This window comes from Carettochelys insculpta, chromosome 13 (assembly GCF_033958435.1).
Source record: "Carettochelys insculpta isolate YL-2023 chromosome 13, ASM3395843v1, whole genome shotgun sequence".
NCBI lineage: Eukaryota > Metazoa > Chordata > Testudines > Carettochelyidae > Carettochelys > Carettochelys insculpta.
This window is the reverse complement of record NC_134149.1, coordinates 5,658,054-5,802,232: the sequence shown is the minus strand read 5'-3', so window position 1 is coordinate 5,802,232 and position 144,179 is coordinate 5,658,054. Positions and strand designations below refer to the sequence as shown.

At 43.2% G+C, this 144,179-nt stretch overlaps 2 protein-coding genes and 1 non-coding gene across 6 annotated transcripts; 2 read left to right on the top strand and 1 right to left on the bottom strand.

Annotated features, from left to right (window-relative positions):
- Positions 1-58,214: 58,214 nt before the first annotated feature.
- Positions 58,215-112,800, bottom strand: LOC142020225 (transmembrane 9 superfamily member 2-like). The gene is made up of 17 exons (XM_075007904.1): positions 112,498-112,800; positions 108,938-109,005; positions 107,025-107,118; positions 105,809-105,936; positions 103,852-103,981; positions 96,871-96,998; positions 95,716-95,827; positions 92,970-93,046; positions 91,962-92,070; positions 88,471-88,603; positions 84,313-84,432; positions 84,066-84,123; positions 78,887-79,046; positions 78,045-78,196; positions 74,838-74,949; positions 71,555-71,726; positions 58,215-58,835 (listed from the first exon to the last, which is right to left on the bottom strand). Exons 1-17 carry the CDS (start codon positions 112,753-112,755, stop codon positions 58,768-58,770), a joined length of 2,079 nt encoding a protein of 692 aa, XP_074864005.1. The 5' UTR covers positions 112,756-112,800; the 3' UTR covers positions 58,215-58,767.
- Positions 112,801-124,914: 12,114 nt separating this feature from the next.
- Positions 124,915-142,429, top strand: RBMX (RNA binding motif protein X-linked). 4 transcript variants are annotated; one of them, XR_012647255.1, is made up of 10 exons: positions 124,915-124,970; positions 126,380-126,505; positions 126,694-126,800; positions 130,967-131,129; positions 132,647-132,766; positions 133,259-133,373; positions 135,476-135,601; positions 135,690-135,778; positions 138,516-138,605; positions 141,764-142,429. XR_012647255.1 is itself a non-coding variant. In XM_075007503.1 (9 exons), exons 2-9 carry the CDS (start codon positions 126,397-126,399, stop codon positions 136,649-136,651), a joined length of 1,137 nt encoding a protein of 378 aa, XP_074863604.1. In that variant the 5' UTR covers positions 124,915-124,970; positions 126,380-126,396; the 3' UTR covers positions 136,652-136,959. The 4 variants fall into 4 exon arrangements, 2 of the variants coding, with proteins under 2 accessions (XP_074863604.1, XP_074863603.1); XR_012647254.1 differs by having other exon boundaries at positions 135,675-135,778; XM_075007503.1 differs by lacking the exons at positions 138,516-138,605; positions 141,764-142,429 and adding an exon at positions 136,344-136,959.
- Positions 126,548-126,621, top strand: LOC142020435 (small nucleolar RNA SNORD61). The gene has a single exon (XR_012647402.1). It is a non-coding gene; the product is annotated as a small nucleolar RNA SNORD61 (small nucleolar RNA).
- Positions 142,430-144,179: the final 1,750 nt, after the last annotated feature.

The window sequence follows — 144,179 nt, the reverse complement described above, 5'->3', positions numbered from 1 at the left end:
TCGAGATAGGAGTTTGTTACCCTGAAGTTTAAGTTTGAGTTAGTTGTGTTCACACTGTGGTGTGGATTGAATGCAAGAATCAAACTTGTTTCTCTACTTCACCTCCCCTGCTAAGGTTCTATGCTGCCCAGCTGCAACAAGAGTGAAGGGAATTCATTAAAAATTATTATAGGTTCATCAAACTCATGAAGAATGATATAACTAGATGAAATTTCTCATCAGAATGTCTTCTGTTTGCCACAACATTTGTCAGAACAATAGCTTGACTTTTCCCCACCTGGCCTTTCAGTCTAAATTGACAGGACAAAGGCTGTGAGGGGAAAGAGGGGTACAAAGGGGATTAGTGACAGAACCAAAAATAGAACCCTGACATCATGAGTACCTGTCCACACTCTCTCCTTAGAACCTCACTGACTCAGTTTCTCTCTTTTCCCCACAACCCCATGGGACAGCGATGGGCCTTTAAGTGTACTCTAAGCTGCCCCTTTTCTGTCAGGGGGATGGGATACAATGTGGGTACATAGATCTTAATTCTTCACCTGAAGTCAATAAGCACATTTTATCCAAATAAAAAGTCTGTAGAAATTTCAGCATTTGGTTCATTACCATTTCGTACAGAATCTCTCTCTTGCAGCCATCTTTAAACAGTAAGAAACACCTCTTTTGTATTTTTCAAATCCATCCCAAAGCCAGGCTGACAAGCTCCATACAGGTTTTTATGGGGATTTTCAGAAACACTCAGCATTGACTTAACCCGGGTGACGATGGAAAAAGCACAAGAAGTCCTGAGTGGCACCATAAAGACTAACGCATTATTTGGGCATAGGCTTTTCTGAAGCCCAGTTCACAAGCTGCACCTGCAATTCAGGCTCTCTCTGGGCAAATCCTCCACCATCGCAGCCACATCAGAATATTTGGGAACTTGACACCTGTCCTGAGGCTTCTACCTACACACAAACCTTCTGCTTGGTCACTTCCCCCTACCCTATCACCAGCACAACATTGGTCCCACCTCCCTCCTGACCCTTGGAGACTTCTCTTCTCCCTACTTTCTGGGATCTGTGTTTTCTTCAGCCTTTTCATCAGCAAAGCTCCCATGGAATCTGAACTGTCTCTCCTCAAAACCCCAAAGCTTGGTCTGCCTCCATCCCTAGTGGCTAGCAGGGAGCGTATTAGGGTGGGACAGGTTTCCAGCAGTTGGAGGAAGATGAGGTGTCCACACCAGACAGCACGTAGTTGCAAAGGAGAGTGCCTGTATAACACAGTATGTGGGGTGGGAATCCCACACCAGCTATGGGCTAAACTGTAGGGCATATGCCTTTCCCTTTAACTTTCCAACTCTCCAAGCTTCACAGGGGCTGCTCCAGCCCACAAAAGGTTACACCCCAATAACTCTGGAAGTCTTTAAGTTGAGACAGGGACTCCTTGCTGTTTTGCTGAAACAGACTTACACAACTACCCAGCAATGCTAACGACCACCGCTGGCCTGGGGGCCAGGTGAGGAGGGGCATCTCTGTCCCCCGGAAGGAGCAGAGCCTTGGGCAGAAAGGGCGGGGCTGAGGGAAGTCCACCCTTAGCACCACCCCACATGCCACTGGGCCCTCCCCATGATATTTCAAAGGGGCCTGGGGCTTTGGCTGCTGACACTGCTACAGGAACAGTGGGGGCAGTCGGTAGCTCTGGACCCCTTCGAATCACTGGGCCCCTATGCAAATTGTCCCCCCACCACCTGGCATTGGCAGGCCAGCAGCCACCCCTCTAAAACTCATGAGCTAGTTCTCCAAAGCCTGCCCCATGAGTTCTCCCACCTGTAGCTCAGAAGTGGCTGGGAAAAACCAAGCCATAAGCTGCCTCTCGCTGCAGCCTCACCTGCTAAGCAGATAAGTCTCTGGGCCTGTGTGTGATGTGGACATCAAGCAGCCACATGCTTTGGTTTGCGTGCTTCAGCCCACTCACATCTCTGCTTCTGGGTTGAGTTATGAGGTCAGGCCTGGCTTGTGAAAGTGAGTCTAAAGTGACACCTCATCCGTGCCCCACCTTTCAATACACGTAACTTGCAGAGAACATGAAGATGAGCGCTGTTTGCTCTGGCTGATACTAAATGACAGAACAAGGCTACTGAATGACAGTTCTCTGTTGCTAGTATTTTGCTAATGTATCTGTACAAGAGGAAACTGCTTTTTCTGGGCCCTGTGCTCCTATACCCTAAGGAAAGCTTCAGGATCAGCTTTCGGTACTGCAGTTCTCTCCCTCATGCTAGCAGAGGGACTCTTTGAGGGTTCTATTTAAATCCAGTTTCTAACACAAAATTAATAGTTGCCAACTGACTGAGAAGCAGACATCAAAGTTTAGAATAATTAGACACTCTTACAGAGAGACTTTAAAACCCCAAAGGACCATCAGGGTCATGTAATCTGTCCTTCTGCACATCACAGGCCATAAAACCTCACCCACCCTCTCTGGTAATAGACCCCTCACCTCTGACTTAGTTACCGAAGTCCTCAAATCTTGATTAAAGACTTCAAGTTACAGAGATTTCACCATTTACTCCAATTCAACCAAGCAAGTAACTTAGTCCCCATGTTGCAGAAGAAAGTGAACTCCTTCGCTGGTGTCTCTCCTAGTCTGTTCTGATGGAAAATTCCTTCCCAATCCCAAATATGCTGACTGGGTGGACCCTGAGCACGTCAGCAAGACCCAGCAGCCAGACACTTGGGAAAGAATTCTCTGTAACAGCTCCCAGCCCCCTTTATCTAGTTTTGGATCTCCAACCAAGGGAGCTATTTTCTAGTCACCAATGTTCCATATGTCATTGTAGGCAACCTCATAATACCAACCCCTCCAAAATTTATCAGGCTCAGACCTCACGGATGCAAAGCCCACATGTCCCAAGGGCAGTCGCTTCAATGCGGCCTGCCAGAGGCTGCAGAAATCTGGAACTATGATTCTGAGAGATGTAGACTTCCCCAGCCACATTCATGTCATTGGGGTGTTAACCAAAAGATATAATGGCTGTTAGTGTGACTTCTTGTGTATTTCACTGCTTGTTTTAATGGTGGGATAGGGCTAGGACTGAGGAAAAAGAACTTCCTGCAGGAAAGGAAATGCAGAAAGAACAGAGCAGAGGGGACATGCAGACAGAGAAGAGAGACATGCAGAAAAGGATGTAAAGGCAGAGAAATAAAAGGGTAGGAACACAGCTGTGAGCTTATGCTTGAGTATATTTTCCCATGAAGTTACACTGGCTACAAAGATAATTCACTAAATAAATAATTACAATAATAATTTATGTTACAGTAGCCCAGAAAGAATAACAGCCAGATCTAGGCCTTCATAGTACTAGGTGCTGAGCAAACCTAAGAGTTCGATCCTGCATCCGCATAACAACAGTAGCTTTTCTATTGACTTTAACAAGTGCCAAATTAGACAATACAAGTTTGTTATGACATACAGGCCAGATAGAATCATAGAATCTTAGAACACTAGGACTGGAACAGACCTCGAGAGGCCATCGAGTCCAGCCCCCTGCCCCAATGGCAGGACCAAGTACTATCTAAACCATCCCTGATAGACATCTATCTAACCTGTTAAATATCTCCAGCGATGGAGATTCCACAACCTCCCTTGGCAATTTATTCCACTGTTTGACCACCCTGACAGTTAGGAACTTTTTCCTAATGTCCAACTTAAACCTCCCTTGCTGCAGTTTAAGCCCGTTGCCTCTTGTTCTATCCTCAGAGGCCAAGAAGAGACTGTTATACTGTATAAAGACCACAGGGGCAGCAAGGGGGCAGAGACAAGGACCAGGACAGCTATACTTCCATTCTTCCAGCAGAGGGCTGAGTTGGAGAAAGGGACAGCTATCTACTACATACTGTATTTCAGAGAGTTTGTCATTTGTGTGCATTTGTCTGTGCCCTAGTCATGGGACATGCACCCCTCCCGCAGTTGCGGCCACTGAAGCTGCACCAGCCATGAACAGGTGCTTCTCACCTGGCTCCAAGCTGCTGAGGTGAAAGTGAGCTGGATTGTCCTCTCTCCCTGGGGCAGCATGTTTACTGAACCCCTCCTCCTCAGCCCCATACCAGAGTAATGATTTAAATGAAGACAAACAAAAGACTTACTTGAGTTAAGGACCCAAGCAACGCCAAGTATATATTCTAGTTGTTTTATAACTGATGTTTATTTTAAAGTACTTCTTTTATTTACATTTTCACAGTCCTGGGAAAATGTGGTGTTATGGGATGATGGACAATTATTTCATAACCCCAGTCACTGAGATACTTGAAATTAAGCTTTATAACTGTTAGGACAAAAATTGTCAACATCAGATGTCAATATATATATTTACCATATAAATCAAACTCCAATACGTTTCTAATCAGTATGCTTCTTACTTTCCCTGTCTGTACATTTCTATCATTGACTAAACTATTTTCATCATTTTTTGTAAATGGTGAAATTGTCTTTTGCCAATAAAAATCTAATCCTTCCAAGCCTAGCTATGAACATTAAAGAGAGAGAGGACTCTGAATAGTTCCCTTACCCCATTAAACAGAATGATAGCATGGATTTTTAACTTGGAAAACAAGAAATCAATAATTCTTTGAAGGCTGTCGCTAGCTTTCTGTAGATGCTATGCCTTTAAGTGCTATGCCTTTAAGGTATTTTCAGACCATGACAGTTCATTCAGAGGATATTGGCCTGATTCACCAAAGCACTTAAGTCCAGTAGCTACTTAAGTTCATCCTTATTCACCAAAACACATAAATAATTTGGGATAAATGACCAAGTTTCCATTGATATTGGTGGCATTTAAGCCTGTAACAAAATTCATTGCTGAATCGTACCATAATCCTTATACATTGTTTTTCAATTTCACAGCTTTTCTGGGCAGACATCACTCTCCAAATTGCTTGTGAAGTCTCAGTTGAACTTCACTGAATCAGAACCAATAGTCTAGATACCACACAACATTTTTATTAACAGGGAACGCATTGAATGAATTAAAAACTGGCTAACTGATAGGTCTCAAATGTAATTATCAATGGGGAAGCGTCACTGATTTGGCATGTTTCCGGAGTAGTCCCACATGGATGGTTCCTGGTCCCCTGGTTACATAAGATTTTTATCAATGAGCTAGAAGAACATATGGAAGCATTGTTAGCAAAGTTAGCAGACAGCACAAAAATTGGGAAAATGGTAAATAATGAAGAAGAGAGGTCACTGATTCAGAGCAATCTGTATGGGTTGCTAAGCGAGATGCAAGCAAACTACCCTTGATTATGGCTAAATATAAATATATTCATCTAGGAAGAAAGAATGCAAGCCCTTCTTACAGGATAATAAATGGTCATGGGAAGCAGTGGTTGAAAGAGACTCAGTGAGGGTTGTGGTGGATAGTCCACAAGTGTGAATTCCCAATGTGATGCTATGGCCAAAAGAGTTCATTTGAATTCATAAACAGAGGAAACTCAAATAGGAGTAGAGAGGTTGTTTCACCTCTGTATTTGGCACTGGTGTTACCACTGTGAAATACTGGCTACGTCTACACGTGAAGCCTACATCAAAGTAGCCTATTTCGATGTGGCGACATCGAAATAGGCTATTTCGATGAATAACATCTACACGTCCTCCAGGGCTGGCAACGTCGATGTTGAACATCGACGTTGCGCAGCACCACATCGAAATAGGCACTGCGAGGGAACGTCTACATGCCAAAGTAGCACACATCGAAATAAGGGTGCCAGGCACAGCTGCAGACAGGGTCACAGGCCGGACTCAACAGCAAGCCTCTCCCTTAAAGGGCCCCTCCCAGACACAGTTGCACTAAACAACACAAGATCCACAGAGCCGACAACTGGTTGCAGACCCTGTGCATGCAGCATGGATCCCCAGCTGCAGCAGCAGCAGCCAGAAGCCCTGGGCTAAGGGCTGCTGCCCACGGTGACCATAGAGCCCCACAGGGGCTGGAGAGAGGGCGTCTCTCAACCCCTCAGCTGATGGCCGCCATGGCAGACCCCACTATTTCAAAGTTGTGGGACGCGCAACGACTACACAGTCCCTACTTCAACGTTGAACGTCGAAGTAGGGCGCTATTCCCATCCCCTCATGGGGTTAGCGGCTTCGACGTCTCGCCGCCTAACGTCGATGTTAACATCGAAATAGCGCCCAACACGTGTAGCCGTGACGGGCGCTATTTCGAAGTTAGTGCCGCTACTTCGAAGTAGCGTGCACATGTAGACACGGCTACTGTGTCCAGTTCTGGTGCCCACCATTAAAGAAGGATGTTGAGAAATTGGAGATGATTCAGTGAAGAAACACAAGAATGATCAGGGGATTTAAAAAAAACATACCCTGTGCCAACAGACTTGAGAAGCTTGATATATGTAGCTCAACAGTGTGAAGTTTAAAGGATGATATGAATTATCTGTAAGGAGGAAAATATTCAATAATGGACTCTTCAGTTTAGCAGAGAAAGGTGTAACACATGTCAACGCCTGGCACTGGAAGCTAGACAAATTCAGACTGGAAATACAGTGTAAATTTTTAACAGTGACGGTAATTAACCATTGGAACACCTTATGAAGGGTGGTGGTGAACTGGATGTTTTTCTAAAAGAGCTACTCTAGGAATTATTTTACTCAAGTTCTATGACCTGTATTACACAGTAAGTCAGACCAGATGGTCCCTTCTAGCCTACGAATTATAAAATCTTGTAAGTTTGTACCGAGGATATAGCCCACATAAAGACTTCACCATTTTGTCTGGATTCCTGGTTAAACTCATTATTTCAGTAACTCACCTTCAGGTTCTTTTAGTTCAGCATGGCAAATACACAAAAATACCCTGCATAAAAATCCAGAGTAATAACATAATTGGGTCTCATTTGCATAAAATATGGTCTCGTTTGTGTTCATATTCAGTTTTGACCAGAAATCCCCATGCTATTAAAATCACCCTCTCCTGACTAGTCCATGATATTTGTCTGCCATGGTTGGACAATTTCTGTGGAAATTATTGTATTTATAGAGATCCAAACAGCAGATTGCAAGTTGATTTATTTGCAAGATTTACAGATTTCACAAGCTATGTATTAATAAAAAATATTGGCATAGGTGCAAAATGGATCTGGTGTCATTAGGACCATTTTCCAGTGTGACTTTATATTGTACAACTCCTTAGCAAACGTTTATAGACTGATTCTATGCAACAGAATGTTTTCCTGACAGCAGAATAGCAACTCATTAGCTACTGCACACTTGTTTCTGCAACAGCAATGAGACTATTTATGCTGGATATGCTCCTAATAGGTGATCTGGGCTTTATTCCACATAGCTCTTTAGTTATGTAGGAAATGTAGGATCAAACATTAAATATCTTCATCTCATCTGAATTGGGCTTTCAAGTCCCTGACTTTAAAAAACAGAAGTTTATTTCAATTAGGTTAAAACTGGATAAACAGAGAGAGAAGACGACTGAGTTCAGCTACACTTTTGCACTGTCTTATAGGGCCCGATCCAAAGCCCACTGACATCAATAGAAATTCTTTCACTGACTGCCACAGGACTGGCTAAGGCCCTCAGAGATCTAAGGGGCCACATTGTGTTACACAGTGCATTTCTGAGTACTTAACTCATCAGCAAGTTATTACAATGATAAACAATTTTCAATAGTGCAAGTTATTTTCTCACGTATGAAAAAGAGAGAATGCCCTGACTGGTGGAAATTCAAGGAACCCCACAAAAACCACAGAAATGGGCTATATACCAGTCTGTAATAAGTATCTAAGTTATATTGTCCTTCCTCTACAGACCAGTTCTTATGCCCACATCTGCAGAGCTATTCAGTTACAATGCAGCAGCTTCTGCATCCGTCAGGAAACCTTCAGTAAGGCACAGAAGTTGTTCGGGGGTGGAAAAAGTACCCCAAATGTTACTTGAGTAAAAGGAAGCTGCTTTGGGAGGAATTTACTTAAGTACAAGTTCCAGTGTGCCTCTGCAAAACTACTTGAGTAAAAGTACACCATCAGCACAGAACATCTAGATTATACTCAAGTATCCAGCAGTGAAAGCAGCTTCACTTTTACTCAAGTAACTTTTTCAGTACTTTTTCCGCCTCTGGAAGTCTTAGGAGAAATAAGCTGCTTGCAAGTGAAGCTAATTTAAGAAGAACTCCACCAACTTTAAGAATCTTTTAAAATTCAATAAAGAGCACGTGCAAGTAGGTTGCAATGGGAGGTGTACAGGACAGGTATGGCACTTTGTGCACAGCTACACACACCTGAAAATGCATTGGGAATATTATTGGTACTATCATAGCACCTTGAAGTCACAGTCATGGACCAGCACCTCATTGTGCTGAGTGGAAAAAAGACTGGATGTCACTTGGCATCCTGGGCCAAATTCTCTGCTGGAGTAAAGAGGTGAAATGCCATGGACATCTGTGGAACTGCACCCATTAAATCAGAAGTGAATTTGGCCCCAGAGGCAGCACGGTGATGCAGAGGATTCAGTGGCTCTGAGCATGTCAGTGTTCTTTGCTGCACATGGTATAATGCTACTTCAGGCTGAACCAAATGCACCTAGGGTGCTGCCTCCTTGCTGGGGCTAGCTGGTATTTTAAAGCCAGATACAAAAATGAACAAAGCTTTTAAAAAAAGTAATAATGTGCTAAGGGCCACAAAAACGATTAGAGGGTTGGAATGGCTGCCACATGAAGAGAGATTAATAAGACTGGGACTTTTCATCTTAAAAAAGAGAAGACTAAAACTGAGGGGGAATATGATAGAGGTCTATTAAATCATGACTGGTGTGGAGAAAGTGAATAAGAAAAAGTTATTTACTTGTTCCCATAACACAAGAACTAGGGGTCACCAAATGAGATCAATAAGTTTCACAGTGTGGCCATTTTTATGTCCTGTGTGTTCTGAAAGTCAGCAAATCTGTAATTCCTTTCTGACTAACGTGGGTAGGAGGCATGTAACATGCTGAGAACTACCTGCCGCCAGCTCATTTCTCTCCTCCTGCCCTCCATTTAAACTAGGGAGCTATCAGTTTGTGCATCCCAGCAGGTCACAATTGTTAGGATATCACACGAGATGAGGGCTTTCTAAGAGAGCCGGGTCCCAAAGCTCAAAGGATTTTTATGTCACGATTGTCACCTTAAAATTTCTCCAGGAAATCACACAAGGGCTGGTGTAGGTCAGGGCACTGTTAAAATTTGGTTCAGTGTAACATGCTGTGCTGTTTTAAAGGAGGTAGTTGCCTTCCACTTGCAGTTTCTGAGGGGTCTTGAGAGACACACATCTCCTAGAGCTGGAAGGGACCTCAGGAGGTTATCTAGTCCAGTTCCTTGCCAGGACCAAGCACCATACCTTACATCTATTTGCCCTCACCCCTAAATAGCCACCTCAGGGATTGAGCTTGCAATGCGGGATTTAGCAAGCCAATGCTCAAACCACTGAACTATTAAGGCATAGCTTGCAACAAACAGCATTGCAACAATCCAGTACTGGGCTGAGAAAGGCATAGATAATAGCAGGTAATTGGAAAGCTACATTGGCAGATGTTGCTGCTGCCTTCATTTCTAACAGCAGCTGAATGTGGGGCGTCCTCTGCCTGTTCTGGCACTATTCCAAATTATGTGGTATCATGATGTGATGGGGAAAACCAGGCCTCAGTAGGCCCTGCTGAGACTTGTGGCCATGCCTCAACCTGAAAATCACAGAGGAGTCCTCCAAACCCTAGAGAAGACCTCCAAGGAGGCTGGAGAGACAGCCAGAAGAAGTGACCAATCAGGAGCCAGGAAAGCCTGTGAAAGAGCACTGCAGCACCAGAATTAGCTCAGTGGGGCTGGAGACTGTACAGTGAGAGGACCTACCTTGGAGAGCTCCATGTGGAGAGCTGGCTGGCATGACAGACTGGGATAGGTGTGGATGGACTGCAGGTAGAGCCCTGAGAAAGGGCAAGGACTCTACTGATAGCCATTGTAGAAAGGGCACCGAGATGGGCTCTGTTAACAGTTTACCCCAGGAGGGGTCTGTATCTGCAGAGAGGGGTTCAGCTGGAGGACTATGTGGGGATGCTGAGTAAGTAAAAGACTTGTTGCGATATGTAGAGAGTGACCTGCCAAAGGCAAAGTAACTGAGAAAACTTTACTGAACTCTGAGGGAAGTGCAGGTGCCCACACCCCACTGACAGGGGAGGGTGCCCAGGAGAAACAAGGCAAACCCTGTTACACTTGGCAAGGAAATTCAAGTGCAGGTGCATTAGACATTACAAACCCAGAGCCCGTAGTAGAGCGAGCAATTCCATTTGTCTCTGTGGATGTTGGACTAAGCTCCTTCCCACTGAAGTCAAAGGAATTTTTGCCATTGACTTCAGTAGTAGCAGGACTGGGCTGTACGGTGCTAATGTATAATAGCACTGCACATAGGACTCTGCTCTATAAACACACTAATATAGGCATTGTTCAAATACTCTTCTCCTGCAATTCAAATACATTACTGTGGTCAGTAAAACCTTGCAAGCAGTCTTGGGCCAGCAAACCAAACTGTACTGCATTTCTCAATTCGCTGCAAGGCTATCATGGCATCCTTCACCCCTGAAGGACAGTTTACTGCATGTTTAATGGCTGGTAACCTGACAGGATTTTTTTTACACGGTGTGAATCTGATGTGATTTGAAATTCACAAAACTGTTGATTACAAATCAGGGCCAGGGAAAGGTCAAGTAGAATCCCAGATGGCTCAGAACCTTCCTCTCTGCTCCAGTGCTTTGAAATAGGCATGAAGCAAAAGTCAATTGTCTATTTTTAATCAAATCCCACCTGAATTTGCGGTGTGCTATGCAGAGCTCCTGGAGATGATGGGAAAAGCCTCACAAAGGAAATGCTGCAGGGACTAACAGACCACTACATCAGGAAAACCCACTGATCCCAGCAATGGACTAAAACAACATGGTGATAGAGGAGGAATGGATGTTAGGCAAGGATGTGGACTCGGAAAGGCCCCCTTCAGGATCATGTGTGGTACTATGGACAGCCCTTGCCCCATGTCTGTAAGGTTTGACCCTGCTTCTTGGGGCAGAGCAGCCTGTGTGTTAGTCTCTAAACAGTCAAGTAACCAAACAGCACCTCGGGATTTGGCTGTCTCCTCTCCTAAACCAAGTGTGCAAAGTCAAGCACGTAAAACAGTGGTCCTTAAACCAATTAGCTGTGTGCCAAATGCTGCTAGGCCCACAGAGTTGGGGTGACCCACTGCCTGGCACATCAGAGTCCAGAGCCCTGGATGACCTGCCACACTGCCTGGCATGGCAGTCCCAGGTCCCAGCCCCCCTGCCTGGGGTCCTGGAAACCCTGACCCACATAGCAGAGTCCAAAATTGGGTCTGCCAAGCTGCCCTGTCCTATGTGCCAAGAGGAATCTGCCCCACAGCTCTGCATCTGGGATCCATTCTTGACCCTACTCTACTTAGGTGAGAAACATTGGCTTAAAGCAGAGCTTTCAGACTGTCCCAAGTCACTGCTCCTCACCCATCCCAATCTGACCTACTTCTGCCCTGGAACATCTAACAGGCCTTAACTGTACGGCTGGTCCTTGATTTCTCAGTATTTCCTCCTGGCCCTTCTTACCCTCCCCCTGTCCCTACACCCTTCCTGCCTCCCAGAAAACACCAATTCATTAATATCAAAAGTGTTTACAGAAAAGAGCCAGCATCAATAAATCCGATGACATAAAACATTTTGAAAAAGTCACGAAATTCTCAAAACAGCCAAGTTCAAAAGTTTTGATTTCAACTGATAATTTGTATTAAAAAGGAGATTTTGTAGGCTAAAATGAAAACTAAAATATTTTGATTGACCCAGTCTAAGAAAAATTACAGATTTTAAATTTGTGTCAACACTCAGGACAGAAAAAAAAAAAGCCTCAAACTATTGCAGAATGGGAAAATCATGTCCAAGATCTAACACTCCTACCCTAATCTTAATACCTAGAAACATTTTACGCCCCATGCAGTGAGACATTCCATTCTATTTCTTCTCTGACAAACACAATGTGCTGTTCCCCTCTATAGTCAGAAGGGGAACCCCTCTGCCTGTAGTTTGGAAATCTGTACTCTAGCACAGAACTTGCCAAACTCTCTCCCAGACAAGGGTCTGCTTTGTAGAATGCCCTGCAGTCCCCAGATTTAACCAAGGCACAGATGAACTGGAGGGAAAGAAAGACATTCCCTCAGTCAGATCAGTAAGTCCAGCTCCTTGAGGGCTGATACTTTCAACACACACATTGCACTAATTACATGCACGGCAACACACATTCCTCCCCTAAGTGTCTGTATTACTCACAAGTACATGAACTGCAGTTCACCTGTGCCTGAACTCACAGAATGAGAGAAGTGAATGAAATTTGCATTTATATAGCACTCTCCATCCACACAGCATCTCAATGGGTTTCATAAACACTGCAGGAATGAAATGCTGCTCCTCAAAATTACTGCCTTCCCACCAATTACACAGTACTTCCCTTCCCCACCACCACCACCGCTTTGGTGGAGCTTTTGCATTATGAAGCTGAAGAAAATACTTCTTTGTTTTCATCAAAACACACCCACATGGGCTTGTATCCAACCCAACAGAAAGCACTGCTCCTACTGAGAGAGACCCACAAGCCCCTTGCTGTAGTAATTACTGAATCCCTCACTCTAATTATCAAATCTTACAGGAGAACACAGACAAAAATGTTTCTCTAACAAAGGAAATATTACAAATTATTGTAATGGAGCTACAGCTAAGCTGAGGCTGGAGAGAAACACTGTGTCACTACCTGGAAGATAAAGAGACTGTTAACCTAGGTAATTAGCAGGTTACATGCAAATACAACAGTGCCGAAAAAGGGAGGAGGATGGAGAAGAGAGATATTTGTAACTGCTCGGAACTATTGAAAGCTGGATAAGGAAAGTAAGAGGCCCTGAAAAGCAAAGCAGTGGAGCCTGCAAGTAGAAACTCTGAAGAATTCTTGCAGAGGCGCTAGTGTCTCCAGAAAGCTCCAGCCCCTTCTGCTGTGGCACTTGTCTCTGCCTGTGGGGAGCAGAGAAAAATCCTCTAATTGCTTCAGCGGTTCCCATGCCCAAAAGTGTCAAGTCAGATGCTCATAAAACAAATTAAAGAAGGGTACACACCTTGTGCAGTAACTGATGTTCTTTTGAAATGTCCCTGTGGGTGCTCCACTCCAGGTGAATGTGAAGCTGTGTACACTCTGGTTGAGGGAGACTTAGGAGTTCTAGCTTTGCAGATAATAGACAGTACTGTGTGGCCTACTATGGTGTCTGCCATGGTGTCTTGTGTCATGGCATAGCGTTTGGCAAATGTGTCATCTGACACCCAGGTAGCCGCTTTGCATATGTCAATGGGTGTATTATGAAGGAATGCTATGGATGTTGACACAGCCTAAGTAGCATATGTTCTGATGCCCTGAGGGGTTCAATAGTCTGGATCCGGTAACATGACAATGTATTCAGGTAACCACTTGAAAAGCCACTGTTTGAAAATAACCGCACTCAAAGGCTCTTCAGCAGTGAACACAAATAGTCTAGATGACCAATGGAAGGCCTTTGTTCTGTCCAACTAGAAGGCAATTGCCCTTCTGACATAAAGCGTAGGCAGTGCTGCTTCTTGTGGGTACTTGTGAGGTTTGGGTTAGAATGTAGGTAGGTATATTGGTTGATTAATATGAAAGGTGTACTCTGATGGAGCTGAGCGATAGTCCCTCATTCTTTAGTCATAAAATGTAACCCAGGATATTGGGTGAGGTGTGATATGGGAGGCTTTTGTGCAAGCATGACATGGAAAACCATTTCCACTTTTGGAGGTAAGTCTTATTGGTGAAGTCTCATTTACTGTGTAAGAGGATGTTTGACTTGCTCCAAACAAGATAGCTCATTTGTTTGGAACCATGAAGGATCCATGCCTTCTGATGGAGTTTCTCCTCCAATTGTGAGGACAAGATGCAACCATTGCTCTGGGAGAGAAGACCTGGTTTTCTTGAGATAGTTCTTGGAGGATGGATCAACGTGCATAGCAGGTAAGAATAAGAGGTCTGACTGGGCTATGCTGGAACAATGCGTTTGACCCTAGCCTTGACATCTTTGCTCTTGTGAAGGACTCTGTATCTGTGGAATTGGTGGAAATGCATAGATGAGTGTCTTGTTCCATGGGATTAGGGACATGTCTCCTGGGGATGTGGTCCCAAGTCCCATTTTGCAGCAGATTAGATGGCATTTGCAGTTTTGTGCCATGCCTAATAGGTCCATGAATGGGCATGCAGCACCAAGGACTGGAGTAGATGCTGTTGGCTTGAATATTTTGCATTTTGTCCTGGTGGGCACCAGTGATCCCACCTTGGTGCCATCTGCCCATGCTGGTTAGTCCAGGGGCACTGTTGGTGTTCTCAGTACCAATGCACCTGTTGGCACCAAGGCGAGTTGTGTGGTAGGTGCCAGTGGCTTTGGTGCAGAGGCAGAGACCTGCTCGCTAGGAAGTCTCACCTCCCTGCTCTTCTGCCCTGTGCACACTACACCTGAGATCATGGGTGTTGAGCGCTGGAGCAGTCAGCACTTAGGGTAGCAACCTCACTCGAGACCTCTTCTTCTTACTCAGGTCCCTGTGTGCTAAGGTCAGGGCTGTCTTCCTCTTCACCTGGGACAGCAAAGCTGTGCCACCGAGCCTGACCTAGCAGGGGAGCACCTGGAAGAGATCCAGGAGCTGCACTTTTTAAAACCACAGGGTCCCAGAATCTTGAAAGTTTATCTGGACCAGGGTGGAGGTGGGGAGGAGGAAGGGAGGCATCCCAGAAGAAAACTTGTGATGGGTTTACTCCTGTGGGAGCAAGGGAATTATTTTTAACTAGCAAACAATAACTATTTCTAGAGGAAAGGAGAATACTGGAATTTTCTAACTATATTTTCTAACTATTTTCTAACTATATTTTCTAACTATATTTACCTACCTTTTCTGTCAACGGGGGAAGAGGTTCAGCATTAGTCCAAGTTCTGCCTTCAACAGAGGATGGTTGAGAAGGAACTGGGGGCGAGGGAGGAGTGAGAATGGACACTCACAAAAACTAGAAGTCCTGTGGAACCTTATAGACTATCAGGTTTATTGGAGCATAAGCTTTCGTGGGCAAAGACCCACTTCGTCCGATGCAAATCTGTTAGTCTATAAGATGCCACAGGACTTCTTGTTGTTGTGGATACATGCTAATATGGTACTCCTCTGATACTTGTCGAGCACAAAAAGACCCTAATAACGTTTCAAGACAGAAGCTGTACACATTCTTTGGAACCAGACACTGCTACTGAAGATCTATCAACACATGGAAGACGTATTTTCACCTGGTGGGTAGAAGTCACAGGGCTATTCTTGTGGCTCCAGGGGCCTCAGACACAGAGAGAAAGGTCAGGGAGGTGCTTAGATTCTGAAATTAGTCCTGCCTCAACCCCATCCATTTGTGCAGCATGGCCAAAATCCTGCCTAAGCAACCCCCTTGCAGTTCCAGAGAACAATTAAAGGCAAAGCAAGGTTCTCCATCTCTCACAGTAATCACCCTTTTTTTTCCTAACACCAGTGCAGCTCCTTTGCTATGGCACCACCTATGCACTGTTATTGAGTGTATGATACACACTGACATTGATGCTTTACGGACACAGAACTGTCACCAGCGCTTTCCTCATTCTGTTTCCCCTTCCCCATCAAGGTTCCAGCTCACAAGATGGACGGTTGTGGCATGCGGGCATTGCCCTGGATAGCATTGTGGCTGAAGCTTATGTTCGGAGCTAGTCTCATCACAGAATCACAGGGCTGGAAGGGACCTCAGGAGATCATCTAGCCCAGCCCCCTGCTTCAAGCAGGATCAACTCCCACTAAGTCATCCCAGCCAGGACCTTCTCCAGCCGGGACTTAAAAACCTCAAAGGATGTAGAATCCACCACCTCTCTAGGCAACGCATTCCAATGCTTCACCACCCTCCTGGTGAAGTAGTTTTTCCTAATATCTAACCTACACCTCTCCCTCTTCAATTTCAGACCATTACTCCTTGTTCTGCCATCTGACACCACTGAGAACAGTTTCTCACCCTCCTCTTTAGAGCTCCCCTTCAGGAAGTTGAAGGCTGCTATTAAATCACCTCTAAGTCTTCTCTTCTGTAAACTAAACAAGCCCAAATCCCTCAGCCTATCCTCATAGGTCTTGTGCTCCAGACCCTTAATAATTTTTGTTGCCCTTTGCTGAACCTGCTCCAGCAAATCCACATCCCTTTTATACTGGGGGGCCCAAAACTGGACATGATATTCCAGATGTGGCCTCACCAGTGCCAAATAAAGAGGAATAACTACTTCTCTAGGGCCGCATCTACACGTGCCGGCTACTTTGAAGTGGCAGCGCCAACTTCGAAATAGCGCCCGTCATGGCTACACGTGTTGGGCGCTATTTCGAAGTTAACATCGGCATAAGGTGGTGAGACGTCAAAGTCACTATCCCCATCAGGAGATGGGAATAGCGCCCTACTTCGACGTTCAACATCGAAGTAGGGAACGTGTAGTCATTGCACGTCCCGCAACATCGAAATAGCGGGGTCTGCCATGGCGGCCATCAGCTGAGGGGTTGAGAGACGCTCTGCCCAGCCCCTGAGCTCGATGGTCGCCGCATGCAGCGGCCTCTTAAAGCTTCCTGCCCCCTGCCTTCCTGTGCAGGAAGCTGAGAGAGCGTGCAGGCAGCAGCATTGCCACGCGGCTAGCCTGCACGCTCTTCTGCAGCCAGAAAAACTCCCCAGCGCTGCAATGGCCACCCCCCAGGCCCCTAAGCGCCCCCAGAGCACCCCCCCAAAGGGAGCCAGGGCTCACAGGCTGGCAGCCAGGCCGGGAAGTGGCAGCGGGGCCCCTCCTGGACGGAGGCCGAGCTTCGGGACCTGCTGGGGCTCTGGAGTGAGGAGGAGGTGCTCCAGGTAATGGGGAGCAAGAGGCGGAACGCGGATGCATTCGCTCGGCTGGCCGAAGGCCTGGCTGCCCGGGGTCACCCTGCCCGTACTCCTGATCATGTACGCAGTAAAGTGAAGGAGCTGCGGCAGGGTTACGCCCAGGCCCGAGATGCAGCCGGCTGATCTCGGGCCGCCCCCGGCACTTGCCCCTTTTACAGGGAGCTCAGGGACATCCTGGGCCCCCAGCACACCTCCTCCCCTCCGGCCACCCTCGACACCTCGGCCGACGAGCCCCAGCAGGCCCTGCAGACGGAGTCCGCCCCGGAGGCAAGCCCCGCACCCCGGGGGCCCCCCCCGGAGGCCACCCCCGGGACATCGCGGCAGGAGGAGGAGGGGGAGTCCTCCTCCAGCGACACCAGGCTCCGGATCGCCATCCCATCCCGGAGCTCCAGCAGGGCGTCCGTCCACCGGGTGTCCCCTGACCGTGGGAGTGGACCATCAGGTATGTACCCCCCCGGTGCACACCCCCAGGGTTGAGGGGCGGGGGTAATAGATATGAAGAGGGCCCTCCACATGCCCAGATGACCATGGCCCCAAGGACAGCAGTGGCATGTCCCTCAGAAGAGTGCATCAGCCCCTGCCCCCCAGCATGACAGTGCCATGCCCCATCCCCGGGGCTGGGGGGAGCGGAACCTCTAGGGTCCCCCGGGGGGAGGGGGTGGGACACCCATCAGCAGCAACAGCAGCATCTCCTGGGGACGGGGACGGGGAACCAGCAGCAGAGGGGTGGGGGGACAAGGGCCACGGCTCAGGGCCCACACTAACGGCTGTCTCCACTCTTCTTCCCCCCCGTGTTCCGCAGCTGCACCATCGGAAGGACCGGAGAGTGCCGGCGAGGTGTCAGTGGTCCCAGACAGCCCACCGGGGCCATCACTCCAGGCCAGCCCCTCAGCGGAGGACCAACCAGCCCCATGGCGGGGACGACGGCGGACCCAGCACCACTACCCGACGGCGACAGACCCCCAGCTGCTGGCCATCCATCATCGGCAGCTGGAGGTCGCCGAGCAGCGGCTGCGGGTGGAGGAGTGGCACCTCCAACTCCAGGAGTGGGCGCTGGCCTGGCGCCAGGAGGCATGGGGGGCCTTTATGTGGACATTCGACCATATCGCGGACTACCTGGCCCCCCATGCCGCGCCGGCCGCCGCTGTGCCCGCCCTGCCTGCTCCACCTGCTGCTCCACCCGCTGCGCCATCCGCCATCACACCGCCACCCGCCACCGAGGGCCCTTCCGCCGAGGGGGATCTGGGGCCAGCTGACACCCGCCAGCCATATCTACCGGTCCGCCCTGCCCCCAGCCAGCCCCGGCCAGGGCTGAGGCCGAGGTGTGGGTCATGGCCGCCCACCCCCAGCACTGGACATTAGGGGGTGTGGGGCCCAGGACGTGCCCCCCCCTCCCCCTTTGTATATATTCCCCTCAGTTTAAAGTTCTTTTGTAAATAGTTTCTATATTAGACCCCTGTTGTTATGCTGATCCCTGCCCCCCCATGTACATAGTTCTCCCCTTCCTCGTCTTTCCCTTTCATCTTATCTTATTTATAATACATATGTATAATTTTGATTTTGCCTGTAAATAGTTAGTCATGATAATAATAATAAGAGTTCAACAGATATTTGATTTGACGAACAAATGTCTGCTTTTATTTACAAGAAAAGTGGGGGGGGTGCTCTTGGGTGCTCTGTGGTGTGGGCGTAGGGGCAGGGAGTGTTGTGGAGGATGGGGGGTTGGTGCAGTGGGGGGTCTGCCAGCGTTCACCCCGTGGTCTCGTCGAACTGGGCCCACAGGGCCTCCCAGACCCGGGACCCTTCGGGGTCCACCTGGCAGCTGGGGGCAGCAGGTGGCAGCACATTGGCCCTGCCGGCCTCCACAGCCCAGCCCTGAAAGAAAGCCTCCCCCTTGCTCTCCACCAGGTTGTGGAGGGCACTGCACGCGCCCACAATCTGGGGGATGTTGGTGTGGCTCGCATCAAGGCGGGTGAGGAGACACCTCCAGCGCCCTTTGAGGCGGCCAAATGTGCACTCCACCATCTGGTGCGCATGGTTCAGGCGCATGTTGAAGCGCTCCTGGATGGCTGACAGGTGGCCTGTTTATGAGTGCATGAGCCAGGGCCAGAGGGGGTATGCTGCATCTGCGATGACGCAGAGGGGCATGATGGTGTCCCCCACAGGGATCTCCCGCTGGGGGGATGTAGGTCCCTGCCTCCAGCCAGCAGCACAGGCCCGAGTTCTGGAATACCCGGGCGTCGTGGGTGCTGTCAGGCCAGCCCACATAAATGTCCAAGAAACAGCCCCGGCTGTCCACCAAGGCCTGGAGGACCACAGAATGGTAGCCCTTCCTGTTTAAGTAGCGTCCTCCACTGTGCTCCGGGGCGTGGATGGGGATGTGGGTCCCATCCAGAGCCCCGAAGCAATTGGGGAAGCCCAGGGTGGCAAAGCCCGCGATGGCGGCATCCGGGTCCCCAAGCTTCATGAGCCTGTGGAGGAGCAGGGCGTTGATGGCGCGGATGACCTGCAGGGGAAGCACATGGGAGAGCACCAATGAGGGGTGTGCAGGGTGTGTGTGGCCCTCCCCTGCCAGGACCCCCCTCCCCTCCCCTCCCCTCCCCCCGTGGGTCCTCTTACCTCCATGAGGACAGCCCCGACGGTGGCCTTGCCAAAGCCAAACTGCTGGCCCACGGATCGGTAGCTGTCTGGAGTGGCCAGCTTCCAGACAGCGATGCCAACCCGTTTCTCCACAGTGAGGGCACGCCGCATGAAGGTGTCCTGGTGCCTCAGTGTGGGGGTGAGCCACTGGCATATCTCCAGAAATGTCTGCCGGCTCATGCGAAAGTTCTGGAGCCAGTGGTCGTAGTCCCACTCTCCAAGCACCAGTCACTCCCACCAGTCGGTGCTGGTGGGGTAGCTCCACAGCCGGTGGCGTATGAGGCGGGGGCGGGGGGCAGGGTGCTGCAGGGTTGGGGGTTGCGTCCTCCTCCCCTGCGGGCAGCTCCTCCTCTGTGGCAAGGATGTGTTCAGCTGCCTCCTGCATGGCATGGAGCAGGGCGAGCACTGCTCCTACAGGGGCGGCTGTGTGGACCTCTGGCTGCTGCTGCTGCTGCTGCTGCTGCTGCTGGGGGTCCATGACTGCGTCACTTGAGGTGTGCGTGCCTATGGCTCTGCAGACCGCATGCTGTGCAGGCTGCGTGTGTCTGGGAGGGGCCCTTTAAGGGAGCGGCTAGCTGTTACCCCGGAAGCGCTAGTCCGCCCTATGACCCTGTCTGCAGCTGTTCCTGGCACCCTTATTTTGATGTGTGCTACTTTGGCATGTAGACGTTCCCTCGCAGCACCTATTTCGATGTGGTGCTGCCCAACGTCGACGTTGAACGTCAACGGCACCAGCCCTGGAGGACGTGTAGATGTTATTCATCGAAATAAGCTATTTCAATGTAGCGTGCACGTGCAGACGTAGCCTAGATGTGCTTGAAATGCTCCTCCTAATGCACCCTAGTATGCCTAGTATGCCTTCTTGGCTACAAGGGCACACTGCCTCGTATGCCTAGTATGCCTTCTTGGCTACAAGGGCACACTGGTTACTCATATCCAGCCTTTCATCCATCGTAACCCTTAGGTCCCTTTCCATCGTGCTGCTGCTGAGCCAGTCGATCCCCAGCCTGTAACAATGCTTGGGATTATTCTGCCCCAGGTGCAGGACTCTACACTTCTCCTTATTGAACCACATCAGATTTCTTTTGGCTCAGTCCGCCGATTTATCCAGGTCCCTCTGGATTCTCTCTCTACCCTCCAAGGAATCTACCTCTCCCCCAAGTTTTGTGTCATCAGCAAACTCTCTGAGGGTGCAATCCAGTCCCTCATCCAGGTCATTAATAAAGATGTTGAATAACACCAACCCCAGAACCAAGCCTTGTGGCACTCCACTTGAAACAGACCACCATCCAGATATTGAGCCATTGACCACTACCCGTTGGGCCCAAACATCAAGACAGCTTTCTATCCATCTTATAGTCCAAGGATCCAATCCATATTTCCTTAACTTATGCACAAGAATATTGTGGGAGACCGTAACAAAAGCCTTGCTGAAGTCAAGGTATATCACATACACTGACTTCCCCATGTCCACAGATCTTGTTACCTTGTCGTAGAAGCTAATCAGATTGGTCAGGCAGGACTTGCCCCTGCTGAATCCATGTTGGCTACTTTTGATCACTTTCCCCTCTTCCAGGTGCTCCAAAATGGATTCCTTGAGGATTCTCTCCATTATTTTCCCAGGGATTGAGGTAAGGCTAATGGGTCTATAGTTCCCTGGATTGTCCTTCTTTCCTTATATCCCTGTTCTCGTTTTCCCAGCCTCAGCATGAGTGCTGTGTTATTTTAATAAGCATATGATATAGCAGAATTAGAACCTCTCTCATGCTTTTTTTCCTTCAGTTGTCTCCTTTCTGTAGGAACTGAATAGATGGTTTCTGCCATATCCATACCAAAAACACTCCCACAGGAACAGGTCCCATTAGGGGACATAGGTGAATTTACAGAATCTTAATTAGATTAGAATTAGGACACACAGCAGCCAAGATGGATCACAGAAGAGCTAAGATAGTCACTTGGAAAGTGGATACCTACCTATGGCTATGTCTACACTAGCCAAAAGCTTCAAAATAGCCATGTAAATGGCCATTTCGAAGTTTACTAATGAAGCGCTGAAATACATATTCAGTGCCTCATTAGCATGAGGTCGGCCGCGGCACTTCGAAATTGATGCGGCTCGCCGCCGCGCGGCTCATCCTGACGGAGCTCCTTTTCTAAAGGACCCTGCCTACTTCGAAGTCCCCTTATTCCCATCTGTTCATCATAGGGAACATTTACATGGCCATTTTGAAGTTTGGGGCTAGTGTAGACATAGCCATCAGCTTCAAAATAACACACCTGCTATTTCGAGGGCGGTGTTTTGTTCCCCATAGCCATCGTTGCATGAGGGTTACTGAGAAACTCCAAATAAGCACTGACTTCAAACCCCAGTGCAGTGTAGCCTGCCCCAGGTTCGATATAAGGGAGCTGGGAATAACTTACACAACTTACGCACCACGGCTGTGTCTACACGTGCCCCAAACTTCGAAATGGCCATGCAAATGGCCATTTCGAAGTTTACTAATGAAGCGCTGAAATGCATATTCAGCGCTTCATTAGCATGCGGGCGGCAGCGGCGCTTCGAAATTGACGAGCCTTGCAGCCGCGCGGCGCGTCCAGACGGGGCTCCTTTTCGAAAGGGCCCCGCCTACTTCGAAGTCCCCTTATTCCCATGAGCTCATGGGAATAAGGGGACTTCGAAGAAGGTGGCGTCCTTTCGAAAAGGAGCCCCGTCTGGACGCGCCGCGCGGCTGCAAGGCTCGTCAATTTCAAAGCGCCGCTGCCGCCCGCATGCTAATGAAGCGCTGAATATGCATTTCAGCGCTTCATTAGTAAACTTCGAAATGGCCATTTGCATGGCCATTTCGAAGTTTGGGGCACGTGTAGACACAGCCTATGTGTCTTTTCCAATTCCAATGGAGATTTAGCCTGCTAAAGTGACTTTTGGTTCTGACTCACAAATACACTGTCCAGGGGGTTACCTGCAGGATGTCAAAGCTAATAAATCAACCAGTTTTGTTGTGTGTGGTTTCTGGCTGTTACAGATGATCAGTCAGTTTACTAAGTACATGCATGAAATACCTAGTGACACGGAGGGCAGAATTTTGCCCTCAGTTATGCACCAGATCTAATGTTTTTGCAGAAGTAACAAAGGGCAGAATCTGAACTACAGTCAAGATGATAGATATAATGAGGGGAAAAATTAATATAATTAGCCCAAAAGTTAAAGGCGCCTGTTTAATTGTGTTTTGCCCTCATTTATCTCTCCGAACGATATTCCAAATTAAAACAAAAAGGCAGCTTCAACTTAGCCTTTCTTCCTGGCAGGTACACCTGAGTTTGTGTGTATTCATTAAAATCCTGTCCTAATTGCTCCCTCATTGGCTATGAAACTTAAGAAGCTTAACTGCTAACGGCTTAAATTGTGTGTACTGGCAGAAAGTAGAATATTCACTAATGACTAGATAGTGGAGATCCAGTGTTACTACCGGATATTTACACCTGGTCTTGCAGCCAGTTCTCCAAGAATGGACAGATAAGCAAGGCAGGTAAGGAGAAGGGCTTGGATTTAAATAATCACTGAATATCACTGTTTCCTGTGAGGTGCATTAGTATCTACAATTTTACAGTAACAGAGAAGTAGCTCTGTTAGTATGTACTCCAACAAAGCAAAGCAGTAGAAATGTCGTACTTTAAAGACTAACAAACTGATTTATTTGGTGATGAGCTTTCATGGGACAGACCCATTTCATCAGCTCATCACTGAATAAATCATTTTGTTAAAGTGCACATTTCTGCTGCTTCATTTTGTTATAATTGTACAAGTTCAGTTCATGTGCCCTCTGCACATTTCAGGAGGCCTACCTCCACTCCCTTGCAAGCCTTGGAGACACATTTAGTTGGGTGCTGAAGGAGTAGAATGAAGACAGAAAAGAAAGAAGTAGGTCTAGAATCCCTGATGCTCCCATAGGTGGCAGGAAGGCTATATGGATAGGTCTTTAAAAAAAAAAAAAGACCTACAAACAGGCTTCTACACAACCTGAGTTCCAGGCTTGTCCTCTGTTTACCCAGAGACTACCTGTTGTCAGGAATGCTATACAGCACACATAGACACCTAGTGACTGAATAATGCACTACAAGTAAACATGTTACATACATATTTACATGCCCCCCATCACTGTAATATCTCAGGGCTTGTCTACAGAGTTAAGTTAGCTCACAGTAAGCTAGAGTGTGAATTCAAGGCATGCTAGCTATTCCACGCTACCTTCCCATGTAGATAGTCTTACTGCACACTAAAAATGCAGAACACAAAGTCATTTTTAATGGGCAGACCCCCTTCTCTCCCCAGCCACGTTATGACTATTTATTTCAAAATGAAAAGCACGTACGCTAAGGAAATGTAAAGAAGTCCGACAGTAAATCTCAGTGACTGTGGGAAGAAAACCAACAATCCAAGGGATGTCAGAAACAAGACAAGCTCAGCTGCAGCAGCAGCGTGAAGCCAGTTGAAAGCAAGGCTCTGTAGTACATGCTTTATGCTCCACCTGCAAGCGGTTAGTGGGCAGTCAGTATTCAGTATTTAAGCCATAAAGTCTCCTGGACAGTGAAGGTCCTAGCAGTCTCCCCCAGCTCCACACCAGTTCCCCCATCTCCTCTTCCCATATCAGTTTTCCAAGTACACTACCCCTACCATACCCTGCCTCTCTGCCTCTCTCTCTCTCTCTCTCTCTCTCTCTCGGCTGCTGGTTTGCTAGTCAGGATTCACAGTGAACTGCTCCCCCAAGTGGGCCAGTCTGGGTCAGTCCCTCCCATTTACACTTTCCCTATGGGCAACACACTCCCTGTCACCGTGTTTTAAACACTGACCTAGCACAGGACTGTCCTTGAACTCTACCTGACAGCCACCAGCACCAAAAATCTGGCCTCATTCTTCCAAGGCCCTGCAGTTACTATCACACTCTGGTGAGGATATTTACCCTTACTTCACCAACATGTGTGCTTCATTTTAAGCTCAACTTATCTATGGACACCCAAACAAATACATGCGTTGACCAGCATTTTCCTCACCTGACGGTAATTCCACCCTCAGAGCTCTTCTCTAGCTGATAGCAAGGGTTCATGATAAATTGGTCTGACTTCCTAAGGAGAAGTGGCCACAGTTTTCGGGAGGCCTGAGAGTCTGACTGAGCCATGGGATTCACTTTCAAGTAGTTATTTTGCCCTTTTCTCTGAATTTTTTATTCTTGTGTTTGAAATTGCTTTTCTCCCCCACCTTCCCCCCATTGTCTAAAAGTTTTCTGAGGAATGCGATTTGCACGCCAGGCTGCCCCAGTTCATATCTGGACGCTGAACTAAACAGTCCTGCAGTGACCTGCAAAAAGACTCTGTGGAAGTGTGAAAGGGCCTGAGCTTACTGGCAACATCATCTAGTGGTTAGGCCACAGGGCCTCCATTTACGCTACAGTCTATCCCTGGAGCCTCTCATCTGACAACACTCCAAGGCTGTGACACCTCTGTTGTGAAACATGAGTGCTTTGCCAGCCTCTGCTGCCCTCCTTCTGTGCTTCCTGGTCCCCTCACCATGACCCACAAGAGGGAAATATGAGCCCTAAGACTGTGGTTCCTAAGGTGGTTTCAAAGCAGAGCCCCAGTGACTTTCAGGCTACTTCAGAGTATTGTACAGCTTACACCAGGATAGGACTACATCTTCCGCCCTACCAACACAACACATTTCAGACTGTGAAATATATGGGGACATATGAGAAGAAGGACTCCTGGATTCCTTTCCCATCTTTGCCTTTGATTTACCGAGTTCTCCTGGGCATAAACTCTTTACAACCAAAAACATTTACTTGGGGTAATAAATCAATCTGTGACTAGGCAGGAGCCAGTCACGCACATACCTGTGAATTCAAAGCTTGATGTGAGACCAGTGGTTGTGAGGCAGCACATAAGGGTTTGGTGTGTGTATCTAACATTTCCCTGGAAAGCTAGAGTCACTGTAGGCTGGAATTTCAGTCTGGGCCTAGCACTCTGTTTAAACACTTTGGCCATGTCTACACGTGCCCCAAACTTCGAAATGGCCATGCAAATGGCCATTTCGAAGTTTACTAATGAAGCGCTGAAATGTATATTCAGCACTTCATTAGCATGTGGGCTGCCGTGGTGCTTCGAAATTGACGCGCCTTGCCGCCGCACGGCGCATCCAGACGGGGCTCCTTTTTGAAAGGACGCCGCCTACTTCGAAGTCCCCTTATTCCCATGAGCTCATAGGACTTCAAAGTAGGCGGAGTCCTTTCGAAAAGAAGCCCCGTCTGGACGCGCCGCGTCCAGCCAGAGGTCCATTTGCATGGCCATTTCGAAGTTTGGGGCACGTGTAGACGTAGCCTTTGTGTCCTTCCACATTTTAAGAGGACACAACTGCCAAAGCACATGCCTGAGACTGCCAGGTGAGGACTAGCTTGTACCAGATTTTGTATTCCTTCTGGTTTATCATGCCGGCCGCTTCGGTAAGTAACTTTGGTATCACCATTACGTGCCTCACGCTTCTTACTGCTAACACCCTCTGCTGTTTCGGCACAAGGCAGTATCTGTGCCCAGAACAGAGGCGCCACACTTCTGGGATTGCTCAGCCCCCTGCTCTGCCCTAGATCCTCTACTCCTTCCCCTACTGCTCATCCCCACCCCTCCTCTTCCCACCTCAACTGTCTCCCTTTCTCCTCATTTAGCAGCACTCCTGTCCCCAGCTCCTTGGGCAGAGGGGCACCCCCACAGCATAGTGCCCCTCATGCGCCTGCTTTGGAGCACTTCAGCACTGCCCTCAGTTTCCCAGAATTCACCAGTATAGCTATGTAGCCATGTGCACCATGCTGCTTAAATTCATTAGGACACAGGGTGGTGTACTGGAAACAGCTGTGGCAGGGCCGCCACCCTACCCATCACATCCTAATATAGGGTGACTATATTCCCCTAGGCCAAATATGGGACACCCTGACGGGATTGTCTCCCCTGCTGCAGCTGCCAAGCAAGTGCAGCTCCCTTGCTGCCCCACACCTCTGGGCACTGGGAATGGGGCTGCCTCCCCACGGGAGACCTCCCTGGCTGCCCCACACCTCTGCGTGCTGGGAATGAGGCCACCGCCCTGCAGGAGAACTCCCCAGTTGCAGGGGCTCCCTAGCTGTAGATTCAGCTGCCCCACAGGGGTGGGGGTCCACAGCTAGGCCAAAGGCTGTCCTGCAGCGAAGATTGGGCTACCTCCCTGCAGTGATCTCCCCAGCTGCCTAGGCAGCTGCCCCATGGAGGAGCTGCCTAGCATTGCTGGGGTGCCAGGTCAAAACACACGACCGTATGCCTCAACATATCCTGCCTTAGCCCCATGGCAGGGCCCCTGGCTCCCTCTCCTGCTATTGCCTGTATTGGCTGGTTAGTACATGCTGCATGTGCTGTCTGGCCAGCTCCTGACTGATTTTACCTGCAGCTGTGCTGACTTGGGGGAAGGGCAGCTCAGCAGGCGAGTGAATATGCAGAAAAATTAGCTCTTTTGTTGAAAAAAAGGATGAAATGCCTGCCTAAAATACAGGTCTTTCCCAGTGAAAACTGGATGGATGGTCACCCTCTCATAATAAAACCTTTCACATCCACAGAAAGACAGGTCGGGTGAGAGGGTGGCAAACCAGCTATCGTAGGTTGTTCCCGAGCGGGGATGCAGCCCTGCACAATAAGGAAAATTATGTGCAGTGACATCACAGTGCTGGCAGAAAGGAAGGACAGGAGAAAGGACAGAATCGTGCAGCTGACATGAAAGTTATTGTATCTGTGGGTAGCAGTCAAATGTATTAAAAGTACCCTTCACGCTTCCCCGCCTCACAGGTCTTCAAGTGCTTTGCCCACATTAAAGATACACAGATGAAAGGTGAGTTAAATTCAGAATATTTTTCTGTATTTGACATGAGTATATCTCCACCCTGCACTGACTGTGAACCCTGTGCCTTCACCCCCTACACATACTGGTGACCAGTGTTGAAAACAGACCTCTCTCGGTAAGCCACAGTAGGATGGCTGAGCAACAGCCTTATGTTTTCCCATCAGCAGACTCCCCACCACCATCTCCCCTGGACTCCTGCATTTCTGAAAGCAGGCTCTTTATTTGCAAGTCATTTCTATGGGTCCTAAATTTTACATCATTCTCAAATTTCTGTGTGACACAATTACCAACGACTACACTGTTTTAAGATTCAAAATGATAGATTCTATTCCAAGAGCACAAATATAAGCATCACGTTTTAAAACTTGCATCCACTGGCTTTTTCTCACTGTCCATTTTGAGGTAACATTGCATAGAGGCCTTGACATATTTATGATGTCCCACCCTTTAAAATATTGCCAGAGGTAGGTCATAATTCTTTGACATGTGACCTATAGTTTTTAAACAGTGACCTGAACAGACTAGCTACTGAGAATGTGTGGGGTTTTTTTCCTTAGCAAGTTCTCCTCTGAGACTTATTTACTGAAATATTTTATTACCTCATCACTGAGCATAATTTAAACCTGCAGTTAAGCACTCAGCATTTAAGTGAAAACATGCATCATTTTGACAACATTTTGTTGAGAAATTATACAATTTTCACAAACTGTTAGCCCCCAAATTTCTTAGAGACTCAAGTGATTAGCTTTTCAAAAGGAAATAAAGTAACATAAATTAGACATATTCAGTGAAGAACATCACAAAGCTCCAACTTCTGCCTTCTGTGTTTTAAAGGCAACCACCCTGGATTAGCAAAATAAATTAATTTAATTAATGATACCTAAAGCAAAAGAACTGGTTTTTTTATCCCTATGAGCAACATGTTGACTTGTCAATGTGAATTTAATTAGTATTTTCAATTCTAACTCCAAAAAAAACTTAGTCTAATTATCACATTTATAAAAAAATGAAAAAACAAAAACATTATCACATATGCCTTTGTCTGAACTGTCTTGCCATACAATCCAGATTGTTTCTGGAGTAGGAAAGCGCTTCTGACAAAAATTCATAGGTTTGAAGAGCACAGCTTTAGGCTCAACAACATCTGATATGGTAAATTCAATCTCTTTTCTGAATGAGAGAAGGAGCTTTAGTGGTTATTGTGTCTTTTCATCATTTTTCCATGTGAAGGAAGGGAGTTGATTCTAGTTATGCCATTGATCAGGAAATGTACCAGTTTCACCTAATTCCAAACTTCTATAATGTCACAAATTGTGGTGAACGACAGCTGTTAGTTTCACAAGTCAGCAGAGTGGAGGACAGCTAGGCATTACAATTGACAATTTATCTAATAAATATCAGTTAGGATTTTTCCAGGTGTTTAAGAAGAAATAACCATTTCAAAGTATTTACTAACTCTATTCCTTTAGCAGCTGGAGACCCCCACCAAGAACAGGATTTCGTTGTGGTAAACGTCGATGTAGGCAGGGAGTGTAACAGACCAGGCCAAGTTAGGCCTCCCCTGGAGCAGTCCTGGCCACAGATGTGGGATTTGAACAAGGAAGTTTTTGCTTACTGTTATGCACCATGCAGGTTCCAGGGTGGCGGAATCAGCGGCATGTGCTACTCAGCATCCTGGGTTCATCAGTAATCTCTTTCAGGAGAGCAATCTCTGGCAACCATTGAAATTACTGAGGAATTCAGGAACCTGAGTAGCACATACCTCCTCCACAGCCGCCTCAAAACCCACCTGAGGCATGTAAAAAGCTCAGGTTCTTCAGGGAGACATACTTTTCTTGGGAAATGGCTTGGTGGTGTCAAGAGAGGAGGGTAGTTTAGCTGGAGGAGGGGCTCCAGGGAGCCTGGAGCCCCTCCAGCCATGGTGAGTTGGATGCAGGCTCAGAGCTCTGGCCAGCCTAGGGGCTCCCTGTCCACAGGATGCAGGGAGGGTCTCAGAGTTTCTTCAGTAAAGTGGGCTCAGGCACTCTGGCTGTGGAGGAGAGTTCAGGGGGGAAGGGGAGGGCAGAACCCCCAGCTTGCCCTCCTGGAGAAGCCTTCCTTTCTCCCGCCACTGTAAGGTCATTCACGACAAGGGGGAATCCCAAACTGTAAGAACTTGCAATCTAAATAAACAAGGAAAAAGAAGTATCTTCATCAGTCTTCAGATAGTGAGGCAAAAGCACAGGGAAATTAAGTGACTTGCTTTGGAAAATCATGGGAGACGGGAGAGATTTCAGAAGACTGGAAAAGGGCAAATATAGTACCCATTTATAAAAAGGGGAACAAGAATAACCCGGGAAACTACAGGCCAGTCAGCTTAACTTCTGTGCCAGGAAAGATAATGGAGCAGGTCATTAAAGAAATCATCTGCAAGCAATTGGAAGGTGGTAAGGTGATAGGGAACAGCCAGCATGGTTTTGTTAAAAACAGATCATGTCAAACCAGTCTAATAGCTTTCTTTGATAGAATAACACGCCTTGTAGATAAGGGAGAAGCGGTGGATGTGATATACCTAGACTTCAGTAAAGCATTTGACACGGTCTCACATAATATACTTATCAATAAACTACTCAAATACAACTTAGATGGGGCTACTATAAGGTGGATGAACAACTGGCTGGATAACCGTACCCAGAGAGTAGTTATTAATGGCTTTCAATCCTGCTGGAAAAGTATAACTAGTGGGGTTCCGCAGGGGTCTGTTTTAGGACTGGTTCTGTTCAATATCTTCATTAATGATTCAGATATTGACACAGAAAGAACACTTATTAAGTTTGCAGATGATACCAAGCTGGGAGGGGCTGCAACTTCTTTGGAGGATAGGGTCATAATTCAAAAGGATCTGGATAAACTGGAGAAATGGGCTGAGGTAAACAGGATGAAGTTTAATAAGGACAAATGCAAAGTGCTCCACTTAGGAAGGAACAATCAGTGTCACACATACAGAATGGGAAAGGACTGCCTAGGAATGAGTACAGCAGAAAGGGATCTAGGGGTTATAGTGGACCACAAGTTAAATATGAGTCAACAGTGTGATGCTGTTGCAAAAAAAGCAAACATGATTCTAGGATGCATAAACAGGTGTGTTGTGAACAAAACACGAGAAGTCATTCTCCCGCTCTTCTCTGTGCTGGTTAGGCCTCAGCTGGAGTATTGTGTCCAGTTCTGGGCACCGCACTTCAGGAAGGATGTGGAGAAATTGGAGAGGGTCCAGAGGAGAGCAACGAGAATGATCAAAGGTCTAGAGAACATGACCTATGAAGGAAGGCTGAGAGAACTGGGCTTGTTTAGTTTGGAAAAGAGAAGATTGAGGGGGGACATGATAGCAGTTTTCAGGTATCTAAAAGGGTGTCATAAGGCAGAGGGACGGAACTTGTTCTTCCTTGCCTCTGAGGATAGAACAAGAGGCAATGGACTTAAATTGCAGCAGGGGAGGTTCAGGTTGGACATCAGGAAAAAGTTCCTAACTGTCAGGGTGATCAAACACTGGAACGAATTGCCAAGGGAGGTGGTAGAATCTCCATCACTGGAGATATTTAAGAAGAGGTTAGATAGATGGCTTTCAGGGATGGTCTAGAAAGTGCTTGGTCCTGCCGTGGGGGCAGGGGGCTGGACTCGATGGCCTCTCGAGGTCCCTTCCAGTCCTACTATTCTATGATTCTATGAAACAAGGCTATGTTTACACAGACTGCAGTAGCACAGCTCCAGTGCTGCAGCAATGCCAGCACTACCCTGTGTCATAGGCGTAGCCCATAACAATGGAACGGGGGGGGGGTTCCACTCCCCTAGGCATTGTAGCTGGGCTGACCAAAGCATTCTACCTGCATAGACAGGGGAGTGTATTTTTACAACCCGAGAGTAACAGTTACATTAACGTACATTTTAAGCTGGAGCCTGGCAGAGAAGAAAATGGAATTTAGTCCTCCAGTTTGGTGCCTTATACCCACAAGCTTAGCCTCCCTCTCCAGCCAAGCCCATGGAAGCATATCCCCCACTAAGGGATTTTAAAAAAGAGTCATATTTTTTGGGAAACCCTCCTGCTGACCTGTTCTACATTTATACAGGTTAGCTGTTAATTAACTCTCACCACAGTTAAACTCCTGTGTCCAACATCTTCTCTCTCTCCCTCCATTGGCAAGCACCGACAACCCATTCTGTGAGGTGTGGCAAATACTGCCCCATTCTAGTGTCTAATACCATTTACAGAAATGCAGTAAACCCTCAATTTAACAGACCCCAACATAACGGACTTTGGAAATAAAGGACGCTGTCTGCCAGCCCCTCCCCCTGCCAAATAAATGCCGGAGACTCACGAGAGCTGTTGCCAGGGCTGGAGGAGCTGCTGGAGCTGAACGGGCCTCCACAGCAGCTGGGACCACGGGGGCCAGTGGAGCCGGGGGGGGCTGTGGCAGGGCGCAGGAGATCTTCTGCCTCAGCCCTTTGTATGTGGAGAATGTTGACGCCCGGTCACTGCTGCCTGCAATGGTGCTGACCAGCAGCCATGGTGTCAGAGGCTGCTGCCTGCTGGCAGGCCGAAGGTGACCACCCTCTACCTTCGCGCGAGTGGCTCAGAGCCAGGGGCTGGAGGATCCACAGTGCTGAGAGCTGCAGGAGGTAGAAGGAGCCAGGCTGGCATTCAGCTCCTCTCCTGGTAATTGGGAGAGGGAGAAGGAGGTGTGAGGGGAAGAATGGGGCAGGTGGGAATGAAGGGAAGAAGGGGGCAGAGGACAGGAGTGAGTAATGGGCTGGGAAGGTCAGTGCATCATCCTACTGTATAACCATTCAGATATAACGGACTTTCGGCATTAACGGACACCCCTTCCCCCCACTAGTCCATTAAATCGAGAGTTTACTGTGTAATGATTTGTCCAGCTCTGTCACTGACCTGCTGTGTGGCCTTGGGCTAGTCCCTTCTCATTTCTCAGCCTGTTTCCCAGCCCACTTCTTGAATAGTTACACTGTGAAATCTTTGGACCAGGGATTTCTCTCATTACAGAAAGTCCTCGGGTTATTTTTAACCCCTTCATAAAATTTGTCACCACAAAAAGCCTGAATTATCTATTAGCCACAAGATAAATCTGAATCTAAATATGAATGCTGTGTTTTAAAGGTCACATTTGAGAAACCAAACAACCCATATTTGCTAATGTGTCGATGTGCCATTTCCTGCCATTCATTTTTTTGTGGAATTCTGCTTTAAGATAGACAGAAAAAGGTGTCGCAACATTAACATGCTGCCGCTTTTCTTCAATGTGCCAGTTATCATATTTAACAGCAAACCATCCTTCCCTTTGCTAAAATTCAATGCTACTACTAAGCGGTATTGTATAGTAACCTAATATCAGGTAACTGCTTAAGAAATAAAACCCCGCACATGAAGACAAGCTCTGTTCATCCCCAAAACTTGCCACTTTCACCAACAGAGGGTGGTCCAATAAGAAGGTATTACCTCAAATACTTTGTCTCTCAAAGACAATAATTGCACATGTTTTGCAAAAATTCTTTGATCAGATTTCTATTCAGAAACAAAAGAGAGACCTCTACTGGGAAACAGAAAAAATAAAATACCCCTACTAAACCTGCTGTATTTAAACAATGCCTGGTTCATTATATATACACAATTCTGTAGAACTTGTTTAAACAAAGAAATCCACGTTTGCCTGGTATAACTATAGTATAATCCATCATCTGAGCAGAGACATAGAACGACACTGGGAAAATGTATATAGCTGAGGAGTTTGGAAATAAAGCATCTTGTAGGATAGTAAAATCGAGACTTCTCATTTAAAAAGAAAAACAATTAACCTAAAATAGGTAATGGAGAGTATTTCCTTCAATATTAAATAAAATCTTTAGCTCTCATGCAGTAAAGTGATGTAGGACCTAATACTGTAACTTTTACTCATGGAAGTAGCATCTGTGTTGGCTCTGAGGAAACTATGTGCATGGGAAAAACAGGCATCATTGGTTTATAGCGTATTGAGATATAGAACATGGGAACTTTGTTCTATTGATTGTACAAAAATCAAAAGAACCCCACCCTCTTTAGAGGCAGTGGCAATCACATTAAAATCTAGCAAATAGTAAGATACAAATTAGTCTTCAAATACTGAACTGCTAACCACTTCAAAAGGTTTCAAAAAATAAACCAAGTCTAGCCTTCCAGCACTGCATAGTGGGACCTTCTCTTGTTTTACAAATACTTCCATGCACTAACCACTTTGGTGAGTGTTTTTACTTTTTATATCTTCCAAAATTAAGAAAAAAACACTACCAGTTTTTTGTAATGCAAAAAAAAAAAAAAGAAAATGTTCATTAATTCCCAAAGCTGACAATTCACTCTTTTCAAGGGGAATTTGGCTGTTTTCCCAGTATGGTGCTCTATGGGTCAGCACCAGCCAGGTTCATTTTCACAAGATCAGTCTTCGAGTGTGCAATGCAGAAGATCATGGTCATCTAAATACTGTATGAGATTAAGGAAGGCTGCTTGATTAGGTGCCTACTTTAAGGGAGAATGCCTAGTAATACTGGTCTCCCTTTGAATGAGCTCATGAAGCCATACAGAAAGCACACTAAGGACTTGCCAGACACCCACCACATCTGCAAGAGATGCAGCAAGGACTGTCACTCTCGTGTGGGTCTTCATAGTCACAGTAGACCCTGTAAATGAAGTCCTCAACTGAAACTATAAAGGGCACGATCCATAGTCTATGCAGACTGAAGGATGCCTACTACTACTACTACTACTAAAGTACATGCTGGGCCTTGTTCATGTTAGGCAAAATGCAATTCATGTGACAGAAACAGGATGGAATTTCTTTAAAGGAGGCATAACTTGCCCACATCCATTTCTGCTGCATGTCCACTTTCTTCTTTCAAAAAGCAGAAAGGTCTCTGAAACAGATGCATGTAAATCAGAGTTTCCCTTAGGCTAATCCTGAGCCTGCTTCTTCTCCTCTCAGATCACTAAATACAGTCCAAACCAATACAGCCAAAGGTAGTTGTAACAGCACATCCAAGAGATGGAGGAAATCATCATTTAAAATCCCACATTTGCTTACACTTTAATGACTTGGCCACACAAAAAAATTTCATGTGTATTTATCTAGCTAGAGAGCACCTTCAGAATCATGGGAGGTCAATAGTGTCTAGCAACATTATCAACACTTCCACTGCTTACTGTGCTCTTGGAAGACATTTAGTGGTAAATTATAACTAAATAACAGCACAGAACAGTAAGAGCCAGGACTGGTGGCTGTAAACAAACTTTATGGGACCACAGGAAACTTGACCATACCCATGATAAGTGGTCCTCCAGGTGGCTAAAACCATGCTAGACTATGGATGTTGCTGGACCCATGAGTTCTGGACTAGTGAGGTTCAACCTTCACTTTACTTCACCACCTTCTGTCACCAATATCCTGGGCAAACACAGCTACAACAGCACATCAGATGGTGTGGTGGTTTGATGACAGAGACCATAATAAACCCATAAGACTTGTAGTCACAATGTGAAAGTCTAGTATACTAATCTACCCCTCCTCCATTTGGCTTGGATTGTTTATTTACAGAGGTCAGAATTGGTATGTTGCAATTGCTTGTTATCAGAGACACTTTATACAAAATCTCTAAATGTCATAGATAAAGTTGAGCATCTTGACTGGCCCCAGGCTTTATGAGAACACATTATTCTTGCAGTTTGTCAAAGTTCTCCACAGAAGGATGGGGCTATACCTAACCCCTCACATTATAATGCAGTGTAAACTGCCATGTACCCCCAGGAAGCCTAGTGTTTGTTTCAAGAATCAAGTTTTTGAAGACCAGTATCCTGAGAATTTGGACTCAGAAGAATCACTGTGATTGGATGTTGATTTTGATACACTCCTTAGACACAGCCCACAAGGCTTTTCTTGATTTATGTGCCAGCAATTTTAATAAAAGAACTTCTTCCAGAAAAGCTTCTTCTTGCCAAATGAGAGAGTACCGGATTTAATAAGATCAATCTGTAGTTTAAAGATGTTCTTATTTGAGTCACAGAAGCTTTTATTCACCCTGCTCCATTTCCTATACTACTCTCTGCCCCACATCTGCTTGCCAAGAAAACCCCATGCTAGCTCCTCTTTCAGTTTCAGCCCAGTGCACTGCAGCTGGTAGCCCACTCGTTACTGTGTGGGCAATTCAGCAAACTGCACTCTTCTGAGTCAGCACCGCACCAACCCCTGTGCTGACGGGTTTGCTGCAGGTGCAGGTTTTCTGATGAGAATGAGGCCTTAATCATTTTTTAGTCATTAAAGATCATTATTGCAAGAGCGAGGGTGGTAATCGTGGTTTCCTGGCAACATTCCAAGTTGGGTAATTACAAGGAGAATTTCAGTATGAAGAATATAATTTCAGCTGGTGAAAGTGCTTGCTCCCCTTGCACCATTATACTTGGTTGGACAGCAAAGATACTGAGAGATTTTCTTCTATAAACCTGCTGGTAGAGTGTAGAAAGAACTTTGGGACCATAGTAGATAAGAAGTATGATATAAATGTATCATGAGTTTAACATTACGTAGCTTTTAGACTGGAAAATAAATTTGCATCTGAATACATTCCAGTACGATCACAAATATATTTCAGTAACTTCAGAAGTGCAGCTTAGTCTTCCATTTCTATGTCTCAAAACTAAAACAAGGCACAAGCTTTCAGAATCAGATATTTGTCCAGAAAAAGGAAATTCATACTGGCAATAACTCCCCTTTAGTCACCATGCTGATTCATGCAGGCTGAACCAAAACCCTGCCAAGGCTCGGCATAAGTACCATCGGGATGCATTAAATTAAGAAAATAGGGTCAAAAACATAAGTTAAAAAGTTTTATTTCACTTTCAAAGAGGTCCTCAAATGGAACTAAAGCTTCATTTTAGCCATGTTACCTTTGGGCGTGTATTGTCCTAAGTGATTCAGCCCAGTAGTGTTGTTACCTATTGATTATCAGGATTTTTACTAGTTCAGGGACTTTCATTTCTCATTGCATAGATACAAATGAGAACATTAACTGATTTTTAAACGTTTCCATGAAGGGCCCAATCCAAAACCCACTGAATTGACTTCTGTGGATTTGGGTCAAGTCCTAATTAAGAAGGGCTATCAATAACAATAGTTGTATAATTCAAACCAAACTTACTGGTCACTTTGAACACCAAATCTTACTAACCAGAGTATTCTATTGACTGAGCTGAAGACACTGTCATGCAGAGCATGCAAACATGAACTGCAGTAAGGGATGGATAGCACCACTGCCTATGATATATTAGCCATTCGCTAATGGCCATTTTCACTAGACCGGTGGTTCCCAGCTTCTTCACTAGTGTGGACCCCCCCACCATCACCCTCAGAAATGTTCACTGACCCCCAAAGCCAATTCTAGCCACTGTGTACACTTCATCACATGAAAAAGGAAACCACAACAAAGATTTTCAGACAGCAATTAACAACATTATTGCAAGATATTTAAAAATAACAATTGAGTGTAACTTAGTGATTTATTTATAACTTATTTTCTATGATCATTTTTTATTTATCTTTTCTTTTTCATGGACCCCAGGCTGGAAACCACTGCGCTACATTATTAAATGTTTGGCTTACAGCAACTAACCCTAATATTTCCACAGTTAATCACTCTCCTCTGTCTCACTCCAAAACACTTGTTACTGCAGTAAAGAATTTTCTCCCAACATGCTGCTTTAGATTTTCATGGGTATTGTCCAACACTCAGAGGTTAGGTCATACCAGAACAGAAGACCTTGTTGGTACAATACATTCTATTTCAGTCCTTACCTTGGAAATAAATTTAAATATCATTTTTCCATCATCTCCAGCTCCCATCTGCAGAGCAGAGAGAGACACATGTAAATAAATTACCAGTGGGCCTGCTGGAAATGAACTGCTATTGGCCGACTGGCTGCTGGTTGGTTATGACATTGAAATGGGGGAAAGAAAAGAGCTCTCCCTGTAGATCACCTTCAGTGGAAGTTGTCCCATCCCAGCAATAAAATAAATGGCCACTAAAATATGATCCCTGCATCACACCCAGCAACACTGTAAGCCCTTTTCACAGTGGCTTTTGTGGATATAAAATGGCCAGTAGCAAACAAGGTGCCTCCTGGTTTCCCTCCACAATAGCCTAGTACAACTTGTGTATCCTATTCCATTTCCTCTTGTATGTTCTGATCAGTGCTCTACTACCTACAGAGATATTTTCTATTCCAAATTATGGGCTTCTGGTCTTCATAGGTTCTTATAGGCTTGATGCGACAATTCCTACCAGATGAATAAGACCATAACTTTCATGGAGCAGGTTCTTGTGTAAACACTGTATAGTTTTGAAATAGAATGGTTTATCGGTGGCAAGGTGTATAACTGGCTGTTTCAATATGATATGATATTGTGTCTCCTGCAATAAACATGAACCTTTCAGATTAATGGAAATGAAAGTAAATTTGGTTTTGAAAGATAGTGTCAAAGGAATTCCTTCTAGGTGGCATTGAAGAGCAATAGTTGGATGCTTTCTTAAATAATTATTTCACAGTATGAAAAATGTTTTTGTGTGTATAGTATACACAAAATAAGAGCCCTTTCCTTTGCAAACCCCCGATGAAGTGTGTGTCCAAATCAAATCTATCAAGCAAGGCTGTCTGGGGAAAGTCTTATGGCATTGGACACAAACTTCATAAAGTCCAAGAAAAGTAACCAGAAGGAATGGATGTAGGGTGACTTCTTCAGTTCATCTCTGCAAGCAAGCAACTGGCAGCTACTTGGCTGTTGGCCACTCAAATCCAAAAGACCATCTGCCAACTGGTTCACATTTATCCCTCCCAGGGCTAACAGATGTATGCTAGATGATATGTGAATGGTGTTTTACAGAAGCAATTAGCTTAATCTTGGGCTGAATCATTTAAGTTTCAGGCTATTTGGAATTTTAAAAAAAAAAGTTTGCTCCCTATTCCAGAGTGAATGGCTAACTAGACACCAATAAGCCCCTGGCGTGTTGAATAGTAACAGAGAGAAAGCCGTGCTAGTCTATACACAATCAAAACAAAAAAGCAATCCTTGTAGCATTTTAAAGACTAACAGAATAATTTATTAGGTGATGAGCTTTGGTGGGACGGACCCACTTCTTCAGATCATAGCCATGCCAGAACAGACTCAGTATTTAAGGCACAGAGAACCAAAAATAGTAATGAAGGTTGACAAATCAGAAAAACATTCTCAAGGTGAGCTGTCTTTTATATTCAAATTCAACACATTAACATGTGGTTTGAAGAGGGATGGGAATTTTTTAGGTCATTATAGGGGCTCTTTTGCATACTTGGCTTAACCTAATTCTTGACTCCCCCGCCCTGCCCTTCTGCCCCTCTACTCTCTTATTTGCTCACCTTGATAACGTTTTTCTGATTTGTCAACCTTCATTACTATTTTTGTTCTCTGTACCTTAAATATTGGGCCTGTTCTGGTATGGCTATGGTCTGAAGAAATGGGTCAGTCCCATGAAAGCTCATCACCTAATAAATTATTCTGTTAGTCATTAAAGTGCTACTGGACTGCTTTTTTGTTTTGATAATAAGCCCCTCGTATCAGAGGGGTAGCCATGTTAGTCTGTATCTGAAAAAACAACAAGAAGTCTCATGGCAGCTTGTAGACTAACAGATATTCTGGAGCATAAGCTTTCATGGACATGCACTGATGAAGCGGGTCTTGGCCCATGAAAGTTTATGCTCCAAGTTATCTGTTAGTCTATAAGATGCCACAGGACTTCTCATTGTAATAAGTCACTGGCCATTCACAATCGAAAGGCTGCCAGACAGCTGTACTAGCTTCATTCTTTCCTATTTTCATTGTTATTGAAGGACAATATAGGACTGACTGATTGATTGATTTCTAGATGGCAAATTACGACAGCTATCTGTGCTTGTTTTGACTAGGGTACTGGTGGCCAGATCCCTGGTGCCTGGGAAGCCTAGTGGCTAGATCACCACGTAAGCAGGCCAAAACAGGGGCGTGCTGGCCCCCTGTCCTCTGTGCTCCTGGCCTAGGAATCCTGAACTACTCCTTAGCTACTCCTTAAGTTTGGGGCCTGGCCGCAATAGTCTAGATTCCACTTTAGTTGAGGTCTCTCAGAGGGATAAGGTGGGGGCTTACGTACTCCTATGGCTGCTGAACAAGCAGATTGTGCTTCCTCTGCTGAACTTTCTCCACGTCAGGCCCAACTGGGCCAAGCTCCTTCCTTTTCTCCTCCCTCCAGGCCTGGCGTAGGTTGCAGGTAAAGGGGGGTGGAGCTAGCTGGGCCCAGAGGCTCTCTTCAACCCCTGGGATGCCAGGCCCTCCTGTGTCCATTCCCTCAGAGTGCTTTATTCAAATCACAAGCTAACAGCCAGTTTGACATCCGATTAGCCAAAACCCAACTGGTTAGTTGATGGGTCTTCTAAACCGAAAGCTAACCCTGCTTTTGACACTAATTCACTGCATGACCTTGAGTGAGTCTTTTAACCCCATGAGTTATTTCCACCCCTTCTCCTCTGCAAAATGAAGCTAATAATATGATTTACCTCAGAGGCTGTTGTATGGCTTAATTAAGATTTGTGATGTCCTTTAAGATGGCAGGAGCTACAGAGGTAAAGAGAATTGTTATTAATTATACTAGGCAATTAATTTATCATTATTATCAAACCATCCAATTTTATTCTCATGACACAAGAGACAGTTGTTTTGGTTTACTATAAAATCTCTTTTCAGCCATTTCTTTGCTTCTCCTCTTATAAAGAGTTACTTTCACACTGGAGAAAACTGAATGAGAAGCTTAATCGCAAATAAAATAAATTGCCAGTAATTTCTGGTATCCCCTCTGCTATTATGGAAAAATTTGCATTTGAATAGGGGCTTTTTTTCCATCACAATCCAGCTTCACCTTGATCCTGCACTATAATCATCATCCCGCATTTATGAAATCACAGCGTGTTGCCGTAGAAATTATGTCACAAATTCATCATTATGACTTCCCCTGCAGGAGCAATTGAAGCTGAAGATCGGCTCTGAGAGTTACCTTTTTACAAGCTCTGGTTTAAAGATATTTTAATATTTTTAAAAGGTATAGAATTGAGATTAACCACCACAGGGAATTATTCCTACATGTTATAAATATCAGAGGGATACAAGATTACCTCTATAAATTGCAGAAGACATAAAATATGATCAAGATACTTTATGGAAGGTGATTTCTGAAATCAACTCCTAATCTCTGAATGGTTTCCATAAAAACAGACCATTAGCTCAAAAAACAAAACAACAAAAAAACAAATAATTTGAAATCCCAAGCACAGAAGCAGTCTTGCAATGGGTGAAGTTACAGATAACATACTCCTGCTAGGAAGACTCATCTGCCATACAGCTGAAAGGGGTGGCTATGTTGTCCTGCCCCTTGCTGCGATAACCTGACAAACATTTCACTACTACGGCAAGAAAAGTCCGCAGGCTAAACTTTAAGGTAAATAAGCATGATATGCCAGGGTTTCCCTGTGAAGCTGAAGTTCTAGAAGCAGGGCCTCAATGAGGGATCCACAGCAAATTTTCCCAGCCCAGGAGTATGATAAACATCACCGCCTTGGGTGTGAGAGCGCCTTGCCAAGTCTGGGCTCTGTTGGTCCTTGCACCAGGCCCATGTTCCTGGAGTCACATGAAAATGTCAGAATCTTTGTTTTCATTGACAAAAGTCACTTTCTAGCTCCCATAAAGAAAAGATTAAAAATCTGACCTGAGCTTCACTGCCACAGTGACAATGACCTGGGTCTTCAGAGAGCCAGGCTGGTGGTACCAATAGCCATGATGGGCCCCTAGGCAAGATGGGAGAGGGGCATAGCTCCATGCCCCAGAAGGGGCATGGCTAAGGGACAGGGCCAAGTCCAGACAGCCCTTTGCACCCCTCGTATCACAGTGCTGCCGCCCTCCATTCTTGCAGAGCCACATGAAGTGGTGCAGCCTCACTGCCATGGCATTTCAAAGGGATCTGGAGCTCTGGGTCCCTTTGCAACGCCAGGCCCATGGTCAACTGCCCCCTTTGCCCCACTTCCCCCCTCCCTAACCTGGCACACTTGCAGCAAGAGGGATGAACAGCCCGATCTGGATGGGAGTCCCACCCACACCTCACCTCCCTTCTTGCCCAAACGGAGAGACCCCTGCTGCTGCTCCTGGGGAAGCATAAGCACCGTGCTCCTTCCTCCACCTCTCTGCGCAGGGAGAATGGTGTGGCGATGGCAGGGGCCTAAGAGGTGTGATCACAGGAGGAGGACTAAGCCACAGAGTGCCCCATACTGGGCTGTCCATATGGCCCCAGATTTCCTTGACAGATCCTGCCCCAACTCTTCCATCACAAAGCCCTTGGTAAGCATGAAGTTGAGTCGATATGGCACCTTATTTACCCCTTTCCAGCACCACCACCACTCCTGGCTTCCCAATAAGCTAAAAGGTGCCTGAATTCTTTAACAGTGCAGAACGCCTATGAACACATGACCACACTTGGGGCTCTTGGGGGGATTGTATTTAATAGGGCATCCTTTTGTTTCTGTGGGTGTCCAACAATTTACACAAAAAAACCTGGGCCTACCTTTCTGACCAGCACCTGTCCGGCACCAGGGTTCAGACTGGAGAACAAGGCCATAAATGTCAGCAAGCTCCTTACTATTTCTGTTAAAACTTTGGCTGCTGGAATGCCAAATGCTAGGAAAAAATGGGCTTGTAGTGGTGTGTGATAAAGGCCACAACACCACCTCACTACAGTCTAGGGGAGCTGCCCAGTTCAGGGAGGGGAGCAATCACTACAGGGCTCAGTCCCCCTTTAACTGGGCTGAGCAGGCAGGCAATAAGTAAGCCCCTTGCCCTGAGGAAGGGTGGGGCAGAAATCTATGGAGGGCCTCAACTCCTTTCCGGAGGGTTAAGCAAACTCACAGTTAATGACAGGACAGGACTCAGCACCTGCCAGCAGGGTTGACAAGATGACCAGTAAGCAGGCACCTCTCCTAACACTAATTAGTTGTAACACCAATTACAATGGCAGTAACAAACAGTAGGGATGAGTGGCACGCTTGCTAAGCAAAAGAGCCTCTGTCAACTACCATCACTGGTGCTAAGGAGGAACTGAAGAGGGTTAAGTTGTCAGGGTCATATGTAGCTGCCAGGGAAAACTTCTGAAAGTCATGCACACAGGACACCTGGGCTGCGTCTACACGTGCACGCTACTTCGAAGTAGCGGCAGTAACTTCGAAATAGCGCCCGTCACGTCTACACGTGTTGGGCGCTATTTCGATGTTAACATCGACGTTAGGCGGCGAGACGTCGAAGTCGCTATCCCCATGAGCGGATGGGAATAGCGCCCTACTTCGACGTTCAACATCGAAGTAGGGATGTGTAGACGATCCGCGTCCCGCAACATCGAAATAGCGGGGTCCTCCATGGCGGCCATCAGCTGGGGGGTTGAGAGATACTCTCTCTCCAGCCCTTGCGGGGCTCTGTGGTCACCGTGGGCAGCAGCCCTTAGCCCAGGGCTTCTGGCTGCTGCTGCTGCAGCTGGGGGTCCGTGCTGTATATACAGGGTCTGCAACTAGTTGTTGGCTCTGTGTATCTTGCACTGTTTAATGAAAGTGTGTCTGGGAGGGGCCCTTTAAGGGAGCGGCTTGCTGTTGAGTCCGCCCCGTGACCCTGTCTGCAGCTGTGCCTGGCTCCCTTATTTCGATGTGTGCTACTTTGACGTGTAGACGTTCCCTCGTTGTGCCTATTTCGATGTTGGGCTGAGCAACGTCGAAGTTGAACATCGACGTTGCCAGCCCTGGAGGACGTGTAGACGTTATTCATCGAAATAGCCTATTTCGATGTCGCAATATCGAAATAAGCTATTTCGAAGTTGGGTGCACGTGTAGACGTAGCCCTGCAGGCCTAGCTGGAACCGACATGAGCAAGCACTCAAAACAAAAAACAGCTCATTCTGCAGGACATCTCTAAAGCCTCATTTTTTTTCTCTTCTGTTTCTGACGACTGTGCGCATTCTGCTAGCCGGAAAACTAAGGCTTTGCCAAATGGTAATGTATGAAAGGGGAAATTATGTGTAAGGTTTCTAAGAAGGCAATCTGGCAAACAGGAACAATTTGATAACAATTAGGTCCAAGGAACTGTAGTTATTTAGTATTTGCAGGTCTATTATGTTACAGCTGTGTGAAGGGAGAGGACACAAGTAACAAACCATAAATAATGAATTAATTGAAAACATTGCAAAGGGGGTTTCCACTCTTACCTTAGCAATTAGACCTTTTCCGATGAGAAGTCTGCATTCTCATTTAGCCACTGCAGCACAACTCATTAAGGGAAAGAGCAGGGGGAAACTTCAGAGTCATTCAGAGCACAAAGGAGGGGAAAATAAAAAAGGCCAACTCTACAAGCCCCATGGCAAGATTCTGGACCAGGTTCTAATTAGATAACAGCCAGATTGCTATTTCTCCACGGCGTTAGCATTTCTGAAGCTGGGACAGTTCTAATCAGTGAGTAAAGAGAATTATGTACAATATGCTGAAATGATCGTTTAAAGGTCTTAATGATGTGGAGTGCTGGAAGTTATCCTGCCTGCTAATATGGTAATAATGATGCTATGCAATAAAGAACGGTTGTCTTATTTTCACTGCTAGTTGTGCAGCGCTCTGTGAAACTGTTGTGTTCGCTCCACCTTTTCAAAAGCCAGTTGATTGTAGGAGCTGGAATTAAACTATGTACTGAAACTCTGGTCAGATGCATTCAGATCTGTGCCTTCTTAAGCAAACCCAGGGCATCAGATATAAACTAATCCAATCAGACTCCCTGTAGCGGGCTACTCACATTGAGGCATCACTGCTATATATGGAGTTCTTCATGTTGCTAAATGTCTCTGGTGCCCTTGTTGAGAACATATCGACAGAGGAGACCACAGCATGGGCCACCATTGAAAAGATCCAATGTTCTTGTAGAAGACAAACCACTGTGTATGTGAAAGAGCAGAAGGAGACCACGGGAAACCAGCAGGTGCCAGGAGACTCTGTGGTAACAGTAACAGAGAGGGAGTCATGTTACTCTGTATTCTAACAAAACAAACAAGCAGTCCTGTAGGGCCTTAAAAATGAACCAAATAATTCTGTGGTAACAGTGACTGTGCTTAAGATAAAAAGCAAGCAGCCCTGTAGCATGTTAGGCTACGCCTACACAGCAGCGTTATTCCTGAATAAGCTACTCCGGAGGAGATAATCTAGAATAGTTTATTCTGAAATAGTGCAGCTACACACAAAGTGCATTTCAAAATAGTGCTCAGCTATTTTGAAATAGTGTGTCTACACACATAGAACCTATTTTGAAATAGAGCCATAGGATGTACTATGGCATCTCAATCTAATGTTTGCATTTCTTTTCTAGTAAATTCCTTTAAAAGTAATTTTTCTCTAATTCTTTCTCTACAGTTGTCATCAAAGCCAACCTGGTAACCTCCTGTAATCCTCTTGTAAGAGCATTTTTGTGAGCAAGTAACAAACATTTTTGACCAACTAAACCAGTAAACTACCAGGCTGGTTACATTACTGTAATTTTTGTACCATTTCCCTGTAGTTTTTCCCCTAGGAACAGTTACAATGAGAGTTTTGACTGTGTGTGTTTCCTTTCCATTACTGGAAGTTAAAGAGGGAGACAAAAAGTCCTTAGATGTAAAATTATAATCCCTGTACCATATAGTCCAAAGCATTTTTGCTGTAAAGTTTTTCAATATATTGCAATTCCTATCAACAAACAGCACAGGAGGGAAACTAAACCAAAGAAATATAGGAGACATATGTGCACATCTGATTAATCTGACTTTTTATGGTAAATAAAGCCAGTCAAAGGGCCTGTTCTCTTTGCTACTGTAATAAATCTCTGTGTTTATACTGTTCTATGATGTCAAACATCTAAGAGTCCTTCCTTCACTTGAAAACAGAATATAAATTATGTTGGGTAAACTTTGCAGATGCTAATGTTAGCTACAAACCCCTGGGGCTAATCACTTCATGGAAGGTCTTCTAAAGGCTTGCCACTTTGGTAAATAGTATCAGAAGAGTAGCCGTATTAGTTTGTATCTTTGCAAAACAAAGCAAGCAGTTCTGTAGCACGTTAAAGACTAGCAATTTTATTTATTAGGTCATGAGCTTTCATGGGTCTTTGCCATGAAAGACCATTACCTAATAAATAAAATTGTTAGTCTTTAAGGTGCTACAGGAATGCTTGCTTTAGCTTCCTGCTTTGTATGAGCAAAGTGCATAGATTGTAACTAACAAACATCTAGGTTAGAAAGATGAAATACCATTCGGTGAACTCTGTAACTGTATTACTCTTGGATAGTAAAATAGTGGGGCTCAGACATGAGTTTTCGGGTACTGGTTTGTATTGTCTCAACAAAACAAAGGCCTGATCTGAAGACCACTGAAGTCAAAGATACCCCGTATTGAATTGAGAGACATGTGAAGGACAATGCACCATGTCCCACCACCCACGTTCCAAAAACTGATTGGTTTCATTATTAAAAATGTGCATCTTATTCCTACCCTGAATTTGTCACCTAGCTTCAGCTTCCCAGCCCTGAAACTTATTGTGCCCTTTCCTGTTAGCTTATAGAATATCTGCTACAGGTTGAACCTCTCTAATCCAGAACTCTGTCTCATCTGGCAACATCTGTAATCCAGCATGATTTTAGTTAGCTGGATGACCATTTATGTGTGTGGCCAAGTTTCCCATGGTCCCATTAAGTTTGTTTCCAGCCATCAGTCCTGGCTCTTAGTGTTCTCTGCTCTAATTGTTTAGCTCTAATTTACCCTTAAATGTCTTCTAAAAGCCCACTAAGCAGTGTAGATGTTGGTAATGTGCTAGACAATGTTGACCTCCTGTGGTCCAGCAAATTCTCTCATCCAGCACCAGTCAGGTCCTGAGGGTGGCAGCTTAGAGAGGTTCAACCTGTGTGAGAAGTTTTATCTTTATTTATATACCGTTAGACCATGATTGAGTCACCTCGTAACCTTCCCTTGTATTAACTAAACAAGTTGAATTTCTGAAGTCTATTACAGCAAAGTAGGACTTTTGGACCTTGAATCATTCTTGTTGCCCTCTTCTGAACCTCTTCCCCATTTTGTAAGTGATAGATATAGCGCATTTGGTGCTTATATAGCAACACCTTGGTGCTTATGTTGCAGGTGGTCATTACATGTCTGAGCTGGATCTCCATAAGGACCAAACCAAGTTAATAGAAACAATATTATTATTAGATAGATGAAATGTTCTTATTGGGAAAAAAGTAACAGATAAAGAAGCAGATTCAAAGTTCACCTAAGTCAACAGGAGCCTCTTTTTTCATTTCAGGAGGTTTAGCATCAGAACCTAGAAGAGGGGTTGGCAATAGTTTATGATTGAGGGGGTCACTCCAAGATTTTGATGAGTGGTGGAGAGGAGAGGAGTGCAGAGGAGTTCTGGGGTCTGGGAGCTCAGGGTAAGGGCTGGGGGTACAGGATAGGGTGTGGGGTCTGAGAGGGAGTTTGGGTGAAGAAGAGGGTTTTGAGCTGGGGCAGAGGATTGGGGTATAAGTATGGGAGAGGATTCTGACGTGGAGGAGGGGTGTGGGATGGGGTGCAGAGTCTGGGAGGGAATTGTGACTGGGTGAGGGGGGAACAGAGGGTTTGGATGGTCACCAGAGGCAGGGAGTTATGGGGAGGAAGGAGCTGGGGTGCCAGAGACAGGCTCAAGATAGGAGGCACTTACCTAGGTGGCTCCCAGCCAGCAGAACCCTGAGGCAGGCTCCCTACCTGCTGAAGTCCCAGATAGCTCAACATTGCAGCCTGCTCCATGTGGATCTCTGCTCCAGCTGCCAGGAGGAGGGAGAGGCTAGGCACTGCCCCGCCACCCAACAAAATCTCTCGCTCCTATTGGCTACGTCTACACGTGAACGCTACATCGAAATAGGCTATTTCGATGAATAACGTCTACACGTCCTCCAGGGCTGGCAACGTCGATGTTCAACATCGATGTTGCGCAGCACCACATCGAAATAGGCGCTGCGAGGGAACGTCTACACACCACAGTAGCACACATCGAAATAAAGGTGCCAGGCACAGCTGCAGACAGGGTCACAGGCCGGACTCAACAGCAAGCCGCTCCCTTAAAGGGCCCCTCCCAGACACAGTTGCACTAAACAACACAAGATCCACAGAGCCGACAACTGGTTGCAGACCCTGTGCATGCAGCATCGATCCCCAGCTGCAGCAGCAGCAGCCAGAAGCCCTGGGCTAAGGGCTGCTGCACACGGTGACCATAGAGCCCCGCCAGGGCTGGAGAGAGAGCGTCTCTCAACCCCTCAGCTGATGGCCACCATGGAGGACCCCGCAATTTCGATGTTGCGGGACGTGCAACGACTACACGTTCCCTACTTCGACGTTGAACGTCGAAGTAGGGCGCTATTCCTATCCCCTCATGGGGTTAGCGGCTTCGACGTCTCGCCGCTTAATGTCGATGTTAACATCGAAATAGCACCCAACATGTGTAGCCGAGACAGGCGCTATTTCGAAGTTAGTGCCGCTACTTCGAAGTAGCGTGCACGTGTAGACACGGCTATTAACTGGAAACCTCAGCATGCAGAACAGAGATAGATTGAGCAGGACGCTGCTTAAAACAGCAAGGGGCTGCTCTGAGGCTGCTGGCTATTCAGAGTCTGAGTGTCCTTGTGGGGCATTCTCTGGGCCAACATGGTGGCTAGGAGGGTTGGATCCAGCTCTCAGGCCGTACGTTGCCCATCCCCGCACTAATAGGATGGGTTAAAGGAATAACACAGAGTTGAAGCCAAAATATTCCACAGAATCAGCAACATGTCCCTGCACTGACCCTCTCTCAAGAGGAGGCTGCACTGCCCTCGAACCCATGCAACCCCATTGCTAAGAACAGCCAAACCTCCCCGGTGCAGCTTGCTCCTGTTTAGTATCTTTCTCCTTGCTGCCGGACAAGGAATGAATTGATAATAGTTTTTAAAAATAATAACGTTTTTAAAAAACACACCCACCATCTGTTTTTGATAATATTGTGTGGCTTCTCTGCTGTGCTCTAAAGGGCTTAGGCGCCTCTGTGTCTCTGGTCTTCTAGTAGCACCATTGCCTCGGTGGAGCTGCATGGGTTTGGAGGGAGTGGGCAGGCCTAGGCTCTATATCGCAGTGGTTGAGGTTTACTCAGGCTCTTAAAGGAATTTCAAAGCAATTTTTTTCTCTTGTCCAACCTGGTGGCATTGAATACTCACGAGAACACCACCAAGCTGGAAAAACACTAGCAAATATCATAAGCTGGTCTGGCTTTACAGTTCAGGCTTTGGTCTTGGAGTCAGACAATCCAGATGCAATTTGCAGCTCTGCTGCCGCCTTCCTGTGTGACCCGGGCAAGGCATTTCCAGTACTCCGTGCCCCACCATTACAATTGTGAGAATACTTCCTTCCCTGGCATTTGGGGCATCAGAGTGGGCTGCGGAAGACCAGCATTCAATTCCCTGCTCTACCACAAGTTTCCTGTGTGATTTGGGCAAGTCCCTTAGCTTCTTGGTGCCTCAGTTTTCTGTCCGTACAATGGGGACAACAATGGGGGCCCACAGAGGAAATGGGCATTGCTGGGATAAATGCACTGCATGAACTGACACTGCTGCAAGCAGACTGGGCAGAGGCTGTGTGGAATGTTTTGTCTGCCTTATCCGCTTTGATTGTGATCTTTAGAACAGGAACTGTTTTCTTACTGTGTATATATATGGTGCATACCATCACTAGGCCCCAGTCTAGAGCCCTTTAAATATACTGTAAAAGCAAAACAATGATTATTAACAACGTGAGGCACAACTCTATACTCCTGCTTGGAATGAGCTACTTAGCATGGAAAAGGCCTGTTAATCTAGGTATACCCTTTATTGGCTACTAGCACATAAGAATGTCCACATTGTGTCACACAAATGGTCCACCTAGCCCAGTGTCCTGTCTTCTGACTGTGACCGCTGTCAGGCTTCAAAAAGACAGGACAGAGCAGGGCAATAATCAGCTGAAGCATCCCCTGTTGTCAAGTCCCAGCACCTTGTAGCCAGAGGCATCCTGGGGTTAAACCCCAACCATCTTGGCTAATAGCCAGTGATGTACATGTCCTCCTTGAACTCCTTTAATTCTTTTTGAACCCACTAATGCTTTTGGCCTTCACAATCAGCCCTGGTGATGGTGTCCACATGTTGTGTGAAGTGCTCCTTCTGGTTTATTCTGAACTTGCTGTCCAGCAACGCCAACAGCTGCTGCAGGCCCAGGAGCAAGAGAGCTGGCTCCTCACCTTTGGGAGGGGTGTGGCCCCCGGGTGGGAGGGGTGGGGCTTTGGGCAATGAGCCCTGCCGCTCTTTCCACCGTGTGTGGAGCAGCAGCCCAGCATTTGGTGGTGTTTCAAACAGGCCTGGAGTTCTAGCCGCTATTGCTGCCTGTTAATTTCCTAGGATAACCCTGCTTCATGTGTTACGTGAAGGAATAAAGAACCCTTCCTTGTTCACTTTCTCCACAACCCTAGTGATTTCATAAACCTCTATCCTCTCCCACTTAGTCATCTCTTTTCCAAGCTGAAAAGTTCCAGTCTTATTAATTTCTCCTTACATGGCATTTGTACCAGTCCCCTAATCATTTTTGTTGCCCTTCTCTGTACCTTTGCCATTTCTAAGGTACTTTTTTGGAGATGGGGTAACCTGTCCTGCACGCAGTATTCAAGGTGTGTGTGTATCATGGATTTATATACAATAAAAGCCTGGTTATCTGGCACTCGATAACTGGCACATGTGGTTAACTGGCATGCCTGGCTGCCACAGGGCCAGTGTCCTGGCTGGGGCTGGTTGCCACAGGGCTGGCTGCCGGCTGCCGGCTCTCCTGCCAAATGTAGAGGGGTGGGAAAGAGAGTGGAACCCATTGCTGGGCCCAACTTGAATAACAGACATATTTTATTATCAGGCCTCCCCAGTTCCCTGGGGATGCCAGATAATGAAGCTTATAATGTAGGGTCATTATGATATTTACTGTCTTAGTGTTTATCCCTTTCCTAATGGTTCCAAACATCACTAGCTTTACTGGCTGCTGGTAATACACTGAACAGATGTTCTCAGAGAACTATCCACAATTAGTCCAAGATCTTTCTCTTGAGTGATAAGTTGGGCCCTACCAAATTCGTGGTTCACTTTAGTCAGTTTCAGTTATAGGATTTTTTTAAATTGCAAATTTCTTAATTACAGCTATTTAAATCTGAAAGGTCATGACGTAATTCTAGGTGTCCCAATACCCCAGAAAGGAGCTGTCAGGGATTCACAAGGTTATTGTAGGTTGGGGGGGCGGGTTCAGTACTGCTACCTTTACTTCTGAGCTGCTGCTGGCAGCCCCACTGCTATTAGAGTGGTAGCTGCTGGCCAGAGCCAGCTCTGAAGGTAGAGTGGCCAGCAGTAGCAGCACAGAAAGAAGCCTGGCCTGATGTGGTATTGCCACCCTCATTTCTGTGCTGCTGTCCACAGAGCTGGGCCCTCAGTCAGCAGCTGCTATTCTCTGTCTGGCTGGCTCTGAAAGCAGCAGTACAGATATTAGGGCAACATGGGAATAAGGACAGGTTACTCACCTTTCAGTAACTGGAGTTCTTTGAGATAATTGTCTGTGTGGTGGCTCCACCTTAGGTGTGTCAGCTCCTCTGCACCCATGGGTCCAAGATTTTTGTGTAGCCGTGTCCCTGAACGGTTTGTCTGTGCTTGGAGAGCACAGGCACAAGATGCCTGTGACAGCTACTGTGCATGCAGGGGAACCCTGTCACCTCTGTTCTTCTCTGATCCAGACATCAAGGTAGGAATCTGAGGTTGAGGGGAGGAGGGTAGATGGTGTAGAACCCACAGGGATGACCATCTTGAAGAACTCCAGTTACTGCAAAGGTGAATAACCTCTCCTTCTTCTTCGAGGGCCTCCAGGGGTGCTCTACCTTAGGTGACTAAAGACCAGTGTTGTTGTTAGGAAGTGGGTCCTTTGGGTGACATGTATCAGCTGATGATAGCACCAATTGGCTGAATATAGTCTGACAGTCAAAGTATGTTTGTATGGTATAATGGTGTGTGAATGTGAATGGTGTGTGGAGGCTCATGTGGCTGCTCTGCACGTCCTCAGTGGATACACCTGGCAGATAGGCTGTAGACACAGTCATCACACGTGTGAAATGTGCCTGAATGCCTAGTGGGGGTTCCTTATGATTATTAAAATAGGCAAGTTTTATGCAGCTGGAAATCCATTTTGAGAATCAGAGAACACTAGAACTGGAAGAGACCTCAAGAGGTCGTCGAGTCCAGTCCTCTGCCCTCATGGTGGGACCAAGCACCATCTAGACCATCCCCAATAGATGTCTATCCAACCTGCTCTTAAATACCTCCAGTGATGGAGATTCTACAACCTCCCTAGGCAATTTATTCCAGTGTTTTACCATCCTGACAGTAAGGAAATTTTTCCTAATGTCTAATATAAACTTCCCTTGCAGCAGTTTAAGCCCATTGCTTCTTGTTCTATCTTCAGAGGCCAAGGAGAAGAGTTTTTCTTCCTCCTCCTTGTAAACCCTCTTGAGGTACTTGAAAATCGCTATCATGTCCACTCTAAGTCTTCTCCTTTCTAGACTATACAAGCCCAATTCTTTCAGTCTTCCCTTACAACTCATGTTCTCTAGACCTTTAATCATTCTTGTTGCTTTTCTCTGGACCTTCTCCAATTTCTCTACATCTTTCTTGAAATGTGCTGCCCAGAACTGGACACAATACTCCAATTGAGGCCTACTGAGAGCAGAGTAGAGCAGAATGACTTTCTGTGTCTTGCTCTCAACACTCCTGCTAATGCATCCCAGAATCATGTTTGCTTTCTTTTGCAACAGCATCACACTGTTGACTCATATTTAGCTTGTGGTCCACTATGACCCCTAAATCCCTTTCCGCAGTGCTCCTTCCTAGACAGTCGCTTACCATTTAAGGGGGCTGGCCAACTCTCGACCAAATCTTCAAAATGACTGGCGGGCCAGAGCCTGCTGTGTCATGGACTGGCTAGATGCCTTTCTCCTCCTAGGCTGTTTTTGACATCATCTATTGTCATGTTGTCTGTTGTTAAATGGTGGTTTATATTTGTAATTATATTGTTTGTTGTTGTTACGCTTTACAGTGGCTGTTTGACTGTCCAGTGTGCGCAAGGTGACCCTTGACTCTTTGAAGGAGTGCAACATATCATTGGTGCTTTCCAAGAAGACACAGGACACCCTGAAAGGAAGGTCTTCAACAGTGGCTTGAACCTCCTTGGGGAATCCAGAGAGTTGCAGCCAGGGCACCTGCCACATAACTATTGCTGATGCTAGAGACCTGGCTGTGGTGGCTGCTGCTTCTAGGGTGACCTGTGATGCCATTCTTGCAATTAAGGAGCCCTCATCTGTAAGGGCTTGGTATTGGTCTATTTTATTGGTTGGAATGGCCTCAATAAAAGTGTTAGGCTGGTCAAAAATGTGATGCATGTAATTTGCTAGTAATGCCATGTAGTTGGCAATGCAAAACTGGAGGCTGGCCAAGGAGTACAATTTCTTACCCATTGTATCCAGCCTTTTCCATTCTTTGTCACTGGGGTTGACTCTGATATTATACTGTCTGCTCCTCTGGTTCACAGTATCCACTGTTAAAGAATTCAAGGGTGGATGCAAGAAGAGAAACTCTGAGTCTTTGGAGGCTACATAATATTTGCGCCACAGTCTCTTTGACATTGGTGTGACAGACCCTGGGGTGTTTCAGAGGATTTCATCGGGATCCAACAGTGCTTCATTGATAGGTATTTCCAGTCTATTCTGTGTGGACTTATGTAGAATATTTGTTAGTTTGCATTTAGTATTCCTCGAAGTTGAGAGAGGAATCTCAGGTTTCTGTGAGACTCTTTTGAACAGATCCTGGAAGGATCTAGAGCTGTCAGTTGAGGTGGAAGGCTGAATTATTGAGGCTGTGGAGGATGACAAAGAGACATGTAATGGAGGAAGAGTGTTTGAATGATCTTCCTCTCTAAGCTGAGTGTCATAGTCCTCTGTGTCCAAGAAGTCTGACCTAATAGATCATTGCATACTGGGATGTTGGTTATGGCTAGGAACTGGGAGTGGCTGGTGTCTGAATGCCACCCACAGGTCCCAGTAGAGCCAAGCAGGTGGCAAAGGTGGAGCCCACTGTTGCTGCCACTGTTGTGTATGTAAAGTCTTAGAGTGCTTCTTTGATCTTTTCTGGCATGGTCTGTCATCCTCTGAATCTGAGGACCCCATCAGGTCTGTAGCAGGAGCGTGTGAGTAAGAGAGCCTGGGACTATGCAAAGAGCTCTTGCTCTGCAGGGGCATGCCCAGCACCAAACTGACAAATAAGTTCTCTGAGGCCAGGTATGGCACGAACGGCGGAAGGAGCATCAGTAGCAGGACCCCTTACACTGTGGGTACTGGGGAGGAGAGGAGTCGCTGCAGGCGTATGGTGTTTTTGATGCACTGACCCCATGCTGGTTTCTCAGCACCGCCACCTGCCTGTACCGAAGCAGTAAGCAAGGGAGCCCGCGTGTGCTTTTCAGTCACCGGCTTTTTCTGCACTGCCGTAAGGGTTGCCTCGTCAAAGAGCTTCACCGTTTTGTCAGAGGAGGGCCGGGCGCTCTCCTCCCGACGCCGTGCTGGCGAGGACACCCAGGCTGCCCCCTTAGCTGCGGGGAGGGCGGCAGTGCAGTGCTGGGGAGCGGTCTTGTGTGCCCTCGGAGACAGGCCCCCATGAGGCATAGGACCTTTCCCTGCCTCCAGGGGATTTCCCCCGCTGTGCGGGACTGGAGAGGGGGGAAATCCTTTCCGAACCGTCAGCCCCTCGCGGGCCCCATCCGGAGGGGGACGGGCCCTGAGTTTTAGAGCCTGCTGTGTTCACCAGACTAGGAGCTGCTGGGGGGCGGGGGGGAGAGCGCCCTTGACCACGAAGGCAGCTCCCAGACGTATGGTGCTGCCCCCGGACACTGTCTACGCAATGAAAGGCCCTCAGAGATAGGGCTTGAGAGGCCACGAATAAAGCCGACAGGCCGGCACGCATGAGCGAGTGAGGCGGCACCACGGCGCAGCTGGAAGCCACGTGAGGAAAAACTTTCCCCCATATTGTTTTTTTCTTTTTCCTTCTGCTTCCTTTGGTTCTACATGATCTTCCGACGTGTGTTTGAAGGGTTATTTCGCTGTTGTTTTTTTTTTTTTTTTCACCGAAATGCTCATCTGCGCCGCTCAGGTGGCTGAGGGAAGGAGACGGCCGGAGCCAGCGGTGACCGGAGAACGGAGGGGGAAGGGCTGCCCGCGCATGCGCAGGAGCCGTCACAGGCGTCGCGTGCCTGGGCTCTGCGCGCGCGGGCGGCCCGCGGAGGGGCACTGCTACACAAACGTCTCCCACACGGGGGCGTGGCGGAGCTGACACGCCAAAGGCGGGGCACCCACAAGGACCGTCAAAGAAGGATCGCTATTGCCCAGCCATCCAGTACAGAAGCTGATTTTAGCACTAGGTTACATACCACAGTGGGTCTATCCCAGCAGTGCTCATCACTGAATAAATCATTTAGTTATTCTTTAAAGTGCTACATTTCTGCTGCTTTGTTTTGTGGGAGTTAGTAGACCTGCAATTTCGTGTCTGGGTGCAAAGAATTTATTTAGCATCACCCTTCCAGTGGCTTCACTAACCCTTGGGCAGGCCTCTTGCTTCTGAAGTACTTCAAAATTGTTGTTGGTTTTTGAGTCTTTAATGGTTGCCCATGAAATTTTTTTTTTGGTCAATCTAATTATACTTTTAGACTGGACTTGCCAGAGATTGTGCGTTTCCATTTTCCTCTGCAGCATTCAAATCCGGTTTTTAGAAAGATGGCTTTTTGCTGCTCATGACCTCTTTCCCTCTTCACAATTCTGGCCTTGCAGCTGATGTGCAAGGGGCTGTAAGACCTGGTGCATGTGTGGACAGGACTGGGGCTTGCAGCACTGTCCCACAATGCCTCAGTTCAGTGGTACTGCTCGTATTCCTATGTCTGTGCTGCCTCTACCCTATATCTATGGCTACGTACACAAGCATCTACGTAGGGGTGGGGTCAGACCCAATCCAGTCAACATCATACAGTAAGAAGAGTAAAGATGACATTCCCCCACTTATGTTCCTTTTTGACATCACAATTTTTTTAAAGTATATGCAATAAATTTTACAGAGCCCTTTGGAGATTAACTTTTAGATGGAAGATTCTGAGACTGTATAAGCAAATGTTCTCTCTTGTAGGCTGTCTCTCTCTACTTTGAAGTACTGGTAGGTTAGCCATGGCTACACACAAGCCAGCACTTCAAAGTCTAACACTTTGGAGATGCCACAGGGGAGAATTAGCTTTATGAAGTGCTGCATGTGCACCACAGCACTTCATTAAACCACCCCCCCAACACCCTACTTACCATGCTCTCTTTGAAGTAGAGAGCTAGTGTAGACACAGCCTTAGCTAAGCAGGCCACTGGGAGTTTTTTCAAACCAATGTATTATATTGCCAATTTAGCTAATCAGGGGGTCTGCGCCCTCTCTCTTTTTCAAAGGGTATAATTTAGAGGGACCAGGAGGCTCAAGAATCTCTGTGACATGAAGCACACTCCTAACCCATTGGTCAAATCACATAGGTGGAAATTATACTGTTACTTAAATAAAGTGCATAAGAGATCATAAACCAGTTACTAGTAAACAGATGCCCACATTAGAACAACCATTTCTACCTTGGAAATTTCAGAACAGAATTGAAATTCTCCTTTGGAGCTACCTCAGTTTAAATCCATACATCAGGCTGTTTAATTAGGTAATAAAAAGTTTCATGGATTTGACTGCTCTGTACATGCTAAAAGTCCTTGTGAAACTTTGTATAAATGAGGATTGTGTTTTAAAGTAAATATTTTAAACTTTCGACTCATCCTTGGCCATACTGTGAATTTTGTAAGTGTGCCATTTTTATGTCACTTGTGAGTTTTGCAGAAACGCTGCTCACCCCACTTCCTGTTCTTTTAAATCCCTGGTGGTCAAGTAAAGACAGTATCTTAAACTAAAACTTTATATTACACAATGCCCTCTTACAGAAATCAAATTATTAATCTGGCAACCAAACCCTAATGGGACATTATGCCAGTTTTAATCCCAAATTCTGTAAGATGCAGAAGTGCTTTCAGCAGACATTTTCTGTAAATGAAAAAAGTGGGGTTGGGTTCCCGCCCCCCATAGTTTAATGGACTTCTCAAAGTACAAAGTTTATGGTAGGAAGTACCTTTTGTAGAATGGCACCAGTTTCAACATGAGGCTGAACACATTTAACACCACTGGCTAGTGTTTGTAGATGTACACAGGCTCTGATTTCTGAGGGGAGCACCAAGTGCAGTGCTGAAACCTCCTCTCCCCACCAACCATTAAAGAAGTCACATCACAAAGAAGGTAACACAGGGCATGCACAAAAATATTTTAACTGCTTGGCAAACTACAGTATTTGTATAGCAAGTTTCCCTTGATATACTGCTCTTAAGCATTTGATTGCTTATTTGTGAAGTGTTCCCATTATAGTTAACTGGGTATTGCCTCAGTGGATTGTTATGGAGGAAAACTAAATTATAAATCTATTGCATTTTTCCCTCTAAAATGTGTGTATGAAGTAATTTATTCTACTTGTCTCGATATTCTGTTTCTGATTAGGCATCATTTTGAAAAAACAAATGCGGTGCGGAGAAAACTGTACAATTGTTATGGAGCCAGAGGTGCTTGTAAACTTTGAGAGAGTTTAACGTCCATGTTGCTCTCTGGATTTGTAAAGATCATAAACTCTGCAGGAAATAGAATCATCTACAATAAAACTGAAGACCTTTGGACTTTTACAGGAACAAGATTATTACTGGTAAGAATATCAGCCAAAGAGGAGCTCCTGGAAAAGTTGTATACCCCGCAGCTCATCTTTATCGGGCTGAAAGATGGGCTTACTCTACTGAATTTATTATTATCCCATGCCAGCCAATATAAACTCATATCTAGCTCAGACCTGCTCGACCAACTGTGGAGCTTATTTTAAAACTAATTTTTGCACTTACATATATTTGGGAAAGTGCCAGCTTCTCTGCTAGTCTCTGAAAACAAAAGTTTTCCATTTTTAAAAAAATTTGAAGTGATCTTTCAAGGAGATGCCTCAGAAGAGCCCATGACACTGAAATTTATACATAGAAAACTGGCTTATTAATTATTAGAATATAGTTATAAAAAGTATTAAGGTCCAAAGCAATCTCTCATCCAAGAATCCAAAGCAGCAATTGGAGTCCACTTCCTGTTGTTTCCTATATTTGAATGCTCCACAACTAGCAGGACAGTCTAGAAATAAGGCTTTGTGACTTTCGGAATCATCCATTTGATAAAGGAAATAAATAAAACTTCAGAGCAGTAATATATCTGACAAGAAAATAAACAAGTCAGACAGAGTTGTGCAGTTTTATTTGAAGAAAAACAGTGCTGTTATCGTTAACAAAATCCTACATTACACTAAATGCATGTTCCTTTGGAAGATAAGCAAGCTGTAAAGAAGGTGCACAACGTTATGTACAGTTTTAAGTTAAAAAAAGTTTCACATTTTTACATAGTATTTACTGGACAGTCCTATGCTTTAATGATATAATTGGTAAGAGTAAAATGAAAAGTAACAAAAAAAAAAAGTCACAGGAAATCGCTGCTGGAAAAGTATATAATGCACTATTTTTATTTAAAAAACTGGTTTCATTGCATCATTCATTTTAAATCAAACTTTGGATACAGTATTTTTATAAAGTGATTAGATTAGATTAACATTTTCAGGAAGAGTATGAATGACGTAAATGTTTTCCAATGCTGCTATACATGTAACCTGTATTTTCTGCCATATAGGCTGCAGTTCAGCTTGTACATCTTAAAATAATTATGCAGTAGGTTTCTCAATACATGGTAAAAATATATCACAGCAAGGGAGATATGTTCCAAGGACACTGTGAAATTCTTCAGTCCACTTTCACAACACTGTATATCTTACTAACAAACCAGAAGCAGGCAAAAAATCCAATTGTCCCTAAAACAAGAAGAGTGTTAAAATGGTTAAGTTTACTTTCCATACATGCTTTTGGAGCAAGTCTAGTAACAGGCAACTCCCAGGAGCACAGAATATTCCATTATCCTGCAGTTACCAATCCAGAAATAAAAGTGATTTTTTAGTTTTAACAATGCACAACATGGGACTACTAAATTATCAGTTTCAAAGCCAAGACTTTTAAAACTTCTTTGCATGGTGTGCCCCTAAACAACTGAACATGGTTACATAAATCTGTCATTACCAGCCACATGGATACCCTAAATCAACTAGTAGCTAATTTTCTAAACTGTAAGCAACATTTACAATGTATACATATGCAAAGCCCATGTCCAGCTCAAATTATACACTGCCTTGAGGTCATATACTACTGCAAAGCCTTGTGGTCTAGTCTACTGAACTGCCCATTGACTAGGGATACAGACATCTGGATACTATTCCAGGATCTGACACCAATTATGTGACCCCAGATAAGCAGTTCTATTCCATTTTTCCTGTAGTTACACTATGTATTAAGCATAGGAACTGTCTTACTATGCTTGTGTGTGACTGCACCATACTAAGGCTGATCTTGATTGGACCCTCTAGACACAACCATGGTACAAATAAATAGTCCAGTTAGAGGGTGGGCCAACCTACCACTGAAAATGGTAGTCCAATCAAATTTTAAAAAATCCACCCCGCTGTAGAAGGGGAATTCACAGTAGTGGGCTACCTCCTCCCCCTCAAGTTGAATTGTAGACTGAGAGTACAGTGTCAATTTCTAAATAAAGGTAATTTGCCACTGAAACAATTTATCAAGTCTGCAGTGGGCACTTTGGCTTTTTAAAAATCAAGACTGGATGTTTTCCTTTTAAAAAAAAAAAAACAAACCAAACAACCTGCTCTAAGAATTGTTTTGCAGAAGTTCTTTGGCCCATGTTAATCAGGCAGTTAAACCAGATCATCATAGTGGTCCCTTTTGCTCTATAGTTGGGTCTACACTATAAAATTCTGTCTACAGAAGTCACCATTGAAAGAGTTTTGTCAACAGAACCTGTCTACAGAACACGTCCACACCTAAGAGAGGCTCCCCCATCAACGCCCTCTGTCAGAGAGAGGGAGACTGCCCAGCCTTTTGTCGACACAAGAGCCAAAACGGAAGCTCTGCAAACAGGGCTGCCAGGTGAACTGGAAGCCCTCTCTGTTGACAGAGGGTCCCCTGGATCGTCTACACTATTTTTCTGTCAACAAAATCTGTCTACAGAGGCGCTCTGCCTCAAACTTTCAGGACATAACTACTGGGAAAAAGGTGGCGTTCTGTCAACAGATTCTAGACAGAATGGATTTGTAGTGTGAACGCTCCCTAGTTTTGACAACAGAAGGCCTCTTCTGTAGACAAAACTTAGTAGTGTAGACACAGCTTATAAGCAAGAGTTGAGTACTTTGACTGCAGCAGTTACTGAAGACTTAAGGCAGGAATAACCATTGCATGGTAAAAGGGTGAAGAACAAGACAGGGCAGAAGGCTGAGTATTTTCTGGTATTAGTGTAAAAAGCAAAGTTGTGGCTGCCTCACGCACTATCACCATTATGGGGTGAATGAAAAGAAGGACAGAATACTATGCCTGCTTTTCAATTACTAGGGTCATATGCAATGCATCCCAAATACCCTCCCAATTAACTCAGTTGAGACTTGGTGGCAAATACAATCAATGTTTTTCTCAAAACCCCACACCAAGTTCAAATGCACTTTCTGAAATAAATTTGTTGCCCTTCTAACAACCTTGCAATCAGACAGATTCAATATTGAAATAGGCATTTCTGTAGACACTTTGCACATTGGTTAACAGAGGCACATATGTCAAATTAGATGGTACAAATTATATCTTGCTGTTAGCAGGAAACATTAGTATTGGCATAGAAAGATTTTTAAAAGGCGCCGATGGGTTGTGTGTTACTGCAACTATTCTATAAAGATTCACTGCACCTTCTTAGGAGACATACCCACTCCAGAGGCTTTTCATAAACAAATTATAGAAAACACGTCATGTTCAATATGAGCTCTATAATTTTATTTATTCACTACCACAAGGCACAATCACTGGAAGAATGTGTCAGGTTCTTTATTGGACTATTCTACCTTTTACATATTTGTTGCGTTAGCTTGTCCTTCTACACAACTACACCACTTGCTGACCAGACTTTCATAAGTGATAAATAAGGAGCCTTTCTTCAGATGCTTTCTATTATATACCCACTAGTTCTTGTGGTACTTCACTTTACCACATATATTTCACTAAAGGGCTTTTTGACAGCCTATTATTACGTGCTGTAGATTACCCTTCTCCTCCAAATCTGCAGTTATCATACTCTGAAACAGTAGGGGATGGCAGATTTACCATGCTTGATAGGAAATCATACACCAACCACAAAAGGAATGTAATTCCTTTGTGGGCTTGACATCACTAAGTCTTTCTAGTTTATAGCTGATTCTCTCCTTCTCATTGTGTCCAATACTCCCTTATCTGCATTGTTACAACCTCTCTTCCTTCAGCTCATAGCGTCTTCCTTTCAGTGTTTGTTACCCTGTATCCCACCTTTTTGTTATATTTATAACAGAGCCTGCACTGAGGCTTCTTCTGTCTCTTAAAAGCAGCTACTTATCAAGCTGCCATGTTCTTCCTACATTTAAAAAAAAAAAATCAACCAGCTTTCCTGTAACCTAAATTCAGTATTTTACAGCAGTACAATTTTAGCACAAGGACAAGATTTTTCCATCACACAGTTCCATGAACATGCGATGGCAAGTATGCACAAGCGTACAATAGAAATGCACTCTCCACAAACACACCCACCCACCAATACTTTCCCCACCTTTGATATTCGTAGGAATGGCACTTATCCCACTTAAATTCACTCTTTCCAGAGGTCTTATTAATGATAGGTGACTTCCCTCTTCTTTTTTCTCCCCTAATAAATAGATAGGACACACACACACCCTTGGTTTTCTCATTTTTGCTCCAAAATCTGATGAAGTGGGGCTTACCCATAAAAGCTCATTACATAATAAATAAAATTGCTAGTTTTTAGGGTGCTACAGGACTGGGGGGGGGTGCGCGCAAACGTGTGTTTTGTGAAGCTACAAACTAACGTGACTACCCCTTCTGAGACCATCCACCAACCCTTGTTATCCCAGACCTTCCCTTAGCATCACTTTCTCTCAGAGTATGGCTTCATTCAAAATGCAAAAATTACCAAAGCCATTCCCAGTGAGCGAGGACTATTTATTTATAATCAGGTTTCTCACGTATACCAACAGAATAACTTGCAACTTCTCTGCCCAAAATCTGCTCAGTAAACCAAAGAAAAGTTTCCCTTTCTTCTAGATTTTGCCAATTTAGATAATAGAAGACAAGCAGATTGACTAAGATATTAGCAACTAAATTTGAGACGTGTACTTGTAAACGCATACAATGGAGGCAAAAGTCAAATATCAGTGCGGCTCCGACAGAACACTGCTAGACTGCTCATTTGGATTTTGTCCAGGGCTTCTATAATTATTTTCATCATCAATACACAGAATCTCCTCTACCAATACCACAATGGCCCATCTGTAAATAGAGTTCAGTCACTGTTTCCATTATAAACCCCAGAATGCACTGTAATTCCTCCAAACAAAAATTTCTTAAGGATTTAGAATGCAGATGGCTGTCTTGACCAGAGACTTCAAAGGGGATGCCAGTCTATAGATACCATAATTTGAATCATAAATACCACCTGGGTGATAGATATCACATCTACTTCAAAAGCAAAGATCAAAATAGTTTGAGAGGAGCTAGCATGATCCGTGTCATTTCAAATATTTACCTTTAAGAGCCTTTAAATTTCAGATGTATAGCAAATCAGCTGAAAACTTCAGACACACAATCTTTTATATATTCCCAAACTTTTATAAGCCTGTAGGTTATTCGTTTATCTGACAGACTAACTCTCATAGCACAGTTCAGTACATTACTTGGTGTCAGTAGTTTGCCAAGGGAGGTTGTGGAATCTCCATCGCTGGAGATATTTAAGAACAGGTTAGATAGATGTCTATCAGGGATGGTTTAGATAGTACTTGATCCTGCCATTGGGGCAGGGGGCTGGACTCAATGGCCTCTCGAGGTCCATTCCAGTGCTAGTGTTCTATGATTCTAAGATATTACAGAGTTAATTTAAGATTACACAAAACCAACATTACCTGATAGTGGGATTTAACTACTGTTCACTAGTAACCTGCAGGTTTGCGGAGCTCCTAGAACTCACTTAAAATCCTCTCATAAATGCTGGCCACTTCTTCCAGGTTCTAGCAACAAGAGCACTTCTGAGGAAGGGAACACTTCTTCTCTAACCTGATTTGCAGCTTTACTGCTCTCTGCAAGGCTGTCACTTTTCTATTCTGCTTAGGAAGTCGTTTCTTTTCTATTGCCTTTGCAAACTTTTTAAATAAGATAACATATTTCACTTCGACTCTGTATTGTGAAGGCCACAGCACTAAGCTGGTGTGTTTGACTAATTGACTGAGCACAATGGGCCAAATTCTTCCCTTTCTGGCACCTGGTTTAGTAATTTACAGAAGGGATAAATGGGTATAAAATGTTAGATTAGGATGGTGCCCCATGTGAGCAATTCTACAATATAGGCACTGACCAATCAGTTAAGAGTAGAAATACAAACCAAGTAATACCTGGGTGAGGTGAATACAAGTGAAGGAAAGAGTTATTTTAAAGGTTTTTAAATGCTGCAGCTGCAGCTACAGCTTTATCATTTACTTCAGTGTGATGGACAAGAAGAGTGGGATTTTCGGAGGCTCCCAAAGGAGTTAGGTGCCTGATAGCCATTGTTCAAAATGTGATCACGAGTATTGCACAATGGCGTTCTCCTGCTTCTGAGCCCTTCTCTGATTAAAGCCAGTCTTGAAATACGAGCAGACATCTAATAGCACTTTCTCTCAACTGAAATCCTACCTAGATTGCCCTCTTTGTCGCTGTAAAATACCATTCTAATAAACAGCTGACTCAGCTTGTTAAACGGGGTGCCCTTTCCCGCAGAAGGAATACTCTATTAGATTTATAATATACAATACATGCCCAGTATCAATTTTTGTAAGCTTAAACATGATGGCCAATTTGAAAACACATCTATGCTTACCAAAAAGCAACAAGGTTATTTTTTCCATGAGTGGTCTAATTTGTTAACATCTAAGGATCTGATTAACACTTCTTCGGTTTCTTTCACAAAGCATGGTCAAAAGCAAATCAGAATTTTCTGAAAGACCATTTGCATAGTCTACTGATTCAGGTTATAGCTTCACCTGACTGGCTATTTAGTTATCAGAGTGCAAGAAGGGTTTTAATCGCCAATGAAATATCAGATGGCACAAAGAACAGGAAAACGGACAAACTTTTCACTGTAAGCAAGTTCTGCTCACTGTGGATGTTAATCAGTTTCTTCCAGTATATATGACAGATTCAGACAGGAAAGGTAACAGTGTTCCTGAAGAATAGCTGTTAGCTCTATATTATTAATCCATAATCCTTTTTTCATTTACACCCAGCCAGCCACACACTTTTGTGAAAGATCCCAACTGCACCAGAAACACCTCTGACAGCCCTAAAAGATTGTGATATGTTCTAGAATCAAGTACTGCGAGTGCATTTTGTAAATGATTTTATTTTATATTTAATCTTAAATAATCCCAGACAGAATATGGATTAGGGCAGACATTCATTTAAGGATTTACTTTTTTTTGGTACAACATCTTCAAAGGAATGTTTTTCAGAATTACTTCAAGATTTTAACTTTCCTTGATAAGCCCTTAGCGCTGATCCATACAAATGAAAAGATCAGCTCTCTGAAAATCATTGTGTCTGTTCTCTGTGATTCTACAGAAGTGAAAGTGTAAGCTTGAGTTTTAAATAACTATTATAAAGAAATCCATGAAAGTGATAGCCAAGATGTTACTCAAGTAATTTCCGTAACTGAGGAAGCAAAATATGACCAGTACGTCTGAAAACAGCTGACAATTCAGCTCTTTTTATCTTTTGTCCTTGGCTTTCTACATTGTTGAATTCTCTAGTCAGTAACACATAATAGTAGTTGGCAACAGTTTTCTTTCTGTGTCTGCAGAGCATTAGCTAATGATGTTCTTTTAACTGGCTAGCATCAATTTATTAGTAAACTATTTCTTTTTTAATTTCACTTCAATATTAAAAACAGAATTACTGCACCACATAATTCCAAACGCTTCAAAGCAGACTGTTCTGTACTACTCAGCTCTTCTAGCTTTATTGTTTAATGAAGAAAAACACATTCAGAGCATGAACAGAATGTAAGAAAGCAAATAGAAGAGAACTCTGCACTTGCCTGATACTTCTTATGTACCTTAAAAGCTTTTTGTATCATACTGGTTTCAATCACTGCACAGTGGTGGGTGCTTCAGAATCTCAGATTCTAAATACAATCTACCCAGAAGATCAAAACTCAATTTTGAACATGACATTAACTCTCAAGTGAAAGTGATGTTCAAAAACAGGTCACTGTAAAGCAATATGCTTTCACTAAGCTCAACCATTCTCCCTACCACAAAGCACAAAATGCATGAAATCATAATTATCAATACATTTCAATGCAATTTGTACGTTAAAAGAACGTCTGCTTGGATGTACACCACAAGTGTTTAGATTGAGCCAGCTTAATTATATGTTGATAAAAATGTTTGATATATTCACAAGTAGTTGTTTACCCCAAGACTCAGCTCCTACTTGGTTATTCACTATGATCCCTTTTGTGGCAGCCACAATAGCACACCATGTTGCGGTACACGAGCTGTTCATGACAACTTTTATATTGGATTTCAGCTACCATGATGGAGAAACATTTAAAAAGAAAGAAACAGAAATACCTACTGCTAACATAATTGGAACAGGTCAAGGTCCCACTCCTGAAAATATTTATGCACAAGAGTAGATGTACTCACATGACGAGTCTGTTAACTCACATCAATAATTTGACTCACATTCAGAAGTGTTGGCAGGATTGGGCCCTTATTTAGATTTAATTACAAAGTGGGTGCAATTAAGGAAAACTAATGATAAACCAAAAAACAAAACTCTTAATTTTGACTGGATCGTGTAGGTACAGTAGTTTAAGATCTATCAAAACCACAGACTGCTATATTATTAGAGAGGATAACAATAAAAAAATTAGTTTATCAATAACTCAAACTGGGAATTCCTCACAAATTTAAATATGCAAGCCATGTTTAACTTACTAAGTACGAAATATGGAAAAAAACACTTTCTAAAATAATGGGATTCCAGTGACTTTCTTAATGAAATGGTTATAGAAAGCAGTACTACTCTTAATGGGGGTCCTATAAAAGTTAACACCTGAAAATAACAGAACTACACATTACTGCACTTTTTCAAGCCTCATTGGCCTTCTCATTAAGGACTGCAGGAGCAATATGTCTGAAGCTCTTAATACCATTTCAGCAGCTGCCATGACAATTTCAATTATCATTTTATATGTGAAAAGGATTTTTTTTTAATTCTACCAATTTACATCTTGTAAGTTCAAATTGAAATTGGCAGAGTAGCAGCTAACCAAAACTAAAACCGACACACATTAACATATTGCTTTAGTTTGAAAGTAATTAAAATATTTTTAACTATAGATTTCTGTTTTTGTAAATTACAGAGGACATCTGGAGCTTGTGTGTTTTGCCAAGGTTTAAGCAGAGGTTTAGCTGGCAATGTGCTACATTCCATGTTTGTGTTCTAATAGTTTAAAATTGGAAGAATTGAACCCTCTCCGTTTTCATTTGTCAGAGACTCAAAACTGCACAGGATACACTCAGCAGCCTTCCCTCCCTCCCAAATGAGAAGGGGAAGAGAGACAGGCTTCAGCAGGCTGTAAATAATGAGAAGAAAGAAACATAACATATATATGGCCACTAATGTCATTAAACATATTTTACGTATTTGCTCACTTCACTCAGAAATTCATGCACTAAATACTTCCTTCTAATTCTCGCATGCACACTGCTGTGGTCATTGAACCAGCTTCAGACATCGTAAAGATCGCACTCTTTCTCCTCTCGGTTGCAGGGCTTAAACCATAAGAACCCCACCCCCACCCCACCCAAAAAAAAAAACAGCAACTTTTTCAGTGTCCAGGAAAATGAAGATGAAACACTCTCTCACAGCAATTGTGAGAGATCTGGCGACATATACCTAGTCCTGCATCAGTGGCGACAGCTGGATTAAGTGACCTCTCAAGGTCCCCTTTTCTCTAAATTTCTCTGATTCTGTATTTATACTGAGCCAATAAAAATAGCTGCATTTGTTTTCAAAAAGCAGGTAAGCTCAAAGACATTGCAATTTAAGTTATCCTGTTACTGGCAACTATAAAGCACTGTGTTAGGTACTCAGCAAGGTGTTCTCTCTATAAAATTCTACTACTCATGATCTGGGATTCAAAGTGAAATGGCACATATAAAGGTAGTACTGTGTGAACTCTATATCTTGCAGCATCAAGATGTTAAAAAAAAATTATTAAAAAGATGGCATCCTGAGCATTGCACATTGCTTTGGAACCTGTCTGTTCACACAAAATCCTCTCCTCTTCTGTATTTTTTCCAGGCCAAATTTGCAGGTCAGGACCCAACATTACACTTGAAGTTGCTCCTCTGATCCCACTTTGGAATTCCAAAAGAAATTACAACTACTTAAGGAACTCCCTGCTGCTACTCGGGACCTTATTCACTCAGACACACCATCTGAGCCCCATTCCGGATTATTCTATTTACTTCCCAAAATCCACAAACCTGGGAACCCCAGATGACCTATCATTTTGGGTATTGGCACCCTTACCACCGGACTATCCAGTTATGTGGACTCTCTCCACAAACCCTATGCCACCAAACACTCCCAGCTATCTCCGAGATACCACTGACTTCCTGAGAAAATTACAAAACATCAGAAAAGTTCCTGACAACACCATCCTTGCCACCATGGATGGAGAGGCTCTGTACACTAACATTCCACACGAAGACTGATCACAAGCGATCAGGAGTACCATCCCTGATGTCACCACAGCCAATCTGGTGTCTGACCTCTGTAACTTTGTTCTTACCCACAATTATTTCCAATTTGGGGACAATTTATACCTCCAGATTAGTGGAACTGCTATGGGCACCCGCATGGCCCCACAATAGGCTAATATATTTATGGCTGATATGGAACAATGATTCCTCAGCTCTCATCCCCTACTACCCCTCCTCTACTTAAGATACATTGATGACATCTTTATGATTTGGACCCATGGTATAGAGACTCTAGAAGAATTCCACAGAGACTTTAACAATCTGCACCCCACCATCAACTTATGCCTCGACTACTCCACGTGAGAGAGACACTTCCTGGACACTACAGTACAAATCAGGGATGGCCTGATCAGTACCACACTCTACCAGAAACCCACTGATCGCTATACTTACCTACACGCTTCTAGCTTCCATCCTACACACATTACTAGATCCATTGTTTATAGTCAAGCCCTTAGGTACAATCGCATTTGCTCTGAGCTTACTGACAGAGACCAAAAACTACAAGATCTTTACTAAGTATTCATAAACCTGAATGACCCACCAGGAGAAATAAAAAAAATAAATCGACGGGGCCAGATGAATACCCAGAGACCAGCTACTCCAAGATAGGCCCAAAAAAGCCAAGAACAGAACACCACTGGCCATTACCCACAGCCCCCAACTCAAACCACTGCAATGCGTTATTAAAGACCTACAACCTATCCTTAATCAGGATGCCACACTCCAGAAGGCCCTAGGTGACAGGCCTGTTCTCTCCTACAGACAACCTCCCAACCTTATGAGACTTCTCACCAACAGCCACAGTCCATACCACAGGAACACCAGTCCTGGGACTTTTCCTTGCAACAAAGCCCGCTGCCAACTTCATCCAAATATCTATTCTGGGGACACCATCACTGGACCTAACCAGGTTAGTCACAGAATCACGAACACATTCTCATGTTCCTCAGCTAACATCATATATGCCATCATGTGCCAACAATACCCAGATGCTTTGTATATTGGACAGACTTCAAAGTCTTAGACAAAGAGTTAATGGGTACAAAACAGACATAAAAACACTCCTGATCCACAAACCGGTCAGCTGACATTTTAATGGAGTGGGCCATTCTGTTAATGACTTAAGAGTTTGCGTTTTATTGAAGAGGAAATTTCACACTACTTTGGAAAGAGAGGCTGCTGAACTCTGTTTTATATTCAAATTCGACACATTAATATGTAGTTTGAACTGGGATGCGAATTTTCTGGGTCACTATAGGGGCTCTTTTGCAAACTTGTTTTAATCTAATTCTTGACACCCCCCCCCACTCCCCTCCGCCCCTCTACTCTCTGATTTGCTCACCTTTATAATATTTTTCTGATTTGTCAACCTTGATTACTATTTTTGGTTCTCTGTGCGTTAAATACTGAGTCTGTTCTGATATGGCTATGGTCTGAAGAAGTGGGTCTGTCCCACGAAAGCTCACCTAATAAATTATTTTGTTAGTCTTTAAAGTGCTACTTTACTGCCTTTTTTGTTTTGCTTATGTAAGTTTGGGTAATTCTATAATAGGTGCCCAGTTTGCATGAGTAATTGCAGAGGCCACATTTCACAGTATGGCTCTCTCTTTGGAGCTCCATGGTTTGTGGAGTTTTAGTCCCTTGAATAACTCCTCTTCCTAAACTGGTGGCAACTCCTACCTTGCATCTCATTCTCCATTCATTGTCATTTGCCTTTTTACCATTTTCTTCAGGTTTCCTCTTAATAAAATTAGAGTTCTTAATCATAGATCCAAGAATGGAAGCAGATCCAAATTTAGCAAGCAAAAGTTCCTTCTCTCCAACACCATCTGAAGTCTGTTTAAGAAGCCAGGTATCAAATCCACTTGTCTCCAGACTAGTACATGGCAAGCAACATGTTTGAATGGGCTCAGATGAACTCAACTATCTCAGCAAGTCTAGTGACAACAGAGATGATGAAACAGGGCAGCAACAGAGAAGAGACCGAGGATGGGTATATAAGCAACCCTGAACCAGCCAAAAATATTTATTTTTTTAACTGCATTCTGAATACAAATGAGGATCTACCCAGAAGAGATGGGGAGAGATTAAGAACATCCTATCACTTACTCCCAGGAATCTCCCTGTGTGTTTGAATAACTGTGGTTTTTTAAATGAATGTACAAATACCAATTCTTCTACAGAGATTTACATACAAACACTTATTCATGTGGCATTCTTAGAAGACACTATTCCTATAGTACCTGCGCCCCCCATAATCTTTAATGTGCTTATCTTCACATACCTTATGAAGTAGGGAAGTGCTATCTTCAGTTTACAGATGAGGAAATGGGGCACAGACTTGTCCAACGATACAAAGGAAGTCAGGGAAGTGGATTGTACTGTCTGCTGTGTCACAGAATCTCTGATTTACACCCTAACCCTGAGCCAAAGTTCTGAAGGTTACAGCCACAGTCATAAGGGGCCAGATCTAGACCTTGAGCAAATCAGGAAGCCTGAACTGAATAATCATCTAAAAGTCTCCAAGGCATGCATCAATTGAACATCAGTGCAGAAGGAGGATTCTCTGATTAGCCAGGTCCTTGCTGACTCACTGCAATACTAAATACCTTTCTGTGGAACCTGGACATCATAAATACCTCATACACTGTGTAATATTTACAGTTTAAAACCTTTACATTTAATAATACTTATAGTTAGCACTTAGACCACTTAATATTTGTAAAAGGCTTTCAAAATGCAATCTGATGGAAGTACTGATTAGGTGTTAGCCCCATTTTACATTCTGTAAGCACACATCACAAATCAAAACAAAAAAAGCAGTCAAGTAGCACTTTAAAGACTAACAAAATAATTTATTAGGTGAGCTTTCGCCCACGAAAGCTCACCTAACAAATTATTTTGTTAGTCTTTAAAGTGCTACTTGACTGCTTTTTTTGTTTTGATAGTATATAGACTAGCACGGCTCCCTCTCTGTTACTACTCAACACATCACAATGTTGAGCAACTTGCAATGGTTAATGTCAGAGGGGCAGTATTAAATCTTTCAGTCCCATAGTCATCCTTCTAGCAAAGCCCACTCTCATTTTTAGTCTTTGTTTCTAACGTTTTTTTATATATGTATATGTATATGTATATGCGCACACATGTATATATGATCACCATTCCTTCCATTTTGTGACTTCCTTGTAATTTCCAAAATAAAAGCTTTTCTGTCAAGTGCATTTTGAAAATGTAAATCTACACTCTTCTTAGGTTACTGTTACATTTCGTTGATTACAGTGTGGTAGTGTAACAAGTTAGAAATGAACTACTGCAAATGAGACTGTAGAAATTCAGGTCAGGAACAATACCTTTTCTGTACCATTAAGTATATACCATGCATATTGTTAAGTGCTGTAAAGTGATTGGATAATATTAGTGGCAGGCGCAAACACTGTTTAATGTTAAAATTGCTGCTTTCTTCCAAACAAAGGTTTTTTAAACTTTACTCAGGATTTAATAATCAGAAAACAACCCATAAGTCCTAAAACCATTGCACTGAATTTCACCAATAATGTTGCACTTACCTGTAAAAAGGAAAAATATCAAAACCATGATCATAGTATACCCAAAGTATAAAATGGTACTAGCAGTTCCTGTAATTTGGAGTTTTGAGAAGAAGTAATGAACTGCATAGATAAAAAGATAAACTGCTGTAAAGCTGCTTGTTAAGAACGATCTCCACCACCAATGATAATCCTGAAAGAAACAATAAACCATTTCAGGAAAAATGCCAAGGATAAACTAAAACTGTATTTTTAAGATTTCAAAGCAAAAAAAGTCTATGAAAGATTAATTTTTTCTTGGCATAGTGCTACATTCATGCACATGCTTATCCTCTTTTTAAACTACAATTATGCTTTTCCAAAAGTTATTTCTTTTTCACACTGAATGATATCAAGGTACTACGAACATGTAATTTTGTTATCCATAATCACAACTGTATTTAGGGTAACTGTAACTGTTACCCTGCACACAATGGTAACTGTACACACTGAAGAACTAGAGGAAATGTTTGTTCAGTCTAGAACACCTCAGGAGAATACACAGGGGACTAAACTGTAAATTTCTTTTGTGTTTTAGGATTTTAAAAAGATTCAAAAAATATATATTTTCACTAGAAAACTAAGCTAGTAATTGAATAGGGTAACATGTTGACAAGTAACTCAAACTATTGAAATATTTTCACAGATGTGTAGCTACTCCCACCCTCAAAAATACTAAAGCACCTTGCAAATTTACATATATATGGTGTGCAAGTATCTACCACAGAAATGCAATCACAAGGGGCAATTCAATAGTGGTTTAACTGCACAAAGGAAGGATAAAAAAGTCAAATTTTTTTTTAAAAATTAAGATTTTTTATTTAAACCAGATTTTTAAAAATCAAATACTAAAATTCTCATTTAAAAATAGCAGTTACAATTAAATCTCACCATGAACATGCTGCACATATACTTAGGGTGCATCTACACTTGCATTCCTCTTCCAAAAGGGGCATGCAAGTGAGGGAAACTGAAAATGCAAATAAGGTGCATAGTTGCATATTCGGTACCTCATTTGCATATTCTTATTTCAAAAGAGTGTCTTTCGAAAGAAGAGAAAGCCACTGTAGATGCTGCTCTTTTGAAAGTAAACCCCATCTTCGAAAGAACCCTTCTTCCCATTAAATAGAAGCTCTCTGGAAATAAGAATATGCAAATGAGGTGCCAACTATGCAAATGTGCCCTTTATTTGCATTTTCAATTTCCCTCATTTGCATACCTCTTTCAAAGAGGAATGCAAGTGTAGACGCACCCTTACAGTCTCATAAAAATGAATTAATGGCTCTAGTCTGTCCAGCTTGACTACTAGCTCATGCTTTTTGAAAATTCTGGGCTTTCAATTTTCTGTTTCTCAGCAAACTAAAAAGTAACGTGCACAGACAGACAACTTGGATAGGACTGTTTTTGCTCTGTGCCTACGTTGTGGTGGACCTGGGCCAACCACAGCACAGCTAGTTAAGACAACCTCTTAAGACACAGGCAATATATAGGAAAGTACAGAAGCAGCATAGAAAGGAACAGTGGAGTGGACTGGAAAGAAAAAGGGAAGACAATTCAGCACACACACCGTTTCCTGTCTTCCCTCACACTTTTGCCACAGAAAAGCTGTCATGGCTTCTGCATGAGACACCCTATCTGGGAATATTTTGAAGAAATTTGTTCCCCGAGTTAAAAAGGAAAATGTGTCAAGTATAAGAAGTGGCAGACGATGCAGGGGCCTATTGCAAGAATTAAACATCACAAGGAAAACAGTTTAAAGGGAGGAAATGATCTGGATATGGCTGAGTGGATCAACTGATCAATAACTTAAACAATTCACTTTGCAATGTATTGTTCGTCAAGGCTCTCTATATGCCTTATAGCATAAGTGTGATTCGACAAGTAAATTCCCAAGCTGTTTGCTGTTGCTACAAGAAAAAGTTGAACTTAGTTCATCCTTATGGCTTGTTTAATTAGGTTTAGAATCTCACTCAATACAATACAATACAAAAAGTTGCATTAAGAGAACTCTAGAGTTACCAGTTGCCACTGAGTGTCATTTTCTTGTTTCATATTACATAACGTTTGCGCCTTACTTTGGAACATCATGGCCACAGGCCACAATGGTGATGCCATAAATCTATTCCTTATTTTACTTCAGCAGAACTCAGCTTTCCCAAGAGAACCCTATTCTAGCCTTGTTTTCTCAAAAAACAGAAGTGCCAGTGAGTTCAATAGGGCTTACTCCAAAATTAAGTGCACTCTAAGCACACTCAGCCTCAGCTTTTTTGGTAACTTGATTTAAATTAATCTACCCTCACTATAGTATTAAAGAGTGGAAATGAACACCATGTAGCTGAAGACTACAATCTTTAAAGACTGCAAGAACTGTTAATGTACATGTCCCTTAATAAGTGTATCCTCAAGAACAGAGAAGTGTATACACTATGTTGGGTAGTACATGAAACTAAGCAAATCTGATACTGAAACTGCAGTATAATTATAAATTACACTGGTCACAGGATACTGGAAACCTCAACTCATAATTTACAGGGAATGGTTGCAAATGAGACTTCATTCTTTCACTGTTATTTTAAACACACATAGTTGAGAATCTGTAAGTTACATTTTTGCAAAAATCTTAGTGAAGTCAGAGCCAAGCTTTCTTTAAACCAAAAGAATTATTTTGTTTTTGAGTACTACAAAATATTTAACAGCCCTTTTCAGAAAGGACAAAATTACGAAAGCCATAGTGTAAAATAGCTCATCGGTAGTCAATTTGAAAGAAACATATCTCACTCTTTATATTGATGACTTTGTAATACCATGCCAGATACCAGCAACACAAAGCCTCCAAAGCAGAGCACTGACATATTATGCCCAATAGTTGCTTCAAATGAAGCCATTCAGAACGTTAAAAAAGTACGCCACTGCCAGACCAGCTGGAGTGTCATTTCCAATTTTTGTCTACCATCACAATATCATCGCAGGATGTAAAATGAGTATTTTAATATCAAGCTGCAGTGACAAGGCAGAAATTTGCCTTTTTTGAAAATATATCTATTATATATTACAGAACACAGGCCAACAACCTAACCAGGTCAAAAGCACATACAGTCAGCATGCACAATCGTGACAATGCATTCAGAGTCTACAGACTGCAGCACTTTGCAGAGGTGGCACAGCACAGACATCCACCACCCCTTGCAAACTTCACTGACGTGTCCCCAGCTAGCTCTGCATTGTCCTGTCAGAATATACACATCAAAATAATATGTTTATTTACCTCTGCACATAGATGGAAATAGCACAGCAAGACAGTAGCCTCGGAACATGTAATAAGAAGAATTATAAATACTAAGAACAGGAAACCAAACATGTAGTACATTTGATGGGACCTAAAACACACACAAACAAAACGTGTCAGTATAGTGTCCATTTTTTTACATTACATACGTAAGACATTAGTAATCACAGGCTTTGTCTGCACTGTTAACCTAATCGCACAAATGTTCAGCCTTTTCCTGCCATCTGTCTCCCTCCATAAGTAAAAGCATTACTTATATATTGCCTTGCATGGTGAAGGGTCTCAGAGGGATAGCCATGTTAGTCTGTATCTGTAAAAACAGCAAGGAGTCCTGTAGCACCTTAAAGACTTATCCGGCACCCTCTAAGGCTATGTCTAGACTGCCGGTTTCTGTCGACAGTTTTGTCAACAGAGCATGCGTCCAAGCTGCAGGTCTGTTGACAAAGATCTGCTGGTCAGCATCCTGTGCACCTCATTCAACGAACAACAAGAGATGTCTCAACAGAGGGGGGCCAAATGTCAGAAAAGCCTCTCCTCACAGAACTGTTGCACAATTTGCGTATCTTTTGCCGTCAGTTCTCAGCAATCTAGACATAGCCTAAGGTACTACAGGACTCCTCAATGTGCTTACACATTTGCATTGTTAAAAGGGAAGGGAGAACTCTAAGCTACAGCATTGTTTTGTTAAACTATAACACTACTGACGGAAATAATTAATTTTTGTCACCTTTCTACTTTGGACTGTTCTCACTATTGTGGTTTCAAATCTCAGGGCCTTCTGAACCTTATACTCCATTGGCTCTCTCTTGCGTCTCTTGTGCCACTCTTCAGCTTGACATGTGCCTCCTTCATATTGCTGCAATTAGTCTCCCACCTGTTTTATTTCACCATGCTACACCTTCCAACACTTCCTACATTGCCAAACTTCTATCTCTAGACAAATCAATCTTATTCCAGTCCAAGACTCATTTAACCATACAAAAAATGCACCTTTTCCTCCCAAGTGCATAAATATCATCTTGTTTATGAGTGAGGGAGCATTAAATTTATGTAATAATTAGAACAATGTAATCATAAGATATAGTATTATTAACTACAGAAAGGCCAATACCAATGTGTCTGTTTGAAAGGTGTACATTTTTCAAACATCCCGTCTTACACAATCCAAAATCCTGGTTGCAAGCTACTGATGAAATCATAGAATGCTAGAACTGGAAGGGACCTCAAGAGGTCATCGAGTCCAGTTCTCTGCCCTCTCAACAGGACCAAATACCATCCAGACCATCCTCAATAGATGTCTATCTAACCTGCTCTTAAATATCTCCAGTGATGGAGACTCCGCAACCTCCCTAGGTAACTTATTCCAGTGTTTAAACACCCTGACAGTTAGGAAGTTTTTCCTAATGTCTAATCTAAACCTCCCCTGCTGCAGTTGAAGCCCATTTTGCCTTGTCCTATCCTCAGAGGCCAAGGAGAACAATTTTTCTCCCTCCTCCTTCAGGTACTTGAAAACAGCTATCATGTCACCTTTAAGTCTTCTCTTTTCTAAACTGAACAAGCCCAATTCTTTCAGTCTTCCCTCACAGCTCATGTTCAGTAGACCTTTAATCATTCTGTTGCTCCTCTCTGGACCTTCTCCAATCTCTCCACATCTTCCTTGAAATGTGGTGCCCAGAACTGCACACAATACTCCAACTGAGACCTAATGAGCACCGAGTAGAGCAGAAGAATGATTTCTCATGTCTTGCTCTCAGACACTCCTGTTAATACATCCCAGAATGTTTGCTTTTTTTTGCAACAGCATCACACTGTTGACTCATATTTAGCTTGTGGTCCACTATGACCCCTAAATCCCTTTCCACAGTACTCCTTCCTAAAGGGTTGCTTCCCATTCTATATGTGTGAAGCTGATTGTTTCTTCCTGAGTGGTGTACTTTGCATTGGTCCTTATTAAACTTCATCCTGTTTACCTCAGACCATTTTTCTAGTTTTTCTAGATCATTCTGAATTATGAGCCTATCCTTCAAAGCAGTTGCAACCCATCCCAATAAATAAATAATAAATACCTAAAAAGTATATTTTACTCTTTCTATATTTAAATGTAATTATATTCTTGTAGTACATCCTTCTGAGTGACTGTCTAGACTACTATAATCTAATGTATTAGATTGAAATAATAAATTTTACATTTCATTGTCATGAAGAATATCTTTTTTTTCTGCACTGTAAAAACCTTTCCACTTTAGTCTTGCATATACGTACTTAAACAGCATTTTAGCCATGTTTCTGAATTTTGTTACAGCTCTCTGAAATCCAAGGTCTTGGCCTGGTTCAGAAACAGTTGAGAACAGTTTTGTCACCCAGGTCTTGCAAGACCACCAAAGGGCTTTAACTTTGCCAGGGTTCCACCACATTTTACTGGAACCCTGCAACACATTGGCTGTGTCTTCACTAGCAAGTTCTTTTGAAAGATTCTGCTAAAGAAGGTGGCTGTTTCGAAAGATCCCATGGAGCATCTATACACCAAAAGCGTTCTTACGAAAGTAAGGTGAAAGCATATGGTGCTCGTTTCAAAATTGCTCTTCCTTTCCCACTTCAGGAAGAGCACTTCCTTTCGAAAGCTTCTTTCAAAAGAAAATGTGTGTAGATGCTCTGCAGGGCCCTTCTTTCGAAAGAACAGTCTTCATTTTCATTCCCTGGCCCATTCTTTCTGAACAGCAGGGGCTGTGTGGATGCTCTCTTTCGAAAGAGCAGATCACTCTTTTGATCCTTTTTTTTATGTCGCGACACTCTCTCTAGAAAGAAGTTCTTTCGGAAGAGATCTTCCTGAAGAGCTTCTTTCAAAATATCTCTGTAGCCATTAAGTCCAATTTATTCTATAAAACACTTAAGTACAAGGCCAACTATAACAATGGTCTCAGATCTTCGTTTGATCTTCCTGGCTTCAGATAAAACACAAAATGAATGAGTTGTCTTGAAGTTCTTAAAAAGGGAAGAAGTTTTATTTTTAACTATGCGTATTAAGTGCTTAGATTCTGGGGAACAAACATGTCTACAGAAAGATCATCAGTTCTAGTGGTTTGTGAATTTTTCTGAATCCATTGTTTTGGGTTCTCCACATTCATTGTCCTATCCATTTTAGAGCCGACAGCCCGCCTGCCTTTCAAGTAATGATACAATACTCACCAAATACTGTTTAGAATGAAAAAAAGCTGAATAAAAATGCAACCAAATGGCAAGATGCCACCCATGATGATGCCAGGCAACGGCTTTGTGAAAAACGACTGCTCCGGGATCTGACGAGGAATCTGGTTTGTACGAACTGGGTGTTCAATAGGCTTTATGAGAAATTAAATACAATTAAAAAAAGACAAATATCTTGTTATTATGCCATTTACAGTTAAGGCAGGAAAGTTATAGAAATCAGATACTTAAGAGATATTAAGCAAAAAAAAAAAAAAAAAAAAACTTTGAGGAACTTGATGTGCTTCACTCTCCCATTACATTCATCTGTAAGATGTACCATAAGAAACTGAACTAAAGTACAAATCTCTAAAGATTACAAAGTAATGCATAAGCCATCTTTAGAGTTAGTAGTGATTTTTAGATACTCCACTTCTGTGGTGACCTAGCAAATTTCAACATGAAAGAAGCAGAGGTCCTTATTTAATTTTTGATGGACTCACTGATTTTCTTCTAGATATGTTAACAATTCAGAAGACCATAGCGTACATATTGAACAGACAAGAAGAATGTCAATAAACCTGTGTCTTTAGATGAGAGATTCAAAATGGCTATAAAAATATTTTGAAAATCAGTTTGTGTTCAATTCTACCACACAAAGAGATAAAAACTTGGAAAACTGCTGATTTCAGAGTCAACACTCATTGCATCGTAGCCAAATATTGGCATTTTGATCTTACTAGCTAACATACTAATGTTGTGTGAATAAATATTCAATATCACATCAGTAAAGTATTATACTGCATGTCAGAAAAAGTACATTGAATCGAGTACTCAAAAACTACCTTTTCTTTGAATCCAAAATAGGCACCTATGAAGGTCAGTGGGACAGAAATTCCAAACCACATTGCCAGGATAGCAACCAGTGTGCCAAAGGGGATGGCAGCTGATGATCCCTTCACCCATAGAATAAGATTCATAATGAAGAAATCAGCAAAGACAATTCTGAAAAAAAAAATGGAATTTTCTCATTTTCAAGGTAAAATCAGAAGAGAATTAAATATTTTAGGTGCTTCATAAAATTAAAAGAATTATGAATACTTCCTTGTAGTCTACTTCATTCTCTATGCAATACTATTAACACACAAACAGTGGTAATTATCACGTATGACAGCTAATTGTCTTTAATCTTAAGGGTTTTTACCAGCAAAATGACTCGTCTGGAAGATCTTTAGTTGATTCTAAATAAACGGAGATAACATGAAGAGAAGCTGTCACAAAAATGTTATATGGGGTATTTTAGCAAATATTCTTGACTGTCTTATACTTCACCAGCCCTTCCTTTTCACATCACTACTCACTGTCTATTAACGTTTTCCCATAATTCTTTTCTAATGAACATGTTTCTTTTGCAAAAGTTCGGTAACTGCTGGCAAAATCCACTGTTCGAGACACCATAAGCCACACCAGGGCTCTCAAAGGCTAATCTTAAGAAGAGCTTGTTGTTACAAACAAATCTATCTTCAGCCACGTCACAATACATAAAAAGAAAACTAGTTCAATTAAAAAAATAGCACAAAGATGTTATGTTAGGATATTCACTATTTCAGAAGGAGCTAAGCTACTGAAGCAAGAATGTGTTATTTCTTTGGTTTAATTGACAGGACACTTCCCATATTCTTCAGAAACCTGTAGGAAAAAAAATCCTCCAGTATTTGGGTTTTGCTAAACTCTAAAGACTGCTTTTCTAAGCTTCAAGAAGTCCTCTTCTTGACAGTCCTCTTATAATTATTCACTAAAAGTGTATTACAAAAGCAAACAACTTCCCTGCCCCACTTCTCCCCCTAAACTCTACTGTAAAAAAATTAACTTAAATTTTGGAAATTAACAAAACCTATGTCATGCTCTTCTGTACCCTCTCTTCTCCAGCTGCTTTCTGAAAATTCTTTCAAAAAAGGAGGCTAAAATCCAATCTAAACTATTTTGAGAAAAATTGAGATTTTAAACGTGTCCCATCCTGTAATACAGCAATAAAATACACTGCTAGGGAGCCTCATCTAGGAGGCTGTATGGATTCGCACCACAGAACAGAAGCATCACTCTTACAAAGAGTCATTACCAAATGAACCACTCATTGGGACTCATTATGGAAGAATTCCTGAAGCTGAATTTACGCTAGTCTCAGAGGAAGCTACATGTTCCACTGTATAGGACAAAGTCATGCGAAATGAAAGCAGTGGGTGAGTCATTCCACAAACAGCTCTTATATACTTCTATGAGTAGCATCCTATAAATGTTTAATCAAATAGCACACCCTGCATAGTGTATTTTAGACCTTGTCGATGTTAGTAATGCAATTGCTGCTTCTCCCCTTCCAAAGATAAATGGAAAAAAATAAAAATAAAAAAACCTCATATATAAACTCAGTCAACTGAGCATAAAGCTGCCTTAGGCTGTTTATGACATTATGCAGTTTTCCTGAATAAGCACAGCATAATCAAGACATCTGGTCCTATTTTACCAATTCCAATCTTCGTAATTCTGTGAAACACAGTATTCTGGAGTTTAAGCTATCAGCATGGGATTTCTTCCCTTCATATAAACAGCCTCTGCACTGTGAAAATATCTCAATGACAGCAAAGAAACTGAAGTACATTTTGCTTAGGAATAAGATTTCCACACAGCAATACTACAGAATCAGTTGCACCTCAATATGATAGGTTGCAGTCAAATTTTAGTTTACTTATACCAAGTCATGGGTACAGTAATTCTATTTTTCATCTGCCTTCATGCAAAAATGGAGACTTTTGCCAGAAACAGATTTTATTAAGTTCTATTCTCCATCAGGAAAAAAAATCTGAAGCCATATTCAAGATCTCTACTGAACATAAATCAGAAAACTTGCTTCAGCTATTCACTATACTAATAACCTACTATATACGCATTATAGCATGTATTGGCCCCACTACCACGCATCCAGACAGACAGCTGTACCAAGAACCACCTCCAACATGTAACCTTATATCTTGAAAGAGCTCTTTAAATTACCTCTAAGATTTCCAGTTGTGCATACTAGATTAATTTTAAAAGATATTTTACATACATAGACATAAAAACATACCTGAAACCCTGGTTTCCAAGTGAAAAGTTCCCAAACCCAATTTTAAAAGCTATGCACATAGAATACCATGTTGTTCTTTATGAAATAGTCTCTAGTCCTGTCTTCTGCAAGATTATTCACTGCAGTAGAACACAGGTGCTATTCTAGTCATAAAAGTAACTGTTTAGAATGCTTCTGTTATACAGTTTGGCCAGAAGAACATTCCAATATATTCAAAACATGAAGGCAAGATAAAGTATTTGTACCACACTGTAAGGAGCAAAACTTATCCCAGTGACCATCCATCCTGTTTTTCCTGGGACAGTCCTGTATTTGGTTGGGCTATGTTCCTCAGCAACCAGTGTGTCTGGGCAGGAGCCTCTGCTGCCAGGGAGCCCCACTGCAGGGCAGCTACCCAGTTCCCTGGCACGCTCTGCTTTGGGGAGGCACGTCCACTGACAGGGAGCTCCTCTGTGGGGAGGATGCCCTGTTACCTGCTGCTGGGGAGCTCCTCCATGGAAAAGTTGCTCCATTCTCTGGGACCACACGGTGTCAGCCCCCGTTGCCAGCAAGCTCCGCCACAGGGCAGCTCCCTCTTTCCTGGAGCCCCATACCTAGGGGAGGCAACTCCCACTGCCAGGGAGCCCTTCCATGGGACAGCTGCCTTGTTCCCTGGCATCCCACACCTTGGTGAGGCAGCTCCTGCTGCAGGGAAACTCCCCTGTGGGGTGGATGCTAGGAGGCTGTGAAGACACTATTCCCAGCATGCCCCCCTGCCAAGAGGTTGCTGAGCCCCCATCCTCCGCTCCCCCTCATCAGGAGGCTGGGGAGCCCCCATCCCCAGTACCTCACCATGGGGCAGCCACCTCTCCAGGAGGAGCCTGAACATGGGAGAGCATCTCAGGAGGCAAGTGTCCCTTATCTGCCATAGGCAATGTGGTCACCTTACTTACAACCTAAGCTCTAACCCTACTTCCCCTATTCTAAGGTTACGTCTACACTACAGCATAAATTCAAAACTAAGGCACTTAGCTTGATTTTAAATTGTGACTGTTCACACATCAGATACCATTAATTTGAATTTAGGGGGTGCTATGGCCAATATTCTTAATCCAACAACCCAAGTGGGATTAAAGGGAAGGTTGAATGTAAGCCTTTGGATTAATGGTAGTGTGGAAGCAACTTCTAACTAAGCTGGTTTTATTGGCCTCCAGAGGAGTCCCACATGCATCCCACAATGCCCCCCACAACTTGGCTTGTGCACAGTGAAGGTTGCAAAGGTGGGAAAGATTTCAGGGGCTGGCTGCCAACTGGGGTGGAGTTTCCCTCTCTGGCAAAGATTTCAGGAGCTGGCTGTCGGCAAGGGGATGTCTTTTCAAAGATGACTTTTCGAAGATGATAGCTAGTGGCTTGGATCCCCCCTCTGAGAGCTTCTTGAGCAGGAACAGATTACAGCTTGTGACATCTGGCACCAGGGGGCTGGCCCCCGCAGTCACTGGCATTTGGGGATGGCCACCTGTCAGATAAAGCCCCTGAAGGGATCCTATCAACTGGCCATTCAAACATATCCCTTCATAAAATGTGGGGGCCCGCATATCACAAGCTGTAATGTGTTCCTGTGGTATTGTAACCCAGGCTGTGTGGCCAGTTGAAATGGCACAGTCATCTGGGTGATCCCGGGGTAGGATGACAGGCCCCTGCCTGGTGTGTTAGTTGGCTTATCACATAGAAGTCATTCCATTCTGCCCAGGCAGGGGTTGTTTCAAGGGGGAGCAGTGGCTCAGAGGCCAATTGAGATGGCACAGTCACTGAGTGATCCCAGGGCACAGAGTCATTCTGGCAAGTGGGTATGATAGTCCCCCACTTGGTGTACTAGTTGACTGATCAGGCAAAAGTTGTACCTAACGGTCTTCTTTCTATAGGGAACAACCAGCTGAACAACCAGTTTACATGGTTCAGTTACTTTCTGAACCCAGACTATTTGGTTTTCTTCCGCCTGGGATTCCCTACTTTTCCTTCTGTCCTTCTGAAAAAATGTCTGTTTGCTTTCCATGGGAGGGGAATGAAGGCAATGCAACGTGGGAAGATGACATCACAGTCCCACAACTGCTTGCGGGGCATTATTTTCCCATACTGCACCAGTGAAAAAAAACACAGAATGCTATGAGGCTGAGCAAACTGTGGGATAGGTTCCCGCGATGTACTGTTGCAACAGTTGATCTTCATGATTTAGTGTGGCAGCACTAACGTGAATTTGTGGGGAGGTGAAGATACTCAAAGTTGAATTTACAAAACTTAGTATAGACATAGCCTTAGTATGAACAGCGTGACTGACTTCAATGGGGATTGGATCTAGCCCTGATTCATGGAAGTGCTAGAGACAGAACAGCCTTTCCAAAAAAAGTCACCATAATAGCCATGTATTTACAATGAAATATAGCCCCTACTATAGTTAAAATGAGCATCTAGAAAATACACAAGGCAGTACTACGAACAATTGTCCTGCATCAGAAAAATAATTACATTATCAAAAGACCATGATTCGCAAACTTTTCCATGCCATCACTTCATGTTACAGTAATATAAAACACACTTTTCAGCCCCACTTCCATAGTGTTGGGACCACCTTCCTTACTTAAAATGAAAGAAGGGTAGTTGCGGCTCCCGGGTTCAGAAGCCATGCTCCAGAATATTATGCAATTTGTCAATTCTCCAATGCAGGCTGTGATTTACAAGCTTTTCTTCCTTCTCTAAGATGCTCTTTGTAGAAAGGAAAGGAAAGTGGGAAGCAGCATAGACAGTGGCACAGGCCTTAAAAGAGTATGGTGTTAAGAAATCAGTACGTTTCTTCATTTGTGGTATCTGATACACATACATAAGAATTCACAAAAGTAAGGAACAAAAAAAAAAAAAAAAGTACTAACCCGGGGCATAACAGAGCTGTGAGTAAAACATTTGTCTTCCACTTTTCACCTCGAAACGCTGAGAAACAAGTAAAAGTCATTATTATAGTTTCAAACATAACACAACACTTTTAAAAAATATTTTGCAACAGAACAGCAAGGAGCAGATCTGATATTCTAGACATCAGCTCCAACTTAAATTATATATAATGCCGGGCAATTCTGAACTGAACATGCTCTACCACACGAAACAAGCATCTATACTTACTCTTATACATTCTAGCAGATACGTAACCAGCAGGTGTTCCCAGCAACACCCACAGTACAACTGCACAGGTCATCAAAGCTCCTCGGTTGGCAGGAGAAAGAAAGCCAAAGCAAGCTAGAACTGAAGATGTAAAAGAAAGATTAAGGCATTTGTCAACACACTTTATAAACACTGTGTGCAGCATATGCCACAGTGAACAGGTTTATCCATTTTCTCCATTTCACTAGCAGTTAACATAAACCTATATATACACATATCACAGAGGTGGCCGTGTTAGTCTGTATCTGAGAGAACAACAAGAAGTCCTGTGGCACCCTATAGACCAACAGATATTTCAGAGCATAAGCTTTCATGGGCAAAGACCTGCTTCAGAAGCGGGTTTATGTTAACTGTCTTCAGAAGCGAGTCTTTGCCCACGAAAGCTTATGCTCCAAATATCTGTTAATCTATAAGATGCCACAGGACTTCTTCTTGTTCTATATATATATACACATATGCACACATACTGATTATGCAAAAGTGCGCAGCACTCTGGTCATACTCTAAGAACATAAGAACGGCCATACTGGGTCCGACCAAAGGTCCATCCAGCCCAGTATCCTGTCTGCCGACAGTGGCCAGTGCCAGGTGCCCCAGAGGAGGTGAACCGAAGACAATGATCAAGCGATTTGTCTCCTGCCATCTGTCTCCAGCCTTTGACTCTGAACTAAATACTTGCATATTTTCAGCTCATACTCAAAAGACAAAGATTCCCATGGCTAAAAGACATCAAGAAAAGCATATGGTTGAACTCTCTATTCCTCTAACAATATGCCGTGAGATTGCAGCTTGGAAATCAATATTCAAAAGCTTAAACACGGATTATATTTCTGTAAGGCTGCGTCTAGACTGCCGAGAACTGTCAGCAAAAGACATGCTAATTGTGCACCACATTTGTGTATCTCATGCAGACTGCAGTGTCAGAAGAGGCTTTCCCAGCATTTGGCATGTCCACACTCAGCTGAGACATCCCTTCTTCCTCGTAGACAGGGATACCAGCAGAACACACTCCCGACACAGCGGACGTCTGCTAAGAGACCTCCAGTCTCCTGAAACAAGCCTGTAGTTTAGACACAGCCTACAAGAGTACATTTACTGCACAGACAACTAGAATAGTTTAATACAGGACATAAGAGACACCCAAGAAAAGTAGTAATCAGAGTAATCAAAGGCAGTGATTTATGTTTTTAAAAGGTAAGTTATAAGAAGTATGAAGGGAACAGTACTGAATCTTTAAGTAACTGATTTAGAAACTTCAAATTTCAGACAAAGGGCATCACAACTACCATGAAGGACAATGCTTATTCTCAGAAGCAAAATGGATCATCTGGAAAATAAGGCCTATATAATTTTAAAGGTGAGAGGAAAGAGTAGTTTGAGTTCTTGAACAAACTACCAGGGCAACCTCAGGGTTTAAATGTAATTATTCAATTAAAAACTCTGTGGCTAGTGGTACATGAAACTATGGTATTTGGAAGGATCAATTTATGAAGACACAAAGGCCAATTATAAGTTTACTTGCATAAAAACACATTAGGAACAGAGTAAAAGGACGCTGAACTATAACTTTGAAAAGTAATGCTGTCTGAAATCTTACTCAGCTAAGAATGAAGTGAACTGGGTTGAAGAACAAGAAGTTGTCTTGTGGCACCTTACAGATTAACAGATATTTTGGAGCATAAGCTTTCGTGGGTAAAGACCTGCTTCATCAGATGCATGAGTGGGGGTGTGGTTTCAAAGGGGTATTTAAAGAGTGGGGTCCCAGTAAAAGGGAGGGACAGAGCTGACAAGGTCTATTCAGCAAGGTGGAAATGGCCCAGTATCAATAGTAAGCGGGTCTTTGCCCACGAAAGCTTATGCTCCAAAATATCTGTTAGTCTATAAGGTGCCACAAGATTTCTTGTTGTTCTCGAAGCTACAGACTAACACGGCTACCTCTCTGATACTTGAACTGGGTTGGACATTTTCATATTCTGATCTTCTAATAAAGAAGGGCACTGATAGAGTGTTAAGACAAAGGTACCATTTTCACTATTAAATATAACTGACTTCTTTAAATGCCAAGACGAGAAGTTCATCAGAATATCAGAAAGCCAGAATTCAGCCTTATAACCATCACTGATTTGTTTCTCCAACCTGTACATGAGTATCCTACTTGGGCTGCTCAAAGGCTGTTGTGGTTTTGTGGTGTGATTTTTTAAAGTTTAAAATACTGAATATGAAAGTTATTCCTCTCCCCAACAAGATTTTCACTTCTACTTTTTATGAACAGCCAATGAGGCAGAAAAGTTTTTTTTATAACTTTCTTATTCACAATTGTCTTGGCAGAACAGCTTCATAACCAGCCTTCAGGCCACTGGTAGGTTTATGCTCTATGGCAGTGATTACCAACCTTTCCACTAGTGTGTGGACTCAAAATTGCACTCCCAAACCATGCCTGGATCCACAAAGCCATTCTAGCCACTATGTACACTTCATTAAATGAAAAAGGAAACCTGAACATAGATTTTCAGACAGCAATTAATAACATTATTGGAAGATATTGAATTTAAATATAATTTGATTGCAACTTTGCAATTTATTTAAAACTTATTTTCTATGATCGTCTTACCTTTCCCATGGACCCCTTGCAATACCCTTGTGGACTCCCATGGGTTCACAGGCCCCAGGCTGGGAACCACTGGTCTATGGGAATCAAAAGGCTATAGAACAGATGGCTCCTATTCACACTGAGCATCACATAGGAATCTTTATTAAACTTAAAGCTTAAAAACAAGCCAGAAGGGAAAGATGCCATATTTAATAGCATACTGCAAGATGTTAAGAATATATTTTAAAGGTGGATAAAGCACAAGTTCATACTGATTCTTCTGCTTAAAGACCTATCCTAAAAAGAAAAACAGACAATTGCTTTTCTCTGCATAAGATATTTATATGTAACAATGAATACTGAAAGTAAGTCTGAATTTGCTACCATTTTATCTGGACTTCTTTCCTTTTTTTACTACAGACCAGTTCTCTGGTCTGAAACATTTAATCAAAAGACAATTCCTCTTCTTGCTTGGCATCAAGATACAATGAACACAATGTTTCCCTGGTATGTACAATTTAGAACAAATGATTTAATACAAAATGCTACAAAAACTAAAACCAGTTTGGAAACAATCTTCATTCATATATAAGCTGAACTATGTTCCCATATTCTAATATGCAGTAACAAAAAGTAGTAGGAAACAATTTATATGAAACAAGGAAATGTACTAATTTGTAAGAAATGACAATGTTACAGATGTATCTAGATGTTGATGCCAAGCTCAAGTTACATGAGGACTGTCTCATTGCCATTTATTAGCATATATGCAAGTTCTTATTTATGAATGGCTGTTGACTCTTGTATCACATTTATCAGAAAAAAAATGCGTTCCAAAAATACTATAAGTTGGATTAAATTTCTCTGAACTTACCATGCTGGATGCAAGCATTATTGGACCATGATGAGTAAGTACAGACTTTTAGAACAACAAGAAGTCTTGTGGCACCTTACAGACGAACAGATATTTTGGAGCATAAGCTTTTGTGGCCACAGACCTGATTCATCAGATGCATGAATTGTGGGGGGGTGGTTTCAGAGGGGTATTAATTATTTAATTCCCCTCTGAAACCACCCCCCCAACTCATGCATCTGACGAAGCATGTTTTTGCCCACAAAAGCTTATGCTCCAAAATATCTGTTCGTCTGTAAGGTGCTACAAGACTTCTTGTTGTTCTCGAAGCTACAGACAACACAGCTACCTCTCTGATACAGACTTTTAGTATATTTAAAAAAAAAATTAAAAGGGAATTTGGACTGAGGCTACATCATTTCTACAGATTTAGAGTGTGTGAATTAGCCCTAATTGAGAGATGCTGAGATAATGATCACAATGCTACTATTTGCAACAGTGTTATTGCAGTGATCTGGGTCATTACTATAGGCAAGTGTGTTTTTCTTTGCTTAAAGAAAGCACACCGATACCAATAAAAAAGGATACACAGCTACAACAGAAGTCATTTCATGCTTCTTATAACTACACCAACACAGTGTAAGCATGTAATTTTAATATGTCTAATGCTACTTACATAGAGTAATAAAGGTCATAATAAAAATTTGTGTTCCTTGACCCAAGAAGACAGATAACAGCATTCCTTTCCTTGGAGGTCTAAATACGTCTCCATGAACCAACTTCCAACCAAATTCCTCTTGAGCATCCTCCTGCATAACATCAACATCTTTAGTAAATGTACCTAATGCAACAGTGAATTAATATAAGATGTGAAACACGCTTTCAAAATTTGAGTAACTTTCAGTTTGGTTCCAAAGACAGACTAATTGCATTCCATCACTCATTGATTTTACAAACCCCTTGTGGTTTACTGGAAGACAAAAGCAAGCTTTATCATGAAAATATTTGCCTTGAGTGTGACAGAGAAACAATGTAATAAGCAATGATCTCTAAAGGTCAACATAAATAAAGCAAAACAGAGTATTCAATTTAATTTAAATTGGAATACAGAATTTCACTTTGGTTTAAATATTTCTCTCTTTTTCTTGTTTCAAAATATGTCGGTCTCAGTAACAACAACAAGGGGTCTTTTGCTTTAATTCATAAGAACAACTTTGGGCTCCTTCTGTTCCAAGTATCTTCCCTGTTAATTTTTCACTTGAGACCATAGTGTTCTTCATTACGTTGTTGTCGTTTTAAATAATGTGATGTAGTCAGACTTTTAGGGAGGGAATAACAATTTGGAGTAAACAAACAGCATTCAACTCTGAAAAACTAATGGTTTCCAACAAACTTGGCCCATGCTAGAATACCTGGGTCCCATTCAAAGAGTGCAAGGTTCCCTACATATCACCTAGCCTAACTGTAATCACTAATTTTTTTTTGTGGGGGGTGAAGGGATTGGTTGGTACCAAAATAAAAACATTCACTGAAAAGAGGTGGGAGGGAAAGGAAGAGAATCAGAACTGGGTGACAACGCACAGCATCTTAGCTAGATTTTTCTTCTTTTTTAAATATGTTTAGAAAACAATTTTACATCAAGCATCAAGTCAGCAGGAAAAAAGAAGCTAGAGATCCAGAGTCAGGGAACAGAGAACATGATTACTAAGATGTAATGTAAATACTACCAAATGCAGTGTAGTAAGATGAAGGCCTAAGCCCATACAGCTCAGGCCTTGTCTGAGGCTAACAATGGACAAAATATGGCTGAAAGCAAAGCTAAGCTGGAAGAGGCAAACCCCTGATAACAGAACTTGGCACAAAAACAGGGCTGAAAGTACAAAACACTAACTGGTAATTGGCCCAGGTGCAGAACAACAATTGGTCAGGCATGAGTTAAAATCACAAGGTATCACCAGCTCATTAAAAAAACAACCTTGGTACCAACGACTCAGATACAGATCCAGGTTCAGGTTCAGGATAGAGTCTAAAAATGACAACATGATGGATAAGAAATTATCTAAACAAACCACAGGGTACATGGTGATGGGTGGTATCTACGTAGCATCAGAGGGTGGTAACCTGACAAGGTCAGCAGTGACATGTGATTTGTTTGTATCCATATATAAAGTGGTGTCTTGGGGCGGGGGTGGGAGGGGAAGGGGGGAAGAGAGAGAATCTTTGTCTGATCTAGGGGGCAGTGGAAATTTCCCACTGATGAAGTCATTGCACTGTGGCAGGTAGGTACGCACAGTGGTTCAAACAGCGTATACATGACAACCGTTATTGTATTTTACTCTACAATAAGGTTGGCCAGGTGCCTTCGATCCTCATCTGGTCTGCGGTCTTTGGGGGACCTGTGCTGTGGTCAGGGCCAAAGACCCTTCAGGATACCATGGCAGTAAATCTGCCAACTACAAGCAGTATCATAATGAATTCTTGTCCAGGACGGAAACTTTTTAGTTGCTCCTTTCCCAAAAATACAGTGCACTTTGCTGTGGGCATCCACATAACTCTAGTTCTTGTTTCCAAAAAGCAGAAAAAGTGTCTATTGTCCTTATTAAGTTTTTATTTACTTACCAGTTTATGAAAAAGCATTGGCTTAACGGTTGTTGCCTGAAACAAATGACTGTTTCTAAGTTTAGCTCAACTGAAAAAGAAACTTTCCTTTTCCAGGGTGAGCTTCCTTAACGTATGCCTTCTACTCCAATTCAATGGGGAAAAGGCAAACATTTTCTACTGGCACACTTGGAAAGGTCTAAACCAGAGAAAGAACATGATTTCCCAAGCAAAATTAGTCAGCAAAAATACTTTTCCTGCAAAACAGAGCAGGTTTTGGTCCCTTCACAAACTTTTCTACAAAAATGGTTTAATTATCTGTGCTGTTATGTCTGAAAAATTAAATCAAGCTGAGCAACCTGAGCTCTTGATTTGCCTTATGTGAAACAGAGCACTCCCCACTCAATTAATAAGTCTGTTAAGGAGCAAGTAGATTGGTCTGAGAGCCCAGGCTCCAACCCAAGTGCCTGCACTGATATTTTGAGCTGTATACATGTGATACAATAGATCCAGGTGTTCAGATTTGGTGTCACCTTTTTTTTTCCCCCCTCAAAATATTGCCGAGATAGATGTACCCTGAAAGAAATACTGTGCTGGACTTACAGCCACACTGCCTATGAGAAAGTTCAACTGTTGTTTTCAGTGCAACCTCACTAAAATGGGAGTTACACGCGTTCATGCCAGAACTAAACGTGATCTCACATCTCGATGAAACTGCAGCTAGATCAATATTAATTAAAAAAAAAAAAGAAAGTTCCTCTGCAAGCTTGGTATTTCAATCTGAAAAACCAGTAGGTTTAAATTATGCAATGTTTAGGCCTTAAAACAAAGAGAGGATTACATCTACAACTGACCACTACTAAGGAAACTGTTCTCTAGTCTAAATGATTGTTTTCTATTCATGAAGCTCATACTTTAGGATTACTACACCTTAAATCTTTCACCATCCAGTGTACAAACCAAATAAACCTGTAAATATTTTATTAAGATTATGACAGGGCTTCCGAGAGCACGTTTATATGCATTTTTAATAAAACAAAAAAGTGTACAAAATTCATTCCAAATTGCAAAATTTAACCAGCAAGAGAAGCATAAAGATTTTGGGTTTTACCACTACGATGTACTCACAAAATCCTACGTACTGCAATATAGAAATTCTCAGCTTGTGTTTGTAGTCATCACTTGATGCATTAGAAATCTTCTTGTTCATGTCCCTTACAAGGCATTCAAATATGTGTATGGGCAAATGTGTCAAAACTTCACACTATATAAAATCTTATCCCCCTCACCTTTGCTTACTCCTAAAGTCTATCCATCCACATTAAAAGTTTATCATACCAACATAGGAAAATGAACCTCTTAATTATATCTACACCAAATACTTCTCTTTCTTTCGAGAAGATGGAATTTTCTTAAGGTGATATATTTCTCTCAAAAGAGCTGATACAACTATATACCACAGACTTTTGCTTTATTTTACTTATCCTGACCCCCTTCACTGAGTTCAAAACTGTAGTTAAACAGATCATTTTTCTTCCTAGAAAATTAAATATCAAACTTTTTACTCACAGAAGAGTCAATCTGGTTGTATCTTGCAATATCTTTATGAAGAGTCCTCAGTATGATCATAGCCACCATGCCAGATAAGAAGAGAACAATTACAAGGGAATTCATGATACTGTAGAGACAGAGAAAAACACAATGTTTGTTACCCACTTTTTCAGACTTCAGTTAAGGCACTGCAATAGTCATAATATGAGCATATCTGAAGCATGCAACATATTTTACATACCAAGGTTGTGTGTAAATTGCTCTACCAGCTATTTTAAACTTTAAAGTTTTCCTACACAGGAAGAAATAAATTATAATACTACATACTACTCTGCAACAGAAAGGAAAGTGCCTGCAAAGCCATTGTATCAGGGAGCAGATAACTCTACAGAACCTCAAGCTAATTATTTTTTGTCATATACATTATACATGAAATAAAATCACAGCTATGTATTCCCACTGAACAAATCCATTTCATATTTAATATCAGATTATTTTATATGCAGTATATATTGCATTTTTTACATTTACATACAGAACAGCATTTTCTTCTTTACAGTAAAAATTACACATTAATCCATAAGCAATGGTGCTTTTTGTATATTCTTTAACATAAAAAAACCTGATCTTTTTATTTAACAGCACCAGCTGATATTAAAAAAACAAAGCCTGTACAGATAACCTTACTTCATGATCAGAGCAAACCAGATGGTAATGGTAAGAAAACTGATGGGCATTAACATTCCAAAAGCTATACAGAACAAGAGGATAAAGCAACTTCCATGTTTTTATTTTGCCTTTAAATACTAATGGCACATTCCTCTGGTGAAATGCAATACTTAAGTTGCTCCCATGAGATCAAAGACTGATAAAAGTTACTTCATATATTGAAACAAGGAAGTTCATTTGCTTGGAAACTAAGACTTCACTTTCTAAGTAAGCAGTCACGTTTCCTGAAAACTGTAAGAAAAAAAAAAAAACTTTGTTCTTCACTAGAAGATTATTCACCCAAACTAAAAAGTTTACCTAAACCACTGAATGTTGGTATGTGGCATAGACTCCAAAATGTAGTCCCACCTGGAAGCCCACTTGATATCATTTTCCTGCAGAAAAGTGAAACAAAATGATTAAACGAAAAATGACTTTGAAGAGTAGCAATTTAAATGCCACTTCCTAAATTTAGTGAATATGCATAACATGGATTCCAATCTCCACCTTAGATACAGGATTCTTCCTTTCCTTATATCCTGTAATCTCATCTTCTGAATCCTGTATTTTATTACTTTGACTTTGTTACTTTATGATATCCACTGCCTGTAATTTTTGAATTAGACATAGGCTACGTCTACACTAGCCCAAAACTTCGAAATGGCCATACAAATGGCCATTTCGAAGTTAACTAATGAAGCACTGAAATACATATTCAGCACATCATTAGAATGCCGGCAGCTGCTGCACTTCGAAATTGACGCAGCTCGTCCAAACAGGGCTCCTTTACGAAAGGACCCTGGCAACTTAGGAATAAGGGGATTTCGAAGTTGCCAGGGTCCTTTCAAAAAGGAGCCCCATCTGGACAAGCTGCATCAATTTCGAAGTGCCACAGCTGCTGGCATTCTAATGAGGCACTGAATATGTATTTCAGAGCTTCATTAGTAAACTCTGAAATGGCCATTTTGGAGTTTTGGGCTAGTGTAGACACAACCATAGTGTTTTTGGCAAGGTTCATATTGATCTGTTTTTTTCCAAAGTTAAAATTCACCATCTAAGTTTGAACTCACACAAAGAGCTATTCCCTGGAGTTCCCATCTCACAATTTGGTAAACAGATCATGATTCACTGGATCGGATTTTCAGCAATGTGCAATTTACTATTTTAATATCCAATTTAAATTTGTCTACACTGCATGAAGATATCAAATGCACAAATCTGTATGTTTCTAGACTTGCACAGGTCTGAAAAGCCCAACCCTTCAAAATGGGCAAAGATGTCAGTCTATCATGGCCTCACTACCAAAAGTCAGCTGCTGTAGAATAGAAAGCAGATGTCTGTCTCCTCAGCATGCAGACAAGATTAGACTGGCTAAACAGTGGCCAAATTAAAACAACACAGGTACAAACACAGATCATAAAGTTCATTACTGTTTAAGAAATGGGCTTAGTTTATTTTTAAAAAGTTAATGTCCTGGATCCATACAATAACCACCATTGGCTATTTAGTGGCTTATTAATATAATTTTCAAAAAGCTATATGCTTTTTTCCTTAGAAAACATGCATTCTAACTATTTCTAAAGTAAAACTTAAGACAGCAAACTGCTAATAGGTACTCTTAAATTTGACAGATATTTAAGATGTAAATAGTGACCTCTGCTGGAAATGCCTGAACTGGCAGGAATATACTACCCTTGCTAAGAGAACAGATGTCCCAAATATGTAACACATTTTGTAATTTAATGAATGAAGATGACATTACAATTACAATTTGCAATTTGTGCTCGAGATTTAAACACATGTGAATAGACAGGAAGCTCATCCATGTAGTAAAATCAGTCAAATCTAAAGACAACTAGATGGCACAAGGGAAAAGCAGAAGATTATTACCTCAGAGTTACAGGTTCAAGTCAACTTCAGATTGGAGGCGAGCGAAAGCTATTATGTGACAGCTTTATGGCTGCCTTCACAATATAAACAAACATAATGCACTAGCGCTCTCAGTCCAGTTCCTAGTGGGCAGGTGTTTTATAATCAAATCACAAAAACCAAACAATAATTGCGCACTTTTTACAGTAGGTTGAACACAAGCACCAATTTTTGAAGCAACAGGAAAAATGATCCATCCTCACACCCATAAGATGTTACTTTTCAGACAGGATAAAAGCACATTCACATGTATGATTTGCTACTTACTGCCTGTGATATATTAGATGAAATAACACCTCTGTTTTCAAAAAACCCTTATCAAGTAGTTAATTTAATGCTCACAAGTGTCTGGGTAAAATTATATCTATGGCACCTTCAAATCAGAAGAACAACTCAGCTGACAAGAACTAAACCTATATGCTCAGTATAAACTGATTCATTAAACTAGGTAAATTACAAAATCAAAAACGTCCCCAAGAAATGTTATGTACAAATATATTCTCTCCAATATGACGCTTGCTGAAATTATCAATCCAATGTGAACAGTGACCATGTAGAAGAGTTGTATGAACCAATACGTCTGATCCCAGTGTTCAGAGCTCGAATTGCCAACTCAATGCCAAAGTCTTAAGTTTTCCTTAATTTTACTCCTGTTAACGCAGAAGAGCCAATATAGCTCAAGAAGAGTAACCTGGATTCAAGTTCCTTCTTAACCATCAACAAGCAAAAACAGTTGCAGATTGAAATTTGAAGAGAGTAGGATTGCACTGTTTTAACTGAAGGCAAAAATTTAACTTATGTTTTCATTACTGATGTTACATGATCAAAGAAAATGTCTGCTTGGCTTTCAAATTTAGAGCTGGTAAGATAAAGCCATCTTTTTACTTATGAACAGAGAAATTTATTTCTCTAAGTTACTTTTCACAGTGCTCAACAACTGCATTCTGTACATTGTGACTGGATGTATAATATTTTTACATATTTAATACTCTTACATTCCCAAGTTGTTCCTCAGACACTTAAATATTCATAAAACAATAAAAACAGTGGAAACATTTATAGTGAACAAATACATAACTGCTGGAAACAACCCAGATTCAAAAAATTCAGATGTTACAAAAAAAATTATACTCACTTCAAACTTCACAGAATAAGTGTAGACCAAATCCAGTTTTTCTGTGAATTTACCAGGTATCTCCATTGGAGGACCTCCACAATTTAAATGGTCTTTATCTGTATGTTTGTAGCTAGCAAGACAAACATTTTAAATAAGATTCATACCTGCTGAATTGGGTAGACCACATCTTCGAGTCATTTAGAAGTAATTAAGACAAATATGAAATAGTTAGCCACCTAAATTTTTGTATGTTTCCCCACCACTTTTACAACTTATTTATTGTGAAACAGGGCTTTCTGTTCCCCACTGACTGAACTTCCGAACACGTGAAGAATATGGCCTGAAGCTTCAGAAAGTTAGAGAACACTTGGCTCAGACATTTCTGATTAGGAGGATAATAGGAAAATACATCTCCCCATTATTCAATAGTCTTGCCATATCCCTACAGACAAAACTGACGTGATGAAAAAGCTGAAATACACTAGAGAAATTGCCTTCAACTAATAGTGGCACAGTGTTCTTATGAGTCAGTTTTATTACCAGCGAACATAACAATGGCCACAAATGTCAGGCCAGTGGTCCATCTAGCCTACAATCCTATCTTCCAACAGTGGACAGTGCCAGAGGCGTCAAAGAGGATGAACAGAGCAGGGAAATCCTCAAGTGAACCATTCCCTATCATCTAGTCTTAAGAATTTGGCAGTCAGAGGCTTACCACCACCAAAAAGCATTGGGTTGCATACTTGACCATTTTGGATAATAGCTACTGTTAGACCTATTCTCCATGAACTTATCTAAATTCTTTTTTGGAGCGATTTATAGTTTTGGCCTTCACAGCATCCCATGGAAACGAGTTCCACAGAGTGACTGTGTGTTATATGAAGAAGTACTTCCTTTTGTTTTAAACCTGGTGACTATTCATTTAATCATATAACCCTGGTCTTGTGCTTCATGAAGGGGTAAATAACACTTCCTTAATCACTTCCTCCACACCATTCATTTTTACTTTCAAAGAAGTCAGGAAGATATGACGTATTCATAGATTTGCCATAATGTATAGAGTACATTTCTTCAGAAAGACTGAAAATGGTTTACTTCGACTCTGCTTAGCCAAACTAGAAATTGTAGATGAAGATGATGCAGCTTATTAAAATAGCACATACTAGTAATTACCTTTTTGGATCCAATTTTGCCATTACCAGTCTTGCTCCAGGCCAGCTTTCATCTTTCCCACCGTGGTACATAATTGTAATGTCAACATGGTTGAAGAGGTAGAAAGTGTCTCTCTTGTGAAACTGAGACTGCAAAATATTACAATGTATGAATAATGTTTCCAGTAGAGAGGTAATAGCGTATATCAAAGATGCAAGTAACCCAAAATAAAAGAATACTATGGGTGGAGCGACAAAGCATCACTGGAGGAATGAGTAATATTTTTTATATTCTCAAATAGACATTAGAAGAGTAACAAATGGACAAAAAACACAGAAAATAAAGAATAAACTTTATATTCCACAAAAGTTTAAAGCAGCCTACATCAGCCTTCAAAGGTCAGCATCAGAAGCTTCAGCCCACATACAAGTCTACTCGCTCATTCTTACCACCATGTAACCCACAGTAGCAGTAGTTCTGTGCCCCCTTTGGTGGCTAGAGCAGAGGTCCCAAAATTGTGGGGCAGAAAGTGAAGTTACTCGCCTTGGTGCAGTAACTATCGTTCTTTGAGATGTATGTCCTTATGGATGCTCCACTGTAGATGCTGGGGCCATCCCAAAGCTGCAGATCAAAGATTTTTCTAGAGCTGTAGTCAGGCAGACCGCGCATGCACAGTCGGTACCTCACATTGTTCGCACCCTTTTGATCACATGCACAGTCCAGCTCCCGCCAGTTCCTTGAGACTGCTCCGGAGTCTGAAAAATGTAAAAGACTCCAGAGCAGGCAGGAGGGTGGGCAGTAGAGCACCCACAGGAACACACATCTCAAAGAATGACAGTTACTGCACCAAGATAAGTAACTTCGATTTCTTCGTCGAGTGATGTCCCTGTGGGTGCTCCACTGTAGTTGACTGTGTAGCAATACCCTGAGAAGCTTGGAAGGTGGGATGGACTCACCATTTGGTAGACAATGATAGCACTGCTGATTCCAATGAGGTATCTGAGACCCATTGGTATTGGATTGTGTGGCGCTTCACAAATGTGTCGCGAGATGACCAGGTAGCTGCTCTACAAAAGTCTCTGAGGGGAACGCCCTCAAGAAAGGCTGCTGATGTTGCCACTGCTCTTGTGGAGAGAGCCCTTGGTTGCGCAGGGAGAGTATCCTACTAGAGGAGTAGCACTCAACTATACATGAAGTTATAACTTCTGCTACCAGTCGAGATGATATCGGCTCTCCCTTGGACCAATCAGTGAGAGATACCAGCAAGCAATTAGTTTTCCAAAAAGGTTTAGTGCGCTCTATGTAAAAGGCAAGTGGTCTGTGCATGTCGAAGGTATGGAGTAATGCCTCCCATGGGGAGGCATATGGTTTAGGATAACAGAAAGATAAAACAACTGACTCATTTAAGTGAAATTTGGAACTTGCTTTGGGAATGAAAGGTAGGTGATGTCTCAAAACTACTCTCTCTCTCTCTGTTGAAGATTGTGTAAGGAGGTACTGCCATGAGAGCCAAGATTTTGCTGACTCTGTGGGCCAAAATAATGGCAAAGAGAAAGAACTTTCATGATCATCATTTGCAAGAAAGTAGTAGCCAATGGTGCAGTGATGCCATTAGGGCACGCAACACTTTGTCCACGTCCTATGGAGGAGGGACAGGTCTTTAAGGAGGCTTCAAGTTTTTAAGTCCTGTAATAAATCTTTTAGTGTTGGGATGGCCAAACATGGAAAACCCATCAAAGGGGCAAGTGACGATGGTGGTCATGGCAAGCTAGACCTTTATAAAAGCTAATGCCAGCCCGTCCCTTTTAGATGCGTGGTGTAGTCGAGCATTGAATGTAAAAGTAAATGTGTGTGGTTCCGTATGATGTAGTGAACATCAAGCAGCAAATCTATACCATTTGGGCAGGTAAGTGGTCCAGGTATTTTATCTTCTATTATGAATTAAGATCTCCTTGACTTGTGTCGGGCAGAGGTGTTTGAACACACTGAGCCAACCAGGAGCCACGCTGTGAGATGAAGGGTGTATATTTGAGGATGAAGCAGAGATCCCCAGTTTCGAGACAGAAGGTCGTGAAGGGCTGGGAGGAGGTAGGGAGCATACAGCAACATCCATTGGAGGAAGCGGAACCAGTGTTGGCATGCCCAAGCAGGTGCCACTAGTATGATGATGGCTACATCTATCTGGTCTTTGTGCAGGACCTTGGGTATGAGCACCGTGGGAGGAAAGACATAAATTAGAGCTCCCTTCCAATCGAGAAGGAATGCATTGCCCAGCGATCCACTGCCCATTCCCACCCTGGAATAGTAATGATGGCATTTCTTGTCATGGTACATGGCAAAGAGGTCTATGAGGGCAGTTCCCCAGGATCAGAACAGGAGATGGAGAATGCAGTCATAAAGCTACCACCCGCAGTCAGATGTGAAGTGCCTGCTCAGGGAATCCACTGCAATATTGTTGACTCCAGGTAAGTAAGGTGCCACAAGTGTGATGTTGTTCTGAATGCACTAGTTCGAGTCGGATGGCTTCTGCACATAGGGAATGAGATCATGTTCCATCCTGTCAACTGATAAAGTACATCATGATGTTGACCGTGAGTATTTTGACCGTAGTGTTGCATGTGTGTTTGTGGAAATGCTGGCAAGAATTGAAAACTGCTCTGAGCTCCAGTAGATTTATGTGCAATAAGGCCATTTGGGGCGACTCGCAATCCTAAGTGGACAAGGTGCCCACATGAGCCTCCCAACCTAGGAGGGATGCGTCCACAGTGATATGTCGTGAGGGCTGTTGTTGGTGAAAAGGTACATCCAACAAGAGATTTAGGTGGTTTGTTCACCATTTGAGAGAATCTCAAACATGAGTAGGAAGAGTTACTCATCTGTGCAGATTGCACTTCGCATGGTTGTAGATGGAAGCTACCCAATATTGTAGGCTGTGAAAACATAATCTTGCATAATGGACTACACATATAGTAGCAGCCATGTGGCCCATTAATCTTAAACAGGTGATTATTTATATTGTAGGATTGCAGGTCCTGACCACTATCAAGTCCTGAATGACCTGAAATCTCTGCAAGGGTAGGTAAACTCTCGCCGAGGTTGCATCTAGTCGGGCACCAATAAATTCCAGGGCCTGAGTGGATTAGAATGTTGATTTTTGGTTGTTAATCAGTAACCCAACACGATCGAATGTTTGCCTGATTGTGCCTACCATCATGGAAGTCTCTGTTACCAAGTGACTGTTGATGAGACAGTCATCAAGATAAGGAAATATTATAACACTAGGGTTTTGGAACATACTCTGGGTATGGTGGATAGGTCAAAGGGTAGGACCCAATATTGCAAATGTTCTGTGCCGACTGTAAAGCAGAGGAATCATCTGTGTGCAGGGTGAATCGTAATGTGAAAATGCACTCGCTGAAGGCCAAGGGCAGCGAACCAGTCCTTGTGATCTACTGCGGGTATTATAGACACAAAGTCACCATGTTGAACCATTGTTTTTGTAGATATTGGTTTAGCCTTCAAAGGTCTAGTATCTGTCTCCATCAACCTGTTCTCTTTTGTGTGAGAAAACAACGAGAATAAAACCCCTTTCCTCTGAACCCATCTGGTCCCCTCTACATGGCTCCAGTAAGAAGGAGGTGGTCAACTTCTTTGCAGAGCAGGGTCTTGTCAGAGGGATCTCTGAAGAGTGAGGGGGTGGGTGGAGTGGTTGGTGGGATGCAGAGGAAGGGTACCAGATAGCCCAATCTCTAAAACCCACTTGTCGGTAGTAATGGAAGCCCATTAGTGGAAAAAGGGCCTTAACTGGTGGTGAAACACACAAGTAGCATGATGGTCCTTGCAGGTGTCATGAACCGGTTTGTTGTTCTTGACTAAACCCTCAAACCTGCTGCCTGTTTGGTTGTTGAGGCTGTACATAGTGGTGGGATTTCAGCATTTCTGCAGTCTCTGACAAGAACAAGATGGTCAATCTCTTGCTGTTGGTGCTGGAAATGTTGCCTATTGAAACCGAAGTCATACCATCTCTGATAGGGGGTATAATGCCATCTTCTGCATGGGGAGGTACATTCCCAACATAAGGAGGGTGGTATATGAATCCTTATTGAATGTAATACACTGTCAGTCTTCGCTGCAAAAAGCTTGGTCCTGTCAAAGGGAAGATCTTTGACTTTAGATGGTAAGTCCTTGGGCCCTCCTGCAGTTTGTAAATAAGAGGCCTGCCTCGCTACTACTGCCGTGGCAGTGGAGTAAGCAGCCATGCCTGCTCCATCTGAGGCTAACTGTAGGTCTGCCCTAGCAGAAGCATACCCTTCTTAGAGCACAGATTTTAGAATGAGCCTTTCAGATTCTGATAAATAGTTCAATAAAGATATCAGTTTTGAATAGCTGTCGAAGTCATGATTTGATAGTTGTGCAGCACAGATAGCTATCCTCAACAGAAGTGTTGCTGAAGTATATACTTTTCTCCCAAAGAGGTCCAGCCTTTTGTGCATTTGTCAGCTGATGGATTTTTAACATGTGGAGTCTTAGATCTATGTTGTGCTGCATCCACCACTAAGGAATTTGGTTGGCAGGGCAGGAGGGAAATAAAAATTACATTCCTGTGGGGGCTGGAGGGAGAAATGAAATATTCTGTCTGTCCTTTCGTTAGACGGGGAAACCCGATCTCTGACAGCTTCCAGTACAGCTTCATCTAACAGGATGTCTATCTCTGAAATATGGGTGGCTGGAGGTTTTTGAGGAAACAATGATGCTTCTCCTGAAGCTCAGCAATCTGAACATCCTGACTGAGAGCCACTCCTTTGAACAATTCTTGAAACTGCTTAATATCATCAGGAGGAGAAACACCTCCTGGGATTAACAGCCTTGTCAGGAGAAGAGAAAGACTGATCTGTAGGGGAAGTGTTGGCTCAGTGCCTGAGACCTGCCCTTCCCCAGGTTCGAAATGGTGCTGATTGGAGGTAGGGTGGTGTACTGGAGACAGAGTTACCAGAGCAGCGACTGCCTAGATGACAGGGATTCACATAAGGTCCTCCCCCATGATTGTGATCAGTAGCGCTGATGGTAAGAGTAATGATATGGAAAATATTGGCAGTAGCAGTCGTCATAATAATATGTCGGTCGACGGGGAAGAGTACCTCCGGTAGTGTAAGCGCCTGTAGTGGTCCCAGCGAGATGTTCAGGGTGAATGCGATTAATCTGAGCATGTGTATGGCACTCTAAGCAAGTGAAAGGCAGAGAAGTGACACTGCTATCGATTGTCCTCTGTTCTGGCCAGGTTAAGAAAGGGCAGCCTGCTGTGTGGGGATCAAGGAGAAGTATGGTGAGGTTGTGTTGGCGAACGCTATGGCAGTGCTGAGGGGGATGGTGCCAGGAAGATTAGCAAAGGGAAGAGCAGTGAAGGGCTCCAGTGCCTTGTTTTAGATGTCGCCTTCCTTGCTTCCATCCTGGTTGCCAAGTGCCATGGCGTCGACTGCCTTCGTGCCGAGTATGCTGGTGCCATTTGTTTCATTGCCAAGTCTCTCAGTGCTGATGGCACCAGCGGTACTGCAGTGGCTGTCGGTGCTAATGCTGATGGCGGTGCCAAGGTGGTCTTCAGTGCCGTTGGCGTCAACGGTGTGGAGGAATCTTTCATTGCCACTAACTGATGCAGCGGCAGCCAGTGCCGATGTCGTTATAGGTGCCACCTCTATCAGGGTTGGTACCACAAATGCTGGCTTCTTTGGCTTCGTGGCAGGAGCCGATATTAAAGTAGAAGTGGCAGAGCCATGCCTGTGGGGCTTCTCATTGACATTTGCGGTATGTTTTGCATCTTAAAACCAGGTGAACCCAGCATTATTAATTAATTAATTTCTTCTCTCCTCTTTTTTAAACAGTAACAAATGGGAACTATTGATGAGAAAGACAGTCAACCATGAAGAGAAATTATGTACAAAGATGAATACTCTCACTCTGAGGTAAGATCACTGAGGAAGTAAGCTTTCTCCATCTGCAGCTGGGTGTGGTTGAAAGGAAATGGCAGGAGCCAGACTGTGTGTGTGATCAAAGGCAGAAACGACTCAAGGTAGTGACCACGCATGTGTGGTCTGGCTAACTACAGCTCTAGAAAAATCTCCAATCTGTGGTGCCAGGACAGGCCCCAAACCTACAGTGGAGCACCCATGAGAACATCACTCAATGAAGAACTTTTTTGGAGGGAATGGGGGTGCAGCGTGGCCAAGACTAGCCCCCAGGTGAGATAGGGAGGGACCACCACCAGTCCCTCTCTCCACCAGAGACACTTCATCTACCGCTAAAGTACTGTACTGTAGAGTTACTGCTTTATTCAAACATGCATACTTTATAAATAAGTTCATACTGCAAACTGTTCTCTTTGGAAAAATAATTTGATGCATGTGTATCAAAACCCATGAAACTTCCCTGTTTGGAGTTTTCAACCTGCTATCTTTGATACAGCCAATATGCATCTACCAGATAATTGTTAGACCTATTACTATACTAATATAATCCAGAAAAGAGGAGAATTTGGCATTAACTTTGTGAGGAGATAATGTTTTTCCATTCTTGCAGAACTTGAAAGCCTGAAGGATTTTGCCCAAACTTTATTAAAAATTCTCAACCAGGGACTAAACATGAAATTTCATCCCAAAAGTTTTTTCATAAAGTTAAACCCATGCTATGCTGGAAAGTTATGTATGACACTGCTTTGGACCCTCATCTATAGCATTTACTACACACTGTAGCAGACAACTACATGATATATGCAAAAGAAAAAAATTGTTCACATTAGTAGATGGTTACCTTTGTCAATGCACATTATGTAAATCTCAATTAACTACATTTGTGTTTTCTAGGTCAAGCCTCTTTTACACTTTGTAAGCACACGGTGCCTTTATTAAAACCAAAAAACCATGACAGACTAATAAGGCCGTAATCCCAAGTCTAATGCCTTGTAGCTGGACCCATATCTGGCCCTATTAAAGAAAAGTTCTCACTACTTACATCAATAATACAAGCATCTTTACTTCTGCCATCTGTAGTTATAAAACATCCTATTGGAAATCCTGGATTACAGTACTTCTGTTGTGATTCCACTTCATAACACCATGTTACAGGCATATTATCAATAATCCTAGGCAAAGAAATTTTAAACAGGAAGCTCATTAGTAAGAAATATTATCTAATTGTTCTATTATTTTTAAGTTATACTTAATATGAAAGAGAAAACCCTAAAGTTTCTGTTAGGTCTCAAATATAATATGTTACAAGACCATTATTACATAGAAGAAAGAAGTATCACTGCTCAGAACAATTCACAGAATCATAGAACACTAAAACAGGAAGGGACCTAGAGAGGTAATCAAGTCCAGTCCCCTGCCCTCATGGCAGGACCAAGCAGCATCTAGACGAGTCCCGATAAATGTCTATCTAACCTGCTCTTAACCTCCAGTGATGGAAATTCCGCAACTTCCCTAGGCAATTTATTCCAGTGTTTAACCATCCTGACAATTAGAAAGTTTTTCCTAATGTTCAACCTAAACCTCTCTTGCTGCAGTTTAAGCTCACTGCTCCTTGTCCTATCCTCAGAGGCCAAAGAGAATACTTTTTCCTCCCTCTAACCCTCTTTGGAGGCACTTGAAAACTGCTATCATGTCCCCTCTAAGTCTTCTTTTTTCTAAACCAAACAAGCCCAGTTCTTTCAGTCTTCCCTCATAGCTCATGTTCTCTAGAACTTTAATCATTCTTGCTGCTCTTCTCTGGACCGTCTCCCATTTCTCCCCATATGTTCTGAAGCATGGTGCCCAGAACTGAACACAATACTCCAATTGAGACCTACTGAGTGCAGAGTAGAGCGGAAGAATGACTTCGTGTGTCTTGCTCTCAACACTCCTGTTAATGCATCCCAGAATCACGTTTGCCTTTTTTGCAAAAGCATCACACTGTTGACTCATTTAGCTTGTGGTCCACTATGACCCGTAAATCCCTTTCTGCAGTGCTCCTTCCTAGACAGTCGCTTCCCAGTTTGTATGTATGAAGCTCACTGTTCCTTCCTAAGTAGCGTACCTTGCATTTGTCCTTATTAAACTTCACCTCAGACCATTTCTCCAGTTTGTCCAGATCATTTGAATTCTAACCCTATCCTCCAAAGCAGTTGCAACCCCTCCCAATTTGCTACCATCTGCAAACTTAATAAGCGTACTTGCTATGCCAATATCAAAATTCTTGACGAAGATATTGAATAGAACTGGGCCCAAAACAGAACCCTGCAGAGCTCCATTTGTTACGCCATTCTAGCACAACTGCAAACCATTAATAACTACTCTCTGATAACAGTTATCCAGCCAGTTATGCAACCACCTTATAGTAGCCCCATCTAAGTTGTATGTGCCCAGTTTATTGACAAGATCATGCCAGATCTTATCAAATGCCTTACTACAATCTAGAAATACCACATTCACCACTTCTCCCTTATCCACAAGGCTTGTTATCCTGCCAAAGAAAGCTATCAGACTAGTCTGGCATGATTTGTTCTTCACAAATGCATGCTGGCTGTTGCTTATCACCTTATTTTCTTCCAGATGTTTGCAGATGAATCTCTTAATTACTTGCTGTTATCTTTCCTGGCATAAAAGTTAAACTGACTGGTCTGTAGTTTCCCGGGTTGTTCTTTTTTCCCTTTTTATAGATGGGCACTATACTTGCCCTTTTCCAGTCTTCTGGAATCTCTCCTAACTTCCAGGACTCTTCAAAGATGAAAGCTAAAGGTTCTGATACCCCCTCTATCAGTTCCTTGAGTATTCTAGGATGCATTTAATCAGGCCCTGGTGACTTGCAAACATCTAATTTTTCTAAATAATTTTTAAACTTGTTCTTTTTTTATTTTATCCTCTAAACTCATTAGATTATGTTAATTTTTATTTTCTACTCACAGTGCAAAGCAGAGTGTGTCTCAACTCACCAGTGATGTTGATAATTCAACTGCATTCCTTTCTTCAAAAAAGCCAGTTTATTTTTGTCATCACTTTTTGCTGGGTCATATGATTTTGTACAAGCTACCTGGCATGTTTCTTTTTTCTTAAATATAAACTATTATCAAAACATACAAAAAGAAATTATTAAAATTTTGCTCCAAAAGTTCCTTTTTAAAAAGCATTATTTTTATGTTATGTTTATTTTTCATCTAGATCCTTGCTTATTCCTCTAAAGAATTCTTAAAGCCAAAGTTGGTTTCCTATCAGCAGTTCCAACTCAATTTGAGAACTGATTATATACATAAAGGAAAATATTTAATCTGTGCATTCCTAAAAGCACCTTTGTCTTTAACTATTAGAATAATCCAGTTATACAACAATTTGAAACATTAACTATAAGGACATAGCCTGAGAAATAGCTAGAATCTAGCCAGAGACCTGCTTGCAAATTGATAAAAAGTATTACATTGCTAAAGAGAGCAATCACATTAGCAAAGTGCATTGTGAAATTGCCCATATTGCCAACAACTCCCTTTCCTGTATTACCTTTTAATTTCAGCTGTTGCACCGCATGAGAAACTACGAGGCAATGCTGACTAGTTGCAGCAGCACAGCGGACACTTCCTGCTCAAGTGCTTTTTTCCATTAAGGGTGTGTTTTCATACATTTATGTTTTAAGAATGGTTTTAGGGTACGGTTAGGATTCATAGCTGTGATAGTAAACGTTACAACACAATTAAAAATTCTACAGTTTACATGTGTTAGGAGTGACAGCATGTTATTGTTCACCAGTACTGTGAACAGTCATTTCAGACAAAGGGAAAAAAAATTCAACATGCAGTTTTACATTGCCACTTCATGCGAATAACTCTATTGCATTGTCTGGGCAAAGGAAAGTATACTGAGGACCAAGCTAACTTCCACTGCATGTTGGCCAGAGTTCTGCACATATGGGTACATTAACTATTTCTGCAAAATATACAGTTACATACTCTGGGAGAAAAAAAATACATTTAGTAGGTTAGGATGAAATTCTCACTTCCCCATGCACTATGTTAACTAGTAACCACGGTACTGCTTTATACGGACAGTACAAAATCCTTGCTTTCTGTCAACTGAATATGAATGAAGGTGACATGTTTAAGTGAACTAAGACTACAACTATAAGGGTAATCTGAAATCACTCTGGATGGCGAGAATAACCTTATATGGTGATGATGCTATCCTTTCTCCAAACAGTATTTGTCCAAGATTTTCTGAAGGTCTTTTCTCTATCTCATCTTGACAGAAGTCAAAACTGAAAAAATAATAGTCTTTAAAGGTTAATACATTTTAGGCTGAAATTTACAGTTTCAAACAAAAAAAAAAAATCAGTTTAAGCAATGTCCTTGATATTGGAGATCTCTCTCTCTCTCTCTCACACACACACACACACACACACACTCTCTCTCTCTCTCTCTCTCTCTCTCTCTCTCTCTCTCTCTCTCTCTCTCTCTCTCTCTCTCTCTCTCTCTCTCTCTCTCTCTCTCTGTCCTTCCCCCACCCCACCGCCCCCATGGTTAAAATACCCGTAAAGGTCTAACTCCAGGTGCAGAGAGATTAGGCATGATCCACGGCACAAAGTAGCTTTTTTCAATCAATCACCAAAGCACTCCACTGTTCATACAATATGGTTTAAAATAAATATATACTGCAAGATTGTAGTTACAGTGCCATTTTGAAACTGCAATTGAAGATAACAAGTTCCAGACAAAAAGTAACAAAAAAAAAACAAAAACCAAAAAAAAAAACAAAAAACCAAACAACGGTTGATGTTACTTCCATGACAAAATGCCAAATGAAGGATGACAAAAAAAAAAAAAAAAGATTGCTTACAGATGGAAAATAATTAACATAGTAAGTGTATATTCTGTAGTGGGACAAATTTGATGGCTTTTATAACAGTATGGCAAAAAATAACCCTGTCCAGAAATCCCACTTTCCTTGAAACAGGTGAAAGATAGGGAAATATAGTTCTTCATGATCTCTGTGGTTACCACCTGTATTATAAAAACTAACCTGAAACTCAAGAATAAGAAGCTCTCCCTAACCAGAGCGTGCATCAAAGCCATCAATTCATGCAGCATTTAATGCAACACGTGTAGGGTGCGTCTACACTAGAAACTAACATTGAAGGTAACTTCGAAGTTAGGAACTACTTTGAAGTAGCCAGCAGAGAGCCTACACACATTTTCCCTTAATTCAAAGTTAACTTCAAAACAGGGAGTCCAGCTTCGAAGGGCACTACTCAATTCCTGGGAATGGAGTAAGAACTACTTCAAAGTTTAACTTCGAAGTAGGGTGTGTGTAGACACTCACTTTGAAGTAACTTTTGTAGTGTGGACACAGCCACAGTGTTGTCTGATAGAGTCAGCCTTCAGTATCTCTGCTGCTATTCATGGCTTTTCCAAGGAAGAGCAGAGTAAAATTTGCAAGCACGTCACTTGTTATTCCCTAGTGTGTTCAGCAGTAAAATTTAAGAATCACACAAACTTTACTCTTCTACTTGCCAGTGCTAGAAGCATCAGCAAAGGTACACAGTGCTGTTTGTCACAGAAAAGAACCAAAACGTGCCCCCCACAAAAAAAATAAAACCTTAAAACAGAGGCTGGGAGAAGAAAAGAATAATGACGATCTCCTTCCTCTTCACAGCAATCTGGAGGCACCAGTAGAAAAGATAGAGAACACTCTGGTCTTACAGCAGGTAGACGATAAATTTGAAATTCATCCCCATTCCAGCTAACAGATGTCTACATAGAATTCCAAAGAAGGACTTGGGGACAAACCCCCCACCCCCACCTAATAGAAACTCAGCAACTTTCCCTCTTTCCCCAATGATGTAGGAGTTCACTTAGCAGGACATATCTCCGATTACCCTACCAATTATCATCTTTCATACCTGTATCTGAGGAGTAGGCTTACTCCTCCAGGTAGCAGGTGTCTGTCTGCAAGTTCTTTCAAGCGGTATACATACTATATCAAGTAATAAATTATATTACTTCGGTTTACATAAAATAATGGCCAGAACAGAAAACATGCTCTCAAAGCACACTAGAATCACACTATAATATACTTACGCATCATATTCATAAGGTAGAACTGATTCTACTGAGTCCAGTCTATTCACAAAAAGCTCAATTCGTGACTAAAAGAATGAAAGAATGTATTAAGTACAAGACACTGTAATATAAGAAAAGGCAATTGGGCTTTCACCCATGTGAGAAGTATCTTAAACTAGTTAAACCCCTTTCCAAGTTTAGAAAGGCTCATTTATTATCCTTTATATTCTGCTATGCAGTGCTATGTTGACTCATATTAAAAGCCTTGACGAAACTAAAAATCTTTGTACCTGTTCTCCAGTGGTAGCACAATACTAGCCAGCACTTGTCACTTGTGTAACCACCAGTGCAGACAAAACTCAGGTTTTTAAAAGAGTGGTTAAAAACTCCGTACTTTTAAGTATATCAGCACTTCCCAAGGTAGTAGCACAGCTCAACCACATCACTCCTACTGAAAGACAGGTATCAGGTTTTGCAATACAGACACACCTACAGAGGGAGGCTTCCCACTTTGTAGGAGTAGGAAATTCTCGCATTTTTATGGTGCCACATCACAAGAAGTGGTAATTTTTTAGCACAAAGCGATCTCTACTGACAGAGGAAACCAGAGCGCTGTTTGAAGGGGCTCCATGGCAGTAAGAGAGAACCTTGGAATGCAAAAGCAGTCTTGGATTTCTCGAGGATTTCTCTGAACCTAACAAATGGTTTTATTAGCCTTTAAAGTGCTACATGACTGCTTTTTTTGTTTTGATAGAATACAGACTACCACGGCTACCTCTCTGTCATTAAAGAAAAAGGTTTACCATGCACACAAATGTATGCAGGACACCTGGCTTTAAAGTGTTCATGGAAACTTTGCTTTGTAACTTTTATTTAACTTGGAAATGCTTTCAGAGTTACAGTTTGACCAGATACACCCTGAACATAAAACCAACTATAGTGCATCAGACCAACCGTCCACCTAACACACTATCCTGTCTTCCAACAATGACCAACACTAGAGGCTTCAAAAGGAATTAACAGAGCAATTATCAAGTGATCCATCTCCTGCAGCCCAGCTCCGTCTTCAGTTTCAGGTGTAGGATACCAAGTGCATGGAGAGCATTCCTGACCATCTTGAATAATAGCCATTCACAGAACTCCATGAACTTATTCAATTCTCTTTGAACCCAGTTATATTTTTGGCCTTCACAACAACCCCCGGCAATGAGTTCCATGGGTTGACAGTGTGTAGTGTAAAGGAGTACTTTCTTTCATTTGTTTCAAACCTGCTGCCTATTACAGTGGGTCCCCAGTATATATCTTCCCCTCGTGCAATGCTTTGATTATCTGTCACTCATAAGTAGTGGAACATGTTCAGATTCACATCAGTCACGATCAGTTTATCCATCATTTGCAGTGCTGTACTGTAACTTGCAAGTGATGGACATGAGGATCAGGACTAACATGATTTGGAATATAGCCCCCTATTGTACAGTACTGTACTTGCATCTGTGGATCAAATCCTCCCAGTGCCTCCTACATGCTGTGATCAGCTACTTAGCAGCATTTGGGAGGCACGGGGAGGGGTGTAGGAGCACAGAGCACAGTGGTATTGGAATATTTTAGCAGAGGTCCTGAAAGTCAGCTCCCTTTACCCTGTCTTCGCCCAGCTACAGCTAGGAACAGTGTCCAGGACAGTAAGGACCAAGACAGGTATAAAGGGAGCAAAGGCTAGGGGCAGACATGGAGCCAAGCATGCAGCCCCAGCACCAATGGCTGGGACCCCAGGTGGCCAGAGGTTTGGGTGCAGAACCCCAGGCATGGCGCCAGTGGCTGGGGAGTGGGGCCATCATCCCAAGAGCAGAGTACCAGTGGCCAAGAAGCAAAGTATTAGGAAAGAGCTTCCCCACATCCCCAGTGTGAGGCCATCAACTGGGACCCATGCACCAGACAGGGGAACAGATGTCTGGCCATGGATGCCTGGGTATACATGAGGGTGCTAAAGCATGCCCCCCCGCACTTAGTTTCTGTACCAATGTGGGAGAGAGGAATGGGGATAGAGTGTGCTGAGTGGGAGCAGAACTGGGCAGGAAGAAGCAAGGCTGCTGCAAGTATACTTTTGTACAGGGGGCTCTGGGTACATGTCATTTCATTATCTGTAATCCTTTTGAAAAAGACAACCCTGACATACACCATGGACCCACTGTAATTTCAGTGGGTGATCCTCAGTTCTTATGTTCTGTGAAAAGAAAAATAGCACTTCCTTTCTTCATGATGTCACATCTCCCCTTCAGTATCTCTGTTCTAAGCTGAACAGTCCCAGTCTTTCTAATCTCTCCCAGTATGGACACTGATAACTTCTGCAACATTTTTGTTGACTTTTTCTACACTTTATCCAATATTAATCTCTCTTTTCTACGATGGAGCAACCAGAACTCCAAGTAGTGTTCAAGGTATACATGGGCCTGCCATACAGTGTTCTCTCAATATTTTCTTATTATCTAGCCCTTCCCTAATAATTCATAGTAGCCTCTTAGGTTTTGTTGACTGCTGCTGCTGTGCATTGACAAGATGCTCCCAGAGAACTAGCCACACTAACACCAAGAGCTCTTACCAACATGAACCAAGAGTCCTGTGGCACCTTATAGACTAACAGAAAAGTTTTGAGCATCAGCATCTGATGAAGTGAGTCTGTGTTCACGAAAGCTCATGCTCAAAACTTTTCTGTTAGTCTATAAGGTGCCACAGGACCCTTTGTTGCTGTTACAGATCCAGACTAACATAGCTACCCCTCTGATACTTACCAACATGGTAGCAAGCTAATTTAGACCTCATGCTTTTCTATTTTACATTGCAGTATTTAAAATGAGAGAGCAAGTATGCAACTGTATGCTAGTTCCATAGCTCGTCTGAAAAGCAATTTGTTCTCTCCTAGCACTTGGCCAGGGTTAACAGGCAGCTTCAACAACTCATCCACCCCAGAGATGCTTAGAGGTCAGGATGCATCTGTGCCCTAAATCCCACTGCAGGAAAGAGACCTGGGTGTGAAAAGGGTGCAGCTCTCTCTTCCCACCAGAGCCACGTGAAGGACTGCCCCAAGGAGCCCTAACTTTGGCACTGAGAAAGGATCTCACACACACACAGGCCCTATGCCATACCCAGATGGGTAACCCTCCATCCCTCCCACGCAGCCCCACGCACAAGCCACTACTGCATGATGAGCAAGAAGCTCCTCTTCCAACCTCCCCCCACCCACACAGACCGGGACGAGGAGTGCCTGCGAGGAAGGGGTGTAGGGAGGGAGCATTTAGGCACACTGCATTTGGCAATTAAGTTTGGCAGGGCATGCGGGGGCGAGCACCTCCCGAGTCACCTGTACACACAGGGCCCTGTCCCTTGCCCAGGCGCGCCCGCAAACCATACCCCACACCCCCGTATTGGCCCGCGCCAGCCAGGGCCCCCACAACCTCCCAGGCCCTTCGCAGACTGCATCAAAGCCGGATGCCCCTCGCCCCTGGACTTCCCAGCATCCGCCCGCCGGCGAGGCCCACCCCAACACGGAGCGCCGGGCCGGGCTGGCCGCGGGCCGAGCTCACCTGGCAGCTCGCGGTCTCCTGGCCGGGCTCGCAGAAGCTGACGGGGGCCAAGCCGGGCAGGTAGAAGGCGGCGCAGAGCGGGGCGGAGCAGCCCAGCAGCAGGACCCCGGCCGCCAGCACCCTCATCGTCCCGCCGGCGAGGAAACAGGAGCGGCCCGAGCCGGGACCCGAGCGGCGGGGCGTCACAATCGCGCTCCCCGACGGCTGCGCGCCTCGATTTCCAGCTACGGCACCCGCTGAGGAAGCGCCAGACGCCATCTTCAGTACGGGCAACACAACCTCCTCTCTCCTAAGCCCGGGAAGAAGGATCCATGGCCCCGCCCCCCATGACACCCTCGGGCGGGGGCGGGGGCGGGGGCGGCGTGCTTGACCCCTGCCTCCCACGGCAGGTGGCGGAGGTAGAGGCTCGGGTGCGACTTGCTAGGCCCTAAAGTGCAGGGGGAGGGGGGATATCTCGGTGGATTGAGCATCAGCGTAGTAACCCCTAGCGCAGGAGTTGGATCTTTACAGGGGCTGGTAGCAGTCTGGGGCAAATAGATTTAGGAAGAAATCCATCAGGGAAGGTGCTTGGTCCTCCTAAGAGTGCAGGGGACTGGACTCAGTGACCTCCTGAGGTCCCTTCCAGATGTGTATCTCCACATATTATGCGTCTAACACCTCCTAGCCTGTAGAGTGTGGACCTCAACACTGCCCTTCCCTCGGTCCAACATCACCATCTCCCCTCCATCCTAAGGCACCAGCCCTCAACTTTGCTGTCACACAGCACTAGCCCCCAGCACTGACCTATGCCCCTCCCCATCCTGACACCACCTCCCTTCAGTCCAACTTGATCCACTTGGCACAAGATTTGATGCAAATCTAATACAGGGATTACAGAAATATTTTTATATTTAATTTAAAATTCAGTAATGTCACAGAGGGGCATTTGCTCTTTGGATTGTCTGTTACAGATCCAGACTAACACGGCTACCCCTCCGATACTTGGATTGGCTGGTGATTTGATGCATCGTGGGACAGCTTCCTCAGCATGTTCTTCTGTGCAACAGAACCCCCTTCCCTGACACTCTAATGAATGTCCTAATCTCTTGGGCACCTGTCTTGTTAGAACTACAGCTGTTCTTGTACTCCTGGCATCCCTCTCCCACCTTTCAGCCATGGCCATGGCTGCTGTCTCCCAGCCCAGGAGTTCAAATGAGAAGCTTTTCAGGATTTATCTTCACTGCAGAGTTAGCTCAGGTGTTGCCCCAAACTCAAGTCCCGTCCACACACTCACAAACCCTTCACCTGAGTATGGTGGTGCTTCTCCTCGGGTTTGGGGGCCTGAGACAGACATAAATTAAAACTGAAATTAGTGCAACTCATCAGCTGTTAACACAAACACTGTCAGCATAGAGACCACGTAGCACCGCACAATTTCTGCCACTCCAGGCTAGCCTTCCCACAATTTCATACTGTGTCCAGCCATTTGCTTCCCATAATTCATTGGAAACGATTCACAATTCATTAGAAAGTATCAGAGGGGTAGCTGTGTTAGTCTGTATCCGCAAAAACTGGAAGTTCTGTGGCACCTTATGGATTAACAGGTATATTGGAACACAAGCTTTCGTGGGCAGAGACCCACTTCATCTGATTAAGTGGGTCTTTGCCCATGAAAGCTTGTGCTCCAATATAATCTGCTAGTCTATGTGCCAAAGGATTTCTCATAATTCATTAGGAATGAATTCACTGAGTGGTTCATCTTACTACAGCAAAAAGAGCTATGTGGTGTACTTGGAGACGGTTCAGTGCCACACATAAATGACTGCAGCATTGGTGTAGATGCAACAGCTTGGGCTTGTCTACACTAGCTCCCTATTTTGAGGGGAGCACAGTAAGTAGGGTGTCGGGAGATTATTAATGAAGTGTGGCTAATTCTCCCCCACGGCAATTTTCAAAGTGTTAAACTTTGAAGGGCTGATTAGACTGGAGGCAAGGCTTTGAGCCAGCCCTGACCAGCTAGCAGCTCTCTCTATAAGAAGGGAGCTCCCAACAAACAAGGGGTGAGCAGCGAACAGGGGGCAGCAGCTAACAGGGAAGGGAGTTTGCCTCTGGGAGTTCGCCGAGGGAGGAGCCCCGTGTTTGTTGTCCTTTTCAGGTATGGTGTTCCACCTGTGCCCTGCAAGGCAGCACTACCAGGAAAAGGAGTCTCTGAAGAGAAGAGCCTGAAGAGCGATGGGGGAAGGCGGACCTGGGGGCACTGAGAGCAGCTGGGGGGAGAGGGGCCAGTGCAGTGAGGAGGGTGGACATGGGAGCAGATGGTGGTAGTGGGTTGGGGAGGGTCCTATGGTGACGGTAGCTGGGGGGAGGGGCGGGGAAAGGTGGGGAGGAGGGTCCTGGGGATATGAGGTCATTGCTCCACAGGGAGCTATGGTGACTCGCGGTGACAGAGGTATGAAGTAGTGGGATCCTTAACCACATTCTCCACACCCCACTGCCTTGTGGGTTATCCTGGGAAGGAGAAAGGCTAAGGGAGTAAACCCTGACAGAAAATCTGGAGTGGAGTCCGAAGGCGGTTCGGTGTCAACTTCTGGCACTGTCCCGGCAACTCCTGCAGCTGAGCTGGTACCAGACGTGGAGGTTATCCTCTCCTTTGGACTATATCAGTAAAGCCGAGAGGGGGACCCTGGTGTCTGGGCAGCCCAGAGTCTCCATAATAAGTGCCCAGGCTCGCGCCCGGAGAGGTACTCCGGCATCGCTGAAGAGCGTTGCATCAACACGGGAGGCAACAGATACCGGTTATAAGCTCTTGCTCGACTGGTGTAGAGAATGAGCACCAGGGGTTGCCTTCGACGGTGGGAGAGATCCTTGTATCTCACTGGACAGTCACTGCCCGCCTCAAGCTGGGCAGCCCCCAGCCAATAGGGTACTGTCCCACCACAGTTCACCTGCCTCGCTGGGTGCGTGAGGCTTAAGGTTCCTGAACCTGACAAGTGACTGAAATTTGGGCACCAGGCAAACCAATAAGAAAATCAACAATAAATGAGAAACATCAACAATTTAAGCTTGCTTGCTGGAATGTGCGGACCATGCTGACCGGCTTGACTGAAGATCTTCAGGCCATCAGTGACACCCGCAAGACCACTGTCATCAACAAGGAACTCAAGAGGCTCAGAGTTGATATCGCTGCACTGCAAGAGACGCGACTCTCAGATTCGGGATCTCTAAAGGAAAAGGACTACACCTTTTTCTGGCAGCGTAAAGCCCAAGAAGAACCCAGAGAGCATGGTGTTGGCTTTGCTGTCAGAAACAACCTTCTACAAATGGTTGATTTAGTCATGGGCGGATCAGAAAGACTTCTTTGGATCATGCTTCAAACTTGCGCCGGTCCCATCCACCTGATCAGTGCTTATGCTCCAACCCTGTACGCCACACCAGAAGTAAAAGACAAGTTCTATGATGTGCTTAGTGCTGCTGTAGCGCAAATACCTGCTCGTGAACAACTGTACATCTTGGGTGACTTCAATGCAAGAGTTGGAGCTGATTGGGCTTCATGGCCTTCCTGCTTAGGACACTTCGGTGTGGGAAAAATGAATGACAATGGACAGCGTCTCCTTGAACTGTGCACATACCACAATCTGTGCATCACAAACACATTCTTCCAAATGAAGCCACAGCACAGAGTGTCGTGGAGACACCCACGCTCGAAGCACTGGCATCAACTAGATATGGTCATCACTAGGCGTAATAACCTCAAAAACGTCCTTCTGACACGCACCTATCATAGTGCTGACTGTGATACAGATCACTCGCTAGTTTGCTCCAAGCTCAAGCTGAGACCCAAGAAGCTGTACCGCTCTAAACCTGCTGGAAGGCCCCGCACTGACGCCAGAAAGACGGCAAACTCGGAGAAAGCTGAAAAGTTCAGAGAGACCCTCCAGGAAAATCTGCGCAGCAGCCCTGGGGGTGCCGATGCGACATCCAAATGGCAACATCTGAGGGATACAGTTTACAACATGGCTTTGTCAGTGTTTGGAAGAAGAGCTAGAAACACGAACGACTGGTTCGAAGCTAACTCCAATGAGATGATTCCAGTCATTGAAAAGAAGCGCGCTGCACTCCTAGAGTACAAACGCTCACTGAGACAGAGTACCCAGGAAGCACTTAGAGAGGCCAGAAGAACAGTACAGCAGATAGCCAGGCGCTGTGCCAACAACCACTGGCTCCAGCTATGCAGCAACATCCAGACCTGTGCCGACTTTGGTAATCTCAGAGGAATGTACGAGGGTACGAGGAAGGCATTAGGACCCACCCAGAACAAGATGGCACCTCTGAAATCCAAATCTGGTGAAGTCATTGCTGACAAAGCCAAACAGATGGAGCGCTGCGTTGAGCACTACTCCGAGCTGTACTCACGTGAGAATGTTGTGGTTGACGTAGCCCTCAATGCCGTCGAGCTCCTGCCAGTAATGGACGAACTGGATCAAGAACCAACTGTGGATGAACTGAAGAGAGCCATCAACAGCATTGCAGCAGGAAAGGCCCCTGGTCAGGATGGTATACCACCAGAGGTAATCAAATGTGCCGCGGACACACTCCTGGAAGCCCCTACATGAGCTACTGTGCCTGTGCTGGAAAGAGGGTGAGGTTCCACAGGATATGCACGACGCCAACATTGTAACGTTGTATAAGAACAAAGGAGACAGAAGCAACTGCAACAACTACCGTGGAATCTCCCTCCTAAGCATCACTGGTAAACTGTTCACTCGCGTCATCCTTGGCAGACTCCAGAAGATTGCTGAGAGGGTGTACCCCGAATTGCAGTGCGGATTCTGCGCAGAGAGGTCTACCGTTGACATGGTCTTCTCTCTAAGGCAGCTGCAGGAGAAGTGCAGGGAGCAGAGAAAGCCACTCTACATAGCCTTCATCGACCTGACCAAGGCCTTTGACTTGGTCAGCAGGGATGGTCTGTTCAAACTGCTCCACAAGATAGGCTGTCCTCCACGGTTACTCAAGATGATCCAGTCGTTCCACGAAGACATGAGAGGAGCCATCCAATATGACGGCGCATTATCAGATGCTTTCAGAATCAGGAGCGGTGTCAAACAAGGATGCGTGCTTGCTCCGACATTGTTCGGGATCTTCTTTGCACTCCTCCTGAAGCATGCCTTTGGATCTTCAACAGAGGGCATCTTGCTGCACACAAGATCTGATGGGAAACTGTTTAACCTTGCTAGGCTGAAAGCTAAGTCTAAGGTGCGAGAAGTCCTCATCAGAGACATGCTGTTCACAGACGATGCTGCTGTACTGTTTCACACAGAAGACCAGCTTCAAAAACTGCTGGATCAGTCCTCCAAAGCATGCAAGGACTTTGGGCTTACCATCAGCCTAACGAAGACGAACGTACTCGGTCAGGATGTTGCTGAATCCCCATCAATCAGCATTGACAACTATACGTTAGAAGTCGTCCACGAGTTCGTTTACCTTGGATCCACCATCACTGACACCCTGTCATTGGACACTGAGTTAAATAGGAGGATCGGAAAAGCAGCCACAACTCTGTCCAGGCTCAGCAAGAGAGTGTGGAATAACAACAAGCTGTACACTCACACCAAAATGCAAGTCTACAGAGCCTGCATCCTCAGCACCCTCCTTTATGGCAGCGAGACTTGGATCCTGTATGCCCGCCAGGAAAAGAGGCTGAACGTCTTCCACTGGCGCTGCCTCAGGCGCATCCTTGGAATATCATGGAAGGACAGAGTGACCAACACCGCTGTCCTCGAGCAAGCTGGAATCCCAACCATGCACACCCTCCTCAGGCAGCGTCGACTCCGCTGGCTTGGCCACGTCCACAGGATGAATGATGGAAGGATTCCAAAAGACATCCTGTATAGTGAGCTAGCCTCTGGCAAAAGACCTCCCGGACGCCCCCAGTTGTGCTACAGAGATGTCTGCAAGAGAGACCTCAGAGAGGTAGACATCGAGCTGGACAACTGGGAAGAACTAGCAGATGACCGCAGCAGATGGAGGCAGGCGTTACACAAGGGCCTTCAGAAGGGTGAGATGAATATCAGACAGCTAGCAGAGGAGAAGCGAGCACACAAAAAGCACAATAAGGACTTGCCAGACACCCACTACATCTGCAAGAGATGCAGCAAGGACTGTCGCTCTCGTGTGCGTCTTCATAGTCACAATAGACACTGTAAATGAAGTCCTCAATTGAAACTTTAAAGGGCGCAATCCATAGTCTATGCAGACTGAAGGATGCCTACTACCTACTACTAAACTTTGAAGTGTGGGCTCGTGTGTAGCTATGGCTAACCTGCCGGTACTTCGAAATGCCTGGGCAACTTCAAAGTGCCTTTACTCCTCAAAATTTTGAGGAGTAAAGGGACTTCGAAGTACCCCGGGCACTTCAAATTACCAGTGGGTGAACCATGGCTAGACGTGAGCCAGCACTTGGAAGTTTAAAACTTCAGAGTTGCAACGGAGGGGAATTTGCTTAATGAAGTGCTGCATATGTAGTATGTAGTTATGTAGTACTTGTGGTTTGTTATGTTACAGTTGTATGAAGCAGGAGAAATCAAGTCACAATAATTAAATAATTAATAGAAAACGCAATAAAAAGTTTTCTATTCTTACTGTAGCGATTAGATACTTTCAAAGAAGAAGTCTATGCTAGCAGTTTCTCATTTGGATCACCACACCACAACTCATTAAGGGAAAGAAGAGAGGGAAACTTCAGGGTCATTCAGAGTACAAAATAGAGGAAAATAAAAAGACCAATTCTATAGCCCTATGGCAAGATTCTGAAGCAAGTTCTAATTAGATAACTGCCAGCTTGCTATTTCCTACTCTGAACATTTCTAATAAGCGAGTAAAGAGAATTATATGCAGTATGCAGAAATGATCATTTTAAGTTCTTAATGATGTGGAGTGCTGGAAGTTATCCTTCCTGCTAATACGTTAATAGCAATGCTATGCAATAAAGAGCAGTTGTCTGATTTGAGCTGTTAGTTGTGTCTGTGGAACTGTTGTGATCCCTCCCCCTTTTAAAAAAATATCCAGTTTATTGTAGGAGGTGGAATTAAACTATGTACCGAAATTCAGGTTGGATGCATTCAGATATGCATCTGTTTACCAAAAAGCAACAAGGTTATTTGTTCATAAGTGGTCTAATCTGTTACCATCCAAGGATCTGATTAATACTGTTTCAGTTTCTTTCACAAAGCATGGTCAAAAGCAAATCAGAATTTTCTGAAAGACCATCACAGTCTACTGATTCACATTACAGCTTCATCTGACTGGCTACGTAGTTATCAGAGTGCCAGAAGGGTTTTAATCTCCAGTGAAATATCAGACAGAAAACAGGACAGGACAACCAACACACTCCTTTCACTATAATCTAGTTCTGCTCACAGAGGATGTTAAATCAGTTGATTCCAGTAAACATGACTGATTCAGACAGTAAAAATAACTTTCTGTTAGCATTCTAGTGTTACTCCACACTTACCATTTTGATAGGGATACAGCTTTGATACACACCTCTCTGCCTCAAAATATTGTGAAAGTTCCAAATCCCTACACACACTCCCTTGACATCCTACTAAGACAGAGATGGTCAAAGTACATCCTGCAAAACATTTAGATCCAGCCTGCTGAGGCCCCACGTGATATTGGAAATAGCCAGCTGCTGGGGCCAGTGCATGTGTGTTTCTTCGTGGTTTAGTCCTTGTGAGGAAAAAGGTCTCTGCAGACTGCCCCAGCTCCCAGCCCAATCTTTGGGGTGCCCATGGGCCAGAAACCTGCCAATGGGAGCTGCAGGAGCATGCAGAGACTCACTGTCTCCCTTTCTCACCCCCAAGGGTATACTGTGCAAAGACACACATGCTTGCCCCAGCAGCTGGCCGCTTTGACCGGTGACTGGGGCTGCGGCAGACAGAGAGTTTGCCCAAGCGTCCTGCCAGGCTGCTAGCTGGGAGCTACCTACAGTAAGTGCCTCCCAGCCAGAGCCTGTACCTGGCATCCCATGCCTTTCACACTCCAACTGCCTGACCCCAGTCACAACCCCGCCTCTGCTCCCAAGCTCCTGGCACCCCACTCCTAGACCCCTGCCCCAAGTCAGGATCCTCTCCAGCACCCAACCCTTCACCCAGATTCTGCAATTCCTCTTGCACCCCCAACCCCTGCCCAAAGCTCCCTTCTGACCCGACCACCATCCCAGACTCCACATGTCCTACTTTAATATCATACAAAAGTGTGGCTTGTGACCACCTATCACATTTTTGGAGTCCCCCTGCCATCAAAAATTGTTGCTCACCCTTGCTAAAAGGCCTTGATTTGTGCCAGAATCAAATATTGTGATTACAAAATTTTATTATTTTTTATTTTAGTGTAAGTAATCCCAAGCTGCCATAAACTTTCAAAAATACGAATATGGATCAAAAGGGACATGCATTTAAGAAAACACAGTTTTCCTTTTTTGGAACTGATGTTCTTGAGATGTGTTGCTCATGTCCATTACATTGTAGGTGTGTGCGTGTCCCCCCCATGCACCAGTGCTGCAAGATTTTCTATCACTGGTATCTGTAGGGGACAGGCTCTGGTAGGTTCTGGAATTACACACATATGGTAGGCCACATTATAAGGGGCAAGAAGGAATCAGGCATCAAAATGAGGACTTACATTAAAATCCTCTTTCTAGCTGCTCCCTACCGTTAGTTATGAGTTGCTGTACAGCATGTTGCTGTACCAGCATCTCGACTGATCTCATCGGCATAGAATGGCAGGTAAAGAAACAGGTAACTGGGTCCCAAACCACTAAGGGGCCTACAGGTTAAAAAACCACACCCTAGAATTCAATCTGCAAATTCTTCAGTAGCCAGTGCAGATTGCTAAAATTGTACTCCACTTAGCAAAGATGTTGCCTTATTCTCCAGCATCTTTGGTTTCCCAGTAACAGAGAGATAGCCGTGCTAGTCTATGTACTATGAAAACAAAAAAGCACTCCAGTACCACTTTAAAGACTAGCAAAATAATTTATTAGGTGATGAGCTTTCGTGGGACAGATCCATTTTTTCAGACCATAGCCATACCAGAACAGACTCAATATTTAAGGCACAGAGAACCAAAAATAGTAATCAGGGTTGACAAATCAGAAAAATTATTATCAAGGTAAGCAAATCAGAGAGCAGAGGGGCAGAAGGAGGTGAGGGAAGTCAAGAATTAGATAAAGCTTTCCCAGTGTCTCAGGATGCATTTCCTGGCAGCACACACTGCAGCCTCCAATCTTGGAGCGAGATGAGCTGAAAGTTTGAATTTAATATACTGTCTTTTGAGGGTTGTATGTGCTGAGCCTGCTTACATGGGCGCATGATGCTCATATAGCAAATTCAATGCCATCTCACTGGTTTGGTTGCCAAAGGAGTAGTGAGCATATCTTAGTACGAATGGCAGAACAGAACTCCACAAGGAACCATGGAGGGACAGTGTGAAATAGGTGCCTGCACAGGCCTGTAGCCTTATTCCCTTTGTGTTCCACCGTCTCTGACCTCGAATTACAAGAACTCTTCAGAGGAGCTTCGTTTGCTAAAGTGATGTTTAAAATGGATATCAGATTATTTATTATATTCAATAAATATTGCTTTTTTAGCATTTCTGTATAGCCATGTATTTTCATCTACTGTAAAAATAACATATTAATTCATAAACACAGAACTTTTGGTACATTGTTTATATTTAAAGTAAAACTTAAGACAAAAAACTGCAACTAGTCAATTTTAAGTGTACCTGATATTTAAGATGTAAATAGTGACATCTGCTGGAAATGCCTGAACTGGCAGGAATTATCTACCCTAGCAGAGATTAGATGTTCGAAGTGAGTTAACATATTTTGTAATTTACTGAACAAAGATGACATTACAATTACAATTTGTGCTCAAGATATAAACACATATTAACAAACAGGAGGTAGCTAGAATCCACTTATCTATAGTCACTTTCCTGGCCATCCTGACAGAGGGAGATGGAAGGGAAAGTTTCTCCTGTCAACTCCCTTACTCCTTGCGATAGCAAGGAGTACAGGGGTCGACTGTCAACCCCAAGTAGTTTGATTAGGCGTAAAATTGAACTGTGGAAGATCAACATTGAATTGGTTGATCTTACCCATGGAACACACAAGCCCTAAATTAACAGTGACCAAGATACTGCTTAATACTTACAGTATGATCTGAAGAAGTGGGTCTGCCCCACAAAAGCTCACCTAATAAATTATTTTGCTAGTCTTTAAAGTGCTACTTGACTGCTTTTTGTTTTGATAGTGTATAGACTAGCATGGCTCCTTCTCTGTTACTACAGAATCCATAGTTATCGTCTTGCTTTTTGTCATCTGAATATGACTGAAGGAGAACCCATTAGTAGAGGAGCTGAAAGCCAGCTCCCTTACCCTATGTGTGTGCCGTGCGTGAGCTGTGCTTTGTCTCAGAGAGGCAGGGGACCCACACAGAGGTAAAGGGTGCAAAGCCTGGGGATAGGTATGGGGTCAGGAATGGAACCCTAGTTGCCAGGACCCCTAGAGTGGGGGTTGGGTGCGGTGCACCAGGGCACAGGATCAGTGGCCAGGGAGTGAGACCAGAACCCCGAGAGCAGAGTCCCAGCACAGGGCCGGGGAGTGGATCCTTGGCAAGAGTCCCCGCTCCCTGCCTCCATTGTAAGGCCAGCAGCTGAGAAACAGGGCCTGCAGTTGAGACCCAACCACCAGGATGGCAAATTGAGGCGTGCGCACAGAAGACCCACATAAAACCTGGGGGTGCTGCAGCATGCCACGGCACTTAGTTCCTGCACCTATGGGAGAGGGAGGAATTGAAATGGGTGTACTCGGAAGGAGCAGAACTGGGCAGGAAGAGACGAGGCAGCCATGAGTACTATTCTGTACCTGGGGAGCGGGGGGGTCCCTGGTATAAGTCATTTTGGTAGCTGTTGCCCTTTTGAAGAACACAACACTGACGCATACCTGGGACCCTCTGTAATTTCAGTGGGCGACTCTTGGTCCTTGTCTTCCTTTTTCACTTTCTCTACACTATTGACGATTTTATACACTCTGGGGATGTTAAATCCCATTTAAATGGTTAACCAATTAAATGCTAGGTTAACCGATTAAACGGGTGTGTGGAGTGAGGCTGAGCTTGGCTGGAGCGACCCCCGCCCCCCCACCATGGACAGGGGCTACTCCTGCTGGGCTGGAGTGCCCCTGCTTGGGTGGGGTGGGGATGCTCCAGTTTGGCCCTGTGTGGCTCCCTGCCCTGCTGCCACTGAAATAGCAGAACTAAATTTAATTGGTTTAATGGCTGGCAGGGCAGCAGAAGGGATCTGGATATTAAACCAAAGGACTTTAGTTCCATTATTTCAGCAGCAGCAAGGCAGGGAGCCACAGAGAGTCCCTCATTCACGCTGCCAACCGAGTGACTGAGCTCACCACCAGAGGAACACCTCCATGCCAGCCTTCTTTCCACTGAGCTCAGGTAGCCACCCAGTGTAGGCTCCCCATCCAGCATCACAGATTGGTAAATCCTGGGGGCTCGTGTGGGGCTGAGGTGAGTTAATCCTGGGGGTGGGCTTGGGGCTGAGTGAGTTTAAGCCTGAGGATGAGGTGGGGTTCGAGGCTAAGAGGGGTTAAGCCTGAGGGTGGCAGGGGGGTGGATTTGGGGATGAGGGCATTAAGCCTTGGGATGGGGGGCAGGTTTGCAGGATGGCATGTAAAGCTTGAGGACTGGGTCAGATTTAGGGGTTGAGGGTTGAAGCAGGTAAAGCCTGGAGATGCGGGGGTTGGTTTGGGGACTGAAGGGGGGTAGCACCTGGGAATGGGGAGGGTGGTCATGGAGGTCTGATGTAAATATTGCTCCTTCCAGCTTAAGAGCCTGTCCCCAGGCACAGCATTTTCCTTGTCCTCATTTGCTCTCCAATCCAGGGTAGAGAACAGCTTAGATTTTCTAACTAGTACAAATTGTGGCATGCTGCGCTGTCCTTAAAACAGGGGTGACAAAAAGTAGGGTTTGATGTTATTTATTAAGGACCGTCCCGTTTTCACGTGCACTGTGGCTCCTGAAGTACAGATTTTGTAAATGAATTTGAAAAAATGGCTCCCCTCCCTGTTTGGGTTGCAGACCCCTGCACTAGGCCCATCATTGCTCGCTGGAGGCGAGGCTGAGTCTGCGACTGAGAGCCAGAGCTACATTCAGGTGGCTCTAGGGCCCTCTTTCACCACACCCGTACAGGCAATAGGACCCCGCCTCAAACCTGGGGCCGCAACATCCCGGGCCCCTTCCTCTCCCTCTCCCCCACACCATTCACAAGCCCCCTCCCGCCAGGATACGCTGCATCCGGGTCTCGTAGCCGCCTTCCAGGCGGGATGACGTCACCTATATAAAGGCCCGCGGTGCCTTTGTTCGCTCCCATTGCGCAGTTGCAGCTCGGTCTGCACGGACGGCAGCCGGTGGAAGGTGAGTACTGGCGGGTAATGGCGCGGCAGAGGGGAGCGGGGACGGGAATGGGGATCACAGACAGAAACGGGAGGAGATATTTTGGAGGAGGCTACTCCCCGGTATTCTGTTCTGGAGCTCAGACTACCTGCCGTTGCGGAGTGGGGTGGCCAGGCTGTGGCTGCGGCCTGGCGTTGTGCTCTCTTGATATGTGGATTCCTGGGATGTGGGGGTGGGCTGGGGGGTCTTAACCGCGTGAGGAGCGGTGGCCGCCATTTTAGACGTAGGGACCTTTGCGGGTCCCGCTGTGTGGGGTTAGCGGTGCGACCGGGGTGGGGGACGCGGCACTTGGTTGCGGTTGGGGCGGTTTGCTCCCGGGCAGACTCACGTGGTCTGGGAGTTACCGGGGAGGTGCGGAGGCGATCTGCTTTTCCGGCAGGAGATTATTCCCGCCGAACGTGGCCGCCATTTTGTGGTAGCATCGCGAGGCCGTTGAGGGTCTAATGTTCTTTTCCCTTCCCCCCGCCCCCGTCCCGCGCCTTGTTCTGGGCTCGCGCCCCGTCTGTGTCTTTGTGGCTGGCGGTCCCGCGCGCTCTCCGCTCCCCCCCCCCCCCCAGGCCGCAGCGCTGTAGAGCGAGCGGGCCGCGTTATGACGGCCGAGTCGGGTGGGGGAGGGGGGACGGGACGCGTTCTGGTTTTCCCGCCATTAGACGGGGTGAGTTGCATTGGCACCCCTCTTCCCCGCCACTAGCTGGCTGGGCCTGTGCGCGCTCCGATGGTGGTTTGGCCTGGCGAGCCCGTGAGCAGCGCGTTGAAAACGTGCCCCGATTTTCAAAGGAAGCTCGAGGGAAGTTTGGAAAAACGAGCTGAGTTGGTGAAACGGCCCTGAGGCGAATTATTCTGAGGCGGTTTATGCGTCGTTTTCAGTATTTCTGCGGGGTCCTGTTACCTTCTCTTCGGTAAAGCGTTCTGCTTTGTTTCCACGAGGACTGAAAAATTGCTGGTTTGTCCATGAAGTGCTGTTCCTACTTCATGTACGGTTAGAGGAGTGTTTAATAAATCCTCACCAGAAAAGAAAATCTTCTTGAAGTGTAGTATATAGCACGTTTGTCTTCCCTTTAGACAATTCGGCTTGTATGGATTCGTTTGTTAGTACTCTAACAGCCTTTCTGTTTGGATAATCTTATAAAAGTGGTACTGTATTCTGTATTTGTGTGTTATTCTTCCATGTAAATCATATTTTAAGTTTCTCTCCCAATTTGGAGTTTGCTAACTGATCTGGTTAGAAAAAGTCACTTATGGGGAGGTTGAAGAAGGTGTAGGGGTATGTTGAAGTGCTGTCTGCAATTCCCAGAATTTTGCAAAAGAAAAATTATAGTTTTTTAAATTTTAACCTGTCATACTTCATTAATGGTGCTTATGTTTAACAGGTCCTAATAAAATCAAAATGGTTGAAGCAGATCGTCCTGGGAAACTGTTCATTGGTGGACTGAATACAGAGACAAATGAGAAAGCTCTTGAGGCTGTATTTGGCAAATATGGGCGCATTGTGGAAGGTAAAAAATAAAATATATGAATGGATACTAACTAAAAGTTCTGCTGTGATGAATCTTATGGCATTGATCAGCTGAAGTGATGTTGCTTTTGTTGTCCTCTAAGAAGTTCTGAGCGGGCCACTGTAAAGGGGTAGATTATGTAGTGAGATTTATGAAAAGTAGAATAACATTTAGGTTTACATTTGCAGTTCTCTTGATGAAGGATCGTGAAACCAACAAATCCAGAGGATTTGCTTTTGTCACATTTGAGAGCCCAGCAGATGCAAAAGATGCTGCCAGAGATATGAATGGAAAGGTATGACTGTTTGACTAATCATTCTGATTCCATCTCTTGGTTACTTGTTCCCAAAATTTCAGAACTGGAGGACACCAAATGAAATTAGTAGGCAGCAGGTTTAGAACTAATAAAACTAAGTTTTTCTTCATGCAGCACACAGTCAACCTGTGGAACTCCTTGACAGAGGAGACTAAAAGCTAGGACTATAACAGGAATTAAAAAGAGCTAGATGAATTCATGGATGTTAGGTCCATTAGGCCATTTCTGCATGTGCCACTTTCTTTGGAAGTAGCATGCTAATATGCGGAGTGAAATATGCTAATGAGGCTTGGATGCAAATTCCCCATGCGCCATTAGCATAATGTCACGTGGTTTGGAGTCCAGAAGACTGGTCTTTGGTACTCCAAATCACATGGCATTATGGTAATGAGGTGCAGGGAATTTGCATCCATGTATTAGCATGTCGAAATAGCCTTAATTGCTATTAGTTGGGATGGGTAAGGAATGGTGACCCTATCCTCTGTTGGGAGCTGGAGATGGATGGCAGGAGAGAGATCACTTTGGTTCACTCCCTTTGAGGCACTTGGTGTTGACCACTGTTGGCAGACAGGATAGAGGGCTGTATGGACCTTTGGTCTGACCTACTATGACTGTTCCTATGTACTACTGCAGTATCCAGTCTTTATTTGAATTTAGTAGCAGTGAGGTCTTCAGCTGTAAAACTGTATTAAGAACTTGGCCCTGTCTGCTGCCACAAAGGATCAAATTTTTTTTTAGCTGTTAAACTTACATGTGTTAAATATAATTTTTGCTACTCCTATAGAAACAGAATTTAGTATAGTTTTTCTTGCCCCAGGATTTGGGGGTGAGGGAGGCAGAAGAAGCTTATTGTTAAGACTGAGAGTGAAGCGGCCCTGTCTCTAAACATCAGGATGCTTTTCAGATGATGCTTTTATAATGCAAATTACTCACCCATTTGTATAACAAAATATATGTGGTTCTTTGTTTAAACTATAAAAGCAGCATGTACAGTACTGAATTGATACATGTAGTTTTTTTAATCCAAAAAGATGAGTCTTCATGTGATGACTCTTGATCCAGTTTGGTAAATATGAAGCTAAAGAACTTGGTTTTGGCTTTTGGGGTGTGGAAAATTGCTAAAAGACTCCAGTATTTATAACTCTTGCTGTAGAGGAGAGGGATAAAGACCATGGGTGTCTAATCACATCTAAATGTTAGGTACAAGACTGATAACTACTACTTAACGATATACCTGGGCAAATTGGTTATTCAGGTATGATAAGCAAACACACTCATGACAATTTAACTAAGATTAGTAACATTTGATGGGAATGGACTGAACTTTCACTTAAACTGATAATGTAACTAATATAGCTATACTTAATTTCATAAAAAGGTAAAAGGGACTCCTAGGTTTTGACCGGTAGGTCACAGGCCAGTATAGAGACATGGTTGGTATTACAAAACTGTCTGCAGTTAGTTGTCTTCTCTGTAAGAAGTGTCTGCTTTGCTGACCACATCACATCCCTCCACACCTATGCAGGACTAAATATAATGTTTTTCTGGGGGGGTATCCCTGCTAAATAAATTAATATATTGGTGGGGCATCCTATATTGATATTACTTCACTAGCTAGATAGAAGATTTGAGCTCTTTAGTTGTCACTTGGCACTCTTTAGTGTTTAGATCATATTCAGCCATCTGATACATAGAATTCAACACATTTTTAAAGTAACAATTTTGTTGTACTGTAGAGTGTGATTAAGCATTATGTTTTGGATTTTTTCAATAAGTATGAAATATTTAAGAATGGAACATTAATGTATAAATCTTAGATGAAACAGTTTCAGCAAAGTGCTCTTAAGCCTTACCGCCTTTTTTATTGGGTCACAGGCAGAATCAACCATAAACAATAAAAGCTAGCTGTACCATGGTTTTTTGTCACTGAACATGGGTTCTTGGTGCTCATGCCCAATTTAGTGCTACAACAACTTGTGCTACCATTTCGGAGATGAACAGTCTTTCTGAGGCAAAGTTCACAATCGTGTCACTTAAAAGATAGTAAAGTCAGTTTAAGTAAATTTTAAACCACAGTGGCTTGAAATAATTTATGCTTTGACCAGGGTTTCCTCTAATTTCTTTTTGTCCATGGGTGGAATGAGTGTTACGTACATTGAGGCATGTGTGCCTGTGTACTACCAATAGAAACACATGCTGTGGGTGTGCTGTTAATCTAGTGCACAGCACCTGAATATCTCCTGGGCAGCTGTCCAAGTGCATAGCTTACAAGGCACATATGGGCTTCAGCCTTTGAGGGGCTGGAGACTAGCGACCGGGCTGAGGATTTGATCCTTGGGAAATGTGCATAGAATACTATTAAAAATTATTGCTTATTTTAGGTATTGTGCCTTCAATAGAATAGGATTGGCCATATTTAGATGTTTTTAGAACAGATGCCCAATGTATTAGCTAAAATTGTGGCTTGTTTATGTAGTGTTTATTTGAGGAGATAACAGGCACGCTATTTTAGAATGCACCTTCATCACTGAACTCTTAAAACCTTTATAAAGGTGTTTTGGGTTGTGTGACCACCCTCTCACTGGCTGTAATGTTCTGAAGAGTGATTTCTTTCTCCTGTGGTTAAGCTGCAGGTGCATGAAGTGAAGATCCTTACACTGGAGATCTTAAAAATCTACAGGGATAAAATTTCAAATATCTGGCTTAGTTTCTAGGCCAGTGAATTAATACATATTTACATCTGATTAAATCTGGACCCACCATGTTTGGGTCAGTTATGCTCAATCCCAGAGGAGAGCAAGGGTAAAGTGGTATATTCTGTACTTTTTTTTTTTTTTGAGAAGGTTGGTGAGGCATAATTTGGAACAATATATGTTGGTTAGAGAGATTCTTACTAACTTTTGTCTTTCAGTATCCAGGGGTTAATATAGCTGCAACAGCAATGCATCTTTCGTCTTTTAGTTGTTGCACCTATACCTGCGTCTGGCCTTTAGATCAGAAAAGACAATGCAGTTTCTGTAGAGCTTTGCAGTGCCCCTGCATAAAGGGGCCCCTTCAGTTCCAAGGCTCCTAAAAGGGGAAAGCAGAGGCATTTACACCATGTATAGGATTGTTTGTTTGGAGATAATTAAGACTGACAGTTACGGAAATAGTTTAAACAAAGTCTATAGTAGGTTATTGGTGGATCTGTTTGTCAAAGGAAGCGTCGGAATTCTATGCCTTTAATTCTTTCTGTCATCAAGCCCAAAGTCTTCCCAACAGCATGGTACAGTGCTTCAAATTGGTCAAGTTATTCTGCCTATTATGATTGGTCTCAGATTTGAAAGTTGCCTGGGAACCAAGATAGTTTTGCTTTGGTTTCTATTTGGGGATGGAGGATTCTCTCAATTGTGGAGGGAAATTACTAGAAATCACTGAGTTGGGCTGCTTTTGGGTCCATAGAAGATTGAGTTCCATTATGGCCTTCCTCCTGGCTTCTTTCCTATGTGTTTTCAGAGAGCTCCGAATGACCCACTTTTCAGGGTAAAACTGTATTTTCGAGTAAGTGTGAGATTCAATATCAGATTTCAAATTTTTGTATATTAATACCAAACACTTTTTTCTTTTTTTTTCCCTCCTATTTACTTTTGCACTGTGGTCAGACCAAGTCACAGAGTACCTTTTCTTCCACATAGATGGTGATAGCTACAGATAAATTCTCTGGAACTGCTCTAGTTTCTTCTAGTCAAGACTCGTTTAGTTTTGAAGGTCATATGGTCTTAATAAAGATGCTTGCAGTGCAATTTTTTTTGAGATTATACTCAATGACTCTCTGCTCCTTTCAAGGACACTTAATCTTATAATTTCATGATTCTGTGTGTGGAAAGGAAGAACTAAAATCTGTTTTATTTTTTGAATGATAATCTTAATTGTTCTTTTTGAATATTTATACAAAGCCTTGGTTGGTAGACTCATCTCTTAAAGGCTCCAAGTTCTTCGATTCCAAATCTTATGATGATCTTTTGCAGAATAGGCTAGTAACAAAACAGCCTAAACTTATTGACTGTTGTGAACATTGAGCTTGTATTATGGCCACAGAAGGTGTAAAAGCTTTAATTATGATCAGAGTAAAATGGCTTCTCTCTTTTTTTTTTTTTTTTTTTAAGTCACTAGATGGGAAGGCAATTAAAGTGGAACAAGCAACCAAGCCATCTTTTGAAAGTGGTGGTAGACGTGGGCCACCGCCACCTCCAAGAAGCAGAGGTCCTCCCAGGGGCCGAAGAGGTGGAAGTGGCGCAAGAGGACCACCTTCAAGAGGGAGTCACTTGGGTATGTATTCATATATCTAATCATATTTGGGTGACATGTAAGACCATCTGTTACAGAAGGTGAAACAAATCAAAATGTGCATTTTGTTGTTGAGCCAAATTATTGGCTAAATAATTAGGCTTAAACCTCTTTAGTGTAAGAATTCCCCTCTGCACATATCCTTTTACTTGACTTTGGGGCTAAAACAGAATATACCTTAGAAGTGAAGAAGGAGGCTTTCAGATTGGGACATTAGAAATGATCTTGCGGTTGTAGGGGAAAATGCGTACAGCTTTCAGTCTTAGTACCATGATACCGTAAACCCAATAGATGGTCACTTCAGAATTGGTCCTTGAGGGTCGAGCTTATTTTCCTCAAACAAGTTAGGAATCTGGAAAACTTTGAGGATTTATGTTTAATAAGCCACGGTCCGGAGCACTAGCTTTTAGGAGAGATTCTGAACAGAATTTATTTGACTGGTTATCCCCTGGGGAAAAAATAGTGTGCAAGGGTCTCTTTAGTGTTTTGGTCTGAATATTGAATTAAAACTTTCTCCTTCCTTAATAGGAGAAGCAAATAGTCTCTTATCTGGGGTATAGTTGAAGCTAGAATGCTAAATGGCCAGAAAGCAATTTCCCCTATATATTCATGGATATATAACACTTTTAGGCTGCTTTATTGTTCCATATCTGGAAACTGTGGTCTTGTGCATTATCTAGGCCAGGGGTCTGCAGCCTGCGGCTCTTTAAAGACGTCTTTGTGGCTCTTGATGCTATAATTGCAACATTTTTAAAAAATATATATTTTTGGTAAATGATGAATTTCTAAGAGCCCCAAAAAGAATGACTCATATCTTAAATAGCAAATGATATGATCTTGAAGTTTTGGTTTACTCCCTGTGCCATCTATCAAGGGGAAGGAAGGTTTGGGAATGAAAGGAGAAAAGTACAAACACACATGTAAAGGGTGGGGAAATGGAATATGTAAAAAGTTTTTGTGAATGTCCTGCAGTAAATATGTGTCATTACAAATTCTACAGCATGTATGCCCTTTCTTATAATAGGGGTTACAAAAAAGTATGGTTTGACATTATTAAGGAACATCTCATATTCATGTGCATTGCAACTCTTGAATTATTGCATGCTTTACCAAAATTAAAAAAAAGATGGTTCTTGCTATTTTGGTTGCTGAGCCCTGTTCTGGGCTTTGACCATGTAATCTTGATCTGTTGTTCTTCATCTTCTTGGCCCATTACATCATCTGTTTCTGAATGGGGCTTCCAATATGTGACCACTATAAAAAAAAACAAAAAAAACCAAACAAACCATTTTTGAATTTCTGGTTTGAAATTGATCTTTGAAGTGTTGCAGTTCTTCTCTGTGAATTCCTATTATAGACTTCAACTCTGGCTTGGTGGTATTGATTTGCTACCGATTAAATAGCTGAAATTTTAGCCATTGAAACTGCAGCAACATTAAAAAATTGCTTGTCTAGTTTTTCACTTAGTTACAAGTTGACCTACTATTTACTCTTTGTAGGTTCTTCTAGGGGGCCACTTCCAATGAAGAGGGGTCCACCTCCACGAAGTGGTGGACCTCCACCTAAAAGATCAGCACCTTCAGGACCAGTGCGTAGCAGTAGTGGAATGGGAGGGAGAGGTGAGTGGTTGTTTCGTGTGATGATTCTTTTTGGTTGTTTGAAATAGGCCGAAATTATTCAGGCCCATAATAAATCACCAGTTACTTCAAATCAAACTCCATTGTTTACTATAATGGTTTGTATTGCTGCTGTTTCCTTATGCCAGCAAAACTTATGGACCTGAAACATTTTAAAGATGTTCCTGTAATGCTATTTCTTAGTTTGACTAGCAGAGCTGTGAAATAATATTGTATTGAATGCAGGCTATAATAAGGTGATCTCCTAAATAACTGAACTATGCTTTAAAAGTCTGTGCATTGAAACATGTATCAGGTACATCTGATGGAGAGGGACTTTGCCCATGAAAGCTTATCCTCCAAAAATTGTTAGCCTATAAGGTGCCCCCGAAGTCTCATTTTTGCGTTGAGAAACTTTCTCTACAGCAACCATCTTTCATGCTTGCTGCATTTTTAAAGTCTGTTTACCCAAATTGTGCGCTTTTTTTTTTAAAGCTCCAGTATCACGTGGACGAGACAGTTATGGTGGTCCTCCACGCAGAGAGCCAATGCCGTCACGTAGAGATGTCTACATGTCGCCAAGAGATGATGGTTATAGTACAAAAGACAGGTAAAGTTAATGCATTATAGTTAACTCTTAATATCAGTGCCCAGATTTCTGATTTGCTTACAAAGGATTATGCTTGCATGTGAGTGGCTACTTAAGAATTTGGAAGTGGGGGGCAGCTTAGATGAAAGTATACGTGACCTGATAGTGTTTATGATTCTGAGGAGTGGTAGTGAGAACAGCACAATAAAGATGATGGATTTCAAGGAGGAGTCTTTAGCAACGTTAGGCAGTTGGTAGGTAGGATTCTATAGGAAGCAAGTCTAAAGAGAAAAAGATAAGTTCAGGGGTTAGCAGTTAGGCTTTAAAGGCATAAAAGAGAAGCAAATTATCCAATTGCATATGAACAGATGTATAAGAGACTGTTTTAGTTTAATCAGGATATTTTCAGTGATCTGAAACTGTTTTCCAAAAATAGAAACTAGGTCAAGTTACAAAGGCTGAATATAAATAATACATGCATACAGGGCCAAAAGTCACAAAATACAATAAAATTAGATAAAGACAAGAAGTGTAACATGAAAACATTCTACAAATACATTAGAAACAAGAAGACAGCCGAGAACAGGATAGGCCCATTACACAGTGGGAGTGAGGAAGAACAAAATGGTAGATGTGTTAAATCATGATTTGGTTTCCACCAGAGTTAGTAAGTAGTGATGGGCATGTAATGCAATGTGAACACTAGTGAAAATGAAAAACGTAGGTAGCTAACTTGAGTTAGCTGGGGGGCAGGGAGGGGCTGTGAAATATCTTATAATTAAAGTGTCAGGTGAGACATTAGCAGTTGATTATATTTGAGGGATTGTTGAAGATGGGGGAAAGACTCCAGGTAACTGTACTGGATTTGTGTTTGTTCAGTGCCTATCTGTTCTTTTTGCTTGCTTTTTAAAAGGGTTGGAGGGATTGCAGACTAATCAGCATATTTTCTAAGTTGTCCTTATCTTTTGTACTTGGAAAGAAAATGGAACAAATAATTAGGGGATCCATTTCTAAACACTCAGAAGATACCATAAATAATCATATGGATTTGGGGGTTAGGGTGCAGAATATGTCTCACTAATAACGTTGACACAATCCTAAGCCAACTCTCCGGGACTGGTGTTCATCCTATGTACCATAGTGAACTGCCTCAAATGCTACCTGCCTGGCCTTGAGAATGTCACCATGTATCATAGCTGTGTGCTGATTCGAATGATTTAAAGTCTAGAAAGTACAATCTGTGAGGAAGATTGAGATGAGTTTTTTAACTTGATGAAAAGACTGCATTGGGAGGAAAATACATACCAGGGTTGTTACAAGAGGAGAGGAAGGAAATTGCAGCAAGGGCAGTTTAGGTTGCATATGCAGAAAATCTTCCTGTCTGTGACTAAACCTGGAAATAAATTCCTAGGAAATGTTGTGGAATCCACATCATTGGATGCTTTTAAGAACAGATTAGACAAACACCAGTTGAGGGTGGCCAGCCTTTTTTCATCCAGGGCCACAAGGCAATTTTTTACATTTTGTGGAGGCACAATACTAAATAGCCTTGTCACCCCACCCCCAATGTTAACCCCTTGCTGCTGGGGCTTGATTTACTTTACGCAGTTGCACCACATGCTTCCACCCCACCACAGCTCCTTCACTGGGCTGCCATCTCCTCACTGGCTGTGCATCTCACCCCCAACCCTCCTACTCCTTTTCGCCACCTACAACATGGCAGGTACAGTTCCCTTTCCTGCTGCACTGAAATAATAGAACTAAATTTAATTGATTTTTAATAGCTGGATCCCTCCTGACAGCCGTTAAACTAGTAAAATTGAGTTGTGCTCTTTTGGTGTGGCAAGGCAGGGAGCCAGAGGAGGAGTGAGCAGCAGCAGTGGTGGGAACCGCAAATGGCTCCTTAAAGAGCCACACGTGGCTCAGAGCCACCTAGCCAGCTTTCAGATTGGCCATGTGAGCTGGTAAAATGCCCTGTGGGCTGGATTTTGGCCCACAGGCCACATGTTAGCCACGCCACTCTAGATAGTGCTTGATTCTGCTATAAGTGTAGGGTACTGGACTGGATAGCTTCTTTGAGGTCCCTTCCAGCTTTGATACTTCATACTTATCACTTTTTCTAGTTATTCAAGTAGAGATTATCCAAGTTCCAGGGATACAAGAGATTATGCACCACCACCAAGAGATTATGCGTACCGTGATTATGGTCATTCCAGCTCTCGTGATGAGTACCCTTCGAGGGGATACAGGTACCTAGCATTGTATTTTTTTCAACTTCAGTCATACGTTGTCGTAATGTTGATTTGTACTAAGTCTCAGCAGTTTTTCTTCTTATAGTGATCGTGACGGCTATGGTGGTGGACGCGATAGAGACTATTCAGATCACCCAAGTGGAGGCTCTTACAGAGATTCGTATGAGAGTTATGGTAAGGACCCATTTTGAGGCTCTTGTAGCAGAGTTTGCACAGGCTTCCTAATCCTGATTTACTAGGCTGTTTGTTTATGGGGGAATGTCACGCTCGGTTTTCTCCCCACAGTGAAAGTCAGAATGCAGTTGTTAGTTTATGTAACAACATGATCAAATGATTACCGTAACCTAACGAAGCAAAGTCTGCGGTTCAGAATTACAACTATCACTGGAAAATATGGCTGAGTTTCTTCTCTTGTTTAAAAAAAAAACAAAACAAAAAACACTAACATAAATATAAAAAAAAAAAAAACAAACCACCAAGCTGTTCTGGAATAACCCCCAAAAGAGCCTTCTTGAAATAAACACCGTCTTCAGTCTTTTCAAACAGTCTTTAAATTCATTCGCTGCCTGATACACAGCCCCCACTCTAAATATCCCAACATGGCAGATTATTATAAGAACATCTCAATTCATACAAAAGAGTAACAGTAAACTTTAGTACAGCAATTCTGTAAATTCAGATTTAAATTGTTATATGTAACTTATAGTGTTGCCATATTACCTGACCATTGACCCTGCAGGTAACTCACGTAGTGCTCCACCTGCACGAGGGCCCCCGCCATCTTATGGTGGAAGCAGTCGCTATGATGATTACGGCAGTACACGAGATGGCTATGGAAGTCGAGAAAGTTATTCAAGCAGCAGAAGTGATGTCTACTCAAGTGGTCGTGATCGTGTTGGAAGACAAGACAGAGGTCTTCCCCCTTCCATGGAAAGGGGCTACCCTCCTCCTCGTGATTCATACAGCAGTTCAAGCCGCGGAGCACCCAGAGGTGGTGGCCGTGGAGGAAGCCGATCTGATAGGGGTGGAGGCAGAAGCAGATACTGAAAAACAATCATAAACTTTTGGACCAAGACAGATTACTTCTCACAAACCAAGTTGAAAAGTGGAAGTTGTTCTATCTTTACTACCAGAGGACTACTAAAAGGAAAAGTGGTCCTTACCTTTTTTTATTGTTGCCTGTTAAGTTTCCCCCTCCATGACTTTTTATGCTTTTGTGAGGACAAGTTAAAACTTTGTTTTATTTCATTACAAAATTGTTAACATTTCTTTCAAAAAGCAGATGTTAAATGTATAAAAGTTGAGCTGTGTACTAGTGTTGTAACTTTCAAAGTAAAAGTTTCCCTGAAATGCCACACTTCCCATCTGATTTTCCTCATGAATGGAACAAGCAGTTCTAAGATCATCCACACAACATCTAGCCATCTAAAATGGAGATGGATCGTTCTACACATTCAAATGCTCATTCTGAAAAAGCTAATTATTTGTGGTGTGGAGGGTGGTGGGGATGTGCCACACTAAAATTTCAGTTTCCTCTTAGTTCTGAAATCTCTCACACTATTCCCAGTTCAAATTTTCTTCAGATCCTTGTATTAAAGAAAATCAGGATTCCTTTGAGTCACTAAACCACAAACAGCAAATGGATAATACTGACCTGACCATACTTTGCCTTCTTATTGTTTTGCTGGGAATTTGCAAGGACCTCTTCCCCCAAAATAAACCATTTACATATATAATAAATCAACTACCGAATACTGTAAATAAAAGGTTTGACCAGTTCATCAAAGAAGCTACAAAACGATGCTTACTCTTACTGTTTCAAATTTTTGCAACTCTGTAGTGTCTCACTTTTAAAGGAACATCTTTGATTCCAAAGGCAAATGGAGAAAATAAGATAAGCAAAGAAGTCTTTCTCTACAACTTCTCAAAGGCTTATGACTTCCTAATAACAAGTGAATCTTTCAGCATTCCACAACAGATTTAAAGCATCAATTGCCTGTGAAACAGCAAAGATGGGTAAGCAAAGCAAACTAGTTTTTCAGTCTGTCAAAATTGAACCAGATTACCTTCCTCTTAGTACAGTAAAACATGCTGTACGTCATGGCAATGGAAGTGCTTTCTGTATTTAAAACAATATCTTACGGAAAAGCAATGCTGGAAAGCATTAGAAGTCTTCCAAATTCATCATTTCTTCTTGGATATAAAGCATGTATGGCATCAATTTTGAAACTAAAGAATTAAAGAATGCAGCTCATTGTAGACAAAATGTGTTGCAAAGTTTGGTTGGGAGGGGGAATTCTATGCTCAGTATGTTTCATTGAAGACACTTAATACAAGCTGCATATGCAATGTTTCTAACAAATATTAAAATGCTGATGAAATCCAGAATTGGCTTAGATTGCCAAATGTTATCCGCTCGGATATTTGGGCATTTTCAAGCAAGCCATTGCAAACTTGACGTTTAGTTGGATGCCTGACTTTAGTTTTGTGAAACTGCATTATATGGGAAATTCTAATGCAAGTGGCCGAGCCTGTGGTGAGTTGTCATGTCTCAGGTAAAGCCATGAAGTTCAAAAGATGCTCTTGAATATAGTAGACATGAAGACCTCCAACTAAAAATACCTTGTTACTACTCTAGTCCTCAAAATAAATTTGCCGTTCATCTTATGGATTTAACATGGCAGTGCATCATTGGAAAGGAATGAGAATCCATAAGCCATGCAACTTGTCACTAAGCCATTCCAGTCCATTCCAAGCCAGTGAACCTTCCACCACTTAAAGAGAAGTAGTAGAACTCCAACACGTTAATCTGCAAACCCAAGTTTGACTTGTCTGGGACCGGGACAGTTATAGGTTGAATAACCACTTTTAATCGTTTCTAGCTGTCTCATGTCTGCCTTGATTGTTACAGGTTGATCTACCTTCAGAAGGCATGATGGTCCAAGATACGCTTCTGACTTGTCTGCATGGATGAGTAACAGCAGTTTCGGCAGAAGGAAAGGTAAATTGTGTAATAGTACTTGTAACATCACAAATCATCTTCCCACCCCCACCCCCCCCGGTCAAATTTTTGATCTCACGTTTTTTGACAATTTGTGCTTGAAAACAAAACATCTAGGATTTCTGATCAGAAGACCTTGAGTCTGGGAGGTGGCAAGGATGGCTGGAGGGGACCTACACAGTGGCTCTGCATTTTTTTTTTTTTTTTTTCCATATTAGATGCACCAATTACTAGCTCAGTAAAGAGTAGTTAAACCAGTGCTGCTACTGTGAGGGTGCTTATTTGCTTTTCAAGTTTAAATTTATTCCTGATCTACGGAAGCTAAGATGAATTAAGCCTGTTTTTAAAAGAGTGACTGACTGTGCTGCTTTTGCAGTTTAGCTTTCATTTTTAAGCAATAGTTACTGTTTTCATTGAGATTTGGTACAAAATTATATGAATGAGCTTAATAGCTAAAGATCTGTTATGGAGTTTATCTGCTGAGGCTTTCAGCATAAAGCGTGGAACTACAAACAGCTGAAGCAAAACAGCTCAAATTCTGGAGGTCATTAACACATTGTTCTAATAACAGCATATCTGCCACATCAGTGTATGTTCCTTTTAATCAGGGCCCAGCAGGCATAGGAGTAGGTATTTCAGTTTGCAGGGGCAAGAATTCCTGTAGCACCTTAGAGGCTAACAGATTTATTGGAGTACAAGCTTTCATGGGCCAAGACCCACTTTGTCAGATACAACCCATGAAATATTATGCTCCAATAAATCATGAGTATAAGGTGTCACGCACCCCAATACAGGCCAACATAGCTATCCTTCTGATACCTCTCTGGTACTTCCCAGTTTGCTGGGATGCCTACATAAGAACGAACGGCTCATTCAAACAAGTATCTTCAACCAAAAAAAAAAAATAAAACTGGAAATACTGCTCTCTTGACACAATCCAATGTATTTTTGTTGTGTCCGTCCACCTGTCCTGGCAAGGTTCTACCATGTGTCCCTTCCTTCCTTCCTGCCCCTCCCCTGGACAGCACGTGGCCCATCCCAGCACTCTAACTTCCCTGCACCATAGTATTCCTTCCACTGGCCTCCACTGCCACAAGAATATCTAGAACTTTATTCCAGCCAAGCTTCTACTTTCAAGCAGAGCTACAGCAGGCCTCTAGTTGTACCAAAGTCTGCAACCAAACAGTTGCAGTAGGAAGCTACGAGTTAATCTGGGTATTGGATAAGCTGGAAAACCTAAGATGAAGCATGGAAAGGATGTGGCATTGCCTTCTCTGAAAGAGAACCTGAATTAAGACATTGACTTCTTGTTCTGCTTTGTAGAAAACTTAAATTATGGACGCAGGCACAGTTTTGTGCATGTGTCTTTAAGTATTCATTTTAATAGTGTTTTGAAGAGTTTTTTGCTGATCAGGGTTAAGTCTGTTTCACACTAATGTGACTAGGTAGCCATGTTAGTCTGTATCTTTGAGAACAACATGAAGTCCTGTGGCACCTTATAGACTTAGTCTTTAAGGTGCCACAGGAATTTTAAGTGGGGTGTGTTGAGATTGTTTTGTTGGAATTGTCTTTTTAAAAGTGCAGCCTACTGGGAAATATATTGCTGTTTGATTTTTCTGTAAGAATATTATGTTGCTTTGGAGCTTGACTATAAGTTTCTTGGGTGCGAAGGAAAACTGGTGATTCTTTCCAGACTACCTCAAGCATGCAAGAGAAATCAGACTCCTGAAGTTTCACCTCATGTAAAAATTGCTCACTTTAGATAATCAGACATAAAAATACTTCAGTGTCACAGCATGCTATTACTGAAAAATTGATTGCTTTATTGTTGCCATATGATTATAAAACATCATTTGGAATATAAGTACTTTACATTTTAGTGTAAAGAACGATACAAACAAGTAATCGTCAGTGAAATTTTAATTTGTACTGACCTTAATTAGGCAGATACCTTCTGTGTGCTCCTGACTGAGAATCACTGCTCTTACACCATCACTATGTGCAGCCAGGCTGGGGATTAAGGCTCATCTGGGAGCTACAAGACCCAGTCTTATTTCCAGATTGGCTACAGATAATCATTGATGTGATAGAAACCACTGTAGTAAATGGCTGAACCATCAAATGCTCTAAAATTTGCTCATGGAAATGGAGTAGAGCATTACCTGTAGCTGAGCCCTGGAAGCAAAAAATCTTGATAGTTGCAAACAGGAAGGCAAATTACTAGCCTTAATGGTGGTTAGTATAACCATCCAAAGTAAATCTGAGGTGGCTTGTAGAATGTGTGGGAAAAGTACTCAACTACTGCTCCATTTTTTAATGCACTTTTGGTGTTTAAGTGAGTAATTCTAGATCTAGTCGGCTAATCTTGAAAAAAATCGCCAAAAGTAAATGGGAATTGTTCCCCCCCACCAATTTTATGTGTGTAACCTTAAGACTGGAGATCTGAAGAGATGGTAAGCTTATTCCTTCCAGAGGTTAAGGAAAGTGAAACTTTAATTATGAAAAGCCAGAATCTGATATTCGAAAATATGAATTGCCCAATTAAGAGTAAAGATCCCGATACAATTGTCAGACCGTGGTAAAGTTCGGTTAATGCAGCGAGCAAGTCTACTCCTACTCTTGACAGTTGAGCAAGCCCCTTATGTTTTGAAAGAATTTGGCTGCTGGCCTGGTTCATAAATGCCTTGACTCATCACCTGGTGTTTACTTAACAATGCTTATATGTAGCATCTCTTGAATGATATGAGGTCCCTTGTAACCAACTGTAGATTTCATATGTACATTTTACTCTCATACACCTTTATTTTCCTAACCTCTTTTTCTCTGAGGAGAGTTGCTATGCTAATGGAGGATAATAGTGTAATGGATGCTACTGCATGTTGTTTGCCTGTACTTGAAACAGTGTTCTTATAAACAGGGTCTTGATGTAGTTCAAAGCAATCTTTGTACGTTCCAGGGACAGCTACCACAAGAGTAGTGCAGACATCTTTGGTTACACTCGCACATTGTAAATAGTGTCCTTTGCTTCGTCTGGTGTCCAAAAGGTGATGAACATTCAGCTTCATGAAGTGTATCGCAGATCTGTGTTAATTTTAGTTTTTAGAAGCTGTTAACCTATTTTACGGTGCAAAATGTAACTAATGTATTTTTTTTTTCAGTTACAGAGAAGAAGAAAGTGGTGGAATAGTGAATACATACTGGGAAAACCATGGATAACTATTACAACTTGCACAAATTTTAACCACTTCTTGGTCAGCATATAGTGCAAACATTAATGTTATCTTTGAAGAAAAAGCTGTTAACTGTTTTAGAGCTGTTCTTGTTGGAGCGTTACCACATGAACGGCTTCTAACGATGAACTGTAGTGTGAATTAAGTGGCTATTGTCTGATTTCTGTAACTGTCCGTTTCCAAGAAGCAAAACTTGAGCTAATGTGTCTGTGCCCATGCTGCAGCAGAACAAACATTCTTGTACTACAGTTAGACCTTGTCTACACTGCAGAGTTTTGTTAACAAAAGGTATCTTTTGACAGCCAAATACTGAAGGAGAACACATCACAATGCCTTTGACACAGATCCTTGGTTTTGGCAGCAAAATTAAAGCAACAAAGTGTCTGTTAGAATTGGCCTTCCCCAGCATTTCTCAATCCCCTAAGTGATTGCTGTGCTCACTGTTTGGAGCTTTGCTATTGTGCAGGCACCTTTCCTCCCCCCTTTCAGAGCTCCAGGATGTTCTTAAATTTGACAGCTGATGTCTGGTAGCAAAGAGTGAGTCAAATGCTGCTGTCTCCTGTACTTGCAGGGTGTGTGTGTGTGGAGAGAGAGCAAACACCTCTAGGCTATGGAGGAAGGATGAGAGATGCATTGTGGGTGCAGGAGCATCCCCCTGCCTCAGACCTGGCTGCTGCCAACAGCTGTCTGAACTTAGACATGCCCACACATTCACATACACTTAAATTGAAAAGCAGCTGGCAGTCTAGTTAGGCTGCCTGGGGAACAATGGGATTGAGAAATTAGCATCATGTTATGCTATACTTAACCTTACAAGACATTGCAGATGCTTCATGAAGTGACCTAGAGCCAGTTGCACAGTGGTGCACTATGGATAGTTGCCCTACACTTGTCCTTACAAGAGCTATGTGGATATGTTTCACTAACACGAGCGCGGAGTGGATACATAACGGCAGTTTAGCTAAAATGGACATAACTTGTGTTAAACCGTGCTAAGTGTAGAGTTGTGAGGGATGTTCAAATTCATCCTTTGGTGCCCCGTTCCAGGTACCGTTTTTCATAAATACTTTTTCCAGATCTGATCTTTTTAAGCTAGTGAATTGGTTTGTGTGGAATCTTGTCTTTTTAAGTGTCTCTAAAAGCTCTCTATGTGGCTTGTATGCTATATATCATGCATCTTGCTGATTTTTGCCAATATGTGATGGTGGTGGTGAAATTCAGTTTTTAAGAATCCATAATCCTGTATGCAGTCCCTCTTTTCTCGATAATTATGGTTAATAAAACTATAAATTAACTGAATATGTGATAGATGCAATCTTGTGTAAGTGAAGCAGCTAAGCTTCAGTTCATAGAATGTTCATGTCTGTCCCTGACCTAGCTATCCAGAGAAAGAATGGCTTGAAATAATTGTTTGTGCGAAGTACGAAGCAGATGTTGAGTTTAAAGTAGCTCCTATAGGAAGCAAGTATAGCTGTGCTATTCAGCTGGAGGGAAAACTTCTAAAACAGGTGACTTGGCTGTGTTATGCAAATTCTCCTTTGTGCCAGAGGTCCAGTGTATGTTTCATGGTGCTTAATATCTGACTAAAAAGTCAATTCTTCTCCCTGTCTTCAAGAGTTGCTTTAGGCATTGTGGCTGTAAGAAGTAACACTCAGCTAGCCTGTGGTAGGAAATAATTTATAAGTCTACAGTTTCCATATCAGCTGACCTCTAGGTTAGCCCGATGGACTCCAGATTATATATCGTATCTGTGCTTTCAGTACACCGAATTTTTCCAAAGAATCCATATGAATTTTTGTGAGCAAGTTGAGGCACCCTTTTGGGGCCTTTTTTTCCCTCTGCTACAGGTTATTTACAAACTTAAAAATTCAGGGTCTGATTTCTTTTTAAAATCTAATTCAGAAATACTAGCTTTGGAGAAACATGTTTTGTTTTTTTTTTGATGAACGTGGTTAAGATGGCAAAGGTTCAATTATAATTGAAGAATTATATTTTGATAGCAAATTGGCACTTTGTTTGAAACCTAGGTAACTATTAAATATCCATAGCTGCATCTATACCAGAGTTTTCTTGGCCAAAGAGTTTTGTCAACTCATGGAGCCATCTACATTTAAAGTGCTTTTCTGCTGAGAATCTCAATGCAGTAGTTCTCTTGGGAGATTTGTCACTCCCACATGAGGTAGAATGCCTGTTGACAAAGTCTGTCGTCAAAACTAGTGTAGATGCTTGGGAGACCCTCTGACAGACAAGGTTTACGGTTGACCTTTCTGAAGAGGGCCCGGCAGTCTGGCTGGTCTGACAGCAGATTGCTTTTTCAAGCTGCTTTTATGTTTTAGATGACATC

What these genes read in the sequence shown, in the direction of transcription:
- LOC142020225 (XM_075007904.1), bottom strand. Translation starts at nt 112,755, where the DNA reads ATGGCGTCTGGCGCTTCCTCAGCGGGTGCCGTAGCTGGAAATCGAGGC. An exon ending in GCAAAATTGGATCCAAAAAG is followed by an intron (nt 95,828 to 96,870) that starts GTAATTACTAGT and finishes TTGTCTTGCTAG; the next exon opens with CTACAAACATACAGATAAAG. An exon ending in ACCAACATTCAGTGGTTTAG is followed by an intron (nt 92,071 to 92,969) that starts GTAAACTTTTTA and finishes CTGTCTCTACAG; the next exon opens with TATCATGAATTCCCTTGTAA.
- RBMX (XM_075007502.1), top strand. Translation starts at nt 126,397, where the DNA reads ATGGTTGAAGCAGATCGTCCTGGGAAACTGTTCATTGGTGGACTGAAT. An exon ending in TACCCTTCGAGGGGATACAG is followed by an intron (nt 135,602 to 135,674) that starts GTACCTAGCATT and finishes AAGTCTCAGCAG; the next exon opens with TTTTTCTTCTTATAGTGATC. An exon ending in AGATTCGTATGAGAGTTATG is followed by an intron (nt 135,779 to 136,343) that starts GTAAGGACCCAT and finishes TTGACCCTGCAG; the next exon opens with GTAACTCACGTAGTGCTCCA.